The sequence below is a fragment of the Narcine bancroftii genome, chromosome 3, assembly GCF_036971445.1.
Source record: "Narcine bancroftii isolate sNarBan1 chromosome 3, sNarBan1.hap1, whole genome shotgun sequence".
Classification (NCBI taxonomy): Eukaryota; Metazoa; Chordata; class Chondrichthyes; order Torpediniformes; family Narcinidae; genus Narcine; species Narcine bancroftii.
The window spans coordinates 135,968,443-136,112,621 of NC_091471.1; the positions used below are offsets into that span (position 1 = coordinate 135,968,443).

The following is a 144,179-nucleotide window of genomic DNA, read 5'->3' on the forward strand; positions in this document are numbered from 1 at the left end:
GATTCATTGACAATAGAGGAAGTGAACAGATGGATCCCCAAATCAGATCCCCATCATACCTCAACATTGCATGCGATACCGAGTGTGCTGGAGAAACACAGCAAGTCATTCAGCATTCATAGGAAGTAAAAGAAAACCAACAATTTGATCCTTCCTCAGGTAATACTTCCTGTAGATGCTATGTAACCCAATGAGATTCTCCAGCATGCTTGTGCAATGCACTCGACCTCAGCATCTGCAGAATTCTTGTTTAATATTTATTGCAGGTACTAGCTGTCCAAGATTGTAATGACAGAGATATGTGATGCTCTGAGGATTGACTTTCAGCTGTACCTTCATGCCTACATTGCTCTCCCTGTGGAAGGGAAGATCATGCCAAATCTTATTTTCCTGACCACTAGATTTACTCCATTCAGCTGTTCCTGATCTCTGCTATATTTTTACGTTTTATGCTCAAGAAAATTTGCTTCAGGGGATTTATTATTCTGTAAAGTAGCTTTAACTCTTGCTACCTCTGTGACTGTAAAAGAAGTTCCTAATATTTTCTGCTCTTCCATAGTTAATTTAGGTAAGTTTAGCTGACGTGGACATTTACCCCCTCCATAAATCTTCGTCCGCGAAGCCAAGCCAAAGAGAAAAAAATACTTGAGTTAAAAATTGATCAAATTTATTATCATCTTGCCCGGATTCTTATTGATATAATTTTGTATAAAATTGCTGAAAACATTGGTTAATATCCTGAGATTTATAAGATATGTGACCCATCTCATCTTAAATTGGAAAAATAGTTTTTGATTCTTGTTCAGTTTGAAATTGCCAAGCTAAAACCTATGTGCTCATTTCCCTATAGTTCATAATATCTGTTTATTTCCCATAATAATTTTTTTCTGTTCTATAAGATTGTCATGTATTATACTGTAACTTTTTGTTCACTAGAATTCTTTTTTATTCTTCTGACAACTGCTTATGTAATTTAAGGTCGATATTTCTGTCTCTAAATTATTAATTTGAGACATACTCCTTTTTAACTTGAGAAGAAAAACATTATCTGACCACAAATATATGCCTTCATTGTATCTCAAAGAACAAATTTATTATCCACAGAGTCATCATTGTCCCAAAATTTGTTTAATTTAATTTCTAATAAAATGACAAAAATCTTTCTTTTTCAACAACATACTACTAAGCCTCCACCTAAAGCTCGTATCCTATTTCTCTTTTAAATCTAAAACTAGAAACAAAGGAGAATGATCTGATTTAAGCCTTCCTTTATATTGAACATGCTGTACCCTACCCATTAGTCTTGATGATAGTAAAAACTTATCTATTCTGGAATATGAATCATGCCTATTAGAATAAAATGAATAATCCTTTTCTCTAGGGTATATCCTTCTCCAAATATCAACCAGGTTCAAATCTTGCATTAGTGTCAGAGTTATTTTTGCTGCCTTGGATTTTAACACACTCTTTGCTAATCTATCTAATAAAGGGTCTGAACAAAAATTGAAATCTCCACTTATTAAAATATTTTTATGAGCTTCTCCCATATTTAGAATAGTGTATTCTATGAATATTCATTAAGGTTCACTGTTCAGAAAAATTCTGACAATTTATAAAACAAATGACAATTTATTAAAACCTGGCTAAGATAGAATTACTTCAGAATTTTATAAAGAATTTAAAGATGTGCTGATTCCTGTATTTATGAAAGTTTTAATACAATGGAAGAAACTGAAAATTTACCTGAATCTTTTAAGACAGCAATTATAACAGCAATTCAAAAAAAAGCCATAATCTTACAGATCAATATCATTATTGAAGTGAATTATGATAATGACTAGATTACTAACAAATAGACTGCAATTTTTTTACTAGAATTAATTAACAAGGATTAAATGGGATTTATGAAAAAAAGAAAATCAGTAGATAATGTAACTAGATCAGTTAATTTAATTTATACAGCCTAAAAAGTAGGAAAATTTAAGTGTTGCCGTTGCTCTTGATGCAGAAAAGGCATTTGATAGAGTAGAATGGGACTTTCTTTTTAAGACTCTTGTTAAATTTGGCTTAGGGCTTATATTTATAAATTGGGCAAAAACATTGTATATTGATCCAAGAGCAAGAATAGTAATGTATGGGTTTATGTCTGACTATATTAAATTAACAAGATCAACAAGCCCATTATTGTCAGCTTTTTTTGTATGAGTGATTGAACCACTAGCTGAACTTATTAGAACAGATTTAGATAATAAAGGAATTAAAATAGGGATAAATAAACATAAAATTGGTTTATTTGCAGATGATGTGATTATCTATTTGACACATCTGGTAACTCATTAAACAAACTATATATACAACTAGAACAATATAGGGTAGCTTCAGGATATAAAGTTAATTGGGACAAAAGTGAAATTATGCCTTTGATTTCAGGTGATTATGTTCAGTGTAGACAAAATATGAAATTCAAATGGCCGGACAATGGGATAAAATATTTGGGAATTCAAATTGATGAACACTTATAAAATCTTTTAAAACTTAATTATGGGCCATTTTTTAAGAAAATTGACAAGGATTTTTTTTAAAAAGGGTGGATTTTCCAATTACATTAATTGATTGAGCAAATTGTAATAAAATTAATATTTTTTCCATGAGTGCAATATTTATTCCAATCATTCCCTCTTAATATTCCTAAAAAGTTTTTCAAGGATCTAAAAAAAAAATTATAAGGAAATGTTTATCAAAAGGTAAAATGTTGAGGTTTTCTATGGAAAAATTAATGTGGAGATTTGAATTGGGCAGTTTACAACTTCCAAAGAAGCCCAGTTAAGATTTCTTTCCTTCCTTTTTTGAGGAAGGAGAAAATGTGGCTTGGGTTAATATAAAAATGAATAAGATAGGTGAAAAAGAATCTGAGGAACTTTTATTTAAATGGAATGAGACATTATTAATGAGAGAAGTAGGCGCACCAATATAAGACATTTGGTTAGAGTGTGGTATAAAGTACATCTGTTGATGGGTTTTAGGATATGGATTAGAGAGGATGACACGGGGGGAAAATAAATTGATTCCATTCATGTTGAATAATATAAATTTTATTAATTGGTCACAAAAAGGAATAAAATTTATTAAAGATTGTTATCAAGGTAGATATTTAATGACATTTGACCAATTGAAAATTAAATATGGAATACAAAATAATATAATATTTGGATATTATCAACAAAAAGCTTATTTATGAGAAAGATTAACTGTCTCTTATTTATTGTTAGAAGATGATGAAATAGAAACAATAATATCAAATACAAATATAAAAAAGTTTATATCTGTGATGCATTTATTACTTTTAAGGGGGTAAAAAAGAAAGATTTTTATAAATTGAAGCAAAGGTGGGAAAAGATTTGGGTATGGATATAACTGGTAGAAATTGGACACAAATATGTTATGATAGTATGAAAAATACAATAAATGTCAGATATAAAATGGTACAGTTTAATTTTATACATCAGTTACATTTTACACCACAAAAGCTTAATAGATTAAATTCAGACATTTCAGATAAGTGTTTCTGATATAAACAGGATATAGGTACTTTTTTACATTCTAAATGGACATGTCCCAAATTGAACTCCTTTTGGACTAATTTAATAGACTTTCTTCAACAGGTAATAGATGTTGTTAGACTCCTGAGAAATCCTATGCTATTTCTTTTGTGGGATATTTCACGGATTAATCCAGATTTAAAGTTGGATTGGTTTCAAAAGAAACTTTTAAAGATTGTGCTGGCAGTTGTCAGAAAATGTGTAGCTGTTTCTTTTTCTATTCTTTCTTCTTTCCTTTTTCTTGCTTTCCTTGGGTTTTTTTTCTATGAGGGAAGGAGTGGGTGGGGTCAGAGAAAAAATGATAAAACAGCATGTATTGATTTTGATCTATAGTAATTTGGCCATGTATGTACTTTTTACAAGTGCCAATAAAATAAAATTTGAAAAAAAAAGAAAATTTGCGTCAGAAAATTCACCCAAACTCTGTGCTCATGGGGATTTTATTTAGATATTATAAAGGTTTAGAGATAAAGCACAGGGTGACACGCCCTTCTGAGACATCATCCAATTATACCTATGTGACCAATCAACTTATCAACCCAAAGGATACCAATGTGGATACGGGGTACAAGCTCCTTATGACAGTAGTTGATTTGAACTCAGGTCACGGGCAGCGTAAGAACATTGCACTAGCCACTACGCTAACCACGCTGTTCTCTGCACTAAATGTGTCTCCCTAAATTTACCTTGATATCCATCAATAGAATTTGATGGTTTTGGATTCCCACAAGTGTACTGTAGGCAGTTATCAACTCTACTCCCAATTTCATTGATGCTCCCTTAATAAACTTGCTCCCTCCACAAAGAGATGATGTTCTCTACATAAGTATTCAATATGTGTTTTGAGAAGAATTTAATAATGGTCAATGCCATATTTCTATGAAACTTTAGTGACTCTTTTATCAAAAAGGTATTCATACTGCCTGATATTTTGTTCATTTAGCATTGTACATTGAATCTTAAGGGCAAGATCTATCCTATATTTACTTCTAATGTTTGTTCACACACTCCAACCTCTGCACCTCGGTGTTGATAAAGTACAGGCACAGAATATGGAGATGCCATTGATCTCTTGACAATTCCACTGCATTTATCAGCCAGGCTGGCATGTGGTATGTTTCTGATAGATTCAAAAGCTTCACTCCCCAAAAGACAAGCTCTTCCTCCTAAAGGTCATTAGTGGCACCAATCCATCTTGGACATTTCTGATGAACAGGATTTTAGACCTTCTACATTTGAAGAAGATTCCCATCACATACTGTGCCATCCTTTCTATTCATTGGTATATTAAATAACAATTTAATTATCCTACATATGGAGGTTTAACCTCCGTGTATGAGACGGAGGGTTTCAATTGACATTGACAGGGTGAGGATGGAATAGTGTTAGGCAGGGTGGGTCATGTGTGGGTGGTGGACTGAGCAATAGCTTGTGCAATGTAGATGAGAAGAAGGGTCAAGGTAGTAAGGAATGTGCAGAATAGCTGGAGAAATAACTTCAATAATAATCATGGTAAAGGTTGGGAACTAAAAGGTGCAAGTGTTCTGGTGGTTGTGTCGGAAGTTAGGATTAATGAAATGCTGTTCAAACTGTCAGGACACTGACATTGACAAAACTTCTAAAGTCATTTTTTTGGCACAACTGCTCCTCTGTTGGTTTATAAGTGAGACTGCGGTATGTTTAGTACTCACCTGGGCATATCCTTTTGTGGTAATGATGACATTTCTTCTCATAAACTTCATTGACTGGGACACAATCAACCCCCCAGTCATTTCCTGCCTGGATCTCCACCATTGATCCCCTTCCAGGCTGTCCTTCAGCTATCCTCTGCCAGTATCTCCCCCAGCCATTCCCTGGCAGGATTTTCTTATTGACTTGGTTTTTCTCTTGGCAACTACTACCCGACCACTTTCTGGCATGTGTCTCTTATGCATTCATCAATGTCTTGCAATACATCGTGGAACCCTCTCCTTCTCTCTTCCTCTGTGGGTGCTGTGTTGCTACCATGGGGAGGGTATCTTTAAGGATTGGCATTCTTTTCTGATCATTGTCCTGCAAAGTGGGTTGAATTATTTCACTATCTTACTTTGTAATTTTGCTCCAATGTAATTAAATTGTTTAACTTGTAGCTTTTCCACGTTCCTTATATATTTTTTAATCTTCATTTGATGTTAGAAAAACAAAACTATTTTTACTAGTTTCTCACTAATATTATGTCAAGCAATAGGCAGATATCTTGCTTTTCTATTATAAATGCTGTAATATTTTGAAGAATGGGCACAAACTCTTCTATTGGATGGACAAAATTCCTATGGAACTGAATAAAGATCTTGTTTGCTTTGATACTCTAACTGCTTTAGTGGAGATAAAGATAACATGCAAATGATGAGCAGCTAGAGGGGTTCAACCAGTCAGGCAGAGTCCAAGGCGACTCGAAAAAAGGACCCATTTCTCTTCATGGATGCTACCTGACCTGCCTTGCCCCTCTGGCTTCTCATCATCTGCAGCTCTTGTTTTTTCTGAAAATACTATGTGTTTATTTCTGAATTCTAAAGATCTGTCTCTCATTAAGAAATCCTAATTCTGTTACAGGCTGGTGACAGGTGTAAAGATCTTGTTATTCTCCCTCAAAAAGTTCCACCACCTAAAATGACAGAAGGAGAAGACGAAATGAAATGACCCAGTATCTAAAAGTAGAAGACACAAATTTCTTGTTTATTTTCATTGTGTGATGACATTGTTTAATGGGTTTGATGTATCATATGTGTTGAACGTTGAGTGGGTGGGGGGGGTGAAGGAGGGAGGGAAAGGAGGGGGGAAAGGGGAGAAAATGACACTGTGTATATTCAAGAGGGAAATGTTTGTGTGTATTTTTTTTAGTATGGTTCATAGTGTGAAAAATAAAAATAAAAAATTTTAAAAAGCGAAGTCAAAATGCTCCTTTTGAATAATAACAGCAAATGCATAGCATTCATCAGAAAATCGGCTTTGTTTTTAACAGTAGCATTGCTCTGAATGGGCCATGATTTCAAGTAGAACCGTTTTAATGTAATTATGTAAAAAATGATGGTGGCACTTGTGCTGGGCAGAGAACCACAAGGGGTTTCTGACTCCAGTGGAGCAGTGGACCAGCAGGGCACTAGAAACAGGGAGAATACACTCTGTTGAGAAGAAGCACAGGAGACAAACCTACAGGTTAGTGACCACTGTAAACAGGAGTGCTGGAGATGAATCCATGGACACTTGGTGTATCAGATGGGACTCACTTTTGCTTCTCTTTCTCTTATCGTTAGAAGTGCTGGGCAATGACCATGGAGACTCTTGGTTATTTATGGCAGGCAAAAGTTGAAGTACACTATATTTATCACATTTTTTGTATTATTATGTGAAAACAAAAAGGAACTTTGAACCTTGAACCTATTCCACCAAACGTGATTTCTTTACGTACGTAATTTCAGGGCATAATAAATGCCCTTTGTGATTCAGTATAAAGTCATTTCTTCTGTCACAAATTAATTTTCATGGTTATAGATTCCAGCAAAGTCATTACAATATTCCAGAGCTAAAGTTTATTTGCTTGTGGAACATGATTTATGAAATAACGTAGAAACATTTTGAAAATGTTACCTTTCTTCTGAAATCATTAAATTCTTATTGAAATATGGTTCCACAAGTCTTCTGCTCTGACTGCATCCAAAGATATTGTTAGTTTGCGAGCCTTGGGAATATTACTGCATTGAAGTTACTCAGCTGTGCAGGGCATTATAGTTGGTGCTGGCCTGAACTCTGCAGATAATATATTTTTTTATCAGGGGTTTCAAGATACAGGTCAGGAGTGACTCATTGCATCATTTTTTCCTCCCAAATTCGGTTATGTCACTTCTAGCTGTGGAAACCTTTAGAGCATTACAGCCACATTCATCTATGCAGTATGAACTGGGAGCCAAACAAGAGCCACTAATATGTGATGCTCTGCCGGATGGTCTCTATGAAACCCACTGAACATGAGGAGAAACCCATTGATGCAGGCAGCAGTGGATAACAGGTTTCTTTTCACAGTCGTAATATCTATCCATTTACTTAAAAGTTTCAAGTGTTACTATTAGATACCTATCTGAAAAATAATCATCTAGAAACTTTGAAAGACAGACTACAAATTGTAATTTTTATCATAGTTTATTATATTTTTGTGCACTGAAAACATCTGGATAACAAATGGCAATTTCTTAATAACTAGCCTTCTTCAAACTTGTCGCAAATAAATCCCATTACCTTTGATCTCAGCATTTTTAGTTCTACAAGATGCAACAGTGCCCTCTCTTGATGAAAGAACATTAAGACAACTTGGAAACATCCCTCAAATTATCAGACCATGAATATAATTTCCATTTATTAGAAATACAAGCTTGTAGTTGAAGATTATATGATTATCAAACATTTAAAATAAACATAATGAGCAAGCACATTTTACCCAACAGAAGTTTCTCAAGTGTTCTGGTGTCCACCAAATCAAAGCATGTAGTCACTTATTTATTCATCATGTGAAATGTGTAATTCCAGTCGTTTGGTTTACATAGGTCAACACAACATCGTGGCTTGAAGGGCCTTAACTGTGCTGTAATGTTTTATGTTCTATGTAGTCATTGTTTGACCACAATATGAAGATTTACAATATTAATGAAGGCCGGTCAGCAAATATCTACAATGAAAAGAAAACAAGGATCAACTTTCCATGGCATTTCAACATCTTTGTCCTTCTATGTAATTTCTTGAACTTTAAAACTATTAATCAGCAAGATCCCAAAGCCATCATTAACCAACATTTGCTTTAACCCTAAGAGTAGCAATAAGCATGACTTTGAAAAAGCACAATGCAGACTACTGGTAAATTTGATGAGGACAAGGATCCTGGTTACATTTTGTTTGACCACATTTAGCCCTCAAGTTTACTGCCTCTTACTCTGTACCAGAGATATTATCTTGACAAAACAATACAGGCAGTAATTAATACACATTTCTTCCACATCAAATCAATGAGAATTAAACTGTAGGAATCTCTAATTTTCATTCTATTACCTACATCTGATCCATAGAGGACAGGAGTTATGATTCCCTATAACTTTAGGAAGGAACATTAAAGCTCTGGTTTGAGGTGCCAAGGATGCAGTTACCAAATGAGCTCGAATGAAATGGAGTGCATTCAAGAAAAATGCAGTGTGAGCCTGAGGGCTCTAGGATTGGGCAGGGGAACACCCAAGTTGGTGTACTTGAACTTAGGGATGATAAATTAACATGTTAGTTTGCAGCATTTGTGAATGGGAGACCAGCCAGGGGAGATTTAGATAGTTAACTTTGAAGAATTGGTGATTTTTCAGCTACCTTTATGATAGAAAATATGGCGGGTCAGAAGTTCACGCTGGTCAACTCGACTATGGGCAGTCTAGTCCAACCAGAAGGAATGGCCGGGGTGGGGGGGGGGCATCTCCCAGCCAGGTATTGTTATGACAAAGCATAGTTTAAATTGAGGCATTCAAACTTTGATCAGCTGCCTGACAAAGAGTGGCTGATTAAATGGATTGATGTAACCAAAACAGGATCTTCAAAAGCAGAAAGATCATTAGTTTAGCCTGTTTTACGCAGGAAACAATTTTGGAATGGATTTGAAGCTTGCTGCCCAGAGAATCATGAAGGTGTTGATTACATCCTAAATTACTTGCTCTTGTTCATTCAAGAAGCTGCTCGGTATGAGAGTACAAAGGTATGTAAAAGAAGAATATATGTAGATGCTGGGATTGAGGGCAGTGCACATAAATGCTGGAGAAACTCAGCACGTCATATGGTTCGCCTTTGTGTCAGGACCCTTTCTTAACATCAATTAACTAATTGGAAGGAAACTAGTTGTTGGCGGGTTTTGATATTACTCAGAAGCATGGCTGCCTAAATGTTCATTGAGATATTGGGATCAGCATCATTTTCACTGGGTGGAGAAGGGTGTAGATGTTGTGTCCAAACATTATTACTATGATTGAAACAACCAACATTGTTGCTGGCCTCGGCACAGGTACAGGTTCATGCACGTCAATGTCTGGAAAAGCCAGCACAAAATGAAACTAGAACACTGTATATTGCTCTGGGTCTGTGACTCTTAAACAGGGAGTGTTTTAATCATTATGAATGGTGGTAGAAATCATTCCACAACTTAAAAAACACTATAGCAGGAGATATTAGACAGGAGTCTTCTTACTTCATGTGCAGGTGAATGTTGTGCAAAGGAAGAGAGATGATAACTGCACACAAGGGTAAAAACATTATCAAGGCTTACCATCACACATGAGTGGGAGGAGTACAGAGGAAGCCAACATTAGGAGACTGAGGTCAGAGCAGCAAGAAGCTTAATGACCTCACATACACTGAAATGGTCAGTCATACAGCATTAGCTCCATTATCTGCACCTGCATTAATCCTCATATTTTCATAGTTTGCTCTTAGCAAGATACATCAAACAAATTCAAGAAAATGTATATATTGACAATAATGATAATAATAATAAATTCCATCTTGCATTCATCCACCTAAAAGTATTCAGATTTTACCATCAATAGCTCATAGAAGTTTCCTGATATCAACTTTGCCTAACCATGGTATTATACAATCATTAAAATAGCAGCAAATGATGCACATTAACATATTAATCACAGGGTTTTAAAGGCAACACTGACTAGGATGCCAGCAGTACGACTTTGAAATATATCAATGTGCATTTTGTTAAAAATATGAAAGAAATGTGGTGTTTAGCAATAGGATGGACTGCTGGTCAATACTGTTTGCAGCTTTCGTCAATTATTTTTGCCTTTATTGGGAGTTGAGCAGCTTCTGGAGAATTTGAGGCCTTGGACAATGGAGTACTAAGTTATTCGATAAGTATCTAAAAACCATACTCTTTTTTTTCTATTCCCCTTCGATGCCATTTGGTTTAAGAGGAACAGAAGTGTCAAGTACGGAAGTTCGTCCATTGAGGATATCTGAAAATACCTTTTTCACATCCCTTGAAATGAGGAGGAGTGATCCAGAAGTTGTGAGTTGCTGATACATCTGGCTCTTGACTTCAGTAGGAGTGACAACATTGCGATCCTCACCTCAAAATCAACAAGAAACAACCGACAAGACAGACACCCATCCCTCGTCTTGAGCTATTCTTGGAAAATGGTGACCTTTGGAATGCGATTACCCCCCATTCTTTGTGATCTCAGACACCAGTTTGGTTTCATCTTCTCCAGCAAGAAAGACAGGGGTGTTTGTGAGTGTTTTGCTATGCATCTGAGAAACTTGCCTGCCACTGTTGTGTAGCTAACAATCTGTGAGTGATGATGAGCTATTGAGGGTAAAATCTGAATACTTTTAGGTGAATGAATGCAAGATGGAATTTATTATTATTATCATTATTGTCAATATATACATTTTCTTGAATTTGTTTGATGTATCTTGCTAAGAGCAAACTATGAAAATATGAGGATTAATGCAGGTGCAGATAATGGAGCTAATGTGTGCAGTGCCTGAGAGAAAGGTGGGTAGGGGTTCTGATGGCAGAAGTTGTCAGGTGCAGCTGACCAGCGAGAGGATCTGAAGCTGAAGAACACACAGCAGGCAGGCTGTTGGTGACTCAAGGCATTGAACCCACATAGGCTATGGTCTGCTGGTGACTGCGGTCGAGGGGCTCGCACCAAGCTGTGGGCTGCTGGACACTGACTCGAGACTGGCTGAGGAACAGAGATGAGAGAGGGTGCTAATGGTTCTGAAGGGTTCCTGATCGTGCCATAGGTTTGGGTCTGGAGCTCAGATTGCTGATGGTTTGGACTGAAGGCTATGTGGCTGCAGAGGCTGAGGGAGCACTGGAAGCAAATCCACAGCCACTCAATGACACTGGGGTGACGCTCTTTATCTTCTCTTTCTCTGACTAAGGGGCACTGGGGAATTTCTACTGATGGCAGATCTTAGTCTGACTTACAAAGGAAATTTTATGTAATATGAAAATGTTAGATTCTTTGTTTCATTACATGACAATAAAAGAATCTTGAATCTCTCTTGAATGAGGGATACAGTGTTGATCAATAATGGGATTTAGTGAAACCTTCACTGACATAATCACAGTATCTTGAAAGATCAGGATTCCTGCTCTTTTCTGACATCTCTTTCACAACCTTCTCAAACTTTTGAAAGATTTGATCATTTCCAGCAAATATCATGAAGTTGCCTGTTGTGAATGAGATAACTAATAATGTAAATGATTGAAAGTCATGGAGAGTGCAGACTTGTTCACAGTCTAAAGTCAAAACGTTATTGTTGTTACTGGAAATAATCAAAGTGAGTCCAGTTCTAGGGACAGATATTAATGGACAGCAATTTCCTTGCTGGCATAAATTTTCTGGTCATATTTGCAAATAAGGCTTGTTAGTTAAGCTACTGGTGTTAAAAAAAAAGTTTTGAGAAAATTGACTGTACATTTTGCTCTTTATTTCCTTGGTTTCCCTTTTATCTCAGCACTACTGACTTTTCCTCTTACTGTAAAAAAAAAACCTCCAATATCCAGATACTGTTAGATACAATGGTAATATTTCTGCACCCACTTTCCAAACCTTCTACTTCTCCCAATGTGGCCTTTGCCTGACATCTACAAACCCAAAGTTTCTTATTTTCTACATTTCCACAGTTCTCAGTCTTGAACAATTGCCTTCTAGTTGAGGTTCACACATCAGCAAGGGAGCTGCAGCCCATTGTTGGAGATTTATGGTTAAAGTCACAATAACAATTGTGCTGAGTGATTGCCAAACAAGGACAGAAAAGGGGTGAGCTGTAGTTAAACAGCTCAATGATAATCACTTAGTTTCACAAATGAAGGGTGCCAGTATATATGATCACTAATTTTTGTTTCGATGGCACAATTAAATTTAAACAATACAGTATATTTTTAATCAATCACCCTAGGAAATCTCAAGTTAAATGACTCATGTACAACTGATGCATTAGTGTGCAGAGCTTTAAGTGGCTTATGACTCAGTACTCGCTGGCCAAGAGCTGTGTGATTCAATGAGGACGAGTGAGTGCTAAAATACAATGGAGGTTAAATAACTGAAAAAATGCCAACGTTGTCAACAATTCCAAAGTACAGAGCATGTCCAAATATTGAAAATGGAAATCCAGTGCTAACAAATGAACACTACACAGTGATGACTCGGTGGGGATTCATTTGGTGGGCTTGAATTTCATCGCTATAGTGACTGAAAATAGAACAGCATTGGTGGTAACGTTAAAATATTCTGTTCTGAACACCTTGTTGAAGGTTAGAAAATATTCAGCACTAAACTTTTGAGGGCCTTAAATAGTATGGTTGGAAATTTGGTTCTGCCATGAATAAACACGGCTTGGTTTCATTTTGAACCAATGATGTTATTGCAAAAACATTCTGAGTTAACGTCTGAGGAAGTTCACATCAGAAAGAAAGTGCTGGGAAAAATGAAAATCCCACATAAGAAGAGGAGGCAAGTTTCCTGACAGGTATAAAAACGCCTAGAAATGCATGCAAAATTACTCAACTCCGAGTGAGACTCATTTTTAGCAGCAAGATGAAACTGTCTTCAGTTATCTTAAGAATAGCCTTTTGTCTGCACAGGTGAGGCGAAATATGGAAATCAAGAAATTCCTTCAGAGTTGCTCTACTGCACCACAAGCGGCATCTTACCAGTCTCTCACCAAAGGGTTTAGTATTGAAATGGCATGTGATTGCTGCACTTACCCTTGGATCCCCACTAAAACTGGGCAGGAAAGGCTAAAGCTTGTCTATTTAAGTGTAAGTACATTTGTAAAACTGTGAAAAGTAAACAGTAATCTCTGATGAATTGCATATTAAGCCGTTAATGCCTCGAGTCCAATTCCTTGATATTTTATGTGCTATACTGGTGATTTTATGATGTGCTCAGAATTTGGCCATGCGACTCGGATAAAGAGCTTGCTAATATGATGGACGAGGCATACATTTAAAAAAAAACTGCACACCAAGAAAGGCATTTTAATAAATATTCAACATTCAATATGAACTGTTTCAATTTATCATCTGGAATATTGTCAGGGCAAGAGTGCCAAGGTATTTCCCTCACCAAAATGTGGGCACTTGGACAATTACATGACATGGTCAAGATTACTTCACCCACTCATTTTCTATATGCTGATTTCATTTCCATCAACTTCAAAATTACTCCTGGGGAGTGAAGCCTATTAATCTAAATATATATACTTAACATCCATCCACTTCTTTAAATATGAATGAAAATAATAGGAAATTTTGGACAAGGAAATGATAGGAATCTGGAGAAAGTGTTAGGGAAACAACCACATGCTTATAATGCACAATGAAAGTTTCCACTTAAAGTTTGTTTTCCAGCAGAGTTTCAAAGCTGCAGAGGATTTTTCGGCTTCTCATTGGCTGCATAAGCTTTACTTTTATGTGCACTAAATCTCTGGTAGTCATGAAAGACCAGTGTTAATACACCGTAGCCTCCAGGAACCCAATATGATGTAATAGGTGAGGATCGTGGCAACTGCTCTTGTGGTCTGCTGAGATTAATTTGTTGCCTGAAGGACTAGAGCAATGAACCAAAGGCTGAAGGCAATATTACACCAAGGGATTTGATACCCCACCAGTTATCCAGTATAAAATGTTGACACCATTCTTACTCAGTCCATCATATTGCAAACTCCCATCTTTTGAAATTGCCTGACAAGAGCAGAGCTATTCAGGATACAGAAATAAAGATATCCCCAGTTTGTTGACAGACAATTACCACTCCCACTACATGAAAAACAGAGTCCCAAGCAATTTGGAAATATGTAATTGGTTACCATTAGAAAAGGAAAAGGAACTTAGACTTCTTCAAGCTGGCGATCTTTGAAGCGACATTCCGAGCTTTTGCATAATTGATGAAACCACTTGTGAAAAGCAAAATCCCTGTAATGTAGGAGAGGTATAAGTTAAATATTGACTTTGCCTTCCAATATCACAAGAAATACACCTGTCCATAATGGTGCATTTAATTATTATTTCTCTAACAGATACAGTTAACAGGTTGAAAATACAGCATGTTTAATGTGGTCATCAGATCTCATCAAAAAATTCAAAATGTAATAATTAAATGTAATAAATTCAAAATGTAAAATATAAAATTTTGGAACCACGAGGAGTTATTGTTGTTACTGAAAATAATCGAAGTAAATCCAATTCCAGGGATAGATATTAATGGACAGTAATTTCCTTGCTGGAATAAATCATCTTGTCATATTTGAAAATAAGGCTCACGACATTATTTTGTTAGTTAAGCCTCTGGTGTTCAAAAAAAATTGAGACAATTTTGAGTACATTTACTCTTCATTTCGTTGGTTTTTGACAGTTTCGGCACTACTGACTGCTCCTCTTCAAATATCCTGAGACTCATAGGTACAATGGTAATATATTTGCTCCAACTTTTCAATATCTTTGTGAGAGTAGATGCAGAAGCACAGTAAGGGATTTTGGCAATGAGTGGAGGGGGGGGAAGGGCAACAATAGAAGGTGGCAGTAGTGAGTAAAAAGGTGGAGGAGTAGACAAAAGTAGTGAGTGGGAGTGAGGAGTGAGTGGTGAGTGGGAGTGGGGAGTGGGTGGTGTGTGGGGAGTGGGTGGAGAGTGAGTGGTGTGTGGGAGTGAGGAATGAGAGCTGTGTGGGAGTGGGGAGTGAGTGGTGTGTGGGAGTGGAGAATGAGTGGTGTGTGGGAGTGGAGAATGAGTGGTGTGTGGGAGTGAGGAGTGAGAGCTGTGTGGGAGTGAGGAGTGAAAGCTGTGTGGGAGTGAGGAGTGAGTGATGTGTGGGAGTGAGGAGTGAGTGGTGTGTGGGAGTGGGAATTGAGTGGTGTGTGGGAGTGGGAATGAGTGATGTGTGGGAGTGGGGAGTGAGTGGTGTGTGGGAGTGGGAAGTGAGTGGTGTGTGGGAGTGGAGAGTGAGTGGTGTGTGGGAGTGGAGAGTGAGTGGTGTGTGCGAGTGAGGAGTGAGAGCTGTGTGGGAGTGAGGAGTGAGAGCTGTGTGGGAGTGAGGAGTGAGAGCTGTGTGGGAGTGAGGAGTGAGAGCTGTGTGGGAGTGAGGAGTGAGAGCTGTGTGGGAGTGGGAAGTGAGTGGTGTGTGGGAGTGGGGAGTGAGTGGTGTGTGGGAGTGGGGAGTGAGTGGTGTGTGGGAGTGGGGAGTGAGTGGTGAGTGGGAGTGGGAAGTGAGTGGTGAGTGGGAGTGGGAAGTGAGTGGTGATTGGGAGTGGGAAGTGAGTGGTGAGTGGGAGTGGGAAGTGAGTGGTGAGTGGGAGTGGGAAGTGAGTGGGAGTGGGAAGTGAGTGGGAGTGGGAAGTGAGTGGGAGTGGGAAGTGAGTGGGAGTGGGAAGTGAGTGGTGTGTGGGAGTGGGGAGTGAGTAGTGTGTGGGAGTGGGGAGTGAGTGGTGAGTGGGAGTGGGGAGTGAGTGGTGTGTGGGAGTGGGGAGTGAGTGGTGTGTGGGAGTGGGGAGTGAGTGGTGTGTGGGAGTGGGAAGTGATTGGTGTGTGGGAGTGGAGAGTGAGTGGTGTGTGGGAGTGGAGAGTGAGTGGTGTGTGCGAGTGAGGAGTGAGAGCTGTGTGGGAGTGAGGAGTGAGAGCTGTGTGGGAGTGAGGAGTGAGAGCTGTGTGGGAGTGAGGAGTGAGAGCTGTGTGGGAGTGAGGAGTGAGAGCTGTGTGGGAGTGAGGAGTGAGAGCTGTGTGGGAGTGAGGAGTGAGAGCTGTGTGGGAGTGAGGAGTGAGAGCTGTGTGGGAGTGGGAAGTGAGTGGTGTGTGGGAGTGGGGAGTGAGTGGTGTGTGGGAGTGGGGAGTGAGTGGTGTGTGGGAGTGGGGAGTGAGTGGTGTGTGGGAGTGGGGAGTGAGTGGTGTGTGGGAGTGGGGAGTGAGTGGTGAGTGGGAGTGGGAAGTGAGTGGTGATTGGGAAGTGAGTGGTGAGTGGGAGTGGGAAGTGAGTGGGAGTGGGAAGTGAGTGGTGTGTGGGAGTGGAGAGTGAGTAGTGTGTTGGAGTGGGGAGTGAGTGGTGAGGTGGAGTGGGAAGTGAGTGGTGTGTGGGAGTGGGGAGTGAGTAGTGCGTGGGAGTGGGGAGTGAGTGTTGTGTGGGAGTGGGGAGTGGGAAGTGGGTGGTGAGTGGGAGTGGGAAGTGTGTGTTGAGTTGGAGTGGGAAGTGAGTAATGTGTGGGAGTGGGGAGTGAGTGCTGTGTGGGAGTAAGGAGTGATTGGTGTGTGGGAGTAAGGAGTGAGTGGTGTGTGGGAGTAAGGAGTGAGTGGTGTGTGGGAATGAGGAGTGAGTGGTGTGTGGGAGTGAGGAGTGAGTGGTATGTGGGAGTGGGGATTGAGTGGTATGTGGGAGTGGGGAGTGAGTGGTATGTGGGAGTGTAGTGCGTGTCGAAAGAACTAAAGACTTGTTGATCCAAACCAAGGCTTTTATTAACTAAAAGACTGGAGCATATCACAAGTAGGTCGACCAGTCCAGAATGACCTCTCAGCCAATCACAGTCATCCTACACGACCATCTGTACATATGTACATATACACATTGGTGATAGAATCTGTACTATCACAGGGAGAAGAAAACCAAGGTTGGTTAGTATCACAGCAATAAAACGTATGATCTGTCGAAAAGTAGTTTGTATTGATTGAATTGTTCTTTATGATTAATTGACTACATAATATTAGTCTTACATCTTATTTCTGTAGGATTGTAGCTATGCCACTTTGGTGTACGTTTTGTGCCAAAAACAACTTGTTTATGTCTTTTGTCTGAGTTATGGTTGTTCTAGCATTATACAAGTATAGATAGAAATGGTCAGTCAATGTTTTTAATTTATCAGGAGTTCATACCTGAAACGTTGACTATTTCTACTCCTGGATGCTGTCTGTCCTGCTGAGTTCCACAGCAATTTTTTGATTCCTCAAAACATCTCAAATCATTTTTATTTGTCCAGTCCATATAATTAGCAGCCCGAGCTCCTTCTGAACCTCCGACATGATCAGAAAAACCTCAGTGCCCTGTTCACCCTATCCCATCCCAGTTCCGGTATCTGGTACCCCTTCTGCCATTCTCAAGCTTGTCTCCAGCACTCCGCCATCTGGTGGGAATCCCCGACCAAAGTCACCAGAAGTCCACAGCCTGCATGGATTCCTCGCCTCGTGTCGCCACAGCCCACCAGCTGTGGGTTGTTCAGCCTCAGAACTCATCGCTAGTCCACCGCAGTGTTTACCGCCCCATGTATCGTCCCCTCCACTTTTCCTTCTAAAAGGAGTGGTGTTTACCCTATTTTCTGAGGCTGTGAGCCGATCCTCTGCTTCCCTGGAGTATGCAACCCTCGTGGCTGATGCTGGTCATTGGGGCTGCCATCTTGGGTGCAGACACAGTAGTCACAAAATTTTTAAACAAAACTACCATTCGCTCCATTAACAGGCCATGGAGCTGATGGCAGTTGAACTGAGTGGTTGTATAGTGGAATTATAACCACAGCAAGATTTAGTAAAGGCACTGCCCTACTACTTTATAAGTAGAACCACTCAGGGGGCATAATTCATTATTTTCCAGAAAGATTCTCTCGTATCATTATTAAAGTGGGATGCTACAAAATTTTACCATGACCGAAGGACAATTGTTGCCAAGCAAAATCAGAAAAAGGAGATGAAGCAAGTAAGAAGATAGTGAAGAAGAGAAGTTCCCTCTGGATCAGTATTTGGATATGTCTTTTATTTGCAGGGCTCAGGCAAAGACCCTTTTCCATTTATTAACAGCTCACACAGGGAGAAGTCTGAATCAACAAGACAATAAATTGAGAGATTTAGGGTTACATTTATTTCCACAACTATCCACTGCTGGGATAAGGAGATCACTTTCTTTCACTCATTAAGTAAGAGCCAAGGACATTAACAGTTTAATTCTGCAGTAGCATCAGCTCAATAAAGCCTCTTTATAAAATGTCCATGGAATGATTTCGCTTTAACCATGCTCAGTTAATTTTTTTTTGGTATGGAGCATATCTATTAAATACGAGTCAACCAACCAACAGCAGATGACTCCATGCCAAAGACACAAGAGGATGTGTCATCTAGGAAACTCCCAATTAAACCCATTAAAATAAAACCATATGGAAACCACAAATAACCCGATTGAGATCACCACCACAAGTTGGGAAGTAGTCACCCACAGTAATGCCAATAATCGCCCTAACCATGTTAAAACTATTTGTGCAGGAAGGAAACCACAATCCAATGCAATTTTTATCTAATAATTGTCCTCATCTTTTTCTTAAACTGCTGCCAACATTCTTGTTTTCTTAACAATTATAATAACTTAATAATATAAAAAGTATTTAGAATTACAGGCGGCAGCGTGGCAATAGAGTGAATCAGGGCCATGAGTTGTCAAGAAGCAGCACAAAGTATATCAGCAATACTATGCTCAGATATAGAGCAGCCATTACCTAAAGTGAAACATTCCACGTTTTCTGAATGTCTTCATTTATCAGTTGCAATCTGTTAAGATTCGTTGTCATATCCAAATTTTAAATGCAGTTGATTGGATGTGTTACAATGTTTATATATGGAACATTTATTTATTTATATATACATATGTATTTAAACCAAGCAGGAATTAATGAAAAACAAATATGTAACAAAACAATTAAGGAGAAAATGCACATCAACATTTAAAAATAAATTGATAATGTTGTGAACTTATGAAGATTTTCAACATATTGATTCAGGAACGCAACCTTTGTTTCAAAGCCATTTAACCGTCTTTCTCATTTGTTCCATTTAGTTGGGTCTGCTGAGCATAATGAAGTTCAACTATTGCCTTGCAAATTATAGTATGGATTGTCAATATCAATAACATATGTTTAACAGAAATATTAACAAAAAGGAACTAGAGTAAATTATTGGACTTTGGAGCCTGCTCTGCCATTTCATACCATCACAGCTGATCTTCCCAATACCATATTTTGGGTCTAAAAAAACCTAAAGTTACAGATATGAATATCGATGAGTTGCTTAACCACAAGCAAATGTAGATCAGCAAAGAGAAAGAGTGATGCGTGAATAGGACATGGTGCAAGTTAGAACATGGAAAGCAGAGATGCTAATTGCCTCCAGTTGATGAGGCGTCGAGTGTGGAAGGCTGTGACCATATTGCAATAATCGATAAGGACTGAGAGGTGTGTGGGAGTAGGGCGTTAGTGGTGTGTGGGAGTGTGGGGTGAGAAAGAAATAAAGATTTCTGCAGCTGGTGAGGCAGAGAAGGTTAGAAGCTGTTCCTTGAGATCAAACATAAAGCCAAATATCAAAATAGTCTTCTTCAGTGTCAAGTACAGTTGCCATGGAAAAGGATAGTTAGAAGAGACCACAAAATGTATCTTTTAACTTGACTCCTTGAAAAAAATTAATTCATAAGCACCAGTATTGAATTGTACTCGTTGTGATACAGTGGAGAAGGGCGGGCTGGTTGAACCATGCATTAAAAATAAAATATGTTCTTTTATCAAAACACAGCTGAAAAATATTTATGTGCTGGATATTTTACAGTGAAAAGTTGGATACTGTGCAAAATGTCAAGATTGTGAAAGCTGTTATTACAAGTTCAAGTATTAAAATCAAGGCCTTTACAATGACATAAGGAATCTGATTGAAATTTAATCCAGTCAGTATAAGGTTGGGAGTTGATGGATCCAAAAAAATACAAAGATAATTTAGTGCAAAGATAGCACAGCAAGGACAAAGCAGGTGGGGAGGTACAAAGCAAGCACAGAGAAGTGAGAACATTGAAAGAGTAGAGATGGAAATAACCACATCAGAATAGATCATATCAATAAAATAGACAAAACATATCCTTTGTTTAGATAAAGAGATAGTCTAATGTACTTTACTTATTTTCTATCCATATGCATGTGATATGACCTGTTACTTGTTTTATTAACAGACTTTATATGTAGGTTTATATGTTAAGCTTAATTTAAAAATAACTTAAAAAGAAAAGAATAAAGGAGTGGAAGCTGGAGTAAATATTAGAGGAATGGGTATTCTATAGGAGAAGACGTAGAAGCACAGTGAGCGATTTAGACAGAGAGCGGAGGTGGAAAATGAGCAGGAATAGAAGTAGGAAGTAGGGAGTAAAAACTGTGGGACTAGTCAAACGTAGTGTGTGGGAGTCTGAAGGGAGCCGTGTGGAAGTAGGGAGTGAGTAGTGTATGGGAGTGGGTGGAGAGTAGAGTGTGGGAGTGGGGAGTGAGAGGTGTGTGGGAGTGAGGAGTGAGAGGTGAGTGGGAGTGAGGAGTGAGAGATGTGTGGGAGAGAGGAATGAGTGGTGTGTGGGGGTAGGAGTGAGTGGTGTGTGGGGCTAGGAGTGAGTGGTGTGTTGGGGTGAGGAGTGAATGGTGTGTTGGGGTGGGGAGTGAGTGGTGTGTGGGAGTGAAGAGTGAGTGATGTGTAGGAGTGAGGAGTGAGAGGTGTATTGGATGAGGAGTGAGTGGTGTTTAGGGGTGAGGAGTGAGTGGTGCGTGGGTGTGAGAAGTGAGTGGGGTGTGGAGTGAGTGGTGTATGGGATTGCTGCGTGAATGTGTGTGGGAGTGAGTGGTGAATGGGACTGCGGATTGAGTGGTGTGTGGGAGAGAGGATCGAGTGGTGTGTGGGAGAGAGGATCGAGTGGTGTGTGGGAGAGAGGATCGAGTGGTGTGTGGGAGAGAGGATCGAGTGGTGTGTGGGAGAGAGGATCGAGTGGTGTGTGGGAGAGAGGATCGAGTGGTGTGTGGGTGTGAGAAGTGAGTGGTGTGTGGGAGTCGGGAGTGAGTAGTGTGCGGGAGTGGGGAGTGTGTGATGTGTGGGAGTGAGGATTGAGAGGTGTGTGGGAGTGAGGACTGAGTGGCAAGTGGGTGTGAGGAGTGAGTAGTGTTTAGGGGTGAGGAGTGCATGGTTTGTAGGGGTGAGGAGTGAGTGGGAGTGATTAGTGAATGGTGTGAGGGAGCGACAAGTATGTGCTGTGAGGGAATGAGGAATGAGTGTTGTGTAGGAGTGAGGAGAGAGAGTTACGTGGGAGTGGGGAGTGAGAGGTGTGTTAGAGTGGGGAGCGAATGGTGTATGGGATTGGGGAGTGAGTGGTATGTGGGAGTGGGGAGTGAGTGGTGTCTGGGAGTGGGGAGTGAGTGGTGTCTGGGAGTGGGGAGTGAGTGGTGTCTGGGAGTGGGGAGTGAGTGGTGTCTGGGAGTGGGGAATGAGTGGTGTCTGGGAGTGGGAAGTGAGTGGTGTCTGGGAGTGGGGAGTGAGTGGTGTCTGGGAGTGGGGAGTGCAAGATGAGTGTGCGTAGAGAGCGAGTGGTTTCTGGGGGTGACCAGTGAGTGGTGGTTCAGAGTATGGAGTGAGTGTTGTGTGACAGTGGGGAGTGAGAGATTTGTGGGAGTGGTGAGTGAGAGATTTTTAGGAGTGGTGAGTGAGAGATTTGTAGGAGTGAGGACTGAGTGATATGTGGGAGTGAGGACTGAGTGGTGTGTGAGTGTGAAAAGTGAGCTTTGTTTGGGTGTGGGGATTGAGTGTTGTGTGGGAGTGAGTAGTGAGTGGTGTGAGGGAGTGAGGAGTGAGCAGTGTGTTGGAATATTGAGTGAATGGTATGTGGGAGTGAGTGGTGTGTGGGAATGAGGAGTGAGTGGTGTGAGGGAGTGAGGAGTGTGAGATTGTGGAGTGAGTGATGTGTGGGAGTGAGTGATGTGTGGGAGTGAGGTGAGAGTAGTGTGTGGGAGTTAAGAATGAGTAGTGTGTGGGAGTGAGGAATGAGTAGTGTGTGGGAGTGAGGAATGAGTAGTGTGTGGAAGTGGAAAGTGATTGGTTTGTGGGAATAAGGAGTGATTGGTGCGTGGGAGTGGGGAGTGAGTGGTGTATGGAGTTGAGGCATGAATGGTGTGTGGGATAGAGTGGTGAATGGGACTGCGGATTGAGTGGTGTGTGGGAGAGAGGATCGAGTGGTGTGTGGGTGTGAGAAGTGAGTGGTGTGTGGGGGTGAGGAGTGAGTGGTTTATGGTAATGAGCAGTGAGTGGTGGGTGGGAGTGTGGAATGATTGGTGTGTGGGAGTGAGTAATGTGTGGGAGTGAGGAGTGAGTGATGTGTGGGAGTGGTGTTTAGTGATTTGTGGGAGTGGGGAGTGAGTGGTGTGTGGTTGTGAGTGGTGTGGTGGGGTGAGGAGTGAGAGGTGTACTGGAGTGGGGAGTCAGTGGTGTGTGGGAGTGGGGTGTGAGAGGTGTGTTGTAGTGGGGTGTGAGAGGTGTGTTGTAGTGGGGTGTGAGAGGAGTGTGGGAATGGGGAGTGAATGGTGTGTGGGAATTGGGAGTGAATGGTGTGTTCGATTAGGGAGTGAGTGGTGCGTGGCATTGTGAAATAAGTGGTGTGTGGGGTGAGGACTGAGTGGTGTGTGGTGGTGAGGAGTGAGTGGTGTGTGGGGGTGGGGAGTTACTGGTGTGTGACAGAGGAGTGAGTAATGTGTCGAAGTTTGAAGTGAGAGGTGTGTGGGACTGAGGAATGAGTGGTGTCTGGGAGTGGGGAGTGAGTGGTGTGTGGGAATTGGGATTGAGTGGTGTGTGGGAATGGGGAGTGAGTGGTTTGTGGGGGTGATGATTGACTGGTGGTTGGGAGTGAGGTGTGAGTGGTGTGTGGGAGTTGTGTGTGGGAGTGACGATTGAGTAGTGTGTAGGAGTGAGGAGTGAGTGGAGTGTGGTTGTGAGGAGTGAGTGGTGTGTGGGATTGAAGAGTGAGTGGTGTGTTGACTGGGGAGTGAGTGGTGTGTGGGAGTGATGAATGAGTGGTGTGTGTGAGTGAGGAGTGAGTGCTGTGTGGAAATGAGGAGAGAATTGTGTGTGGGTGTGGTGAGCAAGTGGTGTGAGGAGTGAGTGGTGTGTGGCAGTGTGGAGTGAGTGATGTGTGAGAGTGGGGAGATAGTGTTTTCTGGGAGCATGGAGTGAGGGATTTGTGGGAGTGGGGAGGTAAGAGGTGTTTGGGAGTGGGGAGTTAGTCATTTGTGGGAGTGTTGAGTAAAGGATTTGTGGTGTGTTGGGGTGGGGAGTGATTGGAGTGTGGGAGTGAGCAGTGAATGGTGTGTGGTTGTGAGGAGTGAATAGTGTGCAGGAGTGAGGAGTGAGTGATATGTGGAAGTGAGCAGTGAGAGGTGTGAGGGAGAGAGAAATGAGAGGTGTGTGGGACTAAGGAATGAGTGGTGTGTGGGAGTGAGGAGTGAATGGTGTGTGGAGTAAGTGGTGTGTGGGTTGAAGAGTGAGTTGTGTGTAGGATTGGGGAGTGGGTAATGTGTGGGATTGGGGAGTGAGTGGTGTGCTGGGGTGGGGAATGAATTGTGTGTGGGGCTGAGGAGTGAGAAGTGTGTGGTTCTGAGGAGTGAATAGTGTGTGGAAGTGAGGAGTGAGTGATATCTGGAAGTGAGGAGTGAGAGGTGTGAGGGAGTGAGGAATGAGAGGTGGGTGGGAGTAAGGAATGAGTGGTGTGTGGGAGTGAGGAGTGAGTGGTGTGTGGGAGTGAGGAGTGAGTGGTGTGTGGGAGTGAGGAGTGAGTGGTGTGTGGGAGTGAGGAGTGAGTGGTGTGTGGGAGTGAGGAGTGAGTGGTGTGTGGGAGTGAGGAGTGAGTGGTGTGTGGGAGTGAGGAGTGAGTGGTGTGTGGGATTGGGGAGTGAGTGGTGTGTAGGATTGGGGAGTGTGTGGTGTGTTGGGGAAGGACTGCATGGTGTTGGGAATGAGGAGTGAGTGAAGTGTGGAAGTGTGGAGAGAGTGGTGTCTGGGAGTAGAGAGTGATTGATGTGTGGCTGTGAAGAATGAGTATTATGTGAAAGTGGGGAGTGAGAGGTGTGTGGGGATGAGGAGTTAGAGGTGTGTGGGAGTGAGGATTGTGTGGAGTGTGGAAATGGGGCGTGAAAGGTGTGTAGGAGTGTGGAGTGAATGGTGTGTGGGGGTAGGAGTGAGTGGTGTGTGGGGGTAGGAGTGAGTGGTGTGTGGGAGTGAGGAGTGAGGGATGTATGGGGGTGTGGAGTGAGTGTTGTGTGGGAGTAAGGAGTGAGTGGTGTTTGGGTATGAGGATTGAGTGGTGTGATGGAATGTGGTGTGAGGGGTGTGTGGGAGTGAGGAGTGAGAGGTATGTGGGAGTGGGGAGTGAGATGTGTGTGAGAGTAAGGAGTGAGTGGTGTGTGGGGCTGAGGAGTTAGTGTTGTGTGGGTGAGGTGTGTGTGGTATGTGGGAGTGAGGAGTGGTGTGTGAGAGTGAGAAATGAGTGGTGTGTGTGTGTGGAGTGAGAGATGTATGAAGATAAAGAGTGAGACTTGTGTGGGAGTGGGGACTGGTTCATGTGTGGGAGTGGGGAGTGAGTGGTGTGTGAGAGTGAGGAATGGTTATTTCTACCCTTGGATGCTCTCTGACCTGCTGAGTTCCACAGAATGTTTTTGCTCAGGATTCTGGCATCTGAAGATTTAGTGCTTCTGCATTGAGCAAACATTGCCTGTCTCTGTGGGCGCATTGATGACTCATCAGTGGCTATACTTCATGAGAAGTTTGAGTAGATCAGTTATGTCACCAAATGCTCCTGCAAATTTCTGCTGGTTGCATCACTGCCTGATATGGAGGGGTCAATGCACGGGATAGTAGAAGACTACAGAGAGTTGTTAACTTCGCCAGTGACATCTGGAGCATCAGCCTTCATTCTATTAAAGTCATCTACAAGAGGCAGTGCCTCAAAAAAGCAGCCTCAATCCTCAGATTTTCAGCACCCCAGCCATGCCCTCTTGACCCTGCTACCATCAGGGAAGAAGTAAAGGAGCTTGAATACGAACACCCAACTGTACAGAAACAGCTTCTTCCCCTCTGCCATCAGATTTCTGAATAGACAATGAACCATTGACACTACCTCACTTTCTCTTCTTTTGCACTAATTTCTCTATTTAAAAAATGTAATTTACAGTGTGACAGAATATAGATACGTTTTTGGGAGATAAATTAGGACAGGGTTTTTAGTGTAGGTCACATACAAACACTTTAAAACTGATCTTATTTAAAGCTCTGTTAATGCTAGACATATCAGCCCCAGAACCTTTGCAGAAGCTTTGGAGAGTATCCGGAAAATTTCACTAATAGATTGTAGTTTTCAAAACGGCAAGATATGAAAGAACTTGTCGGAGCCACATTCTGTCTTGAGTGGACTTGCTGTTTTAAGAGGTTTTGCAAGCAGAGAGAGTAAAAAAATGTTTTCTCTCTGTGGGGGAAAGAGAGAGAGAGAGAGTGAGAGAGAGAGAGAGAGAGAGAGAAAGAGAGAGTAACAGATTAGTTCTACCGTGATACAGTTAGCAGCAGCAGCTGGGACTGGAACAGGACAAGCTGGCAAGCTCGTGGAAAACCCCATTTGGAAGATGGGTTGTGAGTGCTTAGTTCAGCCTGGTGAAAGCCCTTATGGTTCATGCAAGACTGGCTGTCTAATGTTTCACTTGGAATAAGAGAAACAAAAAGGTACTCAGTGGTGACCTGAAAGAAAGAGATTATCATCTGGAGATCCCTGAGGGGGAAAGTTTATTCGGAAAGACACTGAAGTGGCTGATTAAAAAGGAATCAGTTGTGGGTGTCAGCGTAGAATGAATCTCTCTCTGAAAACCGACAAGATCCTTCCTGAGTGGTAACCATTTACTTTTCAAGCACCAAAGCCTGGTGAACTTTATAAATGCTAAATTCTGTGCACAGTATATGAATTGCCTGCAACCAGTGAACTTGGAGGAATAAGAAGTGAGATTGGACTTTGAATCAAAGAACTTTTCTGAGCTTATACATACATTACATACACGTGCCCTTAGAATTAGAAAGGGGTTAAGTTAGGTTAGTTAAGTAAATAGTGATAAGTTAAAGTGTGATTCTGTTTTCACGTTTAAGGATAATTAAAAGCAACTTTTGTTTAAGTAACCATTTGTCTTGGTGGATATCTATTCCTGTTGGGTTTTGGGGTCCTCTGGGCTCATAACAATAGCAATTTGTGACATTTCTTGACAATAAATTCTGGTTCTGATTTTGAAATGTGAGGACAATTTGGTATTTCATGCTATAAGTAACAATCTGTATTTCTGAAGACTAAATGTTGAACAGGATATTATACATTTCTGGTAGAATCTCTTAACTGCCTTACTGATATGGATAGCAGATTTATTGATTCCATGCACATCCATATGATTCAGTGGAACTGGTGACCCATTTAGTTACAATACTTCATTTAGCCATCAGCTTTGGAAAGATCATTTCTGATTAATCACTGCATTCTCATGAGGTGAGTTTCTCCAGCATTGTGCTTTTACTTAAATCACAGTGTTTGCACACTCTCTTGTATTAATCCTGAGCCTTGATTGGAAGGAAACCATTTTCCACAACTAATGACATTTCTTGGATAAATTATTCAGCTGGTGGAACATGTATAAACATTAATGCATTTAAAGCCAACAGCTAAATCACCTTCCTCCCCTGAACCCACCTGATCTCCTTCCACTTTACTCAAAAATTATCCACAATGCACTGCTTCTGGAAATCCTGTTCCTTTCTACTGCTATATGTGCAAAAAGCAGATATCATTTCAATTGATCAGCAAAGAAAAATGCAAGATAGCTTATTCACTCATATCTGGGTATTTCTAAAATAAAATGTATTGAGTATATGTTACAAGATATGAGGAGTTGTTCAGGACTCCTGAAAACCTGTACAGAATGATAATAATATTCAGCAATATGGTGAAACATCAATCAGCTATTGTTACTCAGACCTATTTAACCTTAGCACATGGTAGATCACAATACTTGACTTTGATCTTCTGTTAAGGGCACTGCAAATCATATCAATAACAGATGTTAATGGGTGGAGGAATGTGCAACAGGCAAAGGATACTCTTACTACTGTAACCAAGGATCTGTTGCATTATAGATTGGGTTTTGCTTACTTCCCTTTGGCATAACTACACACATCAACCTGTCAACCTACTGGTGTGGACAAAGGCAGTTGTAGAGTCAAAGGCAGCAGATAACAAAAGGAAATGGTAAAAAATATTCAGATGATACAACATCTGGCTTCAAAAGCATGCTGGTTTGACAGAGAAGAAATATACTCCTATACTTGTTCTTGCACACTTGAGCTACACAAACATTAGAAGTTAGATTCTGGAATATAAATTATAACAAGAATAAGAGTGACCAACAAAACTCAAATATATTTAGAGCTAGGGGAGGGGCAGTTCCCACCCCACTGAGTTCCTTCAGCAGTTTCAAAATTTTCATCTTTAAAAAGTAAATAGGATACGTGGAAATTGTTGGTCCAAGTTTGGGGGAAAAAAGGTCACTTGAAATACTGTGTGTAATTCTAACAGCCCCATTACAGGAAGGAATGTGGAAGCATTGGAAGGGATGCAGAAGAGTTTTACTAGCATGACACTAGGTTTAGAGGGTATGATCATAAGGAGAGATTGGTTGGTTTTCTCTGGCGTTTAGGAAGCTGAGGAGAGACCTATTAGAGGTTTATAAAATTATGTGTCCCCCCAGGGTAAAAGTGTCATAACTAAGAAGACGTGTTCAAGGTGAGGGGTAGGAAATTTAAAAGAGATGGGCGGAGCAAATATTTTACACAGAGCGTGGTAGGTGCTTGGAGCATGCTGCCAGGAGCTGTGGATGCAGATAAAATAGTGGCATTTGAGAAGCTTCGAGAAAGACATTTGAGGATGAAGAGGATGGAGGGATATCTATCAGGTGCAAGCAAAAGAGTTTTAGTTTGATTTGGTCATCATGTTGACACAGACACGTGGGCCAAAGGGCCTGTTCCTGTGTTGTACCATCCTGTGTAAAAATTTCACACAATGGTAAAAATATATGGGGATACTCAGGTTACAAATTGACTGAAAGCACCAAATATTTGGATCCAATAACTCTCAGTGGATGAATGGAAAAACAGCCGAAGATGAGTTATCTGACTGAAGTTCGGCAGTTTACATTTTTTTTTAATTTAAACTTTGAATTTTAAATTTAGACATACAGCACCTTAACAGGCCCTTTCCATCCATGAGTCTAGGCCGCCTAATTCACACCCAATTAACTACACCTCCAGTATGTTTCAAACTGTTGGAAGAAACTGGAGTCCCCGGGGAAAACCCACACAGATGCGGGGAGAAGGTACCAACTCCTTACAGACAGCATTGGATTCGAACCCCGGTCCCGATTACTGGCACTGTAATAATGATGCACTAACCGCTATGCCAACTGTGCCACCCACATTTATGAGGGTAACTCCAGCTCCTTATCTTCACTTCTCACCTCCTGCCCATAGCTATATCGGGATCCCTCCCCAGTCCTTCACTTGGCCTCTCGGGGCTTCATCTCCTGCCTTATCTGTGGGCGAGATGCCTCTTTATTCAGTGAGTTTTCTCCATGTATCTTTATTGCTGAGTGATGAGTAGTCTCTGATAAGATGGAAGAAGGATCCCCCAGTTCAGTTTGGGATCTGAAGATTGGGATGGTGGTTGGGATGATCCTGAGCATATCTGAGGGAAAGGAGTGAGGAATTTGGAATAGGAAGGGGTCTCAGAGTAGGTCTGTGGAGGATTATAGGGTCAGCTATTAGGAAAGAAATATAGGATGGAATTTTGTTTTTCTTTGGTTGAGGAGGTGCTGTGATTGTGAAGTATCAGGCTCAGTGGGTACTGGACACAAGTATTACAATCCAAAGTAACTTTATTGAGCACATGGGAGACAATAGGGGAAGACATCAAATGATACTTAATTACTCTACTACTAACAAACGAGCCTGCAGCTGACATGGACATTACCCCTCCATAAATCTTCGTCCACGAAGCCAAGCCAAAGAAGAAGAAAGAAGAAATAACTATATACATATTCACATCAAACCCAGGTTGGACTCTGATACCAGTGACCACCTATCTTCTACACAATACGAGACAAAAACTATAACGGTGCAAGTAGGCACATCAGGCACAAGGGACTCCAATACTGTTGTAGGCTGCTTACCCTACAACACTCTCCCGCATGTGTACACACTTCACAGACAGGGACTTTCAAACACATTCCCGATTCTCTATATCAATGGGGGTGTCGCTCTCTGCCACAGTACTATGGATCAACTTAGTGTAGTGCACACCTTCCCCGCGACGTCCACAGTAATGACCTGGCATGGAATACTATCCAAAAAGCAGAGAGAAAGAAATGTGGTATGCATTGATGTTTATACTGTTCTAAGCTGGGTGTCTGACCAAAGATGACACTGAATCAATCAAGGTGGCCGGAGTCAACCTTGATTGGCAGGTGATGCAACTTCCGACTAGATTTCAGACAAGGACACATGATCCTCTGCAATCCACAATGTTCCAGACAGGGAGGGTGTGTTTCTCTGTAATCCACATATAACAGGAGGTACCTATATAGTGCACATCCAATCTTTCTACAGATGAATATCTTGGTGATCTTTCTCCATTCTAAAAAAGAACACAGCCAAGAAACATCTCCATGAGAAACACAAAAATGGCAGATGCTGGCTTCATGAGTGAACATAAAGAGACTGGAGGGGTGCAGCGTGTCAGGCAGAATCCACAAAGATAAATTGTTGCTTGGCCAATATTTGGGGTGAGACTAACCATTTCCAATAAACAGTCCCAATAAAGGGTCCTGACCTGAAATGTTGACTGATCGTTCCTCTGCATGGATGCTACCTGACCTGCTGAGTTCTTCCAACTCTTATTTGTTCAAACCTCTCCAAGGATTTCCCTTTCCATCATCTAAGTAGCCTAGGCATTACAGATCACAATTCCATGTGAAACAGTCATGTGGACACAGTGTGCATGTCAATAGCAGAAAATTTGAAAGTGGTCAGGACTCAAGTGGAAGGTCCATGGGACTTTAACAGTATGTAGTACTATAACAGCAAGTGGCACATGCTGTTGTAGCAGATTATCTCTGTCATGGGTGAATGCCCAATCAGATGATCCAGCCCAATTGTTTTGTAGCCTGAAGACTGCTTTAATAGCATCACTGTTTACCACATAAAAAGCATCGTTAAGGTGCCTAGTTAAAGATTTTACTGTGAAGATGCAGACTCTTTGAAGCCATGACTGCCTTTTAATCAAAATTTACCCACCTCCACCATCTATTGCCCCTCAGAGATACTCAAAATATCCAAATGGAAATAAAAAGTTATAACAAACCCAGATTAAAATTCTTTCAACATTGTATTTCATGTTTTTTTTCTAAGTTCAATGTAAAATTAAGGGTCTCCTGTTTTCTTTTTATTTCAATTGATGTTTTAGTGAAATTAGATTGGGGAGTTAGAAAAAGGAACAAGTTAATTCAATATCATCTGTTTTAACCATCAAGAGAAATTTTCTCCTAAAAATATTAGGTAACTGACATGGCAACATGACAAATGATGAAAGAGTGGGAAAATGTTTATTGGACTCTTTTTAAAATGTCCAATTGGCTTTATTATTGTAACTACAGTATATATTTTTAAATATCTGTTAACTTAGGCACATAAACATTAAGGTTCGATGTTTGGTGTTTGACTGTCACTTTGGGAGTTCTGAATCCAGGACAGATCCTTTCCTGAACCAAACTTTGCTTAAGAAAATACCTAAGGGGGCTGGTTACAGTATTAATAGTAGGGAGAAGGTCAAGTTCTATGTGGAGCACTTTGACTGATTTTTAATGATCAGCAAGAGGGTAAATCAGATAATATCAGTAAAATTAGCTGAAATGTGAGAAATAATACTCAAGCTGACGTTTGCTTATCATCCATTGTAGTATTACTTGCATTTATCTCTGAATAGACCATCATAATCAACTGTGACTCATGATCTCTTATTCAGAAGTCAATGGATTCAAACCTCATCGTAGACACTCAAACACAAAACTTCAGCCGACATTTTAGTCCACAATTGAGAGAACCCCAATTGTTGGAAGAAGAAGAGAAAGACTCATTTGCAGTTTGCGTAATCTGGGATTGCCAGTATTTAACACTGCCCCCTCACCCCATCACCCAAAATAAGTTTCCTGAACAGTTGCAATCTTGATCGTGGTAACCAGGGAGTCCAAGGGATAGACTCAGTTACAATGATATGTCTTCTTCAAATAATGATAAAGGTTCTGAATTTGGAACATGCTGTCAAAAACACCTTGGTCAGTTGCAAGAAAACATTTTGTAAATGATACAATCTGAAGCTACTAAGAGCCATTGGGGTAGAAAATGCATGTTCTGAAAGGGGTGTCAATTATCGAAGCATAGAAGCCTCTAAGTGAAGGTTTCTCCAAATGTTCCCCTTAAACATTTCACCTTCCACCCATGGACTCTAGTTCTTGCCTCATCCAACTTCAGTGGAAAAAAACTTGTGTGCATTTATCCGCTCATAACTTTTCAAACCTCCCCTCATTCTCTAATGCTCCAGTAAATAAACTCCTAACCTCTTCAACCTTTCCCTTTCAAGTCCCAGCAATAACCTTGCAATTTTTTTCTGCACTCTTTCAATCTTATTGATATCTTTCCTGTAGGTAGGTGATCAAAACTGCATTCAAACTGCTTTAACTGCGTGTGTTTTCATTTGTACCCCAGAAATGGCGATTGAGCTGGTGCTCTGGGCGGCGAGCACAACCAAAGGCCAGCAGCCCACGCAGTGGCACTTCCCCCAACAAACGAACCTGTGGGTGAAAGGCAAGGGCATCTTAAAGGCCAGCGACCCCAAAATGGCGCTGGCCTTGCTGCGCAGCCAACAGACAGGGATAGCACGTGGGGAAGGAAGGCATTGTTATGCAGGAAAGTACCTGCGCGCAGGTTGTGATGTCAGCTAAGGGGGGGTGGGGGGGTACGGCGGGAACAATGCAAGTATAAAAGTTGGGCCTGAGCCCTAATAAAACTCAGAGCTTAACCTGACTACACTACGTGTGTGGGTCTATACCACATTGAACTCAATATGGAATTTCTTGGAAAGTGCAACTTATGCAGGGTACTACACTACAGAGATAATGCAGGTGGTGTATCTCCTTGGGGAAATTTGATTATCTATAAAATAACACCAGTAAAGAATGCTGTTGAAAAACAATTTGTGAATTATTGCTTTCTTGCACAATAAAAGAGGTTATACAACCTTTGATATTTGGAGAAATATCTCATGCATGACCATTCTTCAATTTTTAAAACATTTGCACACTTTAACATAAAGTTTATCTCATATGCATTCATGATATTGCAGAGGGACCTCCTCAGCAGCATTTTTTCTCTTACTGCATAATGCTTAAAACAGAAACAAATACTCACTTGTTCTAATTCTATATGCAAAGGCCTTCGGAACCTCTAGCAGTCTTTGCATCTCTGTATAACATTCTGAGTGGAAGGGTGCAATTAAAGCTCTATAATCAACTGCTTCCATACTGGCACATTGTCTGCCATAAATCTGGCTGCCCCACTAATTCATCCAGTACCTTGGGGAAATACAGCACCACAGACAACCGACCTGTCAGCAATAGCACAGTAGCTACTTACAGCATTAAGGACATAATTAAAGGTACCAAGTCAGAACATAAGTAAGGTGAGGCCCGGGGCTAGTAAACTGTAGTTAGACACGTTACAGCTCTTTGTTATTGAGAATGGCTTTACTAATGCTTTGCAATACATGATTTGCAAATATCTAACAACATATGCTGTGCTATCCTAAACCTTGCAGATTTTTGGACCAAACAACCTTGTTATTCCAGAATTGTATCCAGAGTTTACAACTGGATACAACTCTGGAAAAACAAGGTTGTTTTGTCCAAAGATCTGCAAGGTTTAGGATAGCACAGCATATGTTGTTAGATATTTGCAAATCATGTATTGCAAACCATTAGTAAACCAATAATTTTTACTTTACACAAATAGATAGTTTTACTTTTACCTCAGTGCCCTTTGGTATTTAACTTTGATTTTAATTGTAAAAAGTGGAATTCATTATATTTTATTTCAGATTTAATTCTAGGAATGTCTTACTCTCACAGAACCAATTATGCTTAAAGATGGACAAACCAAGCATAGACCATAGCTCACAAATTCAGCTCTTTAATGGAGCAGATATGAGGTGAAGCATTCATCCAAGATACAAAATCAGACCAAGCAAGCCACAGTCACATTAATTTTCTCTCAAAATAACAATAAGGAAATGTAGCATAACATTTTATTTTAGTTTGTTAATGGATGAATCTTCACATAGAATCATTTGATTGAAAATTGATTTTTTTTTGCACTTAACATGCTTGTATGCAATTTCCAGAAGGTTTGTTTGAATAAAGCTCTATTGGGAATAATGAGGTGATAGGAATAATGAATTTCAAGAAATTTACAATAGTGGCTTAACACTCTGCCCTTTACATGTCTGATTAAAGCTCCCCCCCACCCCCCCTGTCTACCTAGCTTTTTTATATATATTATTTCAAAGGGTGTGCTCAGACCAACATTTGAGGTCTTTCTTTAATGACTCGGGGATATGGCAATAAGCCTTCTTATTATTCCACAGCAGGAAAGCTTTGCGGAGTCAGAAGGTTAACCTCTCACCATAGAGTGCCCATTCTTATAGCCACAGGACTTCTAACGCTGGTTCAAGTAAATTTCATATCAATATTGATGATGGAGGATTTGATGATAATAACATCATTCAATTATATTAATTTTCAAGCAGAAACGATTAGACTCACACTTGTTGGAGATTGGAGCAGCTTGGTGAAAATGATCAAGTATTGTTTGCACTAAGTATTTGCCACAGTCTAAAAGTTCAGTTTCAAGGAGAATTTTTATCCTGCTGCTATTAAACTCTCGAATAGACTTCTCATTTGTAAAAGATACTGCTGTTTCATTGTTTAACTGCACTTTACTCTTTAGATCCTGCACTTTGCCCCAGTAATACTATACCCTGTGCATTTTTATTTTATAATTGTACCACTTTCTGTAATTAAGTATGAGTTGACTTGCCTGGATAGCACACCAAAGGAAAAAAAAATCATTGTCTTGGTACATGTGACAATAAACATTCAGTTAAATATTGCACAGATCTTACAATGTACAGACACGTTATCTGAGGAGTTGTTAATAGAACAGAACACTGTGCAATCACCAGTAAACCTATCCTTATGACTAATTGAAAGATACTAATTAAACATGGACCTTCATAATTTTACTCATTGCCATTTTACAAGTTTTCTTCAAAAAAATAATTTGATCGTCTCCTCTGAAACTCATTCTGAAGCTTCAGCCAATTGCTTCAACATGTGGAAAAATATACAGTCGATTGCTGTAAAGTTCAAAGAATCTCCTGCCTTAACAATGTACTAAAGTAGTGTTAGGTCAGATAGTAACTTTCAATTTCCTCTGGATAGAAACTCATCTGCTGTTACATTACACCACAGAGACATGTCACTTTTCCTTGGTGAGTCCAAGATATGGAAAGTATGATGCCAGCATTGCCTGTACATGAAACATAATTGTCAGTATTTCACTTAACACCTCATACTCATGGTCAAATGTGACAAAGTTCTTAAATATCAATCATCTGTATGAAATATGAGGAGTTTGTATTCATGTATATTTATAACTAGTAGCATTTACAATCCAGAGTTCTGGCAATGGCCCATCTATAATTCTCTCTGCAGATGGGATAAAAGTATAGTCTGATCACTGCCAAAAAGGAGAGGCAGGAGTAGATTATTATACTGTAGACATGGAAACATTGGAAAATAATTTAAGGCCCTCTGTGCCACCAAACAGCATTGTTGTTGAATGTAAGGCTGAAACCAAGGGGAGACATCCTGCTAAAACCAAGAAGCATACAGTGGGATACAGTGGGACATTGACCTAGATCAGTGGTTCTCAATCTTTTTCTTCCCAGAACTTGAGGGCACAGATTTAAGATTAAATTTAAAGGTGATCTGAGCGGCAAGTTTTTTCCACACAGAAGGTGGTGAGTATCTGAAATGAGCTACAGAGGAGGAAATAGAGGCAGATACGATCACAACATTTAAAACGCATTTGGACAAGTACTTGGAAAGGAGAGGAATAAAGGGATTAACACAGGCAAACAGGATTAGTGTAGATAGGTATCAAGGCTGGCAAAGGCAAGGTGGGCAATGACGGCCCATTTCTGTTCTGTACCTTTCAATGTTTCGATGAGTCTAACATCAGGCATGAACCTGATTCTTACTCCTTTCACCTTCAGAAGGAATAATTCAGATTACAGAAAACGTTAAAAAAAATGAATCACACCAAGAAACTCAAGCAAATATTTGCTAATTAAGTGAATATTTGTATTCCCAAAATACCCATGAGTGTCAATGTAAATTGGGTGAAACATAGCACTGGGGGACACTAAGTGATAAGGTTAGTGTCGTGGTTAGCACAATGCTCCTATAGCACCAGCAACCCGGGGTTTGAATCTAGTGCTGGCTGTAAGGAGTATGCATGTTCTCCCTGTCTCTACCTGGGTTTCCTTCAGGTCACACATGTCAAACTCAGGCCCGCGGGCCAAATTTGGCCCTTGATATAATTATATTTGGCCCGCAAGATCATATCAAATATGTATTAGAGCTGGCCTGCTGGCCGCCGCACCAGTATAGCGCATGCACAACTAATACTACAAATCCCAGAATGCTTTGCAAATGTGTTGGCATCAGCCCACTAATCACCCCCACCTCCTCTCTTTACTTTCATTTGTATCTGCGACCTGTTGTCTAACTCACATGTAATAAACCCCTCACGGAAAATGGCCAAATGAAAGACAGAAAACAGGACCTTTCAAGACAGGTGGGAGGCAGACTATATGTTCATCATTTTAAAAGACAAACCTGTTTGTCATTGAAGCAAGTTGTTATTTTTTTGACTTGTTGACTTGTGAAAAAAAATACATTTAAAAGGAGCTTAAAGGCTATTGAGAAATATTATTTATTGAATATTTTATTTCTCATTTGTTAATGCTTCTTCTGGAAAGAGTTTAACCAAAACTATTATTAAACATTTATTTTAATAAGAAAAAGTTTAACATTACATATGTTGAAAGAAGAGAAAACATGCAGATGTTGTTGAAAATTTTCAATAAATATTTAGTTTGCCCCACGACTTAGTCCAAGTTTCTAATTTTGGCCCTCTGTGAATTTGTGTTTGACACCCCTGCTTCAGGTGCTTTGGATTCTTCTTACCCACCAAAAACATATGAGGTTTGTAAGTCAGTTCATGTATTTGGGCAGCAAGACCTCATAGCCTGGAAGGGCCTGTTGCCATGCTGTATCTCGAAATTAGAATATATATTTAAAATTTGCAATATAGTCTTATGAAAGAAAACATTATCAGTTAGTAAATGAGCATAAATGAGCAGACCAACTGTATAATTACATAGAAAGTAACCTAGCAACAATGAGGCAATAAGACAATAAGTTTAATGACATAAAAGACCAGTAATCCTCATAATGCTGTAGGGTGATAACTTTAGTCTATTTCAAACTATGTGACTTTGAGAGTTACACACACGCACAGTGAAAAACGAACTCTCTTAAGCTGCCAGCATTTTTTGAACGTAATCTTATACAGTATATTTCATGATGTCTCCAAGCGATAAGGAGTTGAAGAAAGCCAGAATTTTAAAACTGCAGACTTCAGAAGTCATTCCTGGTAAATCCTCACCCCAGGCAGTACCAGCAGACAGTGGGTGAATCTCCAGCGTCTTTTCAAAGTTGCAAGAATTGTGCATTACTGCAGTGATATGATGAGCAATGTGGTCATCTTCAGTATAAATAGATGCCCAATTTGACAATGGAAATATTATTAAATAAATGAAATATTGGTCCTGATTTTATGGTTTTTACATGGGAGCAAATTGCATTGCAAGTGTTGCCAACTATTCATGAGCAATTAGTTGTGAAAATCTATAGGAGTAAAAGCACATCGTAATGGTGCTGGTCTTTTCAGCATCCAATATATTGCCAATGTTTCAGGCTTGAGTCTGTCTTCAAAGAATATACAGAATGAGCCAGAAACAGAAAATCTCAAGGTGGTCAAAGTCTGGCGATGCATGAGATCACGGACAGACATATCAGCAGGAGAATGAGATTTTGGAATTGAAACGGGTGGCCACTGGGAGATCCGTATGCCAATGAGCCGAGGTGCTAAACAAAGTGATCTTCCAGTCTGTGTCCAGTCTCTCCAATATAGGGGAGACTGCCACGGGACCACCAGATGCAGAAGAGGACCCCTGCAGATTCACAAGTGAAATGTTGCTTCACTTAGATGAATTATTTGGGGCCCCAAATAGTGATGATGGAGGAGATGGGCGATAAATGTCTGTGGTCACAGGGGTAGTTACCAAGGGGATGTTTGGTGGGGAGGGAGGAGAGGACAAGGGAATCATGGAGAGAAGCACACAAAATATGTTTCTAGTGGTGGCAAAATGGTGGTGAAGGATGTGTTGGTTGCAGAGGATGATGAGGTGGCAGGTGAAGACAAGAGGAATCCTGTCCTTGTTGCATGTGAGGATGAAGGAGCCCAGGACAGATTTGCAGGTGATGGAGGAATGGAGGATATGAGGGTGAGCACCGAGTTAATGCTGGCAGAGGGAAAACCTCATTGTTTGAAGAATGAGAAAATCTCAGATGATCTTGGCCTCCTAATTACCATGAGTTTACAGAAGAAGAGAAAAAATGAAGGCAGAACTTGTTTTCTTAAAAGGGTTTGGACTTTGGCTTACTCAGCTTGAAGCCAGTGATTGGTTTGATCCATTGTTTGGTCTTCAGCTATTGGAGTTGGGTCAGATCCCCTGTATACCTATTATTTTTTTATCCTGTGCATTGGCACTTCCATTCCAGACCATGATGCACTCAGTCAGAATCTAACCCTTCTCAGTAAAAGCTGAGATTCACTTCTATCTCTTTCAGGCTTGAAAACTCCATTCATTCCCTCAGGCAACCTTCCCTCCATGCTATTCACAGTGCAATTTAGATCAATGAATAATATTTTCTCATCTTTGCTCTGTTCCTTCCAAACATGGAGAGTTGTGAGCATGTAGCAGGTTTTATTTATTCAAATACATATAAACTTTGTAACAGAAAGGATTTGGAAATTGCAGTCAACGCTATTTCAATTACATCTCTATTAACATCAAAGAACAAGCTTATTTTTCAATTAATTGATAGAAAATGCAGTCCCTGAAGGAAGTTTATGGCAAAACATTTAATAATGAATTGCCCCAAAATTCCCAGTGGAAGAATAATAGCCTCCTGGGATTGAATTACAAAGCAAATGAGTGACTCCAGAGCATCAGCCCACGGCAACACAGGGACGAGGTGTAAGATTAAAATTTTATTGAAAGTCAACCAACGCTATTACTTCTGGAATCAATGTTGACTGATTCAATCTAAATTCCAATATAATTACAACTTTCATATCATTTTTACTTTACTGGAAAATATTTCTAAAGCTTTATGAGAAATTAGTTTGATGGGATTAGCAAAGCCATTCTTTTTTAATGTGAGTGAATATGTGCTAAAATGACAGTAGTTTGTAGTCCTAAAATTAATAATTACTTGATATAATATGATTATCCATGCAACGAGTTGACTTTGTGTGTAGTGTCTGGAAATGTACATATCATCAGTCAAATTAATGAGCTGTTTGCTGAAAATAACCACAGTGCCCTCAAGTGGCAATAGTTTCCTTCATTCTCAACCAGATCAGCACAGAAAAAGGAGGTAAACAAGAAATCTGCAGGGATTGGAAACTGGTACAATGCACAAAGTATTGGAGGGACTCAGGAGGTTAGGCTGCATCTAGTATTCCTGAAAAAGTGTTCAGGCCTGAAATGTTGACTATTTCCTTCCATGGATCCTGCCTTTCACATTCAATTCCTCCAACATTTTGTGCATCGTTAGCACAGGAAAATAATCCAATATGGAAAAAGTAAATTGTCCACCAACCTGTTGGCCCATGTTAACTTGGTTATGAAATATAGTATCTTTAAGCTTTACTGCTGTAAAATAATGCCTAGTTATGCCTTATTTCAGAAAAAAAAGTTTATAAATACCAAGGCACAGAGCAGCTGATAATTATATAGTCATAGAGTCACATGGCATGAAAAGTGACTCCCTGCTCATTGGGTTCACATTATTACCTACCTATTTAGCTACACTAATCCAATTTTCTTCTCCCCTCATTCCCATCAATTCCTGCTAGATTCTCCCACTTATCTAGAAGCTATGGGGTATATACAGTGCCAATTAACTTACCAGCCTGCACATCTTTGGGGTGTGGGGGGAAAGCAGAGCACATGGAGGAAACCCAGACAAGTTCCATACAAAGAGCTATGGAGGTCAGAAATGAATCGAGCTCACAAGGGCTGTGAGTTACCAAGTTATGCCACTGTGTTTTTTTTAATTAAAAAAAAATTCCTACTGTCACAGCTTACCATTCCCATGACCATTACTTGCCCAAATGTGTCTGCTCCAGCTAAGGAATGACTATCTCAGTAGGCCCCATATTCCAACAGCATAACTTGAGGCGACAGGGCCTCCGGCAAGTATTCAAGGACACCCACTCTTCATATGTCCCTGACAGCTTATTAATTCATCTCTATATGAAAAATATCATCTCAATGTTTCAGTTTTAATTATATTTAACAATGATTATAATTATTAAATATAATTAAAACTGGAAAAAAATTAAAAGGCTGTAAAACACAAAAATATATTTTTTTTAAACTTCCATTTCTTCCTGCTTCCTCAACTGAAACCCACGAACCATATTAAAAACATAGGGGCCACAAGTGCCAACTGTGCAAGGGGCAATCTCAGTAGGTTGTGTCATAAAGTCAGTCAAATAGCATGGGCCAAAGCTGAAATTTTGAGAGTGCAGAGTTTGTATGTTCCTGTCAGGATTAAAGGGAAGGTTAGCAGGCATAGGGAATCTTGGTTTTTGAGTGATATTGGGGATCGAGTTCAGAAGAAGAGAGAGGGGTATAGCAGGTATAGGTAACATGGAGTAAGTGATGTACTCAAGGAGTATTAAAACGCAAGAAAAACTTCAAGAAAAACATCAGGAAGGCTAAAAGAAGACATGAAGTTGCTTTGGCAGACAATGTGAAGAAAGATCCTAAGGGTTTCTAAAGGTATATTAAGAGCAAAATAATAATAAGGGACAAAAATGGTCCCCTTTAAAGATCAGAGTGGTCAGCTTTGTATGAAGCAAAAAGAGATGGGGAAATCTATTTTTTATTAGTTTATTTATATTTTCAAATCAACATGATAACATGAAATTCATCAGTTACATAAATATACATAATCTTATCATTCGATATTGATTTTGAGTACGAAAATAAATAAAACAAGAAAAAAAGAACAAGTCCTAACCCAGGGGAAAAAAGGTTGAGAAATAGACAATATAACTGAAGAGTGAAAAGTAAAATAGACAAAAAAAGAAAAGAAAAGGAAAAATGTTTCATTGGATTCATCCAAGATATTCCCTCAGAACTTCAGGGAAGTGTGTAGAAATTGTAGGGGCTCTTACTGAAATATTTAAAATGTCCATAGCTACAGGTGAGGTCCTGGAGGAGAGGAGGGGAGCTCATGTTCCATTGTTTTAAAAAAGGCTCCAAAAGTAACCCTGGAAATTATAGGGCAAGTGAGCCTGATGTCAGTAGTAGATAAATTATTGGAAGGTGTTCTAAGAGATCAGATATACAAGTATTTGGATAGCCAGGAACTGATTAGGGAGAGTGTGTGGTAGGTCATGTTACCAGGAAAGTTGATGAAGGAAAGGATGTGGATGTTGTCTTCATGGGCTTTAATAAGGCATTTGACAAGGTCCCACATGGAAAGTTAGTCAGGAATGTTCAGACACAAAGGTATTCATGGTGAAGTAACGAACTGGGTTCAACAATAGCTGGATGGGAGAAGCCAGAGAGAAGCAATGGATGATTGCTTCTTAGGCTGGAGGCCTATGTCTTGTGGTGTGCCACAGGGATCAATGCTGGGACTGTTGTTTTTTTCATCTGTACCAATGATCTGGATGATAATATGGTGAATTGGATAAGCAAGTTTGCAGATGACACTAAGAATGGAGGTGTTGTGGATAGCAAAGAAGGTTTTCAAAGCTTGCAGAGGGATCTGGACCAGCTGGAAAAATTGCAGATGGAATTTAATGCATATATGTGTGAAGTGTTGCATTTTGGAAGGACAGACCAAGTAAAGACATACAGAGTAAATGGTAGGGCACTGAGGAGTGGAGTAGAACAGAGAATCAGAACCAGAATCAGAATTTAATGTCATGAACAAGTCACAAAATTCGGTATTTTGCGGTAACATCACATTGAAAACTTTCATTTAAACCTCCTTGCAACAATAAATAAAAAGAAGATAGTGTATGAAAATTAAGGTAGTGTCTTTGGTTCATTGATTATTCAGGAATCTAATGGCAGCGGAGAAAAAGCTGTCCTTGTGCCACTGAGTGCTCATCTTTAGGCTCCTGTACCTCCTTCGCAATGGTAGCAGAGTGAAGAGGGAATGGCCTGGGTGGTGGGGGTCTTGGAGACAACTTTAAGATACCACCTCTTTTAGGTGTCCTCAATTGAATGAATTCTGTTGCCTGTGATATCGCAAGCCGAGTGAACAACCCTCTGGAGTTTTTCTTATCCTGAAAGTTGGTGCGTCCATACCAGACAGTGATGCAACCAGCCAGAATGCTCTCCACAGTACACTTGTAGAAGTTGTTGAGAGTCTTCGGTGACATACCAAATCTCCTCAAACACCTCACAAAGTATAGCCACTGGCAAGCCTTCTTCATGATTGCATCAACATGGAGGCTCCAGGATAGATCCTCAGAGATGTTGACACCCAGGAATTTGAAGTTACTGACCCTTTCCAATACTGAGCCCTTAATGAGAACTGTGCTGTGTTCCCTTGACTTTCTTCTGAAGTCCACCATCATCTGCTTGGTTTTGCTAATGTTGTTGACATGACACCACTCATGATTCCCTGAAAGTGGCTTCACAGGTGGGAGTTGGGATGTTATGTTTCAAAGACATTGGTGAGGCCAAATTTGGAGTATTGTATTCAGTTTTGGTAATTTAACTACAAGAAAGATATCAATAAGATAGAAAGAATGCAGAAAAGATTTACTAGGATGTTGCCTGGATTTCCAGAACTGAGTTACAGGGAAAGGTTAAACAGGTTAGGACTTTATTCCCTGGAGCATAGAAGAATGAGGGGAGATTTGATAGAGGTATTTAAAATTATGTAGGGGTAGACAAAATAAATGTAGATAGGCTTTATCCACTGAAGATAAGTGAGATACAAACCAAAGGACAGAGCTTAAGAGTGAAAGGGAAAAAGTTTATGGGGAACATGAGGGGGAACTTCTTCACACAGAGAGGGGTAGGAGTGTGGAATGAGCTGCCAGCTAAGATGGTGAATATGGGCTCAATTTTAACCTTTAAGAAGAATTTAGACATGGTTGGGAGAGGTATGGAGTGTTATGAACTGGGTGTAGGTCAGTGGAACTAAGTAAAAAAAAGGTTCAGCCCAGACTAGAAGGGCCAAAGGGGCCTGTTTTTGTGCTGCAGTGTTCTATGGACCAGGCCCTTCATTAGTACTGCAAGTTGGCATTAAAGGCAAGTCTCATTTGTCTGCACTTGGTCCATATCCTTCCAAATCTTTCTTGTCCATATATCTGTCCAAATGCCTTTTGAACATCATAATTGTACCTAAGACAGTTTCTTCTGGCTGCTCATCCAGATACGGACCAGCCTCTGAATGAAAAATCTGCTTCAGTCCCCTCCTTCTTCCTAGTGGTCTCTTTCTCTACCTGTCTCTCCCTCTCTCACTCTTACTGTTCTATACATTCTCACTTCCACATCCCTCCTGCAGCCTCTTTTTCTCATTTTGTGCATTCCATTTCAGCTTTTAAATTTTTTTTAGTCTTGATAAAGAGTCCAAGCCTGAAATGTTGATTGACCATTTCAAGTCAAGTCACCTTTATTTATTATTCATACCATGCTTGCATGGTAAAGACAAGATAGTGTTTCTCCAGGACCATGGAGCATATTTACATAAATAAAAGTTAGAATAGAAATTAAACACATAAAATGTTAAAATCTTAAAAAGTATACAGTAAAAGTCCATGGTCCATATGTTCTGGGAATTCATGAGTCTGTTAGCTTGGAGAGCTATGGTACCTCCTACCAGATGGCAGAAGGGAGAACAGTTTACATGAGGGGTGTGTGGAGTCCTTCACAATGTTTATGGCCTTTCACCTGCATCGAGTGCTATAGATGTCCTTCATGGTAGGAAGAGAGCCCCAATGATCTTTTCCATTATCCTCTGTAGGGTCTTGCGATCCGAGGCGGTACAACCTCCAAACCAGTCGGTGATGCAGTTGCACAGGATGGTCTCAATACAACCTCTGTAGAATGCAGTGAGGGTGGAGGGTGGGAGGTGAACTTTTCTCAGCCTTTACAGGAAGTAGAGACACTGCTTGGATTTCTTGAATATGAAGCTGATGTTAACAGACCAGGTGAGATTCTCCACCAAGTGCACTCTAAGGAACTTGATCCTCAACAGTGGAGCTGTCAATGGTCAGCGGAGCAAGGTCCCCCCAGGCCCTACTGAGGTCGACAACCATTACTTTATTGTTTTTTAAAGTTCAGATTCAGGTTGTTGGCTCCACACCAGTCCATTAGTGACTGTACCTCATCTCTGTACATTGACTCGTCATACACCACCATTGTGTTGTCACCGAACTTGATGATGTGGTTCGAGCTATGTTTAGCTTCACAGTCATGGGTCAGCAGAGTGAACAGCAGTGGACTAAGCACGCAGTCCTGAGGGGCCCCCCGTGCTCAGTGTGATGGTCTTGGTGGTGCTGTTTCTGATCTGGACTGGAAGTCAAGAATCCATTTGCAGAGGGAGGGGTTTAGACCCAACAGGCTCAACTTCCTTATCAGGTACTGTGGTATGATGGTGTTGAATGCTGAGCTGAAGTAAAAAAAACAGCATTTGAACATACGAGTCCTTGTTTTCCAGGTGGGTGAGGGCTAGATGGAGGGTGATGGCAATGGCATTATCCATAGAGCGGTTGACTCTGTATGCAAACTGCAGTGGGTCAAATGATGGCAGAAACTTGATGTGCCCCAAGTTGAGCCTCTCGAAGCACTTCATGACTTCACGAGCATTTCTACCCGTGGATCCTATCAGGCCACTGATTTCCTCCGGCATCTCATTGTACATCCAATACAAATGTCAATCAAAACCAAAGGGCTAAAACTGGCATCCTATATAATCTCAGGGAAGAACAATAATCTTCTGAGTTTTTGTCTTAGTGACAGCTCTTAATGTTGCAGAGATCACAACTGTAATGCCTCCAATTTAGCTTGCAAGCATTGAAAAAGACATTGAGCGAGCTTTAAACATCAAGGAAGATGTTGCTTAATCACTGCATGACATCAATCCAGTCATAAAAATGAAACTAAACATCATGTCAACTGCGCCCTCTTGTGACATCTCATATACACTGCAAGCTATCTACAAAACTTGTGATGAACTCATGATTGCAACTGAAACCCGTATCGGAAACAAAGCCATTAAATGAAAAGATGAACGTGTAGATATTTTAACGCTGTTGTTTTAGAAAATAATGAATGGTTCAGACAGAAACGTCATTGTTACATTTTAATCTCTGCATTTTAATCCAGATATTATTCATTGTAATTTAATTGATTAACATTTCAACCATAATCGCAAAAAAGTAAACATTTTAAGTATTTGCTAATATTACTGATAATAATTTGAAGCAATGAGATGAGCTACTCCTTATTTGTCACAAACAACTGTGTGTATGAACAGATGACACTTATAAAATAGATCAACTTAAGGTGAAAAATAACTTACCAACAGCCAGAAAAATCCACCAGAGCCATAGTTTCCCTTCAAAATAACCGAAAAAATAATCCGAGAACTGGAATCACAAATGTTTAGGCATAAATACAACACAATTCTACTTTGAAACCCAAGATCATAAACGAGAAATATGACCCACTGAGACGACTTTGTCCTTTGAGAAAAGCATTGCTGATTCCCCATGTAAACTCCTCTTTACAATTTGGATCCTAATTTCCTTTGATCACATTAATATCAAAAGTACCTATCAATCTTATCCATGTAATAGCTCAGTGATTGAGCATGCACCACACTCTGGGGAAGTACAAAGGCTAGCATTCTGCAAGGTGCAAAGGAAATCCTTTGCTTTCAATTCCAAGCATTGAGTCATTTTATCCTGAGAGCACACCCCTTGGTTTAGACCCTTTAGCTAGGAAAGCAAACTCTCAGCAAGTATCGGAAGAATGTATTTTTGGTTAACTGATTATTAGTTTTGATTATTAAATTAAGGCAGTTGATCATTATTTATGACCCCAAATGATTGACTTTGGTGTGCATTAGCTCAAAAGAGAGGTTAGACAAATTTGGTTTGTCAGAGGCTAAGGGGTGACCTGATAGAAAAGTATAAAATTATGAGAAGATTATGTATAAAATTATAGATAGAATGAGTATTTTTTTCCCAGGTGAACATATACTAGAGGATATGAATGAGAGGAGGAAAGGTTAGATGTATCAGGCAAGTGTTTTATACTGAGTAGTAATTGGCTGGAATGTGCTGCCGGGGAGGTGGCGAAGCAGGTATGATAGCAACATTTTTGAGGCGTTTAGATAGACATGCAAACAACATTTCTGGCCAAAACACTTCATCAGGAATCCATGGAAGGCAATAATCAGTCAATATTTTGAGCCTAAAGCTTGAAATATTATCTATCTATTGCCTCCATGGATGCTGTCTGACTGACAAATTCCACTATTAGACACTAAATGATAAGAAACTATCCCTTTGCAAATGGGCACCTCTCCATCACCAGAGAAGGGTCTTGGCTCTTTTTGACTTTAGACATACTCAATTACAAGCATTCTGCACACATTAAAAAGAGATACAGGAAACCAATATTTTCAAGTTTTCTGGTGCAAAGCAGATATCTAAATCAAAACACAAATCCTGGCTAAAATCCATGATTTTTCCAAGGTGGAAAGACCAACAATGTCAACCATACCATTGTAAATTCCCAAGTTAAACAAATGACAACACATGAACAACGGATTCAATTAAAGTGGTAGATGTTTTCCAAATGGTGCATAACTTTGTCACATATATTGAATACTTACCCTAACAATGAGAATCCACTTTATAAGAGACAACCCAAACCCAGAAATAGCGCCATATCTTCCAGCAATAGTATTGGTTGAGCAGAAGGATAAAAAGAATCCAATCCAATTAAATATGAATGCAACTAAAATGAAACAAAGTGAAAGAGTTATTAATTCGGAAGAATTAGCAGAAGTACCAACTTAACTACGGTATTTACACTGTCTAGCATTAATGTTAATGTAATCAGAAATTTGATTATCAGAGACATTCACAATTCGATGAACAGCAAAGCCAGGGATGGTACCTTACTTGCTGCAAAAGGCATTTTGATGGTGGTGTTCTGCATAATACCCAATGTAAATGGTCTACACCATGACAGGTCCCCAGCAACAATGCAAATTCAGATCAACTTCCAGAAGTCTGGCTCAGAGTCAAGAATGTTATGAACCAAATCACTGTGAACCAATAGGGTTGCAAGAATAGTCATGTGGCTGTGATAAGAACTTACTCCCAATTAACCTACACCCCCAGTACGCTTCAAACAGTGGTAGGAAACCAGAGCCTCCAAGGAAAACCCACGCAGACGCGGGCAGAACATATGAACTCCTTATGGGCAGCGCAGGATTCAAATCCCTGACCCAATCACTGGCAATGTTAAGGTGTTGTGCTAACCACTACGCCAACCATGCCACCTTCCTTGAAATAGTTGAATGCTCCCACCAACTCACTGGAATGCCTGTCGCATCAAAATGGAGGAGGAGAATTTGGCATTGAGTACCTCAGGTCCTACACAAGACTCCAGGGCAAAGGATGCTAGGAATCTACCACCTCACAATCTATCCCTTTGTTCCCCATTAAGCACTGGAGGATCCACATTGGTCTAATCACCACTCTGGAATTGAAAAATGGAATAAGATTATCATTGAAATCAGGGAACTGCCCAAGCAGAAATGATAGGGTCACCACAACATAGTGAAGCAAAGAGCCTGTACTGCGCTGCAATGTTCTATGAGGTTGAGCTCCCTACTCAAGATGAAGAACCATGAAATATTTAGCCTTCTTTCAGAAGATGTGGCATACATCTGGGGCAGCATTGAAATAGCAGTGGGTTTATCACTCTGGAACTCACCCAGCAAATTATTTTTTTTAGTTGACTGCTGCCTTGGCTATCCACCATGTCTTCTGCAAGAAGAAACTAAAGTAGGAGTCAAGGGCCCAGCAGAACAGAAATATAGTTCTATATGATTTTGGCCTCATAGATACACTGAAGATTTTTATGAATGATGGACGTGAGAAGAATTGTAACTTCTTGATCACCTCTTTCGAAAGAATCCTCAAATTCATGAGGGACAACTTCCCAAACATAAAGCTATGTTGACTAGTCCTAATCAGCCATTGGCTTTCCAATCATCCTAAAAAATGAAACCAGCTAAGATTATTCAATCTCTCCTCATAAATTCAACTTTGTTTGAAAGCACAATTACTGATTCAGCATTGACAAATTCAGTAATTTTGTACACACCAAGGTTCTGACGACAATAAACATAAGCAAGATAAAGCTCACCCATATTTTTGAACTACAAGGTCTTATTTATTTAAGTTAATAAAGTATTAATTTTGTTGTTGATATAAAAATTCCCTTTTGTAATATTAGTGTTTAAGCCTCTGTGCCAAGAGTTGGAACATTTTCTGTCAGTGGTGAATCTTTGCAAGGAAGTCCATTGATAAACTGATTTATTTCTAAGACCCATTCAGACATACAGAAAAGCCCAAAACTTACTTGCTGTTGTCAATTTAACTGTGTATTAGACTCCTTGTGACGTCAAGTGTCAACATCCCATGGCTGAGCTGACAGTCAAGGCATCTAAGTGGGCAGAAGCCAACTTTGGGAACTGTGGTGTTGGAAGGGAAAAGTTCAGAGGGTTCAAAGAATAGTGGGTCTGGACATAGGCTGAATGCAGAACTAATCGTTATTGATTAGGGTAAGGGGTCGCAACAGGGATAACACATGCAAGTATTCTCAATCACACCACACAGTGCAACCAGTCACATCAGACTTAACACTATTGATACCACAACTGCTTACACTCTTTCAAGCACAGTACCACCCAGTCACATCAGACCACACCACAATACTACCAACTGTTTATACAGCATTCCTTGTCTAAGGAGGACATGGTTCAGATGCCATCTACAACAGCCTCGATCCCTTATGTAGTGCATGCCTTATTAACAACTTCTCCAGTGTAATCCACACTAAGGTTCAACTCAGAGCCAAAGAGGAAAAAAGGAAGAGCTACTGCATGTGGTGGACTTTATAGTGAAGTAAGCTAGAGAATCCAGCCCAGGTAATCAAAAGATGATTAGAGTGGCTAATGGTCAGATGTGCACTAAAGGCTGGGCAGAGTCCAACATTTATTGACAGGTGGTGCGACTTCTGACTAGGTTCCAGATGGAGAATTTACACGACCCTCCACAATTCACATTACATTCCACCCTTTGTAAGTCACACCATATAACCATTTATAACACAGAAGCAGGCCAGTTTGGCCCAACTAGTCTGTGTTGAACATCTTCTCCCATCTAGTCGCACTGACCCGCATTTGGCTCATAACCCTCCACACCTCTCCTGTTCGTATAATTATCCAACCTTTCCGTGAATATTAACATTGATCCCGCTTCTACCACCACTGCCAGAAGTTCATTCCATACTTCCGCCACCCTCTGGGTGAACAAATTCCCTTTTATATTTCCCTTAAACTGTTTCCCCTTTTATTCTCAATCCATGCCCTCTTGTTTGAATCTCCTCCACTCTCTGTTGAAAAAGCTTATCCACATTGACTCTATCTGTCCCCCTAATAATTTTGAATACCTCTATCAAATCACCCCTCAACCTTCTACGCACCAGGGAATAAAGTGCCAGCCTGCTCAACCTTTCCCTGTAACTCAAACTCTGAAACTCCAGCAACATTCTCATAATTCTCCTCTGCTCTCTCTCTAAACTGTTTAACTGTTTATATCCTTCCTATAATTTGGCAACCAATACAGCACACAATATTCCAAATTTGGCCTCACTAATGTCTTATACAATTTCAACATAACATCCCAACTCCTGTGTTCTATTCTCTGATTTATGAAAGCCAACATACTAAATGCTTTCTTCACCACCCTATCCACATGTGATTCAACTTTCAGAGAATTATGTACCTTGACTCCTAAATTCCTTTGTTCCATTGCACTCCTCAATTGTCTACCATTTAAAATGCATGTCCTATTTTGATTAGTCCTACCAAAATGTAGCACCTCGCATTTATCAGTATTAAACTCCATCTGCCATCTTTCAGCCCACTCTTCTAACTGTCCTATATCACCCATAAGCTTTGATAATCTTTCTCACTGTTCACAACACTGTCAACTTTTGTATCATCTGAAAATTTACTAATCCAATTCGCCACCCTATCATCTAGATCGTTAATATATATGACAAACAGCAGTGGACCCAGTACCGATCTCTGAGGCATTCCACTCATCACTGGCCTCCAATTCAACAAACAATTTTCCACCACTACTCTCTGGCATCTCCCATCCAACCATTGTTGAATCCATCTCACTACTTCATCATTAATATCTAATGCTTCCACCTTCCTTACTAACCTCTTATGGGGAACTTTATCAAAAGCCGTACTAAAGTCCAAATAGACAGCCATCCACCGTCTTCCCCTCATCATTCTTTTTAGTAACCTTCTTGATCTTTTTAAACATGATCTACCACGTACAAAAACCATGCTGACTACTCTGAATTAATCTCTGCCTTTCCAAATAGTTGAATATACCATTTCTAAGAACACTTTCCACTTACAGGCCTATAATTACCATATTTACTTAGGGATCTTTTTTTTACAGCAGAACAACATGAGCCACCCTCCCATCCTCCTGCATTCCCCTGTGGCCAGTGACATTTTAAATATTTCTGTCAACTATTTGTTCACTAACTTCCCTCAGGGTCCTAGCGAATATTTTGTCAGGACCTGAAGATTTATCCCCCTTGATCTTTTTCAATATAGCCAACACTATCTCCTCATTAATTCTTATAGTATTCATGAGCTCCCTACCATATTTCTTCACTTCATCTGGCTTAATATTCTTTTTCTTTAGTGAATACTGAAAAAAATGATTTAAAATTTCACCCATCTCTTCTGGCTTCTCATGGAGCCTACCCACCCCCCATCTTCAAGGGGTTCAATTTTATCCCTCACCATTCTTTAATTTTTAATGTACCTTTGGATTTATTTCTACTTTTCCTACCAAAGCAGCTTCATATCTCCTTTTAGCCATTCTAATTTCTTTTTTATACTCCTTATATTCCTTAAGTAGTTCATCCCTTCCTTGCTGTTTATATCTGTTGAACACATCCCTCTTCCTCTGATCCAAATTCCCAATATCTTTTGAAAACCAAAGCTCCCTGCAGTTTCTAACCTTTCCTTTAATCCCCACGGGGACATACCAACTCTGCATTCTTAGGACTTCTCCTTTGAATATCCTCCATTCATCAGCTACATTCTTCCCTGAAAATATCTTGTCCCAATCCACTCCCTCCAAATCTTTCCTCATCCCCTTGAAATTTGTTTTCTTCCTATCAAGAACTTCAACCTTTGGCCCACCTCTATTCTTTTCCATTACTAGCCCAAAACTAATAGTATTGTGATCACTGGACCCAAAGTGTTCCCCAACACAAACCTCTGTCATCTGACCTATCTTGTTCTCTAATAGGAGATCCAATGCTGCCTCCTCTCAAGTCAGTTCTTCTATGTATTGATTCAGAAAACTTTCCTGAACATATTTAACAAACTTTATCCCATCCTGCCCTCTTACTGTCTGGATGTCCCAGTTAATGTGCGGAAAGTTGAAATTTCTCACAACTACCACCTCGTGTTTTTTATATATATGCATAATCTCCTTACAAATTTATTCCTCTAATTTCCTCAGGTCTATAATACACTCCCATTAATGTATTCATGCCACTGCCATTCCTCAATTCTACCCAAACAGGATCGCTGGATGATCCCACCAAACCATCCTGCCACAGCATTGTTATAATGTTCTCTCTAATAAGCAATGCAATCCCTCCACCTTTTATCCCCCCCCCCCCCCCTGTTCTATCATGCCTAAAACAATGGAATCCTGGAATATTTAACTGCCAAACATGCTCTTCCTTCAACCTAGTTTCACTGATGGCCACAATATCGTATTTCCATGTGGCCATCCATGACTTAAGCTCATCCTTTTTATTTACAATGCTCCTTGCATTAAAACATATGCACTTTTACCCCTTTTGTTACCAACTACAGTTACCTTCCTCCCTCCTTCATTTCTCTTTTTGTTCTTTTCCCTCCATTCCTTCCAATCTAGGTGTTCTTCCTCCCTACTCTCCCTACTCTCATTCTGATTCCCACCCCCACCCCCACCACCAAAATAGTTTAAATCCTCCCCAACAGCTCTAGCAAACCTGCCCGCAGAATATTGGTCCCCCTCCCTTTTGTACAGATCTGACTTGCCCCAGATGAGATCCCAATGATCCAGAAATCTAAATCCCTGCCCCCTGCACCAGTTCCTGAGCCACGCATTCATCCTCCACAACTTCCTATTTCCCATCCCAAAATGGCCACCCTTAAGGTCCTGCTTTTCAACTTCTTCCCTAACTCTATGTAATCCCTTTTCAGGACCTCATCCCCACTTCTAACTACGTCATTGGTCCCCACATGGGCCACAAATTCTGGCTGCTTTCCCTCCATCTCCAGAATGCTGTGGACTCGATCAGAGACATCCTTAACCCTGGCACCTGGGAGGCAACATGCCAACCAGGATCTCTGATTTCACCCAGCAAACCTCCTATGTGTTCCCCTAACAAGTGAGTCCCCAACTACAAGAACCCTACTCTTTTCCCTCCTTCCCTTCTGAGCCAAGGGTCCAGTCCCTGTGCCAGAGACCTGACCTCCACAATTTATCTACTGTAGATCGCTGCCCTAACGGTATCCAAAACAGTATACTTGTGGTTGAGGGGAACGGCCATAGGGGTTCTCTGCATTGCCTGTCTCCCTCCTTTCGTTTTCCTCACAGTCACTTATTTCCCTGACTCCTGACTGTTGGGGATGACTGCCTCCCCCATAACTCCTATCTACCTCCCTTATGATCCACAGTTCATCCAGCTGCAACTTCATTTCCCTAACCCAGTCTCCCATGAGTTGCAACTAGATGCATTTTTGCTGATGTAGTCATCAGGAACATCTGTACTGTCCCTGACCTCCCACATCCTGCAATTGGAACATTAAACTGTCCTAACTGACTTCACTTGCCAATCATTAAAAAAACAAGACATTATTACAAAAAAGAAATTGATACATTGTTACAAAAGGTAAATAAATTGTAACAATGGAAGGGCCTAGGAATGAATGGACAAGTCCAGCAGAAGGGTGAAAGTATTGATTCAGAAAATGACAATGACCTACCAACTCCCCGCAGACCGAATGGGTCATTCTTCTCTCCATGGAGTGTCGTGCTGCAGAAACTGGCCCTCTTTCTGTTTGCTTTTTTTTGTCAGTCGCTGATTCTCATATGTGGTCTCGCTGACTTGCCCAGGATGTATGTGCAGTGTGTCTTACTGACAACAGCACTGGTACCACCTTAGTCTGCAGGTAGGTAGTGCAAGGTCACCCAGCTTTCCCTTAATTTGAAGTACCACAGCCCTTTCTTTGGCCAGCGTTTCCACCACAGTAGCCGTCATACCGAGCATCATATCAGATGGTCTCCAACATGGTTTCCCGTGGGAAGCCAGGTGTCAGCCTGGCAGGTGTGCATTCAGAGCGTACCAGTATTCTCATAGAAGCACCCCCGTTAGCTGGGTTTGGATGGTTAGCCATCTCATCCCACGATGTCATGCTTGCTCACATTCTCACTGTTCACTCAGACCGGGGCTGATTATACTAAGTGCACTACACCGCACAGGTGTGTTCCCTATGTGGACCCACTGGCAGAGTCAGGGCTGTTTGTTAGGCTGAATTATATGGAAGGGATAAATAAACTAGTTCCCAATGCACCTACCCCAGAAAAGATTATTGGAAAGGAGGTGGTGAAGTGTGACAGGAGTGTCATTACTGAAACATTTTGGACAAAAGAGTTCATGCAAGCAGCTCCTGTAGCTGTCGTGGAGCAGGGTCGGTGTAGATGGAAGACCCTCAGCTGTTTATACCAGAGCAGTGATACAGGTGCCACAGTCTGATGTGATGGTGCTGCATGTGTATTCGTAGCTTCCCATAGCACCAATCACCGTAGGCTGGAAGAGGAACAATTTGAAGGGTGGTCTTCTTCTGCTGGGTTGGAGAATGCACTTACTTCTGGTGAGTTGGTCAGTGTGGAAACATGAAAGGTTCGATTCACTCAGTATCACAAACCATTGCGTTATCACCCGGATCAAGTGCAATAAATTGAGGGACTGGGCAGATACATGACAAATGCACTACAATGTGGATCAATGTGAGGTTATCCACTTTGGTAATACAAACCGGAGGGCAGATTACTATCTGAATGGCAATAGATTAAGAGATGGGGAAGTGCAGAGAGACCTAGGGGTACTTGTACACCAGTCTCTGAAGGCGAGCATGCAGGTACAGCAGGCGGTTAAAAAGGCAAATGGTATGTTGGCCTTCATATCAAGAGGGTTTGAGTATAGGAACAAGGATACCTTACTGCAGCAGTACAGGGCCTTGGTGAGACCACACCTGGAGTATTGTGTGCAGTTTTGGTCACCTTATCTAAGGAAGGATGTTCTTGCAATGGAGGGAGTGCAGAGGCGATTCACCAGGCTGATACCTGGAATGGCAGGAATGACTTATGAGGAAAGATTGCGCAAATTGGGATTGTACTCGCTGGAGTTTAGAAGATTGAGAGGGAATCTCATAGAGACATATAAAATTCTGGCAGGATTGGACAGAATGGATGCAGATGGGATGTTTCCAATGATGGGAAAATCCAGAACCCGGGGCCATGGTTTGAGGATAATAGGCAAACCATTTAGGACCGAGATGAGGAGGAATTTCTTGACCCAGAGGGTGGTGAATCTGTGGAATTCATTGCCACAGAGGGCAGTAGAGGCAGATTCATTAAATATATTTAAGAGGGAATTAGATATATTTCTTCAGTATAAGGGTATTAAAGGTTATGGAGAGAAGGCGGGGACGGGGTACTGAACTTTAAGATTAGCCATGATCTCGTTGAATGGCGGAGCAGGCTCGAAGGGTCGAATGACTTACTCCTGCTCCTATCTTCTATGTTTCTATGTTTCTATAATCTCCCCTTTATTCAGTGGACCCTGTGGGTGCTGCACCCACATGCTATTGGACTCCTCGGAGTGTTGCATGTCGTCTTCGTCAGTTTTGGGGGCATCAGAAGATGTCAGGTGGCATAAGAATGGGGAACAACCCCCCTTGCCCATTGGAGAGAAAATATAACTGGACTACTACCTCCTGGAGCATTTTGAGCTACCGCTGCAATGTAGGTTTATGCATCAGTGTGTGAATTTTCACTTTAGGTAGACCATTCATATATTCTACAGATGCCTGTGGGTGTTAGGGGATGTGCAGCAGCTATGAGATATCTGCCTCCACCACCCAATTCTGTACTTTTGTCCCTGTGTCCCCTGGTCAGACTGTATCTCCCATGATACTCCATAAATGGGAGAGAGGTATTGTAGACTTTTAATGGTACTGTCCTAAACAGCACTCTCGGGAGATCATCGTCTCCAGGACACCTGAATATGTGTCAACCATTGTGAGGATGTTCTGATTTTTATTTTGGTGTGGGAGTGGCCCGTCATAGTCAACCTGCCATATCTGGCTGCTCCTGTGCTGTGGCAAATGTGACTTGGTGCACCCATCAGCCAGCCCTATGGTTTGACCTGCTGGCAGGTGGAGCAATTTCCCACTGCAGTTCTAGCTTCATCATGTGTGAGCGCCACCCCAGGACCATCTGCCCAATATCACATGCTGTGGAGCCCCAGATGCCTAGTCTTTCTGTGTGCCCATGTTGCCAATGCACTGAGGTCAGTATGCAGGGTGGCTGAACAGATTTGTGGTGTGCAGTCCACGGCAGCATTACGTGTAGCCTCTATCATGTCACTGCTGGTGTGCACGTCCACCTGGTGAACCATGCACTCTCTGCCCAGCCTATTCGCAGATAAACCACCAGAGTGGGTGACTGTGAATTTGCCACCCCATTTTGTGCCACTAGGCCAACCAAACAGCCATGCCATTGGCCACTGCCCAAGAGTCAGTGTAAATACAGATAGGACAACTGGTTTATCAGAGGTGTTCCTTCCATAGCTCGGACACCTGACTAGATCCCCTACCCATCTCGTGTAAGTATCTTACCCGTGGCATGGTGTAGCGCCACTACCTTCCAAAGGTGCTTACTGCCTTTCCACCAATTGGAGCTGTCTGTGAACCAGGCCTGTTGCAGCTGGTCTGGATCAAGCATGTCAAAAGGTTGGCCCCATGCTATGAAGGAGTGGTATTATGCAGGGACCTGGGTTGGGGGAACATTGCTTTTGAGGAGGGGCATGATCTGCTCGTGAAGTTGGCTCACTACATCAACACAGTCCGCCATGTACAACTTCCATTTTAATATGGAGGACCACTGATCATAGGCCTCCTTGTGGGTGGCGCCAGTTGATGATGAGGTGAGGTTGGAGTTTAATGGTCTCGCCAGCTGTTTGATGCTCAGTGGCGAAGAGCGCTAGGTAGCTGGTGCTTCAATGGGCTATAATAGGAAGTGGCCTCAAGGAGGGTTTTGGTCTAGAAGCCGAGTGAGACTGCAATCTTTTATCTTTTGCTAGAGACTCCACTCGGCCATTGTAGTGGTGGCAGAAACCTGTAGCTTGAAGGGGTTCCCTGCCTGTCAGGGATTTAGTGGCAGTGCCTGCTCAATGGCTTGTTTTGCTATGTTGAAATCTGTTTGTTGCTCAGGAATGGATCTCCTGGAGACCTGGTACAATGGGGAGTATCTTTGTAAGGTGGGGAGTATTGCCACCAGTAGCCTAAGAGGTCAAGGAAGCTTTAAGTTTCCACTTTAATGGTGGGCACCACTGTGTTAAGAATTTTATTCTTAACGTAGCTGGGATCTCTCTGTGGCCCATTTGCTTCCAGGTGAGAGATGTGAATATTAGGGTCCATTTGTCCCACAGTCGTAGCAGCCACGAGACGAGGTGTTTGCCTGGCTGCTGATGTTATCGATCCCCTAATCCGTTTAAATTCTTGGCGGAGTGGTCTTGGGTTTCTACTGGGCTTTCATAGTGACTTCATGTGTGCCTACCTGAGGTCACCCCATTTTTGGCTATTTCCCCACTTTGGAGGGTCAGTAGAGTGCCCTCATGTTGGGTCTGGGACCATGTGGTCACTGGTCAGGCTTGTCAAGGCTCGGGCACACAGTGAGGAGAAGGTGTGTAATAGGACTCATCTTCCTCATAATAATCAATCTCCATCAACACATTCCCAACCCTGACCACATGATGACCTCTTCCCCCTGCCAGAAAAAGGCTTGGATCTTATTTGGATTGAGCTTCCAGCCAGACCAGTGACCTGCTTGCAGCTGCTGCATTTTAATTAACTTGCAAGCTGCCCTCTGAAATCTTGATTTCTAAGTTGGTGGCTCGAACCTGGACAATCTGCATTGCATCCTGTAGAGTACAACAGCGATGTTGGAGGGATTCTATTTCCCTAACTTTCTGTAGACCATGTTGTCCTAACTCTGCTGTAATTTCCCAGTGGTGTTCTAGGCATTACACCATAAGCCGAAGGACCCACACCACCACTACTACCACCCCCATGACTGCCGTCGCTCTTAAGAAATCCCGACTTCTCAAGGAGGGATGCCATATGGTGCCCAATCTTCTCCCCCTGTGGGTCCCATTTGTCAGTCCAGTCTACCAGTCTCCCGTGGTCTACATGGGGATGGATCAGATGCTACCTACAACTACAACAGTAAGCAACAGCCCTGATCGCTATGTAGTGCACACCTTACCAACAACTCCTTCAGCGTTTTCCGCAGTTCCCGACCTGAAGTGGAACAGGGTTGGTCTCAGGGCCAAAGAGCGAAAAAGGAAGAGCTACTGCATGTGGTGAACTTTATAGTACTGTTGGCTGGAGGGTCCGGCCCAGGTAATGACTAGGTGATTAAAGGGGCCACTGGTCAGGTGGGCACTAATGTGGACAGAGTCCACATTACCTTGATTGGCAGGTAAGGCCACAACCGACTAGGTTCCGGACAGAGAGTCACATGACCCTCCACACTCCACTCTGCAGGATGCCCTACAAATAAGTACAATTGATGAGCAGCAAGAGTGGGTAGAAAGCCACTCACAAAACACTGAAACCTACAACATGTCTGTTGAGGGCCATGGGCCAGATAACAATGATAATGAGGTCTACACACATGCACAGAATTCTTACTTGCTGCAGCCAAACAAGTAGATTGGAAATAAAAACTAGAAGAGTATATTTTAAATTAATAAGAGATAATAAATTTTAAAGATATAGAGTAAATATTCAAAAGTTATAGTAAAAGTGCACCTTAAAAGAAAAGAGTGGTGTAGATAGCCCTCATTATGGTGTGGGTGCATTTTATGGTTAGTGTAGCAAGGGGAGGTACCAGAGCCTGATAATGGTAGGAAAGAAATTGTTCATGAACCTAGAGGTGTTGGTCTTCAGGCTTCTGTATCTTCTGACCAAAGGTAGCAACAAAGAGGATGTATCCAGGGTGATGGGGATCCTTTATGGGTATGGCTTTTGGTGCATCTGAACATTGTACTTGTGTATATGACAATAAACTGTTGTACTCATTACATTCAGATGGCTCTAATGTTCAGGCTACATCATTTTTTTTAAATGCTCTACCATGTCATAACTAGAGATTATCAAAATTTTTTCAAAGTTTCCTTGAAATAGTTCAATGTTTCCACCAACTCATTGGAATGCCTGTCCCATCACAGGTCAAAATGTAGGAGGAGAATTTGGCAGTAAAATTTGGCACTGTCTCCAATGAGGCAGAGCCTCACATGGCAGGCTCCAGCCTCTCATCTGTCATGGATGGGTGGTCATAGCCTGTGATGGACCTGGTTATGTTTGCTATCTTTCACACCCTTCTGTGTTTCTGGGCACAGAATTATCAAACTAGGTTGTGAAGTAACCAGTCTGCATACTGTCCACAGTGCACCTGTAGAAATTTGATAAAGTTTGATAAGGAGTCTGAATCTCCTCAGACTCCTTAGAAAGTAAAGGTGTTGGTGTGCTTTCTTCATGGTTGCCTTGATGTGCTGGGTCTAGGAGAGGTCTTCTGATAAATGGGCTTCCAGGAATCTGAAGATTAATTCTCTTGACCTCCATCCCATCAATATGGACAAGTATGTGATCCCTTGGAATCCATTCCTAACATTAACAATAAACTCCTTGGTCTTTGTGATATTGAGGGCAAGATTGTTGTTCTGGCACCACCCAACAAGGTTCTCAATCTTCATGCTATATCCTGATTGATCATTTCCAGTTATTTAACAGTGTTATCAACCACCCAACAAGGTTTTCAATCTTCATGCTATATCCTGATTGATCATTTCCAGTTATTTAACAGTGTTATCAACAGTGAATTTATAGATTATGTTGGAGATAAACTTTACTACACAGTTATGAGTATACAGGGAATAGAGCAGGGAGCAAATATGCAGCTTGGGTTGATGTTCAGCGAGAAGGAGGTGATGTTGCCGACACACATTCACTGTGTTTTTGAAACAACTTTGAAAATCACAAATGGAATGTTTTGATCAGTAACTCCTACAGTGATTCAAAATGTTAACCAAAAATAAAGGAAACAAGCAGAAATTTGAGGCCAAAGGCTCACAGAGAACAAGAAAGTAGACCATATCAGACTGTCCTGATGGAAGTTACATCCACATTTAGAGATTCATCTACTCCAAAGCTTTGTGCTTTGTCTGAGATCACATATATTAATCCTTAATAAGGGAATAAGGTGGATCCCATCATTACCCTGACTGAGAATTGGATAGCGACCCCCCCCTCCCCAACCATGCCATTCAAACATGCATTTGCAAAGTCAGAGTTAAATTAAACAGATTTGAATAGCTTCAATTCAAATCTCAGTACTTTAATAAATTACATAATGGTTTGAAGAAGGCTTCATGTTACCTTTCGTTTCTTGATGAAGTTAAAGAAATGACAAATTAGGCTAGTGTGTGAAACAGTATCAGAACAGAATTAACCCGATTTGGGTTAGGTTAAAATGGAGTAGAGCTGTTTAACGAAAATATGCTGAAAATTCTAGAGGTTCCATTGGAATTGAATACCATGACAATTAATTTTACAAAGTCAACTCACTCGCGTCCTTTCAGCCAAAAATGAACACACCGACAGAACTTGCGCATAAATGGAATGGAAAACCTGTCTCAAGAGGAGTTTGCACAGACTCTGTAGTTTTGATTGGCCCACATTCTATTTGAAAATACACCATTTACTGGAATAAGAATTCATCCTTGAGTACATCTATCATAAAAAAAATATTTTCAACTAACACAAGAAATAATCTTATTTTAATACATTTTAAAACATTATCGTATATCTTCATTGCCATATTTCTCCAGAATCCCTATTAGGAATAATAAAAGGAATTTTATTTATTCATCGTCAGTACTTTTTTTGTATACAGTTCCTAATGCAGGCAAATAGTACTAGTATAGTTGGAATTAATTGTCAACTTGATGCTTTTTATGCTCTCTCCATGACTGCGTGGGTTTCCTCCTATATTCCACATATATGGAGTTAGTAGGTTATATGGATACATTTGGATGGCAAATGCTCATGGACAAAAGGGTTTGTTACTGTGCTGTATCTATGAATTAAAATTAAATACGAGGAACTTCCAGGATCTCCTTCACTTTTTCAGATTATTGCTGGCAATATGTTATGGATTCATCCACTAATCCCCAGAAAATGTGCAAAAATTCAAGTAATGTCAAAGACTGAGATATTCAGATCAATTTATATTTTGTTTACCCAACTCTTCCCAACATTACCTCCTCTCAACTTGCCACCCCATGAGCTGGGACCACTGGGACAGCCAAGACTGAGTAGGCTTTTTTGTTCATATTAATGTTTAGCAGATTAAGAGCAGACATTCATAGGCCCATAAAGGAGTCCAGTGTGATGGCTTATATTAATTGCACCGATTGTAGTTGCAAGCTGAGAACAATGGACAAAGAAAACCATCAATCTACTTGTTCTTGCTGACTGGAGATCAGAGCTGATTCTGGCTGGACTGTGCTGTCTATCCCATGTCTTCTGCCAAAATTCTTAACTCACTAACTTTTCAGAAATGAGAGAAAAGTCAATAACAATGATCTCACCCTTCAAAAATCCATAGCTCACAATTGTCCAACATTATACATGCACTGGGGAGAGTAGGGGAGGGATGCTACTACATATTGTATAAAGGCATCCAAAATTCATTCTGTCTAAGAATGCATGATAACTAAGCACAGATTCTCATATTGTTTTAATATATTGGAAATGATTTATATGAATAATATATATTTTAAACATTTAGAGATAAAGCACGGCAACAGGTACTTCTGGCCCACGATTACATGCCATCCAATTAGACCCATGTGACCAATCAACATTTCAGAGGGTGGGAGGAAACCAGAGCACCTGAAGGAAACCCACTTGGAAAACCCAGGAGAACATACAAATTATTTACGGACAGTGCCAGATTTGAACACAGGTAATAGAGCTGAGATAACCATGCTGTGGATAATGGTTAAATCAGTTTCAAGTCTCATATAGAATAGTTTTCTCAATGAAAAATACTAAATATAAGAGTAAAACATGAAGGTCGGCAGACAGCATGATCGAAGTAAAAGACACAAAGTTGTAGAAACTCAGCAGGTCAAACAGTGTACTTTTGACCTTTGAGCAAAGGTAAAGGAGATGTTGCTGTGCAATTGCTCAGCAAAAGGAGGTGTAAGGTGCCTCTTCTGACCAATAGCTTACAGGTCACCCTTGGGCAAAGTGTAGTACCTGTTTATCCACCCAATCAGGGTCACGTGAAGCTATGGATTGCAGATGGTGGATTGCTTTTACAAGCAGATTCTACAAATTGGAATTTATGGGTGTAGAACTAAAAATGCTGGGAAGATGAATGTACTGATCAATGGCCAGGGTTACCTGCCCAGTATGGACACTGCAACTGAAAAAGGCAACAGGAAACCACTTCAGTATTTTTCCCTTGTATAAACATGAACTCAACATCGACTGCAGTCTCAGCTCAAAGATGGAGTCTTCACTGAAGAAGAGCAGGGGAGGCAACAGCTACAATTCAGAGGGTCAAAGAAGGTGATAGATGAAGAGATATGATTGCCCAGACCAAACAGAAAGGCACCTGAATGAATGAAAGATACATAACCAACATTTTGGGCTTGAGCCCTTCATCAAGGTATGAGCAAAATGTAGGCAGATGCCCGAACAAAATGGTGGGGGAGAATGGCAGTGGGGGATAGACAGGAGGAAATAGGAAGATAAGGGAGGGAGGACATACCAGGAAACAAGGGAAGGGGGAATGGCTTTGTGAATGGAGAGGGAAGGAGTGAAGAACTGGAGTAAAGAGGACAGCAAGATGGGGAAAAGTGGGAAAACAGAGAGTAGGCTAACAGAAGCCAGAAAAACCGATGTTAATACCTTCCAGTTGGAGAGTACCCTAGAAAAAAAATAAGGTTTTGCTACTCCAATTTACAGGTTGTTTTGATTTGACAGTAGATGAGGCCATGGACAGACATGCTAGTATGGTGGAGTGGAGAATTGAAATGGTTGGCCACTGGGAGATCCCTGATATGGACAGAGTGACGGCATTCAGCAAAGCAATCTCCCAATCTGTGTCCAGTCTCTCCAATATAGAGAAAGCCCCAAGGGGAGCACCAGATGTTGAGCATCTCAGTTCTGTCCGCTACAATAGTGTGGATCTCCCAGTTCAATTCTCCTTCCCATTTCCTTGTTGACATGCCTGTCCATGATCTTACGCCCTGCCAGACTGAGACCACCTGCAAAGTGGAGGAACATCACCTCATCTTCCAACTGGACACCCTCCAACAGGATGGCATTAATATTGACTTCTGGCTTTCATTAAAACCCGCCTCCCTTCACTTCTTCCCTGTCGCCTTCCCCAAGCTCTGTCTCTCCCTCACGTGTCCTTTCTCACAAACATGATAAATTCTTACCTCATCCCTTATCACATCCAATTAACACCTTTTGTTGGTCTGGATTCCTCCTCCAGCCAGTTATCTGAAATTTGAGACATTCTGAGATTTCTTGCTTCTGGCTCATTCTGCTTATTGGTTGGAGAAGGGGACAGGCCCGAAATGTCGGCAACATATCTTTGTTTCCTATGGATACTGAAAAGACCAGCTGAGTTCCTCCAGCATTTTGGAGTGTTTGAACTACAATCACAGCATCTACAGACTTGTGTTTCATGCAGCAGATGACTCCCATGGATACACGTCAAGTGTTGCTTCAATTGGAAGGACTGTTTTGGGCCCCAAATGATGGTGATGGAGGAGATGTGGGGGAAAGTTTGGCACTTCCTGTGGTCACAAGGAAAGGTTCCAGGGTGGGAGGGGGTGGTAAAATTGGTGGGGAGATGAGAGGACAAGGGAGTCACGGAAGGAGAAGTCCCTATAGAAGGTGGAGAGGGGAGGATGTGAAGGATGGAGGCTGATGGGGTGGTAGGTGATGACTTGGAATCCTGTCTTTGTTGTATCTGGGGCAGAGGGGGCCAGGGCAGATGAATGGGAAATGGAGGAGTACAGGAAGGCTGAGTTGATGGTGGTTCAGGAGAAACCACGTTTTTGAAAGAGGGAGGATAGTTTGGATGATTTGGACTGGAAGACTTTAATCTTGGGAATAGATCTTGAGTAATTGAGAGAAAGAAATAGAATTCTTGCAGGGATCTGGATGTGCAGTAGAGATAGTTGTGGGAGTTGGAAGATTTATAGTAAATGTATGTAGAAAGCTTGTCTTCTGAGATGGAGACAGAGAGATCAAGGAAGGGGAGAGTGTTGCCAAAAATGGACCAAGTGAATTTTAGGTCAGGGTGAAATTTAGCAACAAAGTGAGTAAAGTTGATGAGCTCATCGCGAGTGCATGAGGCAGCCCTGATGTAGTTGACATTTTAGAGGAGGAAGAGTTGAGGAGCCTTTCCTGTGTAGGCTTGTAGCAAGGATTTCTCTACAAAGCCCACAAACAGGCAGACATAGCTGGGACCCATGCAGATACTCATGGCTACTCCTTTGATTTGGAGAAAGTTGCATGAGTCAACAGAGACATTATTAAGGTTGACAACATGTTCTGCCAGACGGAGGAGGGTGGTGGTGGAAGGGGATTGGTTGGGTCTCATCTCCTGTATTTTTTAATACTAAATATAACTGTTGTTCTATAGAAAAAAATATTCTGATGTTATATGATCTGATCCCACTATTAATTTTGCCTTAATATTTACAGTTTATTACATTTCAAATGTAGGCAAAAATATTCATGGAAGCAACTGAGAACAGGTGCTGTATCAGCTGCCCTAAAAACAATTCAAGCCTCCTCTATTCTTAGACTGAATAACCTGAGCATACAAGTTGACCCTGAGCTCTTTCTTTTCTTTCTTTGGCTTGGCTTCGCGGACGAAGATTTATGGAGGGGGTAAAAAGTCCACGTCAGCTGCAGGCTCGTTTGTGGCTGACCAGTCCGATGCGGGACAGGCAGACACGATTGCAGCGGTTGCAAGGGAAAATTGGTTGGTTGGGGTTGGGTGTTGGGTTTTTCCTCCTTTGCCTTTTGTCAGTGAGGTGGGCTCTGCGGTCTTCTTCAAAGGAGGCTGCTGCCCGCCAAACTGTGAGGCGCCAAGATGCACGGTTTGAGGCGTTATCAGCCCACTGGCGGTGGTCAATGTGGCAGGCACCAAGAGATTTCTTTAGGCAGTCCTTGTACCTTTTCTTTGGTGCACCTCTGTCACGGTGGCCAGTGGAGAGCTCGCCATATAATACGATCTTGGGAAGGCGATGGTCCTCCATTCTGGAGACGTGACCCATCCAGCGCAGCTGGATCTTCAGCAGCGTGGACTCGATGCTGTCGACCTCTGCCATCTCGAGTACCTCGACGTTAGGGGTGTGAGCGCTCCAATGGATGTTGAGGATGGAGCGGAGACAACGCTGGTGGAAGCGTTCTAGGAGCCGTAGGTGGTGCCGGTAGAGGACCCATGATTCGGAGCCGAACAGGAGTGTGGGTATGACAACGGCTCTGTATACGCTTATCTTTGTGAGGTTTTTCAGTTGGTTGTTTTTCCAGACTCTTTTGTGTAGTCTTCCAAAGGCGCTATTTGCCTTGGCGAGTCTGTTGTCTATCTCATTGTCGATCCTTGCATCTGATGAAATGGTGCAGCCGAGATAGGTAAACTGGTTGACCGTTTTGAGTTTTGTGTGCCCGATGGAGATGTGGGGGGGCTGGTAGTCATGGTGGGGAGCTGGCTGATGGAGGACCTCAGTTTTCTTCAGGCTGACTTCCAGGCCAAACATTGAGCTATGCTTCTGTTAAATATGCTTCCATTACAAAGAAGGCAGTTCTCTCTCTGTAATAACCCTCACATCTACCAATTCTTTTGAAATTCTTTTCTTCTAGTTACTTTGACTGAGTTATTACAATGCTCTACTGACTCTTTAGTACCTGATCACCTTTAAAATTAAGATCATACAAAACTCCGCTGATTATATCCTATCTCACACGAAGCACCCACCACCCTAGTGTTCTACCAATGACTGTAGCTTTAAATGTAGACATGACCTCCTTGCCTTTTCTTCCAGTTCTATAACCATCTGAGAATCATTCATTCCTGTCACTTGCCTACTCCTCATTTTCTTCATTGAAACATTTTGATGGTCTAAACCCAAGGCTGCAGAATTCATTTCCTAATATTCCAACTTTCTTTTCATTTCTTAAAGTATTGCGCTTTGCTCAAAATGTTTGCATAACATACTTTGACTAGTTCAATACTAATTTCTGGATGATTAAACATCCCTGAAATGTTCTGGGAAGTTTAGCATGTGAAAGATGCCATTTTGTTATCCCAGTGTTCCTTCCATAAGTAAGGAGCTGTTTTCAGGCACTAACCTTCCTACACTTTGTAGTGTAGATAAAAGATCTCACACGACTGGAGGGAGAACAAACGTTCTTAATAGCTTTCAACAATGGGTAGGGTTCACTAGTAGGCTTCAGAAGGGTTCTGGGTTTAGACAGGAAACCAGGGTTATATATGGGTAAATGGGGGTGGAGCTGGGAAACGGGGCCAGTCATCAATACAGTACTCTCCCAGTGGATCCCAGTTCATTGCACACTTTATATTCTGAGCAATATTAAGAATCTACCAACTGAGGAGATAGCAGGCCAGATCATTCTAACCTTCATTGAACCCTGAGCCTTAGTTTTGCCTTTTTTTGTTAACTTTTACAGCCTTTAAACATAGGACATAGAATAGTACAGCACAGGAATTGGCCTTCTGCATAAAACATGAGGCCAATTAAACTAAATTATTTCTGCCTTCACTTAATCTATATCACTTCACTCCCTGCAAACTCACATCTCTGTCTAAATGCTGCCAACATATCTCTTTCCACTACTATATCTGGCAGCTTGTTCCAGTCATATACCATTCCCCAAGTAAAAAACACTTCCATGCACATCTCCTTGAAATGTTCCCCTCTCACCTTAAATGTATATCTTCTGGTATTTGACATTATTACCTTGGGAAATACAGTAATGTCAAAGACTAGAGGATACGATTTGTTCAGATTTCTCTTCATTGTTTTTTCACCTTTTCTGTCTTTCTTTTGTTTCATTTTTGAATGTATCTTCTGGAACAGATGATCATTAAACATCTGATTTACACTGCATTTGAAATAAATAAGGGAGAGGTAGTTAGGGGATGGCATGGTGACACTGCAGGGAGAGCAGCTGGCTTGCAGCTCCAATGGCCTGAATGCAATGCAACCTCCAGTGTGATCTGTGTGGAGTTTGTACCTTTTCACTGTGACTCTTGTTAACCCTTCCAGAAGAAGTACTGTATGGTAGGAAGCACTAATTGGCTGCTGTGAATTAAGGAAATATTAATTGGCCATTGTAAATTATCCCGAGTAGAGAGTTCATGGGTATGTGAGAGGGAATAGTTTGCTGGGAAATATGATGGGGAATAAGATCGCTCTGAGAGAAGTCATAGACGCAAGGGGCTGAATAGCATCTGGTATGTCATTAAAAAAAAATTAAATAACTGAACAAACTCACAAACTGTTTTGAAATAGTCACACAATCTCCAAATTTTGGCAGTTGGCGAAGAAGATTTTAATGCCCAGGGATGTATATTTAAGAATAGAATGAATTATAAGTAGCAAAACATACAAATTGGAGCCAACCTGCCTGGTTCCATATTAAATGCACTGCAAGTGCCCAATCTACCTCAGGAGAGAAGACCTATTAGTTTTGACATTTTAGAGACTCTGAAATAAACTGAAACAGATTTTTCAGTTAAAATTTGAATCTCCTGGGCTTCAATGGAGCTCATCAGTCAAATGTTCATAGTGTAATGGAATATTTGGAAGATAAATTGGTAAAATTAGAGTAGGTTACATACATACAAATACTTTAAAACAGATCTTATTTGAAATACTGAAGAATTCATATTGAGTGAATTTACAGAGTTGGAGAGAGAGAGAGAGAGAGAGAGAGAGAGAGAGAGAGAGAGAGAGAGAGAGAGTGAGAGAGAGAGAGAGAGCTGAAACAAGCAGGAGAAGCTGGTTGGAACTGAAACAAACCCCAGAGCAGCAGATGGTTGGAAGTGCTGTCTGTCTGATGTTTCTCTTGAAATAAGGGAAACAGAAAGGAACTCTGTGTGGCCTGAAAGAAAGAGGTTATCATCTGGAGAACCCTGATGGAACAAGTTTCATCAGCAAGACATTGAGGTGACTAATGGTGGTACCTCAGTTGTGGAAATCCTGGAACAACAAATCTCTCTCTGCAAACCTACAAGGAACCTTCCTGAGCGGTAAACATTTACCTTTCGAGCACCAAAACCTGGTAAACTTTATACATGTTAAATTCTGTGCACAGTATAAGAATTGCCTGCAACCAGAGAACTTGGAAGAATGAGAAGTGAGATTGAACTGTGAACCACTGAACTTTTCTTCCATTTACACATACATCACATACACTTGCGCTTAGTATTAGAAGGGGGGATAAGTTGGGTTTAGTTAAGTTATTAGAGATAAGTTAAAGTTTGATTCTGTTTTCATGTTTAAAGATAATTAAAAACAACTTTTGTTTAAGTAACTACTTGTCTTGATGAATGCCTATTGCTACTGGGTTTTAGGGTCTTTTGGGCTCATAACAGTTGGAACACATTGGCAATGGAGGAGGCTGTCATGACAGGGATACCTTGTGTAACACAATTAATACATTCCAAACCAGTTCAGTGTTATGGAAAACTGCACAGTTCAAAGCATTATTACAATGTACTTTAATGTAGTATGTTCCAATCCTATAATTATTTATTATTTTACCTTGAACTCTTATGCAATCATGTGCATAAAATATTTAAAAGGGATATTTTTCTTTTTCTTTGGCTTGGCTTCGCGGACGAAGATTTATGGAGGTGGTAAAAAAAGTCCACGTCAGCTGCAGGCTCGTTTGTGGCTGACCAGTCTGATGCGGGACAGGCAGACACGATTGCAGCGGTTGCAAGGGAAAATTGGTTGGTTGGGGTTGGGTGTTGGGTTTTTCCTCCTTTGCCTTTTGTCAGTGAGGTGGGCTCTGCGGTCTTCTTCAAAGGAGGCTGCTGCCCGCCAAACTGTGAGGCGCCAAGATGCACGGTTTGAGGCGTTATCAGCCCACTGGCGGTGGTCAATGTGGCAGGCACCAAGAGATTTCTTTAGGCAGTCCTTGTACCTTTTCTTTGGTGCACCTCTGTCACGGTGGCCAGTGGAGAGCTCGCCATATAATACGATCTTGGGAAGGCGATGGTCCTCCATTCTGGAGACGTGACCCATCCAGCGCAGCTGGATCTTCAGCAGCGTGGACTCGATGCTGTCGACCTCTGCCATCTCGAGTACCTCGACGTTAGGGGTGTGAGCGCTCCAATGGATGTTGAGGATGGAGCGGAGACAACGCTGGTGGAAGCGTTCTAGGAGCCGTAGGTGGTGCCGGTAGAGGACCCATGATTCGGAGCCGAACAGGAGTGTGGGTATGACAACGGCTCTGTATACGCTTATCTTTGTGAGGTTTTTCAGTTGGTTGTTTTTCCAGACTCTTTTGTGTAGTCTTCCAAAGGCGCTATTTGCCTTGGCGAGTCTGTTGTCTATCTCATTGTCGATCCTTGCATCTGATGAAATGGTGCAGCCGAGATAGGTAAACTGGTTGACCGTTTTGAGTTTTGTGTGCCCGATGGAGATGTGGGGGGGCTGGTAGTCATGGTGGGGAGCTGGCTGATGGAGGACCTCAGTTTTCTTCAGGCTGACTTCCAGGCCAAACATTTTGGCAGTTTCCGCAAAGCAGGACGTCAAGCGCTGAAGAGCTGGCTCTGAATGGGCAACTAAAGCGGCATCATCTGCAAAGAGTAGTTCACAATAATTTTTTTTTTAATCCAAGTTATTACCTCTGCAGTAGCATTCAGTTGCAGAACAAAAATAGTTTGTGAACCATTCTTTAAACAATTGTCTTATCACCATATTATAGGGAGGGCACTTTTTGCACAACCTTTAAGAGCTTCTTGGATCTCGGAATGGTACACAAGTAGAGGCTTTAGTTTGAAGTCCCCAGTTGCATTTCCACCAGGTAGAAGCATCAATTGGTCTTTCAAAACTTTATAGCCTGGTTGAAATTTTTATTTCTAGGCTAAAAATGTGTGCGATGACAGCTTTTTCCAAAACAATCCAGTTTCGTCAACATTGACAATATGCTCATCTTTGTCGCCTCCTTGGTCCATCACTTCATTTAGTTCCATCAGAAAGCCTGCAGCCATATCACTATCAGTACTCCCAGATTCACCAGTAATTCAAACATTATGGAGCCCCACATGTTTTTTGAAGTTGTAAAACCAACCACGATTTGCTGGATTTCTGTTTTCTTCTTTTTCTTTTAATATCCAATAGAGGCTTGTTGCTTTAGCTTGAATGATCCCATTTGACTTAATGGAATTCCTTTCTGGTTGCAATCTTCAATCCAGATCATTAAAAGGCATTCCACATTTTCCATTGCAGAACTTCTATGTCTATCAATCACTCTAGTCATGTAAAATGCTGTGCCTTTCCATGTTCTTTGATTTTATCTTTATTGTTTATTAGAGTTCAAAGAGATGATTCATTTATGCCTTTGTCTCGTGCTATCTTTGGAAATGATGTGCCATCTTCATGTTGCTTAATAAGTTCTAGTTTCTTTTCCAATGTTCTTTTCCATTCATTACGTGTATCACCTTCACTGTATTTTCTTTTTCCACTCATATTGTTTGTGTGGATGCACTTTTATGGATGCACCTTCCCACTTAGAGTCTACTTTGGAGTGATACTAAATCAAATTAAGCAATAATGAAGTTGAATGAATGCAGCCATGATAAGGGAATTTTACATGTATTATTTGCATAAAATGCTAATTTTGGACACAACTTGAGTTTTGATTTAATTGTTTAATTATTATAAATACTGTATAGAATTTAACATCCTGAAAGAAAGTTACATAATAATTATGGTTTTGCTTCTAATTTACAATTGATATGTGATATGATTTGATATATGTTATCATTAGTTTACCTTGTGTAAAAATATTTGAAAAGAAAGAATGGACACAGCCGAGCGGTGAGCATTGTTGAATTATTGCTCCATTGTTTGTAATGCAATATTCATAAAATTTTACAATCTTTGGTTATTACATTATTAACATTATAAGCCACATTATATAAAAGATCGTGCTGTTCTAAACTGTGTTATATAGGGTATGCCTGTCATGGAGATAGCTAACAAAAACTAAAACTTCATAGCCGTTTTTTTTTAATCACTGTGTGTGTTAAAGGTCTAGCTCACAGGACATGTACTGATGGCTTTTTAATAAATTTTGCTAGAGAATTTGACAACTTTGGAGCATTGTACATAAGCTTTGTACTTTGGAGCCCTGATGCATCAGACCAGCTTGGTTACTTTGGACCTCAGATGAAGGTTAGTTGCAGGAATTTTACCAGCAGCAGGAACTGTTAGAACAACGGAAGCTGAAAAAAGAATTGAAAAAAAAGCAATAACTATTTATCGTGGTCTTGCAGTTTTAAAGGGACAATATAGATTAGCAGAGAAATGTCCAAGAAGCTCATTTGCAGCTGGCTAGAACAAGATTTCCTACCAGGATCCCATTAAAGTAAAAATATCCTTGGCGACTTTGCTTCTGAATCCTTTCAAGCATCTCTAGAGAATTGTTAAGATCTCATATTCAGCCATCTGCAGTTATTCAGTAAAGATCTGATAATTCAACACACTCAGGATTTTGGGGGTATTGGACTCGCAGATTTTCTGAACTATTGGATGTTATTTCTATTATTATTCTTTCTTTGGCTTGGCTTCATGGACGAAGATTTATGGAGGGGTAATGTCCACGTCAGCTGCAGGCTCGTTTGTGGCTGACAAGTCCGATGCGGGACAGGCAGACACGGTTGCAGCGGTTGCAAGGGAAAATTGGTGGGTTGGGGTTGGGTGTTGGGTTTTTCCTCCTTTGTCTTTTGTCAGTGAGGTGGGCTCTGTGGTCTTCTTCAAAGGAGGTTGCTACCCGTCAAACTGTGAGGCGCCAAGATGCACGGTTTGAGGCGAGATCAGCCCACTGGCGGTGGTCAATGTGGCAGGCACCAAGAGATTTCTTTAGGCAGTCCTTGTACCTCTTCTTTGGTGCACCTCTGTCACGGTGGCCAGTGGAGAGCTCGCCATATAACACGATCTTGGGAAGGCGATGGTCCTCCATTCTGGAGACGTGACCTACCCAGCGCAGTTGGATCTTCAGCAGCGTGGATTCGATGATGTTGGCCTCTGCCATCTCGAGTACTTCGATGTTAGGGATGAAGTCGCTCCAATGAATGTTGAGGATGGAGCGGAGACAACGCTGGTGGAAGTGTTCTAGGAGCCGTAGATGCACGTTTAATTTACTTTTTAAAATTTAAAATAAATTTTACAGTGAACACAGTGGGAGCATGGAAAACAGGATCGTGGCCAATTTAAAGCCCATGAGGGAACTGATGATCAAGAGAGTTGAAAAGGAGCACTGGCATTGGGGTCCTGGGGAATTGGAAGGATACATGGGAATTGGGCCCTTGGGGCAGAGATGGAAACACTGGTTCCAGGACCATGGGAAGCCAGATGCCAGATCATCTGGATTTCAAAATATTTGGAGAGCAGATTATTAGAGTTTTACTCTTTGAAAAGGTGATCAATGAATTTCTGCCTGGAAAAGTAACTTTGAATATTTTTCCTACACTGCAACCAGTCAAAATGAGTGGGCATTTAGGCTTGCCGTTCTGAACACTCTAGCAGGTGCACAATGAATGATGCTACCAGAACTTTAGTTCCTAAGCTACATCTCCAGTATGCCAATGACATGCTCAATAACACATCTGGTTGTCACCTGGATTTCATTGTCTCATCCTTGGGTCTCAGTGGGAGTGTCATCAGACATATTTTCAATAGATATGATTCAAGAGATTTGCTGACAATCAAAGCAACTCCAGATGACCCACTCATGTTTCCACTCCATCTGGGAATGGTACAGAAACCAGCACCCCTTTAGATGGCCCCCCAATGACCAAAATTCAGAAACACAATACAAATCCTTTTACCAATTCTCCATCATTCGGCATCAATTCATACCCTCACAATAACAAGTAAAATGGCAATGTGTCAATCATCACCCAATCTGAACACAATTGGTAAGTGCGACAGTATTTATCATGTTAAGCCACATAAGTGGTAGCACATGCTACCATTCTTCCACCTCTAGTACTTTGGAATGTTTCTAAATCTGTGGCTGTCAGATAAGGAAAAACAGATAGCTTGATCCCAGCTCTAACCACTGATGCACTCTTCTTAATTATCCTTTGGGTCATGAGGCTCTTGAGAACCGACTGCAGATTTCACCCCACTTTGCCTGGGCAGTGACAGATTCAGATATCAGGGTAAAGGATATCTGTGGGCATGCCTAAGGATAAGTAGGGTATTGTGCAGTGGTTGAGAAGAAGCAGCACTTTTCGTGTTCTTACTTCATCTCTCTCACCATTCACGCAAACAACGACAAATGTGTTTTATTCCATGCAGTCCTTTTTTTTAAGCCAACGACCCAGCCCACAGGCATTCATTGGCATATCTGATATGGCTGACATTGCTTTCCATTACAGGAAGACCATTACAGGATGCAAAGCATCCTAGTTGTTCATTCTTGAGGTGCATCTATCTAAATGATCTGTAGGAGTTGGAACTCCTGCACTTGCATCTCCACAAGTATCTTGTCTATTGATGGCCCCAGCGGAACTTGGACAGACAAAATGTCAACTGGAATTACCATCTGCATTTTCTCATTTGTGGCATGTGAGTTACTGTGTAAAAATATGCTACAAAGGATTTCAGATGGCACAGGGCAAATGAGGTGTCCCTTTCCTGAGGTATCTCCTGGTGGATGATTGAAAGCTCTTTAGAGATAAATGACACAAATTATACCTTTTGCTTTTGACATTAAAAATCAAGATCATTGTGCATAGTGTGCTATGTGGCTGGACAAAACTTTACTCTCAAGATTAGAATGAAGCATCCAAGTTCCACAGCCAAGAACATAAAAAATCCTCTGATCAAAGAGAAAAAAGACTATGGATGAAAGGCTGTCAACCTAGAATATCAAATGGTAATCTCTCTCTCTCTCTCTCTCTCTCTCTCTCTCTCTCTCTCTCTCTCTCTCTCTCACTCACTCTCTCCCTCCCCCTCTCCCTCTCTCTCCATCCATCTCTACCTTTCCCTCTCCCTCTCCAAATCTAGCATGGCCTGCTGTGTTCATCCAGCATTCTCTATTTGTATTCAAGAGGACATGGATATCTTTGACTTCATCCTAAGCCACAGTCAGCTGAGTGAGAGAGGAAGGAAAACACTGGGTCATCTGTGTTCTGTTTTTCTTTTTCCAGTAAATTTATACATGAGCAGAATGTGCTGAACAGATAGATTAAGCATTTTGGCTGCCATTGATAATAAGGGAGTGGCATGAAAGTGCACAAAAACATCGGAACTAATAGCCGTAGTAGTCCATTTGGTCCCTTATATTTACTCAGCCATTCAATAAAACCATGGCCAATATTCTACCTGGAGAACATTTTCAAGCACTATCCCCATAATCTGTTCAATTCTCCAAATTCAGAAACCTTTTGATCTCTGCTTTGAATTCAATCAGTGACTTGATCTTCAACAGCCATTCATTAGAGAATTCCAAGTCTCACTACTCTCTTTTCATTTCTAAATCTATTTTTTTACACAATGATTTCTAGACTCTGAGTCTGTCCTCGAAACTTTCAGCAAATTAAGTTTAAGCGATGCGTAAAGGCAGTGAATATCTGCTTTTACATTTGCTTTTTCCCCACTATAAAATGGTCTTATGACACAAGATGAAGTAGGAATGTAAGCAGAGATGAGCATACAAAACAGTTTCAGGGAACATGGACAAGTTATGTGAGTGAGCGACAGGGTGGGACTTGGAGTGGAATATGCAAAAACTTGACCATCCACTTCAGTAGGAAAAAGAAATGCTATGCATTAATTTTTAATGATGAGAGATTGCAAAGCCTTGATGTTTGAAGGGAGCTGGATGTCTTTTAATACCAGCCACTGAAAGAAAACATGTCAATGCAGTAAAAATTTAGGAAGGCAAAATGTTCTTCCTGCAATTAATCTGTTGAGCATTCTCAAAATATTGATTGTTTCAATGAAGTCACCTTCCATTTGTATAAACTTTAAAGAATACCCAATATTTCTTTTCTTGACAAACACAAAGTAGTCCGGTGAATATTTGCTGCATTCTTTATGTGGGAACATGCCTTTGTTTGGGTAAAGATATTAAAATTGCACACAAATAATCCAGGTGTGTTTTCGTTAAGTTGTTATATAATTGTAAGAGATCTTTGCTCTTGGAATTAAATGCCTTTGCAATAAAAGTAAACATACATTTTGCCTTCCTAAATTTTTACTGCATTGACATGTTTTCTTTCAGTGGCTGGTATTAAAAGACATCCAGCTCCCTTCAAACATCAAGGCTTTGCAATCTCTCATCATTAAAAATAAACGCATAGCATTTCTTTTTCCTACTGAAGTGGATGGTCAAGTTTTTGCATATTCCACTCCAAGTCCCACCCTGTCGCTCACTCACATAACTTGTCCATGTTCCCTGAAACTGTTTTGTATGCTCATCTCTGCTTACATTCCTACTTCATCTTGTGTCATAAGACCATTTTATAGTGGGGAAAAAGCAAATGTAAAAGCAGATATTCACTGCCTTTACACATCGCTTAAACTTAATTTGCTGAAAGTTTCGAGGACAGACTCAGGAGCTGACTCTGATCCACCTTAGGTGGGGTGGGAGGTAGAGTCAAAGGTGGAGCATCTTTTTCCACCTCTTCCCTGAAGGCAATGCTACTAAAAGCAGCTGTGATGGGGCAGGTTTATGATGTCACGTGGATACCGTCAGCCTGTGACCAGGAAGGAGATTTTTTAAATCCCATATGCCATAATAAAGCTAATTATGTTGCACTGGAGATCTGCCTGCTCTTATAGTACCTGCTCTTTAGTCACCATTTTGGATGCAGGCCGCTTTCCCTTCTCAGCGTGTATGGATGATGTCATAGTGACGGGCACCACTTGCCCACTTCCCTCAGCTCCGGAAGATGGCTCCAGATGCTGCTGCATTGAAAGCAACACTGGATCTGCTTTTAAGGCCTTCTCCATAAAAAGGTATCTTCAACTTATTTTCTTTTTGTTGGGCCGCCTTCAAGGCGGTGTTACACCATAAAAACACCTTTAGAGTCACACAGTGTGTAAACAGACCATTCTGCTCAAATTGTTGATGACAATCAAGGTGTCCCACCCACACTAGTCCCACTTGCCTATGTTTGGCTCAATCTAACCATGTAGCTGTCCAAATTGGGGTGCCATTAGCAAACCTGGAACTCTTACATTTGGGTCCCCTCAACCAAATTGTTGATATATATTATGAATATTTGTGGACATAGCTCTAAATCGCTAGAGAATCCCATTGGTCACAGCCTGCCATTCTTAGGCAAACCAATATAAAGTATTCTCTCCTTTTATTTGTTAACCATGTTGGTATATTAATGCCAATTCCATTTGATCTACCTTTGTTCTCTGGCCTCCTATGAATATTCAAGTAAATTACATTCATTGATTCTTCCTCATCTTGTTTGGCTCTAATATTAGTCAAACATGATGTTCATAAATACAGGTTGATTCTACTCACTTCATTTTTTATATCATAATCATCGTGTATATTCTACAATTTTTCATTGCTATCAATGTCAGGCCAACCGTTACAAATTTTCCCCTCCATGTCTACAGTTGTGGACCTTCAGAAGTAAGGGATATAGGGATGAAGGAAAGTGCATATACAGAGAGAGAGATGAAGGTTCTGACAGGCTAAGCTGCTATAAAGATGGGTTGGTAAAGGAGAATGAAGGAAAGAGATTGACAGTGAGGCATAATTAACTGTGCCACCTATCTAGCTGTGTTTAGCTCAATATCCACTTCAGGATGTTGACACTAAGATTCAACTGCTGATATTATTGACAACTTCCAACTACCTATTTCTGTTTGACTAAGGTGTTTTCATGTTTTTTAGCAGGGAGTTGAATGAGCCCAGTGTTGCATCCAAGGACTTCGCTGTTCAAATACCGGAGTTACAATTTACTTATGCAGACCTTCATCTTGTCAGCTGACATTAATTGATCAGGAAATCTAGAAACTATATTGGAAAGATAATGTTTCTGCAGAAAGCTGGAAGCAGCTGTGTTGGGAAACTGCTAACAATCGTCCATTTGTCTGACTCTCGTCTCATTCATCTCATTAAATATAATGACCTGGTTCCATGTTTCTTCCCTTTCAGTGCCAGCTTTCTTGTCTATCATTATTTATTTTTTGATTGATTTTAAAATACTAATTGAAAACTGACAATTTGTCATTGCAAATGAAGATAGCAGTGGGGGGGGGGGAAAGGGAGACAGATAAAGTTCATGATTATGATTATGCTTTCGTACGATTTAACTTTAAAAAGATTGAAGAAGTGATACTCCTTCAAAAATTAATTCTGCTTGCTTAGGTTCATTCTGCCACCTTTGACAAGTTGATGTATCTATAACATTCTATTGACAGCTAATGCAGACAACATCGAGACAATAGTAGGAGTACCAATTTTTTTTTTAATTGAAAAGCTTCAATCTACCAGTGTTTTATGGTCTATGGGGTGTTGTTTAGTAATGCACAACTTTAGGTAAAGTAGGTTAAATTGGATGCAGCAAAACCACGTTAGCATTTAAATTTCCAGTAATTGTCCAAATCTGTTCAATGAATTTCATTCAACTGGCTGCTGAGCTTTGTCAGGGAATCTGTAAATGTGCTATATATAAACTTGCAGCCAGAGGCAGGTTTCTAACACCTTCTAAACGCAACATTGACAGCAGACCCTTTTAAATTACATCACTTTGAAGGTAATCAATTAAAGATTCTGGAGGTAATCAATTAAAGATAAACTTACTGAAAAAGGTCAGAAGAAAAATTCCATCATTTCCTAGGATCAGTTGATTGCCTTCATTGTACCCATCTCCTAATGTGAAATCATCTTCCTATTTTCACCAAAAGACAAGCAAGTTATAGTATAAGCTATTTCTATCACACATATTGTTTTACACTCACAGTCTGCTACCATTGAGATAATTTGCGGTATGGTGAAAAGCCACAAACCAATAGTTCAAATCCCTCCTCTCCTCCTAATAATAATTTAGAATTGTTGTGGTGATTGGGTTACATTATGAGCAGACACGTAGAGCTGAACTGAAATCTTGCTTGTAACAAAAAACACTCACATATTCACAGAAGATAATTGGCTTGCCATTAAAATCCATCACCTAGAAGTCACCTTGTCAAGTTTCACATCTTTTTACTGACTGGAGGAGATCAGCCATATTGGGATAAACTAAGTTACGTTATAACAAGGGGTGGAAAACAGAAAAGACAATAAAAATAGATTCCCCAAAAACATTATGTAACTCCTCTGGTATTCAGTTTAGAACCATGGAAAAAATCCTGGTTAATAGCATCCACAAAAAGACACATTTGTTCCTGCTTAGAATACAGTCATCAAGAAAAGGGAGCTATTTTAAGTACATAAGCACGTCCATTAACAGTTGGATTCATTTCACGTCTGGAATGTTGATGCTTTCTAGCATGTTGCACTGACATTTAATCTCAAAGCACCTCTTGGCATTGCATTGGACACAGTTGTTAAATTTTATTTGTCCTTGATTTATATCAGAATTTAATCTCAAAAAGGTGTCAATGAGAAAGAAAAAAAATCATTTTTTTTATTTATATTATCACAGCCGCATATTACTGAATACATGGGTGTGTTGGTGACATAGTTAAATTACTGGGCTAACAATGGAGAAGCCTGGGTTCAATTTACACCACAGGTGCAATGGAGTTTTCATTCAACTAATAATTTTGGGGACATCATTAACATCTATGATGACCATGAAAACCACTGGGTGGTGGTAAAAGTCTTGATTCATTCATCTCTTTCTGCACAGAAAGCCTGCCATTCTTAGTCTACATACAACTACATGCAGACGTCTTTTAAATGCTATTTGAAATAGTCTTGCAAACCACTTGATTTTACAATCCTGCAATGTTCCTACAGAGAAGAAATAAAACCAGACAGGCCATATGATATTGATTAGACATTGACCTGTGCATTTAAATCAGACATTATATAGTTGTCCTCAGTCGGTGGACCATTCAAAGTCCACTTAACTTACACATGGGGAGTGATTGAAATTGGGGATGCTGTCTTTCAAAGTAATGACGCAACAGCCTGACAGTCATACCCACAGAATCCCACATTTTCATACAACATGTTAGACTCCTCCATCATTATCAATAACAGGGTTGTTGTCAAAGGAGTCAGCAATGTGACAGGCACCTCCTTGCTGCAAAAGGGTTAGAAATGTGTTTAAGAAAGATTCCTGACACAGTATGTGGATTGGCCAAACAAAGGAGAGACCAAATTGGATCTTGCTCTGGGCTACAACCATAGTCAGGTGAACAACCTCTCGGTGACTGAGCATTTCAGATACAGTGATCCCAACTCTCTGACCTTCAGCATAGATGGGAAAGAATTTAACTGGGGAAGGGATCATTACAATGGTGTTAAGCAAGAAGTTGGGAGAGAAAATTGGGAACAGATATTCTCAGTGAAATGCACAGCAGAAATGTGGAGATTGTTTAGCGACCACTTGCACAGGTTTCTGGATGTGTTTGCCCTACTGACACAGGAAAAGGATGGTAAAGGACTTATAGTTGACAAGTGTGTGTGGAGAAAATGTGGCCTCCCTGCCTGTCTGCAATGTGTGTATTGCAGGTGGTCATGTGCCCTTCCTGTCTGAAACTTATTTGAAAGTCACATCACCTGTCAATCAAGGTTGGACTCCATCCACCCATTAGTCCACACCTTGCAGTTGGGTAATTTAAATCACCTAGGGTCATTATTGTCTAGAAGCACAGATTAGCACTGTATATAGCACAAAGCACATTCTTTCTCCCTGCCTCATGATCCAAGCCCTGAACATCGCTCCATGCCAGGTCACTACTGTGGACATCGCTGGAAATGTTGCGGATATGGTATGCACTACACTGAAGATGAGCCATAGTACTGTGATAGATTAATACTTGCAGGGAACCGCACCCCCATTGGTCAGGGAACCAGTTGTGAGTAAAAGTCCTTGTTTGTAGAGTGTGCACTCAAGTGTGTGAGCGTGTCGAGTATAGGTTCACTATTGTCGGAGTCCAACCTAGGTCAGAGATGAATGACTATATCATTGCTTACATGAAATAGTAATCTAGTACTGTTTAATGTTCTCCCCTGTTTGTCTTCCTTGTGTTAATTAAAGTTACGTGTGATATTAACACTTGTAACTTGTCTCTCTGTGAACCTGATACTCTTCCCAACACAACAAGAGAAACTAAACAGTTAGTCAAGAGGAAGGAGGAGACATTGATCTTAGGAAGCGACCGTGAAGAAGGGGTCATGCAAAATATAAGATAGCCAGGAAGAAACTTAAAAAGGGGTTTGGGAGAGCCAGAAGGGCTCAAGAATGCCTTGACATTTAGAACATAGAGATATCTAAAGCACAGTACAGGCCTTTCAGCCCACACTATTGTGCCAGCATAATAATCTACTCCACCAACTGCCTAGAATTTCCATACTGCATAATCCTCCATTTTTATTTGTTCTATGTACTTATCGAATAGTCTCTCAAAAATTCCTATTGTACTTGCCCCGATCACCATTGACAGAAATACATTCCATACACCTACCACTCTCTGTATAAAGAACTTACTTCTTACATTCCCCCAGTGCTTACTCCCAAACACCTTAAAACTATATCCCCTGGTCTCAGCCAGTTAAGTGCTGGAAAAAAAACCTCTGGCCATCTACACAATCAATGCTTCTCATCATCTTGTACACCTGTATCAGATCATCCCTCATCCTCCATCACTCCAAGGAGAAAAGACCAAGTTCACTCACCTATCCTCATGGTTTCCAATCCATATATAACAATTACAGCATGGAAACAGGCCATTAGGCCCTTCTAGTCCGCACCGAACCAAACACCCCTTTCTAGCCCCACCTCCCTGCAAAATGCCCATAATCCTCCATGTTCTTCTCATCCATGCAACATCCTTGTATTCTCTGCACCTTCTTTATCACATCCACATCTTTCCTGTAATGACGTGACCAGAACTGAGCACAATTATCAAAATGGAGTTTAATCAAGGACTTATATTTCATGTAATATTATGTTCTGTGCTATTACCTGACAATAAATGAATCTTGAATCTTGAATATAGCCGTAACATTACCTCATGCCACTTGAATTTGGTCCCACGGTTAATAAATGTAAACACACCATTCACCTTCTTAAGAACAAAGTTGATATCTATCATAGATATCAACCTACAGATATGGACCCCAAGATCTCTCAGTTCATCTACACTTCTCAGAGTTATTCATTTCACATGGGATTTGACCTAATGAAATGAACCATCTCACACTTTTCTGAGTTAAACTCCATCTGCCACTTCTCAGCTCAGCTCTTCATTCTATCAATGTCCAATTGTAACTTTTGAAAACTTTTCAGTCTATCCACAAAACAAGCTACTTTTGTGTCATCTGCAAACTTATTTGCAGATCACACCTCCTCATCCAGGTCATTTATAAAAATCACAAAATATGATGTTGAATGCAGAAGAGGCAAATTGTAGAATCAAAGGCCATAAGACATTGGAGCAGAATTAGACTATTCAACCCGCTAAGTCTCCTTCACCATTGGAATCATTGCTGATGCATTTTCTGGTCACTGATCTCCTAGAGGATATGAACCATCTCCAACCATCCTCTACCTTTTGAGGGAAGACAATTTTGCATCCATAAAACAAGTATGATTAAGGAAAATCGAATGGAATTCTCCACATATTTGAAGATCAGGAAGATGACTAAAGTGAGAGTAGGACCACTCAGGATTGAAGGGGAGAACATATTCCTGGAGGCAGAGAAAGTATGGGAGGTCCTGAATTAATATGTTGAATTCAGTGTTCAGCACAGAGAGGAATATTTGTGAATGTGAGGTCAGTGTAGCATAGACAAATACAGTGGAGCATGTCGAGGACAAGAAATGTTGGAGCTTTGTCAGAGCATTCAGATTGAGAGGTTCCGGAAGTGGATGAGATATACCTGAGGTTACTAAGCAAGGCGAGGGAAGAAATTGCTAGGTATTGTTAATGACATTTGCATCCTCCCTGAAGATTGGAGCATGGCCAATGTAGTTCCATTGTTCAAGAATGATAATGGGAATAATCCTGGGAATTATAGATCAGTGAGTCTTATGTCAGTGGTGGACAAACTATTGGGGAGCATTCTCAGGGACAGGATCTATGAGCATTTGGAGAGGCACAAGGATAATCACCATGGTTTTGTGAAGGCAAGTTGTGCCTTATGATCCTAATTGAGTCTTTTATGGATGTGACAAAGAAATTGATGAGGGTGAGGCAATGGATGCGATGAATATAGATTTTAGTAAGAAATTTAACAAGGTTCCCCATGGTAAACTTAATCCAAAAAGTCACAAGGCATGAGATCTTTGGAAACTTGGCTGTAGAAATTCAAACTGCCAACTGAAGGCAGAGGGTGGTTGTTGGTGGAGCATATTCTACCTGGAGGTTGGTTACAGAGTTGATCTGCAGGGATCTATACTGCTTAAATTTGAATTTTAAATGTAGACATGGGCCCTTTTGGCCCATGAGCCAGTGCCACCCAATTGGCCTACACCCCCCCCCCCCCCCACCCCCAGGTACATTTTTGAAAGGTAGGAGGAAACTGGATCACTCAGAGGAAACCCATGCAGGCACGGGGAGATCATTCAGATTCTTTACAGACAATACCAGATTCGAATCGCGGTCACTGCTGCTGCATCAGTGTTGAGCTAACTGCTAAGCTAACCGTGCCGCTTTAAGATCTAGAACTAGCTGTAGTTTTTGCCAAAGAGAGATTCTTTCACCCAAAGTGTAGCAGGGTTTTGGAGCCCACTGCCTGAGTAGTGAAGACAGAAACCTTCATCACACTTAAATAGCTAACTCTTGCAGGACTAGAGGAATATTTCTGGAATATGGAATTAGATTAGGGAGGCCTATTTCAATTGTCACAGATATAATCGTCTGTGTGGTGAATATTGAGTGAGAGTGGGAGAGTCTAGATCAGAGGCCACAAACTGAATAATAGGATATCCCTTTATAATAGAGATAAGGATATATTTCTCACAGCTATAGTGTGGTGAATTTATTGCCACACACAGTGGAAACCAGTCATTGGGTATACTGTATTTAAAGCAGAGATTGATAGGTTCTTAATTTGTAAGATTGTCAAAGGCTATGGGGAGAAGTCAGGAGAAAGAGATTGAGAGGAAAAAGTGCATCAGCAATGATTCCAATGGTGAAGGAGACTTAGCGGGTTGAATAGTCTAATTCTGCTCCAATATCTTATGGCCTTTGATTCTACAATTTGCCTCTTCTGCATTCAAGATCAGCAAAGCTAAGGAATCGATTGTGGACTTCAGGAAGGGGAAACCAGAATAACACAAACCAATCCTCATCAAGGGGTCAGCAGTGGAGAGGGTAAAGAACTTCAAATTCCTGGAGTTCTCTGAAGATCTATCCTGATGCAATCACGTCAATGCAATCATGAAGAAGGCTTGCCAGAGGCTATATTTCATTAAGAGTTTGAGAAGATTTGGTAAGTCAGCAAATATTTGCTAATTTCCACAGGTGTTCTGTGGAGAGTATTCTGACTGTTTGCATCAGTTTCTGGCATACAGGTTCCAATGCAAGATTACAGAGGATTTTAAGCTCGGCCAGCACCATCCTGAGCATTAGTCTTCACTCCATTAAGGACATCTTCAAGAGGTGGTGTCTCATGAAAGAAAGCTCTATCATCAAGGACCCTCTCAAACCAGGCCATGCCCTTTTCTCACTGTTATACCATCAGGCCATTTCATGTCAGGCCTCCGCCTGAAGTCCAGCTACAAGAATGGATCGAAAACTTAAAACTTACCTTTCAGACTGCAGCCCTCCAAATCCGATGGAGGCTGGACAACTGGTGCTGAGGTGCCATCTATCATAAATACGCGACAGAGGAATGGACTTCTTCCCTACCCATAATCCCCCACACAGCTGAAACCATTCTGTGTTTCCCAGAACATTTCCAGCTGCAGGGATAAGGAAGACACCTATTACTCTGCCGTACTTTGAGCCACAGAGAGCGACCCCGAAGGCTGAAGCAGCCTGTATCGACTGCCCTCTGATGGCTTCCACTGACCCCCGCTGCCCCTATGGCTCCCGCCTGCCACCCCTACCTTGGTCATGGAGGGAGAGAGGTGAGTGGGGAGATGGGATGCAGGCTGATGGCATCATCAGCCCGCCCCTAACCAGCCGGTTGCAGCGGCTGTACATTTAGGTCAGGCAGCGGAGCGCTGGTTTCTACCAATTATCCTTCCCCAAGAAGGGTTAGAATCAGTGCCTCAGAGCCAACCATGACACACTCATAGAGGTAAGTCTTTAGGCGCAAAGGCAAAGAACCTCCACCTGGTGTTTTCCCTGCTTGAAAGTGCCCATCAAGAAAGAGATACACCCCAAAAGTTTAAAAAATGGGATCCAACAGTATCAGATAGATGTTTTCACTGTAAGAAGGAAACGGGAACAACAGTACATGCAATTTGGGCATGTGAGAAAGTGGAAACGTTTTGGGAAGATCTAAGTCAGGTATTAAATAAAATCACAAAAAGCAACATACCAAAAAATCCAGAGATCTTTCTTCTAAGTAATATAAGAAGTAAAGAATTAGGCCACAAACTGGACGAAGTGCAAAAAAGATTTATTATGATAGCCTTAGCTGTAGTAAAAAAATGTATAATGTCAACTTGGAAATGGAAGAGAGCCTGAGAGTACAGCAATGGTACATGGAAATGAATAAATGTATTCCATTGGAAAAAAATAACATATCATTTAAAAAATAAAGTCACATTATTTGAACAAATTTGGGAACCATACATAGAACACAACAGAGAGGGCCTACCGCGGACCTTCACCCCCTAAAATTATAAAATGATAAGAAGACAAAATGACTTGATCCAGTGTGTAAAAATAGATGACACAATTTTCTTGTTTATTTTCATTGTGTGATGACATTGTTTAATGGTTTTATTGTATTGTTTATGTTGAATGTTTAATGGGTTTGGAGGGGGGTGGGAAGGGGGGAGGGAAGGTAGGGGGGGAAAAAGGGGAGAAAATGCCACTGTGTATATCTAAGAGGGAAATGTATTTTGATTGATATGATTCAGTGTGAAAAATTTAAAAAAATAAAAAATGAAAGAGACACAGGAGCCTGAAGACAGACACCCAATGCAAAAAAACTCAGCTTATTTACCTCTTCATCAGATTTCTGAATGGACGATGAACCTATAGATACGACTTCAGCTTTTTTTGCACTGATTATTTATATTTAAATATTGTATTTACGGAACCATAATCTAGAGCAGTTTTCCACCTGTAATACTCAATACTGCTGCCACAAAAAAATAAATTTTGTGACACATGTTCATGACAATAAACCTACTTTCTGATTCATGCCAACTTCACACCTTCATTTCAGTCTGTTCTTTTTCCCACAGCAGTATAAAAGATGTGTGATGGTTCCTTGATGTTCATTGAATGTTGCTTAAATTCTTGTTCCTACATCACCAATACTACATCCCACTGGCAATTTACATTTTTATAGTCCTTCTTTCAGTGTATACTGGTGTACAGTTGGATAATCATGTTGAGGAACTTTGGGGGACATCCGATGCGCTCTAGTATTTGCCAAAGCCCTTTCCTGCTCAACATGATTATCCAACTGCACGAAAACCAACAAGGTCGGGTCAGATACAGCAATGAGCTCTCTGAACCCTTCTCCATTAACAATGGCGTGAAGCAAGGCTGTGTTCTCGCACCAACCCTCTTTTCAATCTTCTTCAGCATGATGCTGAACCAAGACATGAAAGACCCAAACAATGAAGACGCTGTTTACATCCGGTACCGCACGGATGGCAGTCTCTTCAATCTGAGGCGCCTGCAAGCTCAGACCAAGACACAAGAGAAACTTGTCCGTGAACTACTCTTTGCAGATGATGCCGCTTTAGTTGCCCATTCAGAGCCAGCTCTTCAGCGCTTGACGTCCTGCTTTGCAGAAACTGCCAAAATGTTTGGCCTGGAAGTCAGCCTGAAGAAAACGGAGGTCCTCCATCAGCCAGCTCCCCACCATGACTACCAGCCCCCCCACATCTCCATCGGGCACACAAAACTCAAAACGGTCAACCAGTTTACCTATCTCGGCTGCACCATTTCATCAGATGCAAGGATCGACAATGAGATAGACAACAGACTCGCCAAGGCAAATAGCGCCTTTGGAAGACTACACAAAAGAGTCTGGAAAAACAACCAACTGAAAAACCTCACAAAGATAAGCGTATACAGAGCCGTTGTCATACCCACACTCCTGTTCGGCTCCGAATCATGGGTCCTCTACCGGCACCACCTACGGCTCCTAGAACGCTTCCACCAGCGTTGTCTCCGCTCCATCCTCAACATCCATTGGAGCGCTTTCATCCCTAACGTCGAAGTACTCGAGATGGCAGAGGTCGACAGCATCGAGTCCACGCTGCTGAAGATCCAGCTGCGCTGGATGGGTCACGTCTCCAGAATGGAGGACCATCGCCTTCCCAAGATCGTGTTATATGGCGAGCTCTCCACTGGCCACCGTGACAGAGGTGCACCAAAGAAAAGGTACAAGGACTGCCTAAAGAAATCTCTTGGTGCCTGCCACATTGACCACCGCCAGTGGGCTGATAACGCCTCAAGCCGTGCATCTTGGCGCCTCACAGTTTGGCGGGCAGCAACCTCCTTTGAAGAAGACCGCAGAGCCCACCTCACTGACAAAAGGCAAAGGAGGAAAAACCCAACACCCAACCCCAACCAACCAATTTTCCCCTGCAATCGCTGCAACCGTGTCTGCCTGTCCCGCATCAGACTTGTCAGCCACAAACGAGCCTGCAGCTGACGTGGACTTTTTACCCCCTCCATAAATCTTCGTCCGCGAAGCCAAGCCAAAGATAACTGGTGTACAAAAAGATTAAATTTAAATTCACTGCTTGCAAAGTCTATTTAGGTCACCGTTTTGTGCACCTGGTTCAAGGTAATAATGCCCTTTACTGTCCTTCCCAGTGGGTTTTACAATGCGTTGATACTTTCAAGTAAACTGCTGCCAGATATCCCTTGAGACAAGTATGACAAACAGTCTTTTTTATCTGCACTCATTAACTTGACACTACAGTGATAATATCTTGCCTTCGGGTTGATCTTCCTTAATCCGGAAGATGCTGAAAAATTACACAGCCACTTTGCTCCAGCATATTTGTTGCTTTTTCATTCTGTGCAAAAATGCTGGAATGGGGAGTCATTCCAGTCCTGGATTTTTTTTCCGGCAGCAGAGGTGGTAACAGTGCCAGAATCCCGTGTGTAAAAGGACAATCCGGCATTCCAAGACCAACTCAGGTAAGGAGGGTAAGGATGTGTATGTGTACCTTTTTTTTTAGTATATTTACATGTAAGCATTTAAAACTTGTACAAAACATGCAAGTAGGACAACAGGAAAGATCTTTAATAACAATACTCCTTTCCTGCTCTCTCCTGCTGGCCCACAATTATAGAGCAAAGATAAAAGGCAGAGATGATCTCTAGAGTTCACTAGGGAATACCTGACCAGCAGGCACTTGGAGTTTAGCACATCTCAGGTGTCTATGCATGCTCTCATAAATGAAGACTGAAATGAGAGGTAGATGAAATGGCTGGAGCTGGAGATGAAATGAGCTGGTGGTGAAATAGTGATCCATCCTCATTTTATTAGGTGGGTGAAGCACTGATATGCTGCTCTCCTTTCCAGGCAGCAACCCAGTGAATCTCTTCTGTACTCTTTCGGTTGCTACCACATTCTTCTTGTAGTGTGGTGGTCAGAAACATCCAGAATGCACTAAGTGTGGTCTAACAATGCCTTGTACCACAGCACTATGACATCCAAACTATAAAATCAATGTTTTAAATTGTGTAGACAAGTATAACTAAATGCCTTTTTCACTATCATATTCATTTGTGTCATCCCTTTCAGGAAGCTACAAATTTAAAACTCAAGGCTCCTCAATACACCAGTGCTCATAGGACCCTGCCATTTACACGGTATGCCCAAGTAGAATTACCTTACACTTGTCTGGAATAAATTCTATCTGACATCATTCCACTCAACTTTCCAATGGCGTGCCAGTTTCCAGTATCCATTGAGCTGTGCTTTCTAGGTTCCAAGCATTCTCTGGGTAAAAAAGGTTTTTCCTCACATCCCCTCTAAACCCATTACCCCTTTGTGCCGTCACCTCCAAGGGGTCTTGAATTTGTATGCCATAGTTCCTCTGTTGCTTCATATTCCTGAGAGCCTTATCATTCATTCATCTTTGTTCATTCACCCAGAGTGCACCTCAGAAGTCACCCAAAATTCAGGATTTTCAAGCTATCATCCCACTTTCATATCAATTTATTCACAAACAGTGATGTCCCAGCATCATTTCATGAGCTGTATGTAATGGTATGGATAGTATATGCTAATTGGCTTGGCCTGGCCTGCCCCCTGATGACTCTTACCTGGACTCCTCCCCTGGGACCCAGGCCATAAAGGTCAGGCCACCTTTCCCTTCGCTGCACTTCCCTGGTCTGGATCCGGGCCAGCTCCATTCTTTTGTGCAATAAAGCCTATCGTTCCCCTCAAGTCTTTGTCATTGCAATTATTGAGGCAACTGATAGTGCCCAACAATTTATTGCACAAAAATTTTAACGTCTCTGGTAATGGAGAAGTTGCTGGGCCCCGATCGGCTAAAAGTGGATCCCCAAGTCCCGGGTGGACTGGAGCTCTTCAAGCAGTGGGTCAACTGCTTTAATAACTTCCTAGAGGTGATGGCTGAACTACAGGCGCTATCCAAGCCCAAGATCAACGAGGTCTACTCCCGTTATCTCCTGGCATCCAGAAAACAGCAGCCTGGTGAGTTGGTGGAAGAGTTTGTTCGAGTCCTGATCACACTAGGAAAAGACAGTTTGGGGAACCCTACGGTTTTAATGTCGGGAGCCCAGTGCGTGGAAGACCTGGTCTGGGATGCTTGTGTGTCAGGGTTGAGGTCAGATTATACCCAACAGCATCTCCTCAAGGAGGATCAATTCTCACTGAAATTGGTGATCCAACTGGCCAGAACCTTAGACTTAGCCCAGCGCCATGGGGAATCGATCGCGGGCCTACCCAGTATGTGCTACCACGAGGGCCACCATCCTAGGAGTCGGCATCGGGGACGGTTGACCTGACTGCAGTTGCAGTAGCACCGGGATCGTCAAGGTGCAACTTCTATGGGGAGGCAAGACATCCACGATGTTTCTGCCCCACAAAAGGAGCTACCTGCTCGGACTGCAGGAAAAAGGGCCACTATTAACAGGTCTGCAGGTCCAGAGCCCCATCTCAGAGCAGCACAGGGTGTATGGCTGAGGAGCTTCCGGTGCCGGCCGTGTGCACGGTAAGGCAAATGCCATTTCACGCACTCCCGCAGGTCTGCAGGTCCAGAGCCCCATCTCAGAGCAACACAGGGTGTATGGCTGAGGAGCTTCTGGTGCCGGCCGTGTGCACGGTAAGGCGAATGCCATTTCACGCACTCCCGCCGTCGTCCTCTGCGCAGCAACAACCCTCACCAGCGACATCACTTCCACCCCCAATGACATCACTTCCGCCTTCTTCACCGGCGTTGGCAACGTAGTCAACATGGAGGCCACCTATCCTGGCATCAATCACCTTGGACTAAACCAGTCCTCAACCAATCATGAACTCCATGATGCAGATCGAGGTGAATGGGCACAAATCGAACTGCCTCTTCAACAGTGGCAGTACTGAAAGTTTTATCCACCCCAAGGAGGTGGCCCGTAGACTTTTGATCCCCATTTGAGCGATGACCGGGTCTGTGTCGATGGTGGCGAAAGACCAGCGGACTTGTATCTGGGGGTACTGTGTAGCATCACTGATGGTGGGGGCAGTGGGGAGTGTAACAAAGATTTCTTATTGTTCGTCATGCCCCAGCTCTATGCACCAATCTTCCTGGGCCTCAACTTCCAGAGTCAGTTCAGGAGTGTGATGATGGCATGTGGGAGGCCCTAACCTCTGCTCACTGTGTATAATCTGCAGCTTACGGGACCTTCCCCCCCCAATCGAACGCCCAGCCTTTGGCACCGTCCTGCAGCCTTACCACCCTGTGGGTGGCCCCTTCATCACTATTTGCAAACCTCACCCGGACTGTAAGCCGATTGCCACCAAGAGTAGGTGCTATAGCACTGAGGATATGGCATTCATCCGGGCCGAGGTTCAGTGACTCTTGGCAGAGGGGATCATAGCTCCTAGTTCCAGCCCCTGGAGGGCACAGTTCCTCGTGGTCAGAGGGGCAGGCAAGCCCCGGATGGTGATTGACCATCAAACCATCAACTGCTTCACCCAGTTGGATGCGTACCCCCTACCCCGGATAGACGACTTGGTCAATAAGGTCGCACAATACAGAGTCTTCTTGACCATTGACCTCATGTCAGCATATCATCAACTTCTCCTTCACCCAAGCGACCAGCTCTACACAGGTTTTGAGGCTGATGGCAGACTTTTTCACTTCCTGCAGGTGCCTTTCGGTGTTACTAATGGTGTCTCTGCTTTTCAGAGGGTCATGGATCGGATGGTGGAGGAGCACAAGGTGAAGGTGACGTTCCCATATCTTGACAATGTCACCATCTGTGGCCATGACCAGTGGGACCATGATGCGAACCTCGCTAAGTTCTTGGCGTACGGCCAAGCCTCTCAACTTGACGTACAATAAGGACAAGTGTGTGTTCAACACAGATCGTCTGGCCCTTCTCGGTTGTGTCGTGGCACATGGTGTCATGGCTCCGGACCCTGACTGCATGCGACCCCTTATGGAGCTCCCAGTCCCAAACACCCTAAAGGCGCTGAAAAGGTGCCTGGGCTGTTTTCCTATTATGCACAATGGATGCCCAATTACGCCGATAAAGCCCACCCCCTGATTAAGTCCACAACATTTCCTGTTATCGGCGGAAGCCCAAGCTGCATTTTTCCAGATCTGAGAAAACATCGCAAAGGCCATGATGCACGCCGTGGATGAGTCCATCCCATTTCAGGTGGAGAGTGATGCCTCCAATTTCGCACTGGCCGTCACTCTTAACCAGGCAGGCAGGCCAGTAGCTTTTTTCTCCCACACCTTGCACAGTCCTGAAGTACGTCACTCCTCGATCGAGAAGGAGGCCCAAACGATCATTGAGGCGGTGCATCATTACCAGGCTGGTAAACGTTTTGCCAGACTAGAGGGCCGTGGCCTTCATGTTTAATGCTAAACAGTGAAGTAAAATCAAGAATGACAAGATTCTTAGGTGGAGGACTAAGCTCTCCACCTATAATTATCTTGTACTGACCAGGTAAACTCAACGATCACCCAGATGCCCTATCCCGGGGGACATGAGCCAGTGCACATCTTGACCATCTCCAGACCCTTCATGACAGTTTGTGCTACCATAGAGTCACGAGGTTGTACCACTTCGTCAAGACTCGGAACCACCTGTACTCCATTGAGGACATCCGGTCCACGACCAGACGCTGCCAGATCTGCGCCGAATGTAAGCCACAGTTCTACCGGCCCAAGAAGGCACACCTCATCAAGGCCACACACCCCTTTGAATGGCTCAGTGTCAATTTCAAGGGTCCCCTACCCACTACAAATAGGAACACCTACTTCCTGATGGTGGTGGACGAGTTCTCCAACTTCCCCTTTGCAATTCCCTGCCCGGATATGACCTCGGTGATGGTCATCAAGGCACTGTGCAGTTTCTTCACCCTGTTCGGGTACCCCGAGTACATCCACAGTAATCGGGGGACCTCGTTCATGAGTGAGAAACTGTGACAGTACTTCCTGGCCAGAGCCATAGCCATCAGCAGGACCACCAGCTATAACCCTAGGGGTAATGGCCAGGTGGAAAGGGAAAACGCCATCATCTAGAAGGCGGTGCTCTTGGCCCTTAGGTCCAAAATTTTGTCGGTGTCTGGCTGGCAGGACAATTTGCCCAAAGTGCTTCACGCCATCGGATCGCTCTAGTGCACCGCAACTAATACCACCCCGCATAAACTTTTGTTTGCTTTCCCTAGGAGATCGGTGAATGGTGCCTCTATTCCTCCTTGGTTGGCAACCTGGGGCTGGTCCTGCTATGGAGACACGCGAGGGACCATAAGACAGATCCACTGGTGGTAGCGGTACACCTCATACACGCCAACCCACAATACATGTTTGTGAGGTACCTCGATGGCCACGAGGACTTTGTGCCTATCTGAGACCTGGCGAGGGCCAGGGATCTCGATACTGCACTGCCTGCCACAGCCCACCCTGTGTAGCACACCACCCCAATACCCGGCTCTCCTCCCCAGGAGTTGGTCCTCCGGGAGGCACCAAATTCCCCTTTATCCCGGGAGCCCCCAAGCATCTCCCCTGCCCCCCCAGGACCGCTTCCCCTCACAAACAGCAATGCTCAGACACGCATGCCCTCCAGCGGTCCCGCAGAAGAAGGAAGTTGCCGGTGTGGCTGAACCTTTAGGACTTTTTTTTCTTTTTCTCTCTCTCTCTCTCTTCCCCTCTCGTTGTGTAAAAGGTGGAGGGGTTTCTGATTAAAAAGAGGGGGTGAATGTAATAGTATGGATTGTATATGCTAATTGGCTTGGGCTGGCTTTCCCCCTGACGACACTCTTACTTGGACTCCTGCCGTGGGACCCAGGCCATAAAGGTCGAGCCACTTTTCCCTTCCCTGCACTTCTCTTGTCTGGATCCGGGCCAGCTCAAGTCTTTTGTGCAATAAAGCCTATGGTTCCCCTCAAGTCTTTGTCATTGCAATTATTGGGGCAACTGATAGTGCCCAATACTACATTTCTGGTCATAGGTTTCCAATCGCAAAGACATCCTCTACCATAACCTTCTGTATTCCATTAACAAGTTCATTTTGGATTAAATTTTCCAAATTCAATCCCATGAGAACAGTTGACTGAGGCCCTAATGGACACCATCAATATCTCTCTTCAGCAGTCCATTGTCACCGCAAAATTTATGGCAGCCGGTGCCCAAGAGAATGACAGTAGCTGTACTAAATGACTCCATCTAATAGCTCTGACCTCTCCGATCATGAAGTGCTTTGAGCGACTAGTAATGTAGCTCCTCAAAGTGATCTACAGTGACAAGGGACCATTTCAGTTTGCCTGTTGGCCAAACAAATCCACAATCGATGCAATAGCCTTGACCCTCCATTCTGTCCTCACCCACCTAGAGAATGATGCCTTATACACCAGGCTGCTGTTCATTGACTTCAGCTCTGGGTTCAATTCAACATAATCATAACTCAGATACTGGTTGATAAACTGTCCTTGTCATGACTCAGTTGCCTCTCTACAAATAGGTCCTTCTTTATTGAAAGACCACAGTCTATCGGGGTTGGCAACAAAACCTCAAGCCCCATCATTCTGAGCACTGGTGCACCTCAGGGCCGCTTGCTCAGCACTAGAGTTCAGGTTCATAATTCACGATGATTCTGTCAAGTTCAGCTCCAACCGAATCATTAAGCTTGCAGATGACACAATAGTAGTTGGTCCCATCAACTTACAGAAAGGAGATTGAAAGACTTGTACCATGGTGCAAGAGCAACAACCTGAGTCTTAACTTGGACAAGACAAAGAAAATGATTGTGGATTTCAGGAGGTCGAATAACCACTCTGCACTAATATCAATGGCTCCATCATAGAGAGAGTTGGGAGTACAAAGTTCCTTGGCGTCCATTTAAAGGACGACCTATCCTCAACCATAACACTTCCTCATTAGTCTGGAAGGTGCAGCATCACCTATACTTCCTAAGGAGATTGAGGAGGTCAAGGTTACTGGCTGCTCTCCAAACAACATTCTACAGGAGCACAATTGAGAGTGCCCTGGCTTACTGCATCATGGTGAATTATGGTTCTGCAAAGCATCAGATCAGAGGTCAGTATGGACAGTTATTAAAACTACTGAGAAGATCACTGGGGTCTCGTTTGCCTTTATCGATAATATCTACAGGGCACAGAGAATCATTGAGCATCCTCACCATCTGGCCCGCAGTATTTTTGAAACACTACCATCAAGAAAGAAGGACAGGAGCATAAAAACCAGAACAGCAAGGCTGGGATACAGCTTCTTCCAGCAGGCGGTGAGACTGCTGAACAGTTCTAGAAACACGTTAAAAAAATTTAAAATATTTATATTTATGCCATTTTTGTGTAGGGTGTACTGTGTTCCTGTTTATGTGCACTATGGTTCGGGAATGCACTGTTTCATGGGGTTGTTTATAGATATGTACAATCAGATGACAATAAACCTGAACTTAATCTTGAACTCTAACCTTATAGAGGAGTTTCCCATTTGGGGTCTTGTAACAGCACTGATTTATTACAGCTTACAAACAAATAAAGAATACAATCCCTCATTTTTACAGCGCACCATGAAATCGACTTTATTTATTGAATTCTAGATACAACAATGCATTCCATTTCTTCCCAAACACCACCCAGCCAAACACCTCTGACCCTCTCATTGGATCACTGCCACACAAGTGATCTTGACACAATCACTCTGCTCCTCCTATAACTGCCCCCCCCACCCCCCCCCCCCCTCAGCCTCTGAGCCAAGGAGGTGACTGATTGGAATTGTCCCGCTATGTATCGGTCCAGAGGGCTAACTGTTCAGCCCGACCCAGTACAATGCATGGTCCGACTGGCAAAGGTGCAACCAGTCTAATTCAAAACATGGACTAATACACACCAGCTCATCCATTATTAATAAAAGGTGGGGAATCTTCAATTTGACCTCCCCAACTGCTTCTGTAAAGGGTTTATCCTTATCACTATCCATTTTAAATTAGAAAGACTGATGTATAACAGCTTACAAAAAAATAAAGAATACAATCTCTCATTTTTACAGCGCACCATGAAATCGACTTTCTTTATTAAACTCTAGATGCAACAATGCATTCCTTTTCTTCCCAAACACCTGCCAACCAAACCCCTCTAACATTCTCATTGGATCACCTCCACACTAATGATGCTGACCCGATCACTCTGGTCTTCCTACAACCTTGTCAAAGGCCTGACAGAGGTCCATGTAGATGACATCAATTCTATTGTACTCACCCTGCCTTTGTTATCAATTTGTTATCAATCAATGAAATAGTTAATTCAAAATCTCCTCCTAACAAAATCAATGATCTTTCATTATTCCCTGCCATTTTTTGAAATTAATCCTGTCCCTCAGAATGTGATCGAATAACTTCTTGTCACATGGATAGCCTGGCTTGTAAGTATCTGCCCTACTGTCCATCTTAAATAAGAAGCACATTTGTCATCCTCCAGTCGTCTGGGGTCTCAGCAAAGATTTATAAATCTCACCAGTCTCATCCTCTGCCTCCCATTACAAGTTTTGAAGATGTTACTATGCATAAGACTATTAAGATATCTTATTCCTTCTTTTTAGTAATATAATACAGAATTTCACTGTTACTACCCCATCCCCACCTTTAGTTCCTTAACACAACATCAATCTCTTTAATGAATAAAGTTGAGTTTTAAATGAAGATGTCACCTATAGGCACTTTCAGGTGGCCAATTGCCCCGCTTGTAAAGCCACATATGTTGGCAATATACGGCTGTTGGGAGGCTACGTGAATGCACAGGAGACGCCTACGAGGCAAACTTTGTAACCCTCCTCCAAGAGGGATAATTGCCATAGCACAGTGGCCTCCCCAGCCATCTGAATGCAGCCGCCTGAAAGTGGCTGCATTTGGGATGATAGTCAGCTAGCAAGCTCCTCTCCCAGCTGCCCCTTCTCCTGGTGCAGGACGTCAGAGCAGGGGCAGCTAGCGTGGACTGTCAGCGCGGGGATTGCAAGGCTGGAGCGGCTGGCGGGGGAGAAGGGGGGTGGGGTGGCCAGTGGGGGAGAAAGGGTCTGGAGCGGATGGCAGGTGAGTACGGGGCTGGAGCAGTGAGCCCTCTTCTCCCCCGCCAGCCACCCCAGCCCCGTACTCACCCGCCAGCCACTCTAGCCCCCTTCTCCCCTGCCAGTCGCCCCTGCCCCCTTCTCCCCCACGCTGGCTGTCCCAGCTCTGACAGCCAGCCATCCCAAATCTGACAGCCCAAGGGACAGGAGCCGGACTGCAATCAGATGTGCATCCCAGTGTAGTTGCCCCTTCAGGTGGCCTGCACTGCGCTTTTAACGCTGCCACCTGAACGACAATTGAAAGGGCCGCTTTCTCTTCTGCAGGTACATTCTTAGTGGAGAATATACCTGAAGAAGCCTTATGACTACTCGTTCATAGATTGTCACTTTAGTCCCTATGGGTCCTTCTCTTTCCCTGGTCACTGTTTGCCCTTAATATACTTAGAGAAAGCTTTGCAATTTTATTTTTAATTTCGTGACCTTTTGTCCTTCGAATTTCCTCTTATACATTTGAGACTGTTGAAGGGAGTCCACTGTTTTCAATTCCCTTTCCCACCCTTATATAGTACTTCATTATTATTCTTTATCGAGTCTCAACGTCCCTTGATATCTGCAGTTCCTTGAACTTGCTGTTCCTAACATTCACACCCCTTGCAAATACTTTGAGCCAAAACTCATATATTTTCACTTCTGAATGACTCCCATTTGTGGAATGTAAATCTAAGTGAAAGAAATTATTGCCACTGGAGAACTGGAGAGAAAAAAGCAGGTGCTGCCCACACACTTTCTGCAAGCTTCTTCACCATTTGGCAAGAATTCAGCTGATCTTACACTTGAAACTTTCTTTACCTCCTATTAACATAGTCTTTATTTCCATTGTGTCTAAAGCATTGAAGTTGAGTCCTCTGGGAGAAAAAGCATTGCAGCAATATGAAAAATGCTGATAAGATCATTTATTAAGATTTGTAATCATAATGTTAAGGACTGAACTCCTGGCTGAATCTTTCTCAGTACCAAAATGTCATTGACAATAAAGTGTTGTCTGCAAGCAACTTTGCGGGCTATGCATTTGCCAAGAAGGTTTGGAAAAGAATGCAATGGTCCTTGTTAAAAATCATACCAAAAAATTGAGAGCAGATGATTCCATGATCTGCTGGTTGTTACCAGGGAATTATACTGAGACAAACATCAACTGCTGCTGGAAGATCAACTCAAAGGACACATTTTGATTTGCCTGAAAGTTGTTGGTCTTCCTGTGTAGTGAGAAGTCTATAGATGAGTGCTGCTGACTGACACAAGCAGGCTGCAGGAGTCCACAGTGAGAGATGTACAGGAGCTTGCGACCGCCTCACAAAGGCTTTGCAGAGAAAGATCACAGTCTAAGATCTGTCACCTCTGGACACCGAGGAGCTGGTGTAACAACGACTCAAACACTTCATGGTGTAGAAGAAACCTAAGCATCATCTGTGCTTTGAAAGACTATGTATTGATTTGATGAAGCAACGAATGTAAAGAAAGACATGTGCTGATTGCATTGTATTTCCTGCATAGTTTTATGTATACTTTTTTTTTTAAATAAACAAATGGGAAAAGATAACCTTCTTCAGTCCAGAGACAGCATCAGGGTACGTGAGGTAAATTCAGAGAACTCCCTGGTGTTAGAAATTAAAGTACCTTTAAAGAAATTGCTCGAGACAAAAATTGAGAACAAAGAACATTTATTACTACAACAATGCAAAGTTGGGTGCTTCCCCTTACCCTGGGAATACACACACATACTGGGGCTCACCCAACTTTTATACAGTCAATTTCAGTATCAGAGTGCCCTCCCCCTTACATTCTTCTGCCCCCTGGATGGGTTTGGCATAGGTAATCCTTCCTGCCTACGTGCAGTTTCAGTACACTTGGAGGACCAGGGGGTATCCTGTGGGTGCCCCATCATGTCATTGTCCTTATTCACACCTTCTTGATTCTCGGGGCTACAATCTCTTGGTATGCGGAGTTGACTCATTCTATCTAGGGTTGGCTAATTTCATATGTATAAATCTGTGTATGGTTAGCTAATTAGATATGTAGGACTTGGTACTTCTGTCCAGGGCTAGGAGACCTTTATCTGATCCAGACTACCTCAACTTCCTACATTCTATTGTACCTTACCATTCCTTTTCTTAGTCTTATGGTCTTGTCACAAAGACTAGAAGATTCTTATGTTAATCGTGCTGACTCTGCTTTCCTGCATCCTAACCCCCAAGCTTATCCTGTTTGTACTAGTTACAGCCATTAACTGATGATTTTTAGTTTCTTCCATGTTCATAATTTTAGATCAATTTTCCCATCTCTCACAATCCTCACTTTTCTTTTAGATCAGTAATACTGATCTTTCAAGTGTAAGGTGTAGTTTTACCCAGCTGGTCAATAACCGAATTGTAATCTCTGTGTAAAGTCTTTAGGTAGGGGAGCACCATGAAGGTCAGAGTAGCGAGTCCAGCTGCTTATTAGGGTTGCGAGTATCAGGCTCCAGTTCTCAGTAAAGAGTCTAGTCCATCCCACATCAGTCCGAAGTTGCCACGTCTGAACATGGGCATGGGCAGATTCACATTGAAACATTGAAGCAGTGTCTTTTAACCACCCGACTTTTGTAAGCATTGTCCTGACGAAGTCTGTGAGAGATGCTGCCTTCAGCAGCGAACGAGTAGCAGTCTGTGAGAAACGCTGCCTTCAGCAGCGAACGAGTAGCAGTAGTCAGGCGGTTCCGTTGAATTGTGGCTAGTATCTGATGTCCTCTTCAGCCCCGAACCCTAGGGCCACCGATCTCCGAAGGCTGTCTGGAGCCTGATATTAAAGTGTCAAGCAGCTCACGTTGTTGGTAACTGGTGCTCCCATTCACGGGGTGATGAAAAGTGACCAAGCTGGGGGGGGATTGTTTCTTGTGATTTAACTGTGTGTTGCAGCCTGTCTGTGTACATTACATCACAGTCCCTGCCTTTTCCATGTTACTCATCTACTATTACTTTAACTGCTTGCATCAAAATGTTAGCCTTTGCTTTCTGCTTATCCTCAGATGTCTGGACAAATGCTTTTTGTGTGATCTGTAGAAGCTGGGTTATGCCAATTTTCTGTCTTTTGTAATTTTCTCCTAATGTCTGGGGCTGAGTTGGTAACAAAACCTGTTAGTACCAATTGTTCCCCTGCTGGGGATTCTATGTCGAGACCCCCATATTGTATATATATTTGGTCCCAAAAATTGGTCTAACTGTTCGGCACATCCCTGGGGATCTTCTATCAGGGAGGTCAGTTCTTTCTTTAAGTTACGCACTTCAGTACTGGTCAGGGGCACATTTACGAAACCGAGACCCTCTCCCATGGGAACTTCCCGCAGTGGTCTCATCCAATTGGTTTCTGGCTTATTAGGTCTGGGTTCCTGCTCCCTGGGAAATGAATCAAAGGGTTCTGCCCTTTCTTCCTGAAGAGTCTCACGCTGTTCTGAATTAAAGTTACCTCTCTCTCCTGCCAACAGAGGTGGTAATCGAGTGCTTTGTGAGCAAATTATCATACCACTCCTGCTCTCTTCTCTCTTCTCTAGTGGTGGGGGAGGTGGGGAAGGTGCAGAAGGGTAGGTCATCGGAGGGGAAGGAAAGATAGGAGCCGGCATAGGAGGAACATAGGGTGGAGGGAGGGAATGTAACACATCCCAACCCTGTGATTCAGGGACAAAAGGTTCCTCCTCTCTCTTATCCCTGAATTCTTTCTCATTCAAAACCAGCTGTTCAATGGATCCCTTGAGCCAGCAAGCTGCATATTCCCTGCTCTCAACATTGTCTTTCTGGTTTTGATAGAGCCATAGGTTCAAAGCTTTACACATCCATTCATCCTCGGATCCGAATTTTGGCCAGTACACGGAGCTCCCTTTAACCGGGTATTTAACCCATTCAATACAACAATACCTGACCATTGTCAGTTTGTCTTTCCCACGGGTCTTTCCTGTGCCCCACTCAGATAACATCAACCCAAGCGGGCTGTACGTAGCTATCTGGTGTTCACATCCTGAACCAGGACTACAACAATACGTGACCATTGTCAGTTTGTCTTTCCCACGGGTCTTTCCTGTGCCCCACTCAGATAACATCAACCCAAGCGGGCTGTACGTAGCTATCTGGTGTTCACATCCTGAACCAGGACTCTCTTCCTTGCTACTCATTATTCCCATACTTATAAACAAGTAAAATTACTCTTACCGAGTTCCAGTAGTAATGCTCTAGCGCGCTTCCTTCCGTCGTTTGTTCTCAATGCCTCTTCTCGGATATCACTCGCTTCTTCCACTGACCAGCCACCCGTCGCCCGTGAGTCCAGCTGAATCAGCTGGGGTGCACCTACTCTCGTCGTCGGGGTACTCTGTCAGTGGAGGGAGTGTGATCCCGGACGAGCCCCCATTTGTTAGAAATTAAAGTACCTTTAAAGAAATTGCTCGAGACAAAAATTGAGAACAAAGAACATTTATTACTACAACAATGCAAAGTTGGGTGCTTCCCCTTACCCTGGGAATACACACACATACTGTGGCTCACCCAACTTTTATACAGTCAATTTCAGTATCAGAGTGCCCTCCCCCTTACATTCTTCTGCCCCCTGGATGGGTTTGGCATAGGTAATCCTTCCTGCCTACGTGCAGTTTCAGTACACTTGGAGGACCAGGGGGTATCCTGTGGGTGCCCCATCATGTCATTGTCCTTATTCACACCTTCCTGATTCTCGGGGCTACAATCTCTTGGTATGCGGAGTTGACTCATTCTATCTAGGGTTGGCTAATTTCATATGTATAAATCTGTGTATGGTTAGCTAATTAGATATGTAGGACTTGGTACTTCTGTCCAGGGCTAGGAGACCTTTATCTGATCCAGACTACCTCAACTTCCTACATTCTATTGTACCTTACCATTCCTTTTCTTAGTCTTATGGTCTTGTCACAAAGACTAGAAGATTCTTATGTTAATCGTGCTGACTCTGCTTTCCTGCATCCTAACCCCCAAGCTTATCCTGTTTGTACTAGTTACAGCCATTAACTGATGATTTTTAGTTTCTTCCATGTTCATAATTTTAGATCAATTTTCCCATCTCTCACACTGGGATTATCCCAGCCACTCTTCTGTTCATTGCCTCAACTTCTTTTACCAGTTAGAGGTCAAAGTGTAAAAGAAGTTGGCAGACAAAGTCAATTTCTGAAATAATTCATCCCAAACAAGCATACAGTCATTAGACAATATGGGTACTGCTAATTGCCTGCTGAGGGATGATGAGTAACAGTCTGCTCAAATATTAAGTGCTGACTGAGACAATGTCAACAAATACCTTCAATGAGTTCCTGGAGGGCCCCCTTAAACAACAACATTTCTTGCTCATTAAGTCCAAGATTAGCCTTCTTCCAATGACTTAATATTGTCTTGAATAAGTAGGTTTGACATTTGTTTCTTAAAAATGCATGTTAGACGATTTAAAATAATTCATCCTGGAATAAAAATAGGAAAATATTCTTCCAAGGTCCCGAGTTAAAACTCAGTGGGTTGTAGCTTTTTCAACAGTGGAACTGAAAAATAAGTTGTAGAAAGAAAGCACAGAATAAGACTAATATTCACAAAGCATGTAACTCCTTTCTAAATATAAAACATATGCTCTTAGGAAACATTACAAACATTGACTGCACTACTTTTCATAATGAATGTGCAAAATGCCTTTTATTGCAATCATAAAAAGGCTTAAATTTCAGGTAGTTAGGAGTTTGAGTTAGTCACTGTTTATTTAGTTATCTTATACTTTGTTTCCATCATGGAATGAAGAATGACAAAAGATTTACACCACAAAGTTGGCCAACTCTTCCCTCCTTCCATTCCCAAGTCTGTAGACCAGCCCTCCGGATTTTTTCAGTCCACTGTCAGGCATTTCTTACATGTGATGAATCATTGCCTCTCTCACCCTATCAGGCAATGACTTCCTCTGGAAGAAAAGATTTTTCTTAATTTTCTCTCTAATCCTTCTGCTATTGTGGTGGAGACAGACAAGGGGGAAAAGGGTCAGATTGAACCATGAAAATAGGAGGGCGTGCTGAAGGTGGAGAACAGCTGTCGCTGGAACTAGAGGGAAGTTGGTTAGTTTCAAACATTGCTGTAGGAATTGGGTGTGTGGGTGGAAAAGGTGTGGGACTGGGTAAAATTACCTTCCTCTTTTAAATTTTTTCCTAACTGAAGCAGGGTTGTGACCTGGAACATCAATTCCCTGCGGGGATGCTGCCTGATCCACTGAGTTCCTGCAGCAGTTTGATTTTTGCTCTGAGTTCTAGCACCACTGTCTCTTGTGTCTCTAACAGCCTCATGGATCTCCTCTGCTCCCGCTCCAATGCAACAACATCTTTCCATTAATGTGGTGGCCAAAAATGCTTGCAGTACAAAAGAGATGGACAAATTAGTATTCTATGGCGATCCACCATAACTGCCCCCACGCCCCACTTTTATACTCAGAATCAGAATCAGAATTTATTGTCATGAACATGTGTCATGAAATGTGTTGTTTTATAGCAGCATTACAGGTGCAAAATTGCTCTAAATTACTTTTATAAAGAAATAAATTCATGCAAAAATAAGATAAAAAGCGAGGTAGTGTCTGGTTCGTTGTCCATTCAGAAATCTGACAGCGGATGAAAATATGCTATTTTTGTACCATTTAATGTTTGTCTTCAGACTCCTGTACCTGTTTCCTGAGGTAGTAATTAGAAGAGGGCAAGGCCTGGGTGGTGAGGGTACTTAATGATAGAGGCTGCTTTCTTGAGACACTACCCTCTTGTAGATGTCCTTAATGGAGAGAAGACCAGTGCTCATGATGGTGCACAACTCTGTAGCCTCTTACTGTCCTGTGTGTTGGCACCTTCATATTGGACAGTGATGAAACCAGTCAGAATGTTCTCCATAAAATGCTCTTTCCCAGAGTCTTGGGTGACATACCAAATCTCCTCAAACACCTCACAAAGTATAATCAGTTAATAAAGGAAAAAATCCTATCAGCATTTTATTCACATAATTTTTTAAGGATCTGTGGACATTTCTTCTGAGATATTTCTATTTCTTTGTCATCTCAGAATATTCTCATACAATAAAATCCCCATTATCCGGCCCCCAAGGGGTTATGTGAATTTTCTGATTAACTAAGATACATTATTCCAATGCCTAACTAAGACACAGGCATTAAGAATACACCATTTAAAAGACAAGACAGTGCAAAATGTAAAGTAATTTCGAAAAAAAAATCAGTATTGTAATCTTTAATTATGCAAAATTCACTTTAATGAGCTAATTCCTGTAACTTACACAATTTAAATTTGATCTCTGATCACTGGTGCTGGAACAGCATTGTGCTAACTCCTGTCCTAACTGTTCCACCATCATAATTAAACCACCCCCCCACCATCTCCCTTCGCATTGAAAATCCAAATAACCTGCATGCCAGTGCCCAAGTCAGGTCCTTAACACAATTTCCTTTAAATTCGAACCCCATTTATGAGCGCTGTAACAATTTTGCACTAACCATACCACCGTCATAATTAACTCCCCCCTTCCCCCATGTTTACAGATAAAGCCTTACTAATATATTTAATAATATACTAATGAAGGTAAAGACTCATCAGCTCGGGATAAAGGGACACTTTGGAAGAGTAGCCCAAGCAATGTGGCATTGGCCAACTCTTCATCATGGATGCCGCCATTTTATTCAGACACAACTTTATTGAAACAGCTGCTATGGGCAGTGCATGAACAAGGCAGTGCATGAAAAACTTTATTCAAACAGCTGCTACGGGCAGTGCATGAACAAGGGCGCTCCGCTGGCTGAATGTTTGTTCCCAGGTGTTGGGGGTTAGGTGTTACTTCAGAGAACCTTTACTTTTACAATTTTAAACTTTTATTTAAACTTATATTTCAAACTTCATTTATTTTTATCAATTTTAAAAGTTATTGATTGATTTATTTCCTCGGGGTTTATTTTAGCCAGTTTTTGAGTTTCCAGTTGATTGAGTGCCGGATAATGGGGATTATACTGTATATTCCTTTGCCCTTCTGTTTTTTTCACAAGCAGTTTAAAATTATTTAAAGGGATCATTTAAAATGATGTCTATATGTAGGCACTTCAACTGTATATTGTATCAACTAAGTATAGAGATTACAACAGTAATGGACACACATACTAAGCTTCCATTTCTTTAATCAAATTGAGAAAAATTATGAGGAATCCTTTCTAATTTACAATCAAGGCATCGGGAAGAATACATTCATGAAATTTATTGAGTAGGAACAAGGAGAGAATTGCTTGCTTATTTCTCCAGGGATCTGTTAATAGTTGCATAGGGGTTAATTAAACACGTGGTTCCAGTATCATATCAGGATGCATTCATATAAAGATCTGCAACATATGGCACACTTAAATTATCTTTAGGAGAATCAAATCAAGTGAATAATCTATAATTCAAACCAGTGTGTAATTTGATTGACAATTTTCTGTCAATTTTCCTCTTCTCTCTGAAATTTGCTGATAATAACAGTCATCCAGTACATTCAGGTTGATAGCGTTCCAATGTGATATCAAACTATTAGATTCAGTGAGCTAGTTTGTCATGAGAATCAATCTTTAATCGCAAGCATCTGATTCTGAGAATTTTAATTTATACATAAAGCAATTGCAAACTCAACAAAGAAGTCTGTCCACACAGGCAAAAGTTTGCAAATTGTGCCAGTAAAGAACAAGGGTAAATGGGCAACTCTGTGACAGAAATGGAGACAGAGATCATAATTAATTGCCAGCTGGCAATTGGTCAGGATGGAAGTGAAGAGCCAGGCTTTCTTAATAGGGCCTCAAGCCCATTGGACACAGTTTGGATTCTTTTATAAATGAATGCATAGAACTGACTAAAAAGAACAAAGCATTTTCAGCAAATTATGATGACAGTTTTTGGATTAATTTTCTCAGAATTTCTCTGGACGATTATTTGTAACCTCTTCAGAAAGCAAAGAATATGACAACAAAATTATTTAAGAACAATGCGCGTTGAACATGATTCTTCTTTTTCTCTAATGTTCAGTGTCTCAAACTTAGAAGTGAGGAATGACATTAGTCCACTTCATCTGTAGACACTTTGTGCAAGTAATGTTTGTTTAAAAAAATACTAATCAAAGGAACTATTTAATCAGGGTTATTTTATGCATAAATGCTTTTTACAATCGAAGTTGAATTTTAAAATTGTATATGTTTACATAAATGCCTTGTAATTAGATCTGCCCCTGGTCGAACTTTCAGTTTGCACCTATTAACTAAGGTATCTTTTTGTTCCATTTTGGTTCTGGATCCTGGCTACGATCTCTTCAGTTGCATTCCAAACTGCAATGTAATCTGTCAATGTTTCAAGCATACCACCTGAAAGTACTTCCACTTCATTGTTGAATGAAGCTGAGAGTTAAACCCTTCAATAAAGAATGTTCTGCTATTAGTTATATCATTTGTAGTACATTATACTTAACATGATATATGTGGACCAAGGGAGCAATCCAGATCCTGCTGAGTCCAGAACTGTGGCTGCATTTTGTCCAGAGTATACAACTTTGTATTTCCATATTCCAATGATCAATATGTAAGAGGGAATTTAGAGTCCCAATTATATATAAATTCTTCTGCCATCACTTTTCCTACCATGTGCAAACCATTTGTAACCAAGGAAGGAATGGGCATCTGATTAAAAAAAGAAGCAACAAATCCAGTCTGTGCAGCTAAATAATATTTCTTAAAATCAGGTCATTTCAACCCTCCCAATTTATAATCCCAGGTCAATTTTTCCATGGAGAATATTTTTATGGTTGGGCAAGATGTGTAGAATCTCCATTTTATATATTCTTGAATATCAGTTATAACACTGAACAATGAAGATTTTGATTCCTGAACACTTGGGGTATTTTATGGATTTTGGGCTGCTGATCATGAAAATAACTTTAAAAAATGTCCTGTCATGTTCCATTTTTTAGATATATCTTATTTTTGTGATTTCCTGTCATGTTTTAAGTCTTCTTCAAGGATACAAAACCACGAAGTGCAACATGTCATTGAAAATTAATTTTCTGCATTTGCACTTGGATGTCTTCCCTTCTGACCTTGGTGCAGTCAGTGACTGAAGTGCCAGTTGATGAAGTAGACAAAGACGATGTGGTCAAACAATAATCATGACTTTTATTAGCAGAAACTCATGGTACAATAATGAAAGACAATAGATGCATACACAGTTATACCCAAGGGGAATGTCCTTAACAGTAGAGATAATGCACAGCAAATGTTAGTACACCAGAGGGGAGACAGGCAGCTTGGCAGACATTCACCACAGTGATGAACATTGTTAGAAATAGAAGTACCTTTAAAGAAATTGCTCGAGATAAATATTGAGAACAAAGAACATTTATTACAACAACAATGCAAAGTTGGGTGCTTCCCCTTACCCTGGGAATGCACACATACACTGGGGCTCACCAAATTTTTATACAGTAAATTTCAGTATCAGAATACCCTCCCCCTTACATTCTTCTGCCCCCTGGATGGGTTTGGCAGAGGCAATCCTTCCTGCCTACGTGCAGTTTCAGACAGCTCCAAGAAAAGTGCAGAGAACAAAACAAAGGACTCTACATCACCTTTGTTGACCTCACCAAAGCCTTCGACACCGTGAGCAGGAAAGGGCTTTGGCAAATACTAGAGCGCATCGGATGTCCCCCAAAGTTCCTCAACATGATTATCCAACTGCATGAAAACCAACAAGGTCGGGTCAGATACAGCAATGAGCTCCCTGAACCCTTCTCCATTAACAATGGCGTGAAGCAAGGCTGTGTTCTCGCACCAACCCTCTTTTCCATCTTCTTCAGCATGATGCTGAACCAAGCCATGAAAGACCCCAACAATGAAGACGCTGTTTACATCCGATACCGCACGGATGGCAGTCTCTTCAATCTGAGGCGCCTGCAAGCTCACACCAAGACACAAGAGAAACTTGTCCGTGAACTACTCTTTGCAGACGATGCCGCTTTAGTTGCCCATTCAGAGCCAGCTCTTCAGCGCTTGACGTCCTGCTTTGCGGAAACTGCCAAAGTGTTTGGCCTGGAAGTTACCCTGAAGAAAACTGAGGTCCTCCATCAGCCAGCTCCCCACCATGACTACCAGCCCCCCCACATCTCCATCGGGCACACAAAACTCAAAACGGTCAACCAGTTTACCTATCTCGGCTGCACCATATCATCAGATGCAAGGATCGACAATGAGATAGACAACAGACTCGCCAAGGCAAATAGCGCCTTTGGAAGACTACACAAAAGAGTCTGGAAAAACAACCAACTGAAAAACCTCACAAAGATAAGCGTATACAGAGCTGTTGTCATACCCACCCTCCTGTTCGGCTCCGAATCATGGGTCCTCTACCGGCATCACCTACGGCTCCTAGAACGCTTCCACCAGCGTTGTCTCCGCTCCATCCTCAACATCCATTGGAGCACTTTCATCCCTAACGTCAAAGTACTCGAGATGGCAGAGGTCGACAGCATCGAGTCCACGCTGCTGAAGATCCATCTGCGCTGGGTGGGTCACGTCTCCAGAATGGAGGACCATCGCCTTCCCAAGATCGTGTTATATGGCGAGCTCTCCACTGGCCACCGTGACAGAGGTGCACCAAAGAAAAGGTACAAGGACTGCCTAAAGAAATCTCTTGGTGCCTGCCACATTGACCACCGCCAGTGGGCTGATATCGCCTCAAACTGTGCATCTTGGCGCCTCACAGTTTGGCGGGCAGCAACCTCCTTTGAAGAAGACCGCAGAGCCCACCTCACTGACAAAAGGCAAAGGAGGAAAAACCCAACACCCAACCCCAACCAACCATTTTTCCCCTGCAGCCACTGCAACCATGTCTGCCTGTCCCGCATCGGACTTGTTAGCCACAAACGAGCCTGCAGCTGACGTGGACTTTTACCCCCTCCATAAATCTTCGTCCGCGAAGCCAAGCCAAAGAGAAGACTTCTATTTCTAACAATGTTCATCACTGTGGTGAATGTCTGCCAAGCTGCCTGTCTCCCCTCTGGTGACTTGGAGGACCAGGGGGTATCCTGTCAGTGTCCCTTCATGTTATTGTCCTTATTCACACCTTCCTGATTCTCGGAGCTACAGTCTCTTGGTATGTAGAGTTGGCTCATCCTGTCGAGGGTTGGCTAATTTAATATGTATAACTTTGTAAATCTGTGTAAGGTTAACTAATTAGATATGTAGAACTTGGCACTTCTGTCTATCCAGACTACCTCAACTTCCTACATTCTATTGTTCCTTACCGCTCCTTATCTTATTCTTATGGTGGCTCATTGATCTTGTCACAAAGACTAGAAGATTCTTATGTTAATCGTGCTGACTCTGCTTTCCTGCATCCTATTTCCCAAGCTCATCCTGTTTGTACTGGTTACAGCCATTTTAGTTTCCTTCATGTTCATAATTTTAGATCAGTTTCCCATCTCTCACAACATGGTGAAAGGTTTCCCTGGGACATTGCAACCTTGGAAAAGTGGTATCAGGGCAACAGGAATCTATCAATGCTGACCAACTATTGTTGGTCACTGACAGGAGAGGTATCAGATGCTGAGTACCAATGAAAATCAGCAGCAAAACATTGCAACTATCGCAATGTGTCAGCATCATTATGGAATTAAACAGGCTAAATTCAATAAAAGTTAATTTAATGTTTCTCCAACTTCCTACATGATACAGGAAATCTGAAATTATATTTATCCACAGGGTGAAGTTTTTTATCATAGTTTCATAATTTCAGGAAGCAAACATTTTTTTTAAATAGTTGTCTAGTGTAATATGTGCCTCACATATTTTTCTCTCAGGAAATTTTTCAGCTAGAGGGAGGAAAGGCAGCATAGGGCGCACTAGCAAGTTGCACAACAGCCAAAGCAAAATATTCTTAGCTTTGGTGTCTTCAGCTATGATATATTTATACACACACACACACACACACACACACACACACACACACACACACACACACACACACACACACACACACACATATATATATGGACACAGCAAAACTCTCTCCACTCTTCCCTACCATTGAGAACATCTATAGGAAACACTGCTATTGGAGGGCAACAGCAATCGTTAAAGACCCATATCACCCAGCACACGCATTGTTCTCACTACTGCCATCCGGAAAGAGGTAACGGTACCACAAGACTCCCACCACCAGGTCTGGGAACAGCTGCCACCCCTCCACCATCAAACTCCTCAACGACAAAGTCAATCAGAAACTCATTTAAGGATTCTTACTTGTGCACTTTATTTATTTTCTTTTTATTCTCTCCGAATTGCAGTCAGTTTGTTTATATTTGTTATCTGTTTACAGTTCTTTACGCTGTATACAGTTTTATTTGCACCAAATTCTGCTGCGTCTGCAGGGAAAAAGAATCTCGGGGCTGCATTTGATGCCATACATGTACTCTGACAATAAATCTGAAGTATAAGATTAAACAATTTTACTGTGGTAACTTGATGTGAAGAGGGCACATTCTGCCACAAGATGGTGTGGCCAGAGAGCAAACACTGTTGCTTGGTTCAATGACAACCTCTCCAGCAACAAGAGCTTTAAAGCATTGCTCCTTCAACATAGCAGCATGCCAAAAGGTGCTTCACAGTGCAATAGCGAATAAGTTCTCACAAGGAGGTAGGTAAGGAGCTAATAGAGCAAGTGGACATAAAACTTGGTCAAAGAGAAGTAAAATGAAAGGAATGCAGAAATTAGAGATAGTAAATTCAGTTGAACCTTAGCATGAGTCCATTAAATTCAAGGAAGATCTGGAGGCCAGAAGTGGAATAGAGCAGGAAACTTGGAGAAATACAGAGCCAGAGGAAATTATAGAGATGGAATGGATAAGGGTGAGAATTTTGAAATCTAGTTGTTCTTTCACCTTCTCATTATCCTTTTCTACCACATATCTCATTTGGACTGTTCAGTAACCTTGTCTATTTTTATTCAAGGCAAACAAAAACTATCATCATTAATGGCAGTTATATGCTTCAGGCACTTACATCCTCTGCAATATGACCTACCCTCCATTATTATAGAACCACCCAGAGTACTCTAAGAGCAGGAGATCCCCTTAAAATCAATGGCAAGACTGCCAATCATTCCTCCTTTTGTCCAATGTAACCTACTGAATAGGATTAAGGTTAGTGTTAGACTGGTCCACAACACTAGGCTTTCCCACCACTCAGATCTTGTTCCCTGTTTGCACCTTGGAATTGTGCCCTGAGTAGAAATGCTCACAATTTGAAGTGGCATCTCTACATGTTTCCTCCAGGACATCAGTTTCTCCTGGCTACTCATATTTACCAATCTTTAAAGTGAGGAATTGAAAAGGTCATCAAGTTTTTCCTTTTGCCAGTGTCTCAGGCTTAGCCCGCTTTCGTCAACTGTCTTTTCTCTCCCCAGTTCGTGTACCAGAGTTCTAACTCTTAAACATCTCTGCTGCATGCATCACTTTGAAGGTTTGTTGTTTAAGAACCAACTAATTAGAGCCTAAGACTAACGTGTTCCAGTGAGGAGGAAGGACAGGGATGACAAGGTAAGAGAATCTTGGATGATGAGAGAAGTCATGAATCTAGTCAAAAAGTAACAGGAAGCATATGTAATGTTTAGTATGCTGAATTTGAACAGGGCACTGGAGGAATATAACTGCAAGAAAAACTTGAAGCAGGGTGTTAGGAAGATTAAAAAAGGCCTAATGAAATGGAATAAAGATAAATCTCAAGGTTTTTTATACTAATATTAAAATCAAGAGGATGACCAGAGAAAGGATAGGACTACTCGAGGACAATAGAGGGAATTTATGCTTGGAGTTACAGGATGTGGGCGAAGAAATGAATGAATACTTTGCATCCGTATTCACCAAGGAGAAAGACATGGAGGATTATAATACAGAGTATGGTATAGATCAAGAAAGAGATGGTGCTGGGTATTTGGATGAGTATTAAGGTGGATAAGTCCTGATGGCAATATAACCCAGAGTATTTAGTTCGATGCCTGTGTGGAATGAAATGTTCCTTCACTCATGAGACTGCATTTGTAATTCATGCCGCTACCACACTTACTAAGATTTCATCTGGCTCTCATCTCAGGAACTATTTGTGCTCTTTTTTAAATGATGTTACATTTCAACATACAACACGGTAATAAGCAATTTTGGCCCACAAGCTCATGCTGCCCAATTATACCCAATTGACCTACAACTCCAGTATGTCTTGAGAGGTGGGAGAAAATTAGAGCACCAAGAGGAAACCCATGTAAACACAAGGAGAATGTACGAACTCCTTATAGACAATGCCAGATTCGAACCTGGGACTAACCGTGCCACCCTACTATCTACTACATTCTATCCACTTAGTGCATGAGTTTGTTTCTAAATAGACAAATCTATCTCCCTCATCTGCTGTCCTTTAACATCACTGCTCCACAGGAAAATCCTCTCTTCTATATTCTTCAGATTAAATCACTGTCCTCCTATTTCCTCAAGGCGCAACATACTAAATTAAATGTAATGACAGTTGGCCCTTTGACTGATTGGAAGGGAAACTAGGAGGAGCCGAGCTATCAAGGGGGAATGTTTATTTGAGGCAATCAACTCTCAATTAACCGCAGTGCATCAATGTCTCCTAACTCTTATCGTAAGGTATGCTCAGTCCTTCAACGCGCATTTACAATTACATATATTACAGATAGAGTGTGCATGATGGTATATTAAGTGAGTGAAATCTGTTTTAATTTTTTTTCCTGTTTGGATGGAGCATTCACTGTGCATGCAATCAATGAGAACTTGTGTCATGGGGAATCCTGGCATATAGGAGCAAACTTGTGTCATGGCGAATCCTGGCATATAGGGACAAACTTGTGTCATGGGGAATGCTGGCATACAGGGGCAAATTTTGTGCCCTTTACTGATTCAAACTATCAATGAGGCAGGAGATGCTGGTGTTCTTTTTTGGATAAAGAACCTAATTGATATTCTAATGCATCAATCCTCTGCTCCTTGCAAGATCTCTCTAATATCATCTGTTGCAGCCTTCGAGAAGTACTTAGTATTAAAATAGAAAGCAATCTTGACAGCTACAAATGGTGCTGACCATGCTGTCCTAGAGGAAACATGTAGAGATGCCATTTCAAATTGTGAGCATTTCTCCTCAGGGCACATTAATGAGGGAAATCCATCTTTTTGATAGTTTCTCCACCAACTTAAAGTAGGAGATTTTTAAAAATATTCTATTTATGATTTTCCAAACTTGAACTGAAACATTTATCAACATTTTTGATATTAACAATATAATCATTAGACTACAGTTTACAGTTATCAATTCTGTGCGGAAGATGTGAATTTCTAGAAGTGCTAGAATACGGCAACAAGGGTGAGAAATAAAATCAGCTCGAGGCAGCAGACCAGCCACTAAGCATTAAATATTCTATGATGTTTTTCAGCAGACTAATATGGAGCCTTTTTCAGTCGAGAGATGTGTTACACAAGCAAGTCAGCCCAGAAATGTTCACAAACTTAAACGATCCAATCTAACAAATGGATTTCACATATATCACAGGAAATTCATCTTCAAACATTTATTTGACTTTAAAAGTTTTGAGTGCACTGTCCTAAATGTGAAAGATGTGAATCAATTTGTACTATATTGCTTGTCCACCTAAACCGCAAACATTTGGAACACATTAGCTCAATGATCCTCTATCCCTTTGTTAGCTGCCCATGTTTTAAACAGAGAGTTAGTGTTTGGGATCCAGTGTTTACTTGTCAAAGTTTGCAAGAAAAATTCAGCCCTTGATTTAAATGTGCCAGATTTCCCACCCACCTCTGAAAGTTGCTCCATGAGTCACCATCTGAACACACTGCTGCAATAAAGTTATGAATCATCTGACAGACGAAAAAGTTTGGAAATATATCTAGTGTCGTGTTCATATGTATTTATGTCAGAATGGGAGAAAATTGTGGGGACATTCAGCAATAATGCACGCCTACAGGAAGGCTCAATAAATTTAAATTTTCTCATGACAGTGTTGGTTGATGTAAGTACCTGTATTATAAAGATATTTATGATGTAAAACTAAATGTTACTGAGGTATAACTCATCTTTAGTAGGGTTTATTCCTTCTATTTCCTACAAATAAAATTGTGTATTGAATTATATTGTGAAAGCTACAAAATTCAGTTTTGATGTGCAAGAGTGGCAACTCATGATGGGTGGATTGAATTGTACACAGTACGCCAAGTGCAGTACCACAAAAAACTTTATTTCCTCACTCTTACACACAGTACCCCAACCCTTTCTACTTGCATTGCTACTTTCAGGAAGTTGTGGTCTTGGGACCCCACATTGGCACAGGGACCTGTATTAAATGTCTCATTTCTTCTTGCAACACCTCACACTTCTCTGGATTAAACACTATCTGCCAATTCTCTGCCTATATCTGCAATTGATAGATGTCCTGGTGTATTCTTTGATCATTCTCTATACTATTCACAACTTCATCAGCAAACTTATTAGATCATCCAATTTATTTATAAATATGACAGAGTCCTTCAGTAATCCCTGTAGAACACCACTGGTCATGGCTCTCCAGCCGGCATAGCACCCTTCTACCCTACCTTCTGTCTTCTATGGGCAAGCCAATTCTGAATCAAACTCGCAATTCATCATGGACCCCATCTTTACCTTCTAGATTGGCCAACTTTTAGGGGCCTTGTCGAATGCCTTACTGAAGTCCAAGTGGTCATTATCAGTTGCCCCCTTCATCAACCATCTTTATCATTTCCATAAAAATCTCAATCAAATTTGCAAGACAAGACTGGCTCCTCACAAAGCCACGCTGACTCCCTAATCTGACCAAATGAATGTAAATCCTATCCCTAATTATCTTTTCCAAAGACTTTCTTACCACTGATATGAGACTCACCAGCCTAGATTATTTCTATTTCCCTTCTTGAGTATGGAAACAACATTGGCTACATTCCAATCCTCCAGGATCTCAAATGAAACAAAGACCTTCCTTGAAACAAAGAGAGGAATAGAAAACAACTTCCAGTATATCCAACAGGAGATGATAGAGAATCTAGGACACAGGCAGTCTGACAACATATGGGGCAGGTGCTCCCAATCCCCAACAATAACGACTGTGCAGGTTAGAATGCAGTTCCAAGTCTCACATTCAACCACAACACTCACTCCAACCTGCACAGACCAGCTCTCACTGGATTCAGTGGAGGGCAAGTAATCATCCACAGCTCTAGGGGAAGCAGGGATTCACACTCAATTTCATCCACACAGGTTCCCACTAAAACTGCGTGCAGCTACAATGAAGGTGTTTTCAAAGTGTGGGAATTGTATTCCTGTGTACATTTGGACTACAGGACAAAGGAGACTCCAAAAGAATATAAACCATAATGTCTTTGTTGCTGCCCAAGCAACTCACACAGCTTTCCTTTCCATTGAAATTAGTTGAGATCAACTCCTGAATCTCAGAAATTGAAGTCTATAATTGCGATCCTCCAAATAATCATTTTAACTTTCCAATGTAGCATGAAGCAAGGTGCTGGTGTTTAAATGTTGAAACTGTCGGAGCATAAGAAAAGGTAAACTCTCTGATCAGTGAACCTAGAACCAGAAGATTTTCTCATGATGCGATTAACCAGTTTGACTGAAATAAGGAGAAACATTTTCTTGGTGTGTTATGAATCTTAGTGATTCCATATCCAGAGTGTTGGAGATGTTCAGATCATATATTCCAGACAGAGATCAATATATTTTGGGGCATAAGGAAAATAAAAGGATTTGGGGATGTGGTAGAAAAGTGAAAATAGTAGAGGATCTTCATTTTATTGACTGGCAATGTGGATTTGAGGGGTTTTGGGCCTCTTGTACTTGCTGCTTCTAATTCTTCATGAATGAAATAATCACATTATCAAAAATAAAATATCCTGCAGGAAGCACAGGGCAAGCAATGGAGTGACAGAAATCTGCAGCTTGGAACCAGGGCCAACTGGTCCACAATGACTGAGGTATCTACCTAACCTCATCCAGTTTGCCTGATTTTGACTCTAAATAAAATATTCTCTGACTAAAAATTCCCAGTCTGCCTTAAATACATCCTATTTTGAAAATATTGGATAGTACAATTGGATAGAGAAAAATGCCATTTAGTCTCGGTCATGGGGGTGGGGAAATTTTTCCATTTAGAACCATAGGACCATAGAAGATTACAGCACAGAGACAGGCTCGTAGGCCCTTCTAGTCTGTGATGAACTATTTTTTTGCCTAGTCCCACTGTCCTGCACCCAAGCCATAGCCCTCCATACCTCTCCCATCCATGTACCTGTCCAAATTCCTCTTAAATGTTCAAATTGAGCCTAGATTCACCACTTCAGCTGGCAGCTTGTTCCTCACTCCCAGCACTCTCTGTGTGAAGAAGTTCCCCTAATGTTCCCCCCAAATTTTTCCCCTTTCAACCTTAACTTGTGTCTTCTGGTTTGTACCTCACCTACCCTCAGTGGAAAAAAGCCTACCTATATTTACTTTGACTATCCTCTTCATCATTTTAAATGCCTCCATAAAATTTCTCCTCATTTTCCTATGCTCCAGGGAATAAAGTCTTAACTTCTTTAACTTTCCCTGTAACTCGGTTCCTGAAGTACAGGCAACATCCCAATAAATCTACCTTGCACTCTTTCTATCTTATTGATATTTTTCCTGAAGTTAGGTAACCAAAACTGAACACAATGCTCCAAATTTGGCCTCACCAATGTCTTATGGAACTTTATCATATCATTCCAAACTCCTGCACTCAATACTTTGATTTATGAAGGCCAATATGCCAAAAGTTCTCTTTACAATCCTATCTACCTGTGACACCACTTTCAGGGAATTATGTATCTGTATTCCCAGAACCCTCTGTTCTACCACACACCTCAGCACCCTACCATTTACCATGTATGTTTTTTCTTAGTTTGTCCTTCCAAAATGCAACACCTCAAACTTGTCTGCATAAAATTCCATCTGGCATTTTTCAGCCCATTTTTCCAGCTGGTCCAGATCCCTCTGCAAGCTTTGAAAGCCTTCCTTGCTCTCTACTACTACACCTCTGATGTTTGTGTCATCAGCAAACTTGTTGATCCAATTTACCACATTATCACCCAGGTCATTGATGACAAACAACAATGGTCCAAGCACAAATCCCTGAGGCACAGGCCTCCAGTCTGAGAAGCAACCATCCACCACTATTCTGGCATCTCCTGTCCAGCCATTGTCTATTGAGTTTACTACTTCACCAAGAATACCTAGAGTTTGAACATTCCTGACCAACCTCGCATGTGGGACCTTGTTAAAGGCCTTACTAAAGTACATGTAGACAACATCCACAGCTTTTCCTTCGTCAACTTTCCTGGTAACCTCAAAAAAACTCTATATAAGATTGGTTAAACACAACCAACCACACACAAAGCCATGTTAACTCTCCCTAATCAGTTCCTGACTATCCAAATACTCATATATCTGATCTCTTAGAACACCTTCCAATAATTTATCTATTACTGATGTCAGGCTCACTGGTCTATAATTTCCAGGGTTACTTACGGAGCCTTTTCTAAACAATAGAACAACATGAACTACCCTCCAATCCTCTGGCATAGGAAGGTAGCTTATGGCTATGGAGATTTTAATATTTATGCCAGAGCCCCTACAATTTCTCCACTAGCCTCCTTCAAGTTCTGAGGGAATACCTTGTCAGGCCCTGGGGAGCAGAATCCAAACCTGCTGCCTAAACACTTCACCACAATTTTGATGGCTGATGTGGACCGAGTGAAATGAAATGCTTGTTTACAAACTGTGCCTCTTTATGACTCTATGAATCTGACTGACTCCTCAATCTATAGCCCCTTTTACACTTTCATCCCACTAAGTTGGCCATTCAGTGTCCTGGGATAGGAGTGGGGGTTTGGCTTTTCATACTTGACCAATCCTAACTGGCACACTGAACGCTTTCACTCTTGCAAGGAGCCATCCCCGGGGTTAGGACTGTTCTATCTTCTGCAGTGATGTCATGACGCATTGAGCTATGGTGGATCCGCCATCAATCCTGATCAATGTATTATGATCTTATATTTGAACAACTTTAATCATGCCTAATTATAGCATAATTAAGCTTTAAGTACAGCACCATATGAGCCTTTCAGCCCCTGTTGTTGTGCCGACCTATATAAACCTTTACAAGGGACCGTGAGAAGGTGCTAGCAATAAGTAGCAAGTTGGTAGCGCTATAGCGCTCAATTTAAAAAGACTATGGGAAAAAGCTATCAACTTTCCCACCCTGTTTAAAAATTGTCCGCTATTGCTATTTATTGGTCTTTATTTCCTCTCTCTCTCTCTTCCTGCTGCGACTTTCCCATGGAAAAGATTATACCTTCATTTTAATCTTTTCTTCCTCCATGTTCATGCACTTATGTAAAAACTTGGATTATTTCAATCCCACAATGCAATTGTCCATTTCACACTTGAATGATTGTAATGCCAACATCTGCAAACACTAAGGATTGTACTAGGACTCGAGGCTGTCAATTCCCACCATGAGATGTCTTCATCTGATGGCTGAGCTGATTTTACTTTTACACTGTAACACAACTGATTGCACTCAGAGACTTGAGAGGAACACAAACGCACATTTAATAGCTTACAATCGATAGCCGGTATATACAATAGTCCTCAGGTGAATCTGAGGTAAGGTGGGAAAACCAGGGTTTATAATGGGGAAGGTGAAGGTGGAGCCAAGAGAGAAGCCAGCTATCTGAACAATACACAGACAGTGAATTCCAGTTCACTGCATTCACCCCTTCCTTCAGAATTGAGACTGTGGATGAAAAACAGAGACCATTCATTCAAAAAAACTAATACTTTATAAATATTTACTAGTTAAGTCTGTCAGGAGGTCTAGTTATTTGGGTTGAGTGCCTCAGTACTGGAGGACTTTGGGCTTCCTGAACTTCCTGGTGGTGCCGAATTACTGGGTTTCAAGGGCTCTGGCTCTGATCGTGGAGTGGATTGACCCACTTCCTGAGCTGTGTCGTCCGAGACCCTGGGTGGGGTACTTGGAGGTTCCTGGCTTGTTTGAGGTGTCGGATCCTCAGTTCCGGTGCGTGCCAGGTCTTTGATCGAGATCGTGTCCTCTCTGCCATCAGGGTATGTCACGTAGGCATACATTGGGTTGACATGCAGCATGTGCACCCTCTCGATCAGGGAGTCTGTCTTGCTCCTCCTCACATGCTTTCTCAGCAAGACCAGCCCTGGTGCCATTAGCTAAGCCAGGAGAGTAGTCCCAGTCTTAGATTTCCTCTGAAAAGCGAACATTAGCTCATGAGGAGTTGCGTCTGTCACAGTGCAGAGAAGAGTGAAGCACCATGGGTAGGACCTTTTGCCAGTGTGAGTCTGGAAGTCCTTTGGACTGGAGAGCCAATTTCATGCCCTTCCATACAGTCGCGTTCACCTTGTCCATTCCCTCAGGGATTGTAGCTAATCGTCCTGCTTGAAGGCAAAACCTCTCATGAGCAGGTGCACTTTGTCAGGGTGGTAAAAATGCGGCTTGCACTCCATGCAGATCTGGCAGAACCTGGTCATTTCACTGATATCTTCAATGGAGTAGGGAATGCTGCATGCCTTGACAAAATGAGTCATGCGATTGATGCCAGGGTGGCAAAGCTCATCATGCAGTGGCCACAAATGGCCGGTGTGTGCAGAGCATCCGGAGGTTCATTGAGTACCTGGCCTGTATGCTATGCAGGCTATCTTATCATTCTTTATTTTACCCCTTTTTGCATTATTAAACATGAATGTCACTTATTGCTGGTCGGTGAGCAGTGTGAATTTTCTGCTGGCCAGGTAATGCCTCCAGTGCTTGTTGGCCTCTACAATGGCTTGGGCCTCTTTCTCCACTGATAGGTTCCAAAGCTCCTGGCCTTGTAGGGCGTGAGAAAAAAAGGCAAAAGGTCTGCCCACCTGGTTAATAGTAGCAGCCAGAGCTACATCAGAGGTATCGCTTTCCACCTGGAAGGATGCGTTCTCATCCACCGCATGCATGTTGGCCTTTGCAATATAGCTCCTAACATAGTCAAAAGCAGCCTGGACTTTAGCCAGGGAAGGAGGTGGATTTTAAGAGGAGGTGGACTTTATCCACGTAGTGAGAACCCACTAGACGTAGTAAGAAAAGAAACCCAGGCCCCTGATAAAGCTTTTATCAGGTGCGCTTTGACAGGCAGTAGAAGTGTGGTCTTCAGGATTGGGAGGTCTAACAGGAGATGCATTCACTTGGGGTCAGGACCAATGATGCCATTCTCCACCAGATAACCCAGAATAGCCAGATGTTTAGTCTGGAACATGCACTTACTGGAGTTCTATGTGAGATTCATGGATTTGGCAGTGTGGAGAAATTTCTGAAGGTTGGTGTCATGGTCTTTCAGAAAATATTCACAAATGGTGAGATTGTCAAAATAAGGAAAGGTGGCCTTATCTCATATTTGTTGACCATTTTGTCCATCTGTCTCTGGAAGACCGAAACCAAAAGGGACCCTCCAGAACTGATAAAGTCGTCCGTCTGCTTTGAATGCTGTGTAGGAGCAGTCCTCAAAATGGATTGGTAACTGATGGTATACAGCTTTTAGGTCACTGGTTGAATAGACTTGATACTGCACAATTTTGTTTACCACATCCAAAATTTTAGGGAGGGGGGTACGCGTCCATGAGTGTTAAGCGATTAATTGTTTGGCTATAGTCAATCTCTATCCTAGACTTTTTCCCCCTTTCATGACTACCACTTGGGCTCTCCATGGGCTCCATAGGATCAATGATATTTTCTTTAAGCTGCATCTCGACTCTAATAAATTCCCGATACCCCACAATAGTAGTGCCTGCTCTTTGTGGCTATTGGCTTGCAATTGGGGGTCAGGTTTGGAAACAGTGGGGGAGGGGGATCAATATTTAGGGTGGAGAAGTTGCATGTGGCGTCTGGCTTTTTGGAACCTCCATTCTGCACCGTGATTGGAGGAAGTGGGCCAGAGTACTCCATGGTGATGCCTTCAGTACATACAATCAAAACTTACAGAATTCTCTGCCCCCCTTCACAGTTAGATGGACTATACAATTGTGGTGCACTATCGGACAGAAGCAAACACACAAAACCTAAACAGGCTTTATTTGACATAAACTTCCACAGAGCCAGCTGTGAGGAGAGCTGCTGTAAACTCTGAGAGTGTCTTCGAAGGGTCGGCTCAGGCTTATATCCTGGAGGGTGATTGATACCTGATCAGGTGGGGCTTGGTCTATTCAGGTCGGCTGATTGACCCCATGCTCTTCTGCAAGTACAGAAGTTGCCCCCTCCAGTAGGCCAATGGTGTATCACCACAACAGTACCCCTGGATAGTTGCAGAGTGCAAGTGTGATAGTCCATCGGATACACTTTTAAGTTGTACTGCAGAACAGTTGCAGAGTTTATAAAGCTTTCAGTGGAGCCAGTGTCTACCAAGCAATCAGTCAAGTGTCCGTTTACCCTCACCTCCATCGTCGAGTTATTCAGTTGGTGAGGACTTGCCTGATATAGGACAAGTGCTCTGGAAACCACGTGGCTCCCCATGTTGATGTCGACTCTCTCATCTTGACCTACGGGCAGACGTGATGGTGTCAACTACGAGGCGCGGCAAGATAGCTGCCCTCCATCTTGATCTGAAGGAGGACTATGTGGCATCACCCACGAGATGTGGAAACATGGCTGCCATTGCTGCCTACGATACTTCATTTCCAGTGGTGGGTCTCGCCACGAGGCACAACAGTGAGAAGCATGGAGAGGCCAGGGCAGGCAGTTCTGGACTCAGGTACAGGTCAAACACCGATTCTGGGGTCACACATGCAGTGGCCCTCTTTGGGTTCCCCTTGGCCCTGAAGACCTTCACCCAGTGCCCCCACTTACGCATCTTGAGCACACAGCATCCTTCATGGGGCATCAGGTGCAGAGGTGCAGTGCTTGTCCACAAAAGTAACATCCCTGGTTATGCATGGCTGCAGTAGTCGGTGCTAGGGCTGCGGGGGGTCACAGGCACTCCAATGACCTGGTCTTCCAAAAAGACGGCGTTTTCGCCCACAAGGTCGTCAGCTCCCAGTTGGGCCTGCTCAAGTGCTTTCACAAGCTCTAGGTTGCTGGCCAAGTCTTTCTTCCCCAATTATAGCAGTCACTGCTTCACGTACCTTGACCTTACTCCAGCCACGTGGGTGTCCTGGATTTGTTCTTCCTCTCTCACCCGGGCTGTAACTGCTTCATAGTGGCATTTCCTAGTCAGGGCCCACAGTTCAAGGATATAATTGTCCAGCGACTCATCCGAGCATTGCCGACGTTGAGAGAGTCAATGCATCACCAGTATGTCGTTCTGAGGCCTCTTGTAGCGGGTCTTCAAGCCTTCTATGGCAGACTCATAAGTTACACAGTCCCGAATGACAGCAAACCCCTTGGGGCTGACTTGAGAGAGAAGTGCAGATCTCTGGAGACTATCAAGAGTTGAAGATGTCTTGTGGGCCATCAGGTAGGACTGGAAGCACTCCAGCCTGTAGGCAAATTCCTCTGGGGCCTCTGGGGACAGAGGGTCGACCTGGAGCATGCCTGGCTTCAACAGGGCTTCCATCCTGCTTCAAAGGTTAAGCTATTAAAATTGTAACACAACTGATAGCACTCAGAATCTTGAAATGAATACAAACACACTTTTAATAGCTTAAAATCAATGGCCGATAGATACAATGGTCCTCAGGAGAATCGAGGTAATGCGGGAAAACCAGGGTTTATATTGGAGTAGGTTAGGGTTGAGCCAAGGGAGGAGTCAGGCATCAGATCAATACACAGACAGGAATTCCAGTTCACTGCACACACTAGACACTTAAGGCCAATTGGCCATTAATTCCTGGGATCACTTACAAGTGTGAAATGGGCTAAAGAAACTGAAGGTTTTGGGTATTCAAATGCCACCTTTTACTGTTAAGCAATCCATAAACTTAGCTGACATATTACTGTGCACCTTCAGCTTTGGCGGAGAGTTGAGTACTGATGAAAGTGGGTTGTCAAGAGTACTGGGTTAGATATTCCTCCTACATTGCATGTACCATCATGGAATATCACAAATGGAAATGTTCTTCTGAAATTTAATTCCCTTGAAATTGTGTGAAGGTGAAAAAAACCTTCCTCCACTCTCTATAATGATAAGACTATCCTTTCATTTGTGATGCACGGCTGCAGCAGGAAGCAGACACAAAACTCCAGAAAGACTGTACAACAGACTTTATTCAGTTAAAAGTCTCTGCTACAGTGGTAGCTGTACTGGTGACTCCTGAGTGACTGCCTCGGGAGGGGCCAGCTCAGGATTATATCTCGGGCTGTTGACTGACAGCCAGCCGGGTGGAGTTAGGTCTATTCAGGTTGGCTGATTGACAGCTGGCCAGGTGTGGTCTGTCCTCCGGTGATCTTCCTACAGGTACAGAGATTGCCCCCTGCTGTAAACTAGTGGTGTATCACCACCACATTATTCTCCGTTTATCTTGTTTAAATTAAGGGGAAGGAGGAAATGGGGAGGGGGGGGTTGGGCAGCTGGAATGTTTTTGCTTTCTATTTTTATTTTGGTTTTATCAATATGTATGGATGTTGTAATTTTTTATATTTAAAAAAGAGGATTTATATTTTGTATATAAATGGTATATAGGCTATTTTGCCATATTTACGTAAAGGCTGTATACCTGATATATGCTTGAAAACCAAAAAATAAAATCTATATAAAAAAAGAGGCAACATTATTTTTGCCAGTGTTTTACTGTTGTCAAGTAAACGAGTAGAACCATGGGCCTTGGCTGACTTGAGTTGATGACCTCATGCCAGCATTGCCATGTGTAAATGTAGATTTTAAAAAAATACTTTGCAACTTCTCTGAATCTGGCAACACTGTCATAAGCTAGAATCATGCAATCATAAAAAAAATATAGAACAGATGTTCATTGTGCCTATGCCAGGTCTCTAAAAGGGCTATCACTTTGTCCATTCCCAGGATTTAATTCATAAAGTCATATTTTTAATCTTTTTAAAATATGAATCGATATCTATTTTAAAAGAAACAATATCTCCTTTTCCACCATTGCTTCAGGTCAGGATTTTTGTGATCCAGCAAGTCCATGTTTAAATAGATATACTTCAGTTTTCCCCCATGGCTTTAGTGTCAGTCTTTTACATGTTCCTTATAGTTTTCAAGTCTCTGACGAGTGGAAAATGGTTTTGCTAATTTATTTTCTGACGTTTGGCAATCATTTTGAAAGTTTAATAGTTCTCTGCTTGACTGCTTTTTCCTAATTGTAAGAACTTCAATTTCACAAGCAACTTTGTTTGGAACCATAGCTTTTGGACTGGTATTGTCTTAGTAACTCTTTCCCAATTCGTCTCCAAGGCTGTTGCATCCATCCAAAGATTGGATACAATATCCTAACTGCAGTCCATATATTTGTGTCAGTTATACTTCAGATTATTGTGTAACTTCATACAACCAGGTCTTATGAAATACAACTGCAGCTTGCCACTGGTGGGCCAGATTGCCTTTGATGCTGCCCACTCCTCACTCAGCCCCAGCACTAGTCCCACACCTTCATTTTTGCATCCTTTCATATTCAGCAAAATTTCAGTCTTGTTGGTGCAAAGTGGAGGAATTGCAGGCACTCGATAGACATCAGGTGGCACGCTTGTGATTTAAACTAAAACAGAATAAAATAAAATAAATCACTTTGCTTCATATTCTAGGCTAGTGATGCTTCTTCAAATGCATGGGGCTGCTCAACCATGGGAAAAAAGTGGCAGGCAAGACATGATTAAAGTGGCCCCTTGCTAAGCTCCACCCAAGCACAGCAGCAGAGGGAAAGTTCAATACACTGTCATCTGAATTACAATGCACTTCTGACTCTCCATTGCAATAGGCAAGTGCGACAGCCAAAGGCAAACTGTGTCACAAGGAACACTTTGCCACCAGATCTCAAACAAATTACTTTCACAACTGCTCTCGACACCAGTTCTGTCTTGTGTCTAAATAATCCAATACCTCGAAAACGAGAGGGAAGAAGAATACATTGCCATACTTACAAATTTACAAATGCTTGCAGATTTTCTGGGAGTAAGCTGCAATGTATATTACATAATGCTCCAGTCATCATGGGATCTGCTTTATCAAAAGTGCTGTGAAAGATCCATGAATATAAGTGATTACAAAGGTGACCATTTAATAACAATACTTTCCTTCAGAATTCTGCAAGGTCACCAGCAGCTTTGTCAGACAAATCAGATTCACAAAGATGTGAGTAGCTATGAACATTAAGATGGTCACGATGTTGGTGATATACAAGAAAGCTTGCAGAATTCCCTCTGTATGTTATGTTTCCTCTTTAACATTTTTGTGACAGATACTTGTAGATACATGATTTGCAATATGATTGGGGGTGAGCTCCCTGAATCCTTGTGAGTGGCTTCAACTACCAGTAATTCTGGGCATCACAGCGAAGTTTGGGTAACGAGGAGAATGCTTAATGTGGACTTTTAAGTTGGCAGCTGGAAGTAAAGCTAACAATGCAGCTCTGCCACAAAGCAAGGGGCTTCTATAACTGGCCAATTTTCCATATACATTCAGACAATTCAAAACAAAATACTCCTCCCTACCTTTCACAACTGCTCTCGACACCAGTTCTGTCTTGTGTCTAAATAATCCAATACCTCGAAAACGAGAGGGAAGAAGAATACATTGCCATACTTACAACCACAGAGTGTAATCCAGACAAGTGTGAGGTGACACACATTGGGCAGTCAAATGTAAGAGGAAAGTATACAGTAAACTGTTGAACCCTTAGGAATATTGTTGTACCATGGGATTTTGTGGTGCAAGCCCACTGGAAGTAACAGTAAAACAAAACAGGACGGTAAAGAAGGGAACTGCATGCATCCCTTTGTTTGTCAGGGCACTGAGTATAAAAATCTGGATGTCATGATGCACTTTTATAAAATTTTTGTGCATTTGGATTATTGTATGTTCAATTTTCTGCATTGCAGGAAGGATGTGGAGGCTTTGGAGGGGGTACAGAAGAGGTTAACTAGGATGTTGCCTGAATTAGAAAGCATTAGCTACAGGAGCATTTGGACAAGCTTGGATTTTTTCTCTGGAGCATTAGAAGCTGAGGGGTGACCTGAATGTGTTTTATAAAATTATGAAAGGAATAAATAGGGTAAGTAGTCAGAGTTCATTTCCCCAGGGACATAGCCTCAGGTGAAAGGGGGAAAGTCTAAAGGAGATTTATGAAGCAAGTTTTTTTTACGCACAGAGAAGGTAGGTGCTCAGAACATGCTGCTGGGGAAGTGGCGGAAGCTGACACAATAGCAACATTTAAGAAGTATTTAGACAGGCACATGCACGTGCAGGGAAAGATAGATACAATGTGCAGACAAATGGAATTAGTTGAAATTGGAATCACCATCTACACAGACAATGTGCTCAAAAGGGACTGTTTCTATCCTGGACTGTTCTAATTTCATTTTCTGGCCTTTTTTTAAATAAACTAAATATATTAAATCATAAATGGTTACAGATAACTAAATGAATCATTGGAATTGGGAAAAAAAGGTATATTTTCCATGTTAAGAAATTATTATGAATAAAGAGAAAAATGTTATTTATTTTTATCTTCCAGGCATTAAAGCAATGATGCAGTTCTGCCACCAGTTGTTTGAATTTCATTTTCAACACAGTGTGGATTTTTGTCTACTGATGTCCAATCTAGAAGGTCTGTTTCAAACAGATTGCAAATCTCAGCTCTTTTATTAATGCCTCAGCACTCATGGGCTCACCAGGGTTGTTAATAATATTTTCCTGACTACACGTAAATTTCCTGACCTTGGTTTCACCCGCTGCTCATTTGATACCTCATAAGGCTTGGTAATTGACAATTATATGCTCAAGGTCACTTGAAGGCTCTGGTTGGGAGTTGCTCATTGTTAACATTGCGACAATGGATTGTTTGGGGGGAAATTTACTAAAGTCCCCACAAAAAAAAACACCTAGAGTGGGGACTTCAGGGGATGCTTGAGACAAGGTTTTGACCCAAAATGCCAACAATAGCTCTCCCTCCCCCCCCTTCCACAGATGCTGTCTAATCTGCTGAGTCACTCTCGCTGTTTGTTTGGTTTTTTTTGTGGGGACTGAAGTAAATTCCCCCCGAACAATCCATTGTCGCAATGTGTTTCGATTCTGAATTCTCTTTTGGGTATCATCTGTGCCATAAATTTTAAATATTCCCACCAGATGGCAGCAAGAAGGCAGATACACAATTTACTCCATGTTCACCAGAAGGTACAGAAAAAGCCAGGCTGACAAATGACACTGTAACAATATCCAAAGCTGAGGAGATATTAAGGAACCATTAGATTAAGAATACCACCAATCAGGCATCTATCTGAACAAATCACACAGCATGGTTTATTTAAATTAAGTACCTTATCTACTCTCTCATGCAGCTGCCAGGAAACAATAAATGAATAACTTAATTTATTAAAGTGTCCAAGACTTATGGAATTTAATCCCTTCACTATTATGGCAAGACTTTCAAATTCCAAGAGAAAGCTTGTTAGATTATAATGATAAATTATTTGGATTTTATTCATTGCTGCTCAGCACTCACAGTCTCTGTCGATGTCCAGCTATTACCTAATTGACAATTATATGCTCAAGGTCACTCGAAGGCTCTGGTTGGGAGTTGCTCATTGTTAACATTGTGACAATGGATTGTTATTACCATAAAAAAGACATCGCAGGATGGAAAATGAATTTGATACTATGGTACCAGGGCCCAATGTGGTGCATTCAGTTTGTATGTGTGAACAAAACATCCTGAGAAAACCTTTGACCGACAGCCAGTTTACACCTTCATCTTTGCCGCCTGTCAGAACTGTCAAATTTACAAATGCTTGCAGATTTTCTGGGAGTAAAAATATCAAAATAATTGAATGGACAATTTAAAAAAATAGATTATTTTAAAATTTAATGACACTCAGAAGTAATTTTAAATAGTTAAATACAATACTGCCACTGCGCAAAATATAAAATATAAGTGAACTTCATAATTTTCTGTTTTTGCAGATGTCAAAACCATTTAAGAAATGAGGTCATGGGTCTTTACCTCTTGTATGATCTGCAAACAAATTCCCCAGTTTCAATGCTACAGAGTTTGAGCAAATTTGTAATGGACCCTTGAATTTTTTGCCAACTCCAGCATTGAAGCCAAATAATAGCTTCTTTGATGTCAGCAAGTTCAGGACTCCCATCTTTGAAATCATATTTGCCAAGCTCACAAACCTGCTTTTATTTACATGAATCCATGAAGTAGCTGGCAAAACCCAACAAAGTCCGTGCCAATTTTCCTCACAGTACACATTTGGAACATCAACTGTAACATCACTCAGAGGTTTAAGCCCATTATGATCTCATTTACTTCATTAAATGTTATAATTTCTACTAGAAATGAGGCAGCTGTGTCAATCGTTTATTTTCCAACACGTGAAACCAAATGTGGCAACGATAAGCAGAATTTCTATTGATTTTTTATTAAATATGTTAGTTCATCAATGATGAATAACATGTTCAAATTCAATTTATTATCACATTACATCTAGTACAATAGGTTTTTCCACAATTGGTCTGGAAAGTCAATTCTAATATTCATACAGTCATACAAAGTAGGAGGGCAAGAGCACATTAACAGAGCATAGAGTTACAAAGATATAAACAAAATAGAGAGAGTGCAGAGAAGGTTCATGAGAATATTGACAGGATTTCAGGGTCTGAGTTACAGGGAAAGGTTGTGCAGACTGGGGCTTTTTTCTCTGGAGCGTAGAAGATTGAGAGGGGACTTGATAGAGGTGTTTAAGATTTTAAAAGGGACAGACAGAGTAAATGTGGATAGGCTTTTTCAATTAAGAAAGGGGGAGATTCAAACTAGAGGACATGGTTTAAGATTGAAGGGGGAAAATTATAAGGGGAACATGAGGGGAAATTTCTTTACGCAGAGGGTGGTGGAGATGTGGAATGAGCTTCCGGCAGACGTGGTCGAGGCGGGATCATTGGTTACATTTAAGGAAAGACTGGATCGTTACATGGATAGGAAGGGACTAGAGGGGTATGGACCGGGTGCTGGTCAGTGGGACTAGGAGGGTGGGGATTTGCTACGGCATGGACTAGTAGGGCCGAACTGGCCTGTTCTGTGCTGTAAGTGGTTATATGGTTATATGGTAATGAGAAAGATTGATTAGCACCTAACAAGAGCAGTATGAGAGTATTGTAAGGTTTGTTCAATAGCCTGATGGTTGCAGGGAAGAAACTGCCTTTTAGTGTGTTGGAACGTGATTTCACACTCTTGATCCTTCTCGTCGACAGGAGGAGAGGGAAGTGAATGTGTCCAGGGTGGGACGTTTCCTTTGATACTATGGCTGTTTACCTGGGCAGTGGAAATATTGATGGAATTGATGGAGGGGAGGGAAGTTTGCTTACATTTACCATCTTCTACAGTTTCTTCTGATCTTGGACAGAACAATTGCCAAACCTCACTGTGATGCCTCCAGCTGGTATGTTTTTAATGGTGCTTTGAAGAAGTTGTTAAGGGACATGGGGGGTCATGCCAAACATCCCTAAGCTCTAAATAGAGGGGATAATTTGCTTTCTTGACTGTTGTGTAAACATCTCATTTTCTTGACAGCATTCCACGGGACTCAATCTCCTATGTATTCTGAGTCATCATTATTTGATATACAGCCTACAACAATGGTGTCATCAACAAATTTGAAGACACCCATGATATTGAAGAATGGACTATAGACAATGAACAGTAGTATGATATCGATGTCAGAATATTCAATTAATCCCTGAAAGCTACTGGAACCATTGATGGTTACCTAAATAATTTTGCACTTAACGTCCAGCCAAGCAAATAAAATATTCAGATTTTGCAAGTTTTTTAAAATGTCTTAAATCTAGAGGATAAAAGTTGTGAGTGTTGAAACATGTAGCATATCCATTTGATTCATTGTAGGACACAGAGTTCAGCCACTAACCTTCAGCATCTGGCCAGCATTAATGAACAGCAAGTAGGAGTCCCTGCTCACTGTCAGAGATAGAAACTAAATTTACTTTTCTTAAAGGGAGTTCTAGTTACAATTGTGCAGAAAGCTATTGACTCCTACATGACTCCTCATGTACAGTTTTAATCTCTAGCCAATGGTAGAAGGGAATCTACAGGTTGATAGAAGTCATGGCGAGCCATGAATGGGAATGATCATCTCAATATTCATATGACAACAGAAATTGAGCTCAATGCTGGGAGTGGAACCACAAGGTGTGAGAAAACAGGAGGAAAGTCAATGTCCAACATAGGAAAAGATTAGAAAAGTTCTACATCTCACAGTGTAAATACCTTCACCACAAATGCAGCAGCAATTCAAGAAAGAGTTGCTACCAATGTATTAAGGGTAATTAAAATTATGAAAAAAGGGGAGGAATTAGGTCAAAAACTTCTCATATCTGCTCTGCCTTTTCATAAGATCTGATCTTGGTCTCTACTCAATTTCCTGTTTATTCCCATTACTCTTGACTCCCCGTGTATTTATCTCTCTCAGCCCAGAAGAAATTTAATAAATCTGCCTAAATAGATCTCTGGAGTTGAAAATGCCAAAGATTTCCCACTGTCTGCTTTGACAGAAGAAATTCCTCCTCTTAGCTATCTTTCATGACTGAGTCCTTGTTCTGAAACTAATTCCAGACTCACCAATGCAATAAACACCTTTGCACCATTTACACTGCCTAGCCCTTCAGAATGAGCTATTTAGTTAGACCACCTTGCATTCTTCTAAATTGCCATAGGTATAGTCACAACCTGTTCAATTGATCTTTCTAAGACATTATTTCAGATATCAATCTGGTAAATGTTATGTGAAATGTTTTGAATGCAAGTACAGTTCTACCTAACTAATGAAACCAGAATTGTGCACAATATTCCATGTGGAGTCCTAATAACTTTCTGCACAGCTGTTCATACTGTTACAGAGTTCTGTGTTGTGCATTGACCTATGTGTTGTTTGGTTTTATGTTAAAAAGTAACAGTTTGCCTTTAAGAGCCAAGGTGAAGGTGGACTGCTGAAAGAGTGGGAGACGGACTGAACATATGCAGAAAATGATCTAAAAATTTCTGGACTTGGATGATAAACAACCACTGGGTGGTGCTGTGGAGTGGAAGAAGGCCCAGAGCATGAGTCATGGTCTGGGGGACAGTTTAGAATGTTGGGATTTCAAAAAGGGATGAACATTCTGAAGGCAGCCAGAAGGATCTGGACAAAACTGTTGTTCCTCTCTCTGCAAGCAACACAAGAAGACAACTTCGAATTTTGTGCTCTCTCTCTCTCTCTCTCTCTCTCTCTCTCTCTCTCTCTCTCTCTCTCTCTCTCTCTCTCTCTCTCTCTCTTTCTATCAAATATCTTTTGGCTTCAGTTTACCAAACAAACTGAATTTTGTTTATGATCTTTGCTTCAGTTGAGATCGAAGTTTTGTGAGTCTTGTGTGCTTTGTGTTTGTTTTGTGTCTAAGTTTTCTGTGGGCTGGTTAGAAATATAACTTAGACTTTAATTACATATGTTATCTTTAGGCTGGGAAAGTAAGCTTGCGGCAAATATAAAAACCGACTGCAAAAGCTTTTATAAATATGTCAAGAGGAAAAGATTGGTGAAATCCAGAGTAGGTCCTTTGCAGTCGGAATCAGGGGAATATATAATGGGGAATAAGGAAATGGCAGACCAATTAAATTCTTACTTTAGTTCCGTTTTTACAAGAGAGGATACAAATAACCTCCCAAGGATATTGGGAAACATAGAGACTAATGCAAGGGAGGAACTGAAAGAAATCAATATCTCTAAGGACATGGTCTTGGGGAAATTGATGGGATTGAAGGCAGATAAATCCCAAGGGCCTGATAATCTACATCCTAGGGTACTCATGGAAGTGGCCATTCAGATAGCAGATGCTTTAAGAATTATTTTCCAGAATTCGATAGACTCAGAATCAGTACCCATGGATTGGAGGGTAGCTAATGTTACCCCACTATTTAAAACTGGGGGTAGAGAAAAAGCGGGGAATTATCGGCCGGTGAGCCTTACATCAGTAGTGGGCAAAATGATGGAATCTATTATTAAGGATGTAATAGCGGAGCATATGACTAGCAGAGAAGGGATCGGACAGAGTCAACATGGATTTACAAAAGGTAAATCATGCTTGACAAATCTATTGGAATTCTTTGAGATGGTGACAGGTAAAATAGATGGGGGAGAGTCAGTGGATGTGGTGTACCTGGACTTCCAAAAGGCCTTCGATAAGGTCCCGCATAAACGACTGGCTTCCAAAATCAAGGCTCGTGGGATTGGGGGCAAAGTATTGATGTGGATTGAGAACTGGCTGGCAGGTAGAAGACAGAGAGTTGGGATAAATGGCTCGATTTCTGAGTGGCAGGCGGTGACCAGTGGGGTACCACAGGGATCTGTACTGGGACCCCAGCTGTTCACAATTTACATTAATGATCTGGATGAGGGGATTGGATTTAATATCTCCAAATTTGCAGATGACACTAAGCTAGGAGGGGTTGTGTGCACGGAAGAGGGGGGTCAGGAAGCTCCAGTGTGATTTGGATAAATTGAGGGACTGGGCAGATACATGGCAAATGCACTACAATGTGGATAAATGTGAGGTTATCCACTTTGGTAATACAAACTGGAGGGCAGATTACTATTTGAATGGCAATAGATTAAGAGATGGGGAAGTGCAGAGAGACCTAGGGGTACTTGTACATCAGTCTCTAAAGGCGAGCATGCAGGTACAGCAGGCGGTTAAAAAGGCAAATGGTATGTTGGCCTTCATATCAAGAGGGTTTGAGTATAGGAACAAGGATACCTTACTGCAGCTGTACAGGGCCTTGGTGAGACCCCGCCTGGAGTATTGTGTGCAGTTTTGGTCACCTTATCTAAGGAAGGATGTTCTTGCAATGGAGGGAGTGCAGAGGCGATTCACCAGGCTGATACCTGGAATGGCAGGAATGACTTATGAGGAAAGATTGCGCAAATTGGGATTGTACTCGCTGGAGTTTAGAAGATTGAGAGTGGATCTCATAGAGACATATAAAATTCTGGCAGGACTGGACAGAATGGATGCAGATGGGATGTTTCCAATGATGGGAAAATCCAGAACCCGGGGCCATGGTTTGAGGATAATAGGCAAGCCATTTAGGACCGAGATGAGGAGGAATTTCTTGACCCAGAGGGTGGTGAATATGTGGAATACATTGCCACAGAGGGCAGTAGAGGCAGGATCATTAAATATATTTAAGAGGGAATTAGATATATTTCTTCAGTATAAGGGTATTAAAGTTTTCGGAGAGAAGGTGGGGACGGGGTACTGAACTTTAAGATCAGCCATGATCTCGTTGAATGGCGGAGCAGGCTCAAAGGGTCGAATGACCTACTCCTGCTCCTATCTTCTATGTTTCTATGAATTTATTAGTTTTACACTGTTATAGAAATTTGCATAGTAACCAGTGGGCATTGTTATAAAAGGGGGGGATTTTGAATTAAAGTTTGAAGGTGAATTTTTGTTAATAAAGTAATTGTTCATCTTTACCCCTGTGTGATATGCTTTCTTTGTGGTTGCTGGTTTGATCTTGTAACAAAACCCTGTTCCCATTGCAATAAAGACCAAAATTTTATTTTCCTTGCTAATTTCTGGCTGAACTGATGTATACATTCTCTGAAGAAAAAACAAATTTTTCTGTACTACGACATTCTGTAACTTCTCATGATTTAAATAATCCTCTTGTTTTTTCCCCCCCATTTAATCTCCGACTTACCAACAGGGTATATAGTGAATGCCTTCTACCTAGCATTTCACTAACCAGCATGCTCCAGTAATCTCAGAGCCAACAGCAGTATATTGGAGATTCATCTTCCTCTTCCTGACCTGTTTGTTTTCTTGCTTTTCTCTGTCATCATGCTTTGCATCTGCCCATCCCCTACCTCTGTCAGTCATATTTCACATCACCTGGTTCACTCAATCCGACTGGCCCCCATCTTTCACCAACTTCTATATTAACATTCCCCAATCCTCGTGAAATCTCTTAGCTTAAAACATTGAACATTCTTTCTCTTCCCCTGATGCTAGATGACCCAATGAGTTCCACTTGCAGATTATGTTTGGCTCCAACATCAGTGTAGGCTGTTAGAGCTCCCAGAACAGTGTCAAAGGATTACCCAGATTTACAATAAAACAGGAAACCCCTGAGGGAGATCCTAAACTGACATGGGGCAGTGTACATGGGAGTAGCCTGAGGGAAGTCCCAGACTGTCATAGGAATAGTGTACACTGGGATTCCACCGAGAGAGATCCGAGATTAACATGGGGATGGCACTGAGAGAAGTACCAGACTGACATGGGTCAGTGTACCCCTGGATAGCACTGAGGAAAGGTCTCGGAATGATTAAGTTAAGTGACATAACTGGTAAACTGGCATCTATCAAGACTGGGATTTGCTCTATAATCATGATTTTATAATACTCCATTGGCCATTCACCCAAACAATCAGCATCCCTTTTATCTCCTCTGCATGAATTGCTCTCCAATCTATCCTTGCATTGCATTCTTAACAAATGGTATTTAAAATCAAAGGGTTCCTTCGTCTATATCATCTGTAAATAGTTGAATACCTCGTATTGATGGTTGTTACCCTACACTAGTTACAGCATGCCCACTGAAAAAGACAAATTCTTTTGTTCTCTCTGTTTACGATGAGTTAATCAATCGTCCAAACCATGTTAATGTTTACTTCCAATGTCATGAGATCTTATCTGGTGTGTATTTTACGTGGCATCTTATCAAAGTATTTTAGAAAATCCATACATGTGATAATTTCTGGGTTTTGTTAATTGACCTTATTCAATGTGTTCTCATAATCGCCAATAAAAATGTCACGTAATAGTTACCTTTCATGTTGATTCTGCTTATGTATATTGTAAATTTACACAGCATGGTCAACATAGCCGTTAGCATTGATTCTATTACAGTGCCAAAAGCCTGGGCTCAAATCCAACAGTGTCTCTGGGAGTTTGTATGTTCTCCCTATGACTAACATGGGTTTTCCCCAGGTGTTCTGTGCTCCTTCTACTCTCCAAAATGTACGGGGTTGTCAGTGAATTTGGGTGTAATTGGGCAACACAGGTTTAAATAACTGGAATCAGCTTCTACCATGTGGCAAATAAATAAATAAGTGGAAAGAGATGGATAAATAAATAGAATTTCTAACTTTTCTGTTATTTCTTCCTTAACAATGGACTCAAGCATTTCCCCAGTGAGGGTTCTTAGACCAACTAGTGTCCTGTATTCTATCTCCTTCCTTTCTTTCTTGGCTTCGCGGATGAAGATTTATGGAGGGGTAATGTCCACGTCAGCTGCAGGCTCGTTTGTGGCTGACAAGTCCGATGCGGGACAGGCAGACACGGTTACAGCGGTTGCAAGGGAAAATTGGTGGGTTGGGGTTGGGTGTTGGGTTTTTCCTCCTTTGTCTTTTGTCAGTGAGGTGGGCTCTGCGGTCTTCTTCAAAGGAGGTTGCTGCCCGCTGAACTGTGAGGCCCCAAGATGCACGGTTTGAGGTGATATCAGCCCACTGGCAGTGGTCAATGTGGCAGGCACCAAGAGATTTCTTTAGGCAGTCCTTGTACCTCTTCTTTGGTGCACCTCTGTCACGGTGGCCAGTGGAGAGCTCGCCATATAACATGATCTTGGGAAGGCGATGGTCCTCCAGTCTGGAGACGTGACCTACCCAGCGCAGTTGGATCTTCAACAGCGTGGATTCGATGCTGTCGGCCTCTGCCATCTTGAGTACTTCGATGTTGGAGATGAAGTCGCTCCAATGAATGTTGAGGATGGAGTGGAGACAACGCTGGTTGAAGTGTTCTAGGAGCCGTAGGTGATGGCGGTAGAGGACCCATGATTCGGAGCAGAACAGGGGTGTGGGTATGACAACGGCTCTGTATACGCTTATCTTTGTGAGGTTTTTCAGTTGGTTGTTTTTCCAGACTCTTTTGTGTAGTCTTCCAAAGGCGCTATTTGCCTTGGCGAGTCTCTTGTCTATCTCGTTGTCGATCCTTGCATCCGATGAAATGGTGCAGTCGAGATAGGTAAACTGGTTGACCGTTTTGATTGGGGAGCTGGCTGATGGAGGACCTCAGTTTTCTTCAGGCTGACTTCCAGGCCAAACATTTTGGCAGTTTCCGCAAAACAGGACGTCAAGCGCTGAAGAGCTGGCTGTGAATGGGCAACTAAAGTGGCCTCGTCTCCTTCCTTTCTTTAATATAATGTTAAATATGCAATTTTCTAACTTGTTGAAATCTTTCCCGGATCCAGGTAATTTTGGAAGGTCACAATCAATACAACCATTATTTCTGCAGCAACATCTTTTAAGACCATGGGATACAAGCCAAGAAGTCAAAGGGACTTTAGTTTGCTTTGTGATGATTGTTTAAGTTGTTTCCTGTGTTTTCCTTCTGATTTTTTATCAATAATAATATTATCAGAATGCTTTTCATGTCCATTGCCAAGAAGACAGACACAAAATGTTTGTTAAAATGCTCTGATATGTCAATATTTCCCATTTTTAAAAAAATTCTCTAAACATCCTCCTGGGAGGTAATGCTTATTTTAACTATTTACCTGTTTACCTCGTGCTTCTTGGCGCCTCACAGTTCGGCGGGCAGCAACCTACTTTGAAGAAGACCGCAGAGCCCACCTCACTGACAAAAGGCAAAGGAGGAAAAACCCAACACCCAACCCCAACCAACCAATTTTCCCCTGCAGCCGCTGCAACCGTGTCTGCCTGTCCCGCGTCGGACTTGTCAGCCACAAATGAGCCTGCAGCTGACGTGAACATTACCCCTCCATAAATCTTCATCCGCGAAGCCAAGCCAAAGAACTTGTTCTATACTTGGCGAACCTCTCACTCAAAACAAAAAGAGCTGGAAGAACTTAATTGTCCAGGTAGCATCAGAAATATTAACTCTCCAGAGATGCTGTCATTCATGTTGAATATTTTCACCCATTTTCTGTTTTTATTTTCGATTCCTAGCATCCAAATAGTTTTGCTTTCACCATCTCTGAGTTTGGCCATGTATTTCTCGCTCATTTACTCCTGTAATTTGCTTTTGCCGCTCTGTTTTTAAGTCATCTGTCACTAAAATTTTTCCAACTGACAGATGTGATTTAGCCCACTATGTTTCTCTGTGGGTGAATAGTGCTGAGGTCAACTGGACGTAAGTTTACATTCAGCTGAGTAGCTTCTCTGGGTTATGGGTAGTAGGAGCATAACTAACAGTTAAAAGTTGTGTAGTCAAGGAAAATGCAGATTTAGAAGTCCGTTCCACTTTCATTGATGTTATCACTAAAGGGAGCTGGTAACAGAGCTAAACCACGATTGAACTAGTTGCAGTAAGTGAAGAGCTAAAGCAAACCTCAAAGTTTTTCACTGTATCTCCGTATACATAACAATAAACAATTCTAAAAAACATTGGGTGGAGTCTGCAGCATTAGCAATAACTCAAAATTTCATCAGATCTGGTAAGATATCATGAGCCAAAACCATTTTGAATGGCTCTGGTGGCCTACTCCAACTCTGGTTTGCTTGTATTCTTGTCTCCTTGGTCTCCACTGAACAAATAACAAAAAAAAGTTGGTATACTCTTCAAGTAAACATCTATCTCTGATTAATGTGAAGTTGCCATCTTGATGTCAATATAACATCAGATGATAGTTGGAGCTCTTTTTGCATCATTGCATATCAGTATAATCACCACTCATGGTCAATGTGCCTTCAAGTACTTGGAGGGGAGATGCTATGAGGATCTGAAAAACTTCACTTCCTGTGCTCCTTCAAAGTTCTTCTTTTCAAATATGTGCAGAGAACACGATTAGATATTGAAACAGGGTGGCACAGTGGTGAGCACCATGTTATTACAGGACCATCAACCTGGGTTCAAACCTGGTGCTGTCTGTAAAGAGTTTGTCTGTTCTGCCTGTGTGTTCCTCCAGGTGCTCCGGTTTCCTCCCACCCTTCAAAACATATGGGGATTATGCAAATTGGTGTATTTGCTTGTGGGCCAGAAGGGCCTGTTACTGTGCTGTACATCTAAATGAAAATTTCTCCCAACCTCAATCTGATCACTTCCAGCATTTATGAAAGCCTGTATGAAATGCTTGGAAGTATTGACTCATGATAATTCCATCAATTGTCGGTGTTTTTATTTGATTGCTTGGGTTTGATGGGAGCATGCACTTCTGCACAGATGTGAAACTAGTTTTGACTTGTTTTTTTGACAACGCATACAAGAAAAGCCTATTGGATTGGCTCATTTCCAACCCTTCCACTGATGTTAAGAATGAGCAAGCACTCAAGTTCTCTTGCTGCTTGTGAACCTGAAAAGGAAATATCCAATGTCGTGGTAGAACTGGCTGCGTGCCATGGTCAACATGCTGCTTGCAATTGATACCTTTCAGTTTCCATTGTCAGTAAAGTGATCTTTATGCATATGTAGTTTTGCAATGTGAAGAACAGATCCAGCGGTGAAACTCAGAAATGTATTACACTCACCTGAGAATACATAAAATGCCCTGTTGACACTCTCAGATTTGAATGTCACCGCAATGAATGTGTTCCCAAAATCATTAAAAGGTACAGTATTATGGTCAAGGAATATCCTGGCATTTCCTCATTGTGTTTGAATGGGATGAAAATAAAGATTATTGAAGGATTGCTCGCCTTACATGTTGGCAGATGTTCGACCGATACTTTCATTAATGAGTTGCAAATGTTCATCTCCACCTGTGTGTAGTCAATAACAAATGAATGTTCAGAAATATTCAGAATCATCTGAATTTTTATTGACCTCGACATTAACTTGAAGATATCACTCACAAATGACATTGTTAATAACGCTGCTGCTTCACTGCTCCGGTGACCTGGGTTCAATGGAGGCCACTACTACTGACTGTGCAGAATTTATACGTTCTCCCTATCACTGCATAGATTTCATTTTGTGTGTTTTGGATTCCCCCCAGGCCCTAATGTGTGGTTTGGTTGGGTAATTAGAACCATAGATGCATAGAACACTACAGCACAGAAACAGGCACCTTCAGCCCTTCTCGTCTGTGCCAAACCATTTTTTGAGTCAAATTGCACTGACTCAGTCTATAGCCCTCCATACCTCTCCATGTACCTGTCCAAATTCTTCTTTTTAAAATATTTTTATTGAGTTTAACATATAAGCTTACATGCAGAGTTTTAGAAAAATAACAGGTAAGCACCCCAAAAAAGAAAAAAAATAGATGAAACTAAGTCAAGAATTCCTTAATAAACATAAGAAACAATCATTTGAATTGATCTGTAAACCCATGTTAAACCCATTTGCTGAGTTAAAACAAATGAAAAAAGTGAAAAAAGGTTTAAAAAAAACCTGTCAACTACATCTAATCTACGCCCTCCCTCTAATCAAGGTTACCTCACATAATTAGTAAACTGTGGAGCCAATGGTGACCCCCCCAGACATCGGAGAGTGAATCTCTGGAGCTCATGATAATTCTTAATTCTTTCAATTATAATAAAATTCTAAAAATGGACCCCACAGCTTTATACATTGAAACTTTCTATCTTCAATATTATATATAATTTTCTCAAAACTTAAATAGGACATTACATCATATAACTACTTTGTTTGAGTATGGAATCATCCTTCTTTCAAAATTATTTTTAAATGTTAAAATTCAGCTGCATTCACCATCTCAGCTGGCAGCTCATTCCACACCCCCACCACTCTCTGTGTGAAGAGGTTTCCTCTTGTGTTTGCCCTAAACTTTCCCCTTTCACTCTTAACCCATGTCCTCTGGTTTGTACCTCACCTACATTCAGTGGAAAAAGCTTTTCTACATTTACTCTGTCTATCCCCCCACATAATTTTAAATACCTCTATCGAATATCCCCTCATTCTTCTATGCTCCAGGGAATAAAGTCCTAACCTGTTTAACCTTTCCCTGAAACTCAGTTCCTGAAGTCTGGGCAACATCCTAGTAAATCTTCTTTGCACTCTTTACATCTTATTGATATCTTTCCTGTACTTAGGTGACCAAAATTGCACACAATACTCCAAATTTGGCCTCACCAATGTCTTACATAACTTTACTATATTATCCCAACCCCTATACTCTATTATTTGATTTATGAAGGCCAATATGCCAAAAACTCTCTTTACAACCCTATCCACCTGTGATGCCACTTTCAGGAAATGATATATTCCCAGATCCTTCTATTCTACCATACTCCTCAGTGCCCTACCATTCATTGCCTATTTCCTTTCTTGGTTTGTTCTTCCAAAATGCAACACCTCAAACGTGTCTGCATTAAATTCCATCTGCCATTTTTCAGCCCTTTTTTCCAGCTGGTCCAGATCCATCTGCAAGCTTTGAAAACCTTCTTCGCTGTCCACAACACCTCCAATCTCAATGTCATCTGCAAGCTTGCTTATCCAATTCAGCACATTATCATCCAGATCATTGATATAGATGACAAACAGCAATGGTCCCAGCACTGATCCTTGAGGCACACCACGAGATGAGAAGCATCATCACCACTACTCTCTGGCTTCTCCCATCCAGCCATTGCCGAATCCAGTTTACTATTTCACCATGAATACCTAGCATTTGAAACTTCCTGACTAACCTCCCATGAGATTACTAAAGTTTATGTATCCCCTATCATTGCAGCTTGGCTCTTCTCCTCCCTTCCATGCCAGAGACCTGATTATCATGGCTTTCCCCTGGTAGGTTGTCCCTGCAATAGTATCCAAAATGGTCTACTTGTTATTGAGCTGAACGGCCACAGGGATGACCTGCACTGCCTGCCTGTACCCTTTCTTCCTGACTATCACCCATCTACCCTCCTCTTATCTCCTGGGTGTGATAGTATCCCTGTAACTCCTGTCTATCACCCCCACTGCCTCCTGAATGATCTTGAGTTCATCCAACTCCAGCTCCAATACCTTAACTTGGCTTGTCAGGAGCTATAGCTGGTTGCACCTCACAGATGAAGTCGTCAGGGATACTGCTGGATTCCCTGACCCACATTCTGCAAGAGGAGCATTCCTCTGCTTTGGCTGCCAATCCCACTGTTTGTGACTTCAGTAACAAAATATATGATACATAAAACCTGCCCTTACCGGTGCCTACCTGCTGAATCTTTTTTGTTCCTCAAATAGTGTGGTCCTTTTCTTACTTCAACACCTACTACCTTTTACCTCTTACCTGCTCTCACCAAAGCCTGTTGAGCCAAAGTCTTACCACTCTGACTCAGTCCACTTTGATGATGACTACCCTCCCTTGATGACCGCTCCACTACACAGATCCTCACTTTTATAGTGATACTTGGCTTCTTCAATCAGCTTCTGGCTGCTGCCTTGTCCTTTTTTAAATTGGCTGCTGTAAGTTGCATCCAGTGCACAGGTGAGTGGTAGAATCTTGGAACAGTTGAAGGAAATATTTGGAGATTTTTTTTAAAATGAATTTGGGGAAGATTTGTGTAAATGGGTCAGAGAAACATAGAAATTAGATGTAGAAGACCATTCAGTCCATTGAGGCTATTCTACCATTCAATATAATCATGGCTGTTCATATGTCTTCCGCACTCAATTCCTGATTTTTCTCCATACCTCTGATCCCTCAATTTAATAGGGTCACATCCAACTCCCATTTGAATATAACTGATGGATTGGCCTCAACACCTTTCTATAGGGAGTTCCACATGTTCATAACTCTGAGTGAAGACATTTCTCATCTTCTCAGTCATAAATAGCTTACCCCTAGATCCTTAAACTGTGATCCCTTTGTTCTGGTCTTCCCAAAATCAGGAACATTCTTCCTACATCTAACCTGCATCATCCTACCAGAATTTTATGTGTCCTCAATGGCTGGCACTCACTCAGTGGGCTGAAGGGCCTGTTTCCATGATGCAGGATTCTAATGGTTGTAGGAGATGTGTTTCATACATACAGTAAAATCCCTGGTATCTAGCACCCAGGGAGATTGGTAGATGCTAGATAAGTGAATTTGCCAGTTGTCTGAGACATGAAGATCTAGACATGACAATTATAAATTTCTGCATTTTTTTACCCATTTATTTTACGCAATGTTTTTCCTCCATTTGTTTAAGGCTGCCAGTTGGTTGAATTCCTGATAACAGGGATTTTACTATATCTATAATTCTTCTTCCAAAAGTGTAACAGTATAAATAACTTTTCTTAGACTGTAGAGTAATACAGCTTGGAATAAACTAACATCCACTCATCTACACTAACCCACAATTAATCCCGTTTTTTGAAATTCTCCTCGACTCTCACCAGATTCTACAATTCACCCTCACATATGGTGGTTTTACAATGGCCAATTAACTCCCCAATACAGATGTCTTTGGGATATGGGAGGAATCCAGAGCTCCTAAAGGGAACCCATGTGGTCATTTTTGTACATGGAAAAATGTACAAACTCCTCACAGACAGCAGCAGAGATCAGGATAGAAGCAAAGTCTTTGGGACATTGAGGGAGTGGTTCCACTTGCTGCACCACTGTGATCTGTGATTGCTCTCGTATTCACTCTGCCAGGGCAAAATATGGGTCAGATTGTTGCTATGTTCATCACTAGCTAAGCCACAAGCATCCTTGATAATATTTAAACTTTAATTTCCAATTTTAAACTTTAATTTCCAGTTTTAATTTGGTTTTCATAAATTTGGATTAGTACGGGTGGGATAATTTATTGACTTCTCAGTAGTTAACTTGGAAGGCTAAACAGCAGAATGGCTCAATTATTGGTATATCTGCAAAAAGTCCTGCATGCTTGCTCAAAAAAACAGTGGCATTTCATATGCATAATGTTCCACTTGACAGCAATTTCACTCCCAGTTACTTCAATCTTATGGCCAGCGCAAAGTATGCCCTATGTCCTTGTGTCTGTGATTAATTAAGATGGGACGCTGATGAGGGGCAGGAAAAAAATGACAGTTTTCTTCATTGTTTGTGACCAAGATATTAGACAAGCTCAAAACTATACACAGGCTTAAAAAAAAGGCAGGGCCACCAGAGCTGATGTAATAGCGGCGCTGCTGCTGGTGCAGACCCAGGAGAGCGGGGACTGGAGACACAGCATGGTCCTGCCCTTATGCTGACGGCTCCTCACAGGGTTTAAAAATGGTCTGAACCAACGGTGTTTATTTTCAGATTCTGCAACCAAGGGATATGGTGGTGCTTGTGCTGGGCTGCGTACCGTGAGGAATTTGCTAACTCTGAATCAATAGATCAGCGCAGGGCACAAGAAACAGAGGAATAGCCTGGGTGATGGCCCGACAAGTCAGTGGCCATGGCAGTGGACCAGCAAGGGGCTCAGCGGCTGAAGGACCCACACAAGCTGTGGGGGCTGCTGAAAACTTATTCATAGGAGCCAGGTATCAGAACAAGGATTCAAGAGGGTGCTGAGGGCAAGATGGGCTTCTGAAAGGCCTCAGGCGCTGAACGCTTCCTGATCGTATCAGAGGTTTGGATCTGGGGCTTGAGCTGCCAATGGTTTGAAAAGGAACGTGTGCAGCTGCAGAGACTGTGGGAGGGCGGGGTGAATCCACGGACACTCAGTGACTCGGAAGAATTTCCCTTTTGGTTCTCTTTCCCTTATTATTGGGTGCACCAGGCAATACTCATGATGACTCTTTGTTTACTTTACAACAGAAAAAGTTGAAGCATATCATGCATATTACATTTTTACGTATAATTATGTGACAGTAAAAGGAACTTTGAACTTTGAACAATACAACAAAACACAAGACCTCCAGTCCAAACTTTTGCTTTGGATACCTTCTTCACATATTATCAAACTTGCTTTATCTGTCCAATGACCATACATATAATACTTAATTCGAGGTACAGGACTGAAAATTACAACCAAGTGTCAAATTAACTTTCTCACTCCCTGATACATCGGCACCTGGGACTTCAGTTCAACTTTGCAGAATGCATCCACTCTAAAATGATCTACTGGAATATTTTGTTTGTCTCGCTGTTAAGGAGAAAGCCATGTTTCAAGAATTGAATACAATAGACCAGGTTGGAGGTGAACCTCTGTTTGCAGCACAATCAATGACCACTCACAGACACGAAGCAAGAGACAAAGTGTTTATTGATCAGAAGACCAAGTCAAGCCTCTACATGCTGCTCACATCCAAGGGAGGAGACTGGAGATCTTGGGCTTTATTGGGGATCTTATGAGGAGGGGCTACATGTACAGAAGGTGGGCCATACTGCCCAGCTCAGTAAGGATATTCCCGGACATGCCTGCAGTACCGTGTTCCATCACATTCACCCCTCCTTTTTCTGAAGGAAGTCCGGCTGGGTGATGTGGGGCAATGTCAGCATGGGTCTTGTAGTCCATACAGTTCAAAGGTCCAGTTATTTCAGCAGTTTTATTCGGCACTGAGATTTCCAAAGTACTGTTGGCTGTATCATTGGTTCCAGCGGAACAGTGGCTTGTTCACTTGGCTAGGTGTTTGAGGGCTAAACAGTGTCTGTGTGTACCAGATGTGTAGGGGTTGGGGAATTTGTTTGTAATAGTGGGGGGGGGGGTGGGGGGAGAGGGGAACACTCCAGTGAGGGGGAAACACTCTGGTGGCTGTGTTGGAGGTGGGATCACTACTTCGCTTGCCAGGGTGATC

The 144,179-nt window shown here is 41.7% G+C and overlaps 1 protein-coding gene and 1 long non-coding RNA gene across 2 annotated transcripts; one reads left to right on the plus strand and one right to left on the minus strand.

Moving 5' to 3' along the window:
* Window positions 1-7,756: 7,756 nt before the first annotated feature.
* On the minus strand, window positions 7,757-78,319 carry LOC138756240 (NEDD4 family-interacting protein 1-like). Its single transcript, XM_069922823.1, has 6 exons — window positions 78,221-78,319; window positions 77,893-77,980; window positions 46,963-47,087; window positions 45,643-45,709; window positions 14,493-14,598; window positions 7,757-8,298 (listed from the first exon to the last, which is right to left on the minus strand). The coding sequence occupies exons 1-5, from the start codon at window positions 78,257-78,259 to the stop codon at window positions 14,495-14,497; spliced, it is 423 nt and encodes a 140-aa protein (XP_069778924.1). The 5' UTR covers window positions 78,260-78,319; the 3' UTR covers window positions 7,757-8,298; window positions 14,493-14,494.
* LOC138756241 (uncharacterized) lies at window positions 44,510-77,222 on the plus strand. Its single transcript, XR_011352895.1, has 4 exons — window positions 44,510-44,699; window positions 61,604-61,780; window positions 71,189-71,282; window positions 76,981-77,222. It is a non-coding gene; the product is annotated as an uncharacterized lncRNA (long non-coding RNA).
* Window positions 78,320-144,179: the final 65,860 nt, after the last annotated feature.

Excerpts from the sequence above, each read along its gene's own strand:
- LOC138756240 (XM_069922823.1), bottom strand. The coding sequence starts at position 78,259 with ATGGATTTTAATGGCAAGCCAATTATCTTCTGTGAATAT. Across the intron at positions 47,088-77,892 it reads TTTTCTTCTGACCTTTTTCA|TTGCATTCATATTTAATTGG; the intron begins GTAAGTTTATCT and ends GTTTCATTTTAG. Across the intron at positions 45,710-46,962 it reads AGTGGATTCTCATTGTTAGG|TTCTCGGATTATTTTTTCGG; the intron begins GTAAGTATTCAA and ends TTGTGATTCCAG.